This window comes from Schistocerca piceifrons, chromosome 2 (assembly GCF_021461385.2).
Source record: "Schistocerca piceifrons isolate TAMUIC-IGC-003096 chromosome 2, iqSchPice1.1, whole genome shotgun sequence".
NCBI lineage: Eukaryota > Metazoa > Arthropoda > Insecta > Orthoptera > Acrididae > Schistocerca > Schistocerca piceifrons.
Window position 1 is genome coordinate 572,125,138 of NC_060139.1, and position 144,179 is coordinate 572,269,316.

General features: G+C 44.0%; 1 pseudogene; it reads right to left on the reverse strand.

Moving 5' to 3' along the window:
* Positions 1–141,155: 141,155 nt before the first annotated feature.
* On the reverse strand, positions 141,156–141,274 carry LOC124778251 (annotated as a pseudogene).
* Positions 141,275–144,179: the final 2,905 nt, after the last annotated feature.

The window sequence follows — 144,179 nt, forward strand, 5'->3', positions numbered from 1 at the left end:
CAACCACGTATGCGTGCGCAGTACGTTGCATTTGTTTACGTTGAGTCTCAATTGTCAGGCGACGCAGCATTCGTCGATCGTCTGCAGACCAACCTGCGTATCATTAATGATTTCTAACCTTGCGCGTTCTTTTAGGGAACAGCATCGTCCGAGAACTGCCTCACGAGCTTCCATGAGATTTGTACCAATTGACTCTATCATTCCTACCAAGAACTTGGCAAAAGATCTCCGCCTGAACGAATAATAGCCAGATTACTCTGGAAGTTGAATGCAAAAAGATAACTTGCTGATTTTGCTATATACCGGGTAGTTATAATTAAGCTTTCCCTGTTTAACACGTTATAACACGGAAACTAATTACCGTACAGGTACCAAACTTGGTAGCATTAGTGTCAAGGACTTGGGGAAGAGAAAAAATGCAGAATCAATTCAATTAAGACACTTTTAATGTGCTGCTACGGTACATCATACCATTACATACCGGTACCATTACTGCTACAAAAGGGACTCAATGTGGCGTTCATCAGTGTCCAGAAGAGTATGAAAGCGCAGATTGCATTCAGCATTGCAGAACGAAGCGTGTCCGTAGATATGCTATTACCTCTCTTGATATGCTGCGCTTCAGATCAGCACATGTGTGAATGTTCCCCTGGTAAACCTTGTCCTTCAGGTAGCCTCACAACCTGAAATCACAGGGAGTGAGGTTAGGTGATCGTGCCGGCCAAGCATTTGGAAACGATCGGCTGTTGATTTGATCGTTTCCAAATGTGTTTCGGAGAAGCAGATGCACTTCACGGGCGATGAGGAATGGGACCCCATCTTGCATGAAAACTGTCGAGTTCAATGCGTCTTTCTCCCGTAGAGCGGGTATGACATGCGGGCGAAGCATATCGCAGTAACGCTGTCCAGTCAGACTGCACGTCTTTGGTCCTTGAGCACCAACCTGTTCAAAAAAGAATGGGCCAATGATGAATGTAGCCGTGAACCCACACCATAAGGTGGCACGTTCACCATACAGAGGAACTTCGCGCACAGTGACTGGAGGTGAAGATCCCCACACGTGACAATTCTGTGTGTTCATCTCAACCCTCAGAGAAAAATGAGCTTCTTCTGATCATAGGATGGTCCAGGGTCAGCCCTCGCCAACTTCAATCCTTGCGAGAAAGTGAAGAGCGAAATCAACACGTTGTTGTGCGCCCTATGGTGGAAGCTGCTGTACGATACGGAACTTGTACGGATACCATTTGAGAATGGTTCGAAGCACCTTCCGCACAGTGGAGCACGGGAGGTTCAACTGTTGTCACAAAGCACGGGCACTGCCTGACGATCGGGAACTGCGACTAGCGTTGTCTGCCATAGCAACGGCGATTTCATCAGCCACCTGAGGTGCAACCGGTCGTCGGCCTCTTCCCGGAGCGACGCCCAGTTGATTAGAATTTTTTCATAATGCTTTTCACAGCAGGTGGAGTAAAAGGGCCCTTCCGTTATCCTTTCAGCCAGCGATATTCTCTAAGTGCAGCTGCAGCATTACTGTTGTTTTGATAACAGAGTTTCATCAATAATGCTCTGCTCCTTTCGTCCAAGCTCAAGTTGACACGTCAATAAGTGCACTGCGACTGGTCAAGTGTGTGAGACCATGAATCGCGTTAACTGATGGTGGCCATCGTTGGGACTGGATGGTGGCACTGTGACGCATGGAAATAATGTACCACATTCTTTGGACATTAATGCTACCAAGTTTGGTACTAGTACGGTAATTAGTTTCCGTGCCATAACGTGTTAAATAGGGAAAGTTTAATTCTAACCACCCGATATTATTAAAAGTGACAGAACCAAGTGATCAAAATTTTGTTCGAAGCATTCTGAAGAACAATTTTACTAGATTGTACAACATACCATTTCCTGGACGCACGTGCTACATTCTTCCTGTGTCTGTTGTGTAGGTTAGAGCTAGTACTGTGGGAAATGAGGCTTTTTCCAGCCCAGAGATGGTTCTCCGATGTCTTCCTAACTCTCCTAAATGAATAGTATTGGAAGCTACAAGGCTGGCTCAAGGGCGGGGGCAGGTGTTTCCGAGCACGTGTTGAAAATAAACTTTGGAAAGGTCTGGCACGAAGCAGTATTTTGCATGTGGCTAGTGAGTATGATTGACCGAAGCGCCTGAAGAAGAAGAAAGTTTAGCTGGGCTGCCTGTAGCACGCGTTAGGGTATTGGAGTCATAGATTTAGATTGGGTCTTAGAAGTCGAGGTGCTGATAGGGGAGTATTACTGATTTCTGTGTTTGGAGGGTTAGTGATGAACGAAGTATTTCTTCCAGTATGGAAAGCTGAGAGAACAGGAAAGGGCGTTTCCCATCGATGGCTGTGGAGTCGTCAATGGTTTTTGTAGGAGGGTGTTGCCATTTAGCAAGTGTGTACGCGCCATGCAGGCAGAGTCCTCACACTAAGTTGTGGAGCCAAGTAGCTAGTTGGGCGGTAAACGTATTAGTGAACGAGAACGACTTCACGAGCTTTCTTTGAAGCCAGTGTACCATATTCGTTTCCGTGGAACTTGAGTTTGATGACGCATGTCACTCTTTCTATGACTCTTTTCCTGCTGACCTTGAACTGTGTTCCTGTTCTGCTGTTGTGGAGATAGCTAAGAGACAGCTGCAGGCGGTCTGTGAACCATTAGCGGAGTGCGAATCCCAGTTCAGTGATCAGATCTCGGAATCATTTCTGAAAGTATTTAGATAGCTACGGAGCTTTTAATTATTGATTTTGGAAAGTCTAACCTACCTCGCGCGTCAATGCGAGGTTAGTGATCCTTATTTAGTCTGACTGAATACTGTGGCAGTGCAAAGAATGTATCTGGGTAAGCCAGTAAACACATGCGTTTCAATCTGTGGAGCAATGCATCGCGATATCTGCCTTTCGCGCCGCACATTGCTGAGAGTGCGTTCATTGCGGCTGGGACTTGGTGCGACGTTACGGGAATTCCGAGGGACGGACGAAAGGAACGTTTCAATTGTTATGTTACATTTGATTTGCCTTCGCTATCCGAATCTTATTCCACGTGGGTAAGATGGTTCCAAAACATAATAGCAAATACTCGACACATAAATTTACTAACTTATCGCCCGCTGCTTTTCTCACATTTGCGTCTTAATTACAACAAAGATAATTTTATAAACCAATATTGGCCCAATTAATAACTGACGAATTAAAGAGCCTTTTTTTCTATGCGGTCCTGAGAAATCCGATTTGTCGTGGAGATTGTTAACTAGCTTTCTTTGCTTTAGCTCACAAACTGTGACACCTTCTAAACTTTTCACGCTAATTAAGGTCATACAAATATGGTCTTTTCCGAATGTAGTTTTGACCAAAAAGCGATGATGGTATGTGTATTCTGAGGTTTTACTTAATTCTGGCTCTTGAGTTCTTTCATAGAAACTTTCACCCTTTAACACAGCTTTCTTTATTTTCAGCCGAGAAGTCAGATACCAATTCTCATGGATTTAGCTTTAAAATGTTTTAATATAGTGAAACGTTTTCATAAAAATTTTCATCCTCTATTTCATCTCTTTAGGGCTTGAATTTTCAAAAACACTGGATCACGAATTTCTTTATTTCCAGTCGAGAAGCCAAATGCAAATTTTCTCGTATTTAGCTTCAAAAATGCTTTCATAATTAAATATGTCCATCAAATTTTCCATCCCTGTTTCATTAGGTGTTGAATTTCCAAAACACGTTTTTTTTTTATTTGTGGCTGAGAAACCAGATATCAGTTTTCGTACTTCTAGCTTCAAAGTTGTCGCAACAGCAGCATTTGTCGAGAAAAAACTTTTCATTCCACATTTCACTCCCCTAGGCGTGGAATTTCGGAAAATCCCTTCTTAAACGATGCCTACAAATTCCAAGTTTCTGTCCTAAGCATTTTGGGCTGGGCGATGATGAGCCAGTGAGGATTTTCCTTTTGCATATAGAGATTACACAATTTGAACAGTAGGCCTCTGTGGCCACGTCAAGAACCACAAAATGTGAAGAAACATTACACATGAGAAAGATGCCTGTCGGAACATTCGAACGCACAAGTACAAAATCGTTAACAAATGGAAATGCTCACCAAAAATCCAGTCACTTGTTCCACCAGTCAGAAGAAAAAAGTTCCAAAACGCAGAATACGACGCTTACAACTGCTACATAGGTTCAAAATATCTGGTGACACTTGGATACGAGGGTCTTTAAACCCTGGATACGACTATGCACATGCATGTCTCCTTCTCTTATACTATTTAAAATACATGTAGTACCTGATTGTTAGGTTTTAAATACTCCAGAAAACTCTGCTGAAAAAGAGATGTAGTCAATTATAAGCCACTGAGAACAACAAAACAAACTGAATCAGCTCGTTGAGCGTTGCTCGCTAGTCGACAGCATTTTGTAGTTCTGCACGCCCTCTTATACCGCTTCTAAAGATTGTGCTTTCGGCAGGACGATGAACCCGCGTAACCAACCAAACAACGACAAAAAAATGATCCCGCATGGCGGCAGCCAATCCCGCGGCGATCAGCTGAGGCCACCAGGCCGTCGCGCGGCAGCGTTGCGTAACGACGACCTGAGCTCCAGACCGCACGTTTCAGGTGTGTGCCTCAGATGGCGACTGTGTGTCCTGATGGGGGGCGGGAGCGAGCCGTACGTACCCAGCGAAACCGCGTTCACAGCCAGTAGTGGCATCAAGACGCGGTACAGCGTCTCCATTCTACCACTGTTAATTTGCTTTAACACTTCCGAGGGTCGTCCAGAAAATAACAGATCATAATTTTTTTCTTCAACAGTAAAGGAATTGAGCAAATGAAACATACACACAAGAAAGAATGAAGTTTCTTCTACATTTCCCACTTTTTCCACGTAATCTCCTTCCCGTTCTATGGCCTTCCTCCAGTGATACACGAGGGCGTGTATGCCCTGTCAGTACCACGCCTTGTGCAGGTCACAAAGCCATTTTCCCACTGTGCGTATCACCTCTTCGTCATACTTTTAAATATCTTCCACATATGGCACCCTTTTACGGCCCAGACAATGAAAGTCTCAGGGAGCTAGTTCAGGACTGTAGGATGGATGGGGTAACACTGTCCAAACCTGCTTACTGATGTGTAAGATGTTCTGTAAGATAGCGCGTTATCATGTTGAATCAAACATATCCTGGGTTGCCGTGGCGCCGAAGTCGCTGGAAACGCTTCTCGAATTTGATTCACCATCAACTGCCGAGTCGTTATGCGCTGATCCTCGCGAATGAGCACATCATCATGTTGCATCTTAGTCAGGTGTAACAGCCGTTGGCGGCCTTCACAAATGCTGCAAATCTCGAAACTCTGCGAACCGACTTCTCGTAACGGCCTCGCCCTCTTTGCCCAGTGACTAACCATACTTATGACAACACAGATGCTCCATAAATTGCACAGAAACGTTTGTGAATGTTCCCAACAGTTTCTTTCTCCGCAGTGGGAAATTCAATGGCGATACGCTGCTTGTAACCTACATCACTTACATACACCATTTTGAAACATTGCTGCAGCCACGCTATATGTCGGAGGAAACGGGAAATTTGCGCGTTCACTCTGAAAACTTCAGGTAATCGTTACCTAAAGTTTCATATTCTTACCATTGTTGTTGACTGAGGAAAAAATGTTGCGATAATTTCTGGCCGACCCTTGTAATACTAAACTCACCGGACAAAATATTGTTCAACCCCTTATAAGAGCACACTCGTTGCTTTAGAGAACTGTAGAAGGTGTAACATTGGTGCCACGTGGCCGTGTGACTCTCCGCTGCTAACGTAAATCATGGCACTGATACGGTTTGCATGTTCCATTGGAATCATCACTGTAAGACGGTTTGGCATGGATGCGTGACAGAATGTCACGTTTTGTCGTGCCAACTGGTTTCAGACGCGACAGTAATTGCTGCTGCCAGTGAAAACACGTCCATCTCGACCAGTTTCTGAGCAAAAAATTGCGAAGGGAGATGTATGTATTAGACATTTCTAGTTGATTAATTAGCAAATGGCCATTGCACACAGCGACACACATAACTTCACGTCTTCCGTGGGCCAAACAACAGAAACTGGACAATCGCTGACTGGGAGCGTGCAGTGTTGTCCGTGAATGACGATTTTGCCTCTTTTTAAACAAGCAAGTCGTGTAGTGCACCTACTGCCAAATGTTGCCTTTAACCCATAGCATGTGGAGGGAGTAATTCAGGCCAGAGGTCTTTCTTTGATTTTTTTTGGGGGGGGGGGGTTTACATACCTTGACCTGGATCCACTTATTAGATTACCTTTAACATGAACCAGGTTGTTCATTTCAGCATTACAGGTGACTAAGTGTTGCCCTTCAAGATGAGTATGCTGTGGATACTCCAATCTTCCAAGATGGCAACAGCCGTGTCCACAGAGCTCCGGACATACGTTAGTTCTCGGTCATGGATGTGTGTGATGTCCTTAGGTTAGTTAGGTTCTAATTTCTAGGGGACTGATGACCTCAGATGTTAAGTCCCACAGTGCACAGAGCCATTTGAACCATTTTGAACATACGTTAGTGGTCCGACAAAAACTCACGCACCCTATTGCACTTCGACTGGCATACTAGTTCACCCGACCTTAATCCCACAGAAAATGCTTGGGGCTACTTGAAACAGCGGGTGAAACGTAGCAATCAACATCTCAAATGCTTTGTCAACTGCACCTACTTAAACTGGATATCCCGATATCAGTGGCCTGCTGTACACCCCTCAGTTAGATTCCTTTGGGCCGTTTTAAGCTGTGATAACACAGTAATTGCATGAGCTCACCTTGAGACTGGCTTATAGCTGAAAGCGGCCGAGGAAATTAACTAATTTATGAAAATAAAATTTAATGCCTAGACCTAAATCTTTTTCCTTATACAATTAACGCACGATAAATAGTTCCGATTGCTATCAACAACCATCTTCAGGTCGCCCTAAAAAAGATGTGAATATGAAGTTAAAACTGTCGTCATTATCTGTAGTCATACAGCTGCATGCATTCGTTTTGTGGGCCAACAAGACTATGACATTATGTAGTTACAAACTTCATAGTGAGCGAGCCAGGTTGTAAACCATAATCTGATAATACAGAAGGCAAGTGGCCAGCTGCATTAGTAATAATTGCAATAAAACCCATTATTTCCAGCTGTATAGCAAATATTATAGTGAGAACAGTATATGCAACGGTTACAAAAATTCTCAGCTGTTCCATAGCCAGCCTTATAAAGGAGTGACCTAGCTTGGCGTATAAAACACTAATCTTTTTAAAATTTCCACACGTTAAAAAATGAAAGTGAAATACTAGAAGCCCAACCAGCCCTGCACGACACGTCAAAACTAGTTGAATCATGCCAATGGAGAAGTTAACATAGTTCATTTAGTTTTGACGTGTCGTGCCACTCTTGTTGCGATTATGGAATTTCACTTTTATTCTTCACCTTGTGCAAATTTTATAAAGATGACTATTTTATATAGAAATCTAGGTCATTCCTTTGTAACTCAGGCTATGCAACATATATTGTTTTTACTGTACTATCTGCTGTACAGTTACATATAATTGCCTTTTGATGCAATTTTTAATAATGCAACTGACCATTCGCCTTCTTTATTAACGTCATCCTGCGAGATTGTGGTTTACAACCTAGCTCACTCACGATGACATTTTTAACTACATAATGTCATAGTCTTGATGACTCACAATATGTGTGTATTTAACTGCATGACTATAGTTAATGATGATAGTTTTTACTGCATGTTCTCCGTTATTTTACGGTTTGGAAGCTCTGAAGATGGTTGTAAAAAGCAAAAACTAGTTGCCATGGTTTAATATTAGAAGAAAAAGTCGGTCCAGGCACTAAAAAGTTTTAAATTAAAAAATTTTATTTAATAAATTACATTAAGCTCGCTGTCTCCTACCTGACAATGTCAGGCTTCACTACAAATTAAAACTCAGGTGGTAATAATTACATCATTCTCCTATAAAACATAAATTTGGTTACACATCAGATGAATTCGCAATTGCGAGTAAGGACTACCACCAGCTGTGGAACTGAATGACGACAATGAAAATTTGTCATCAGAATAACACAGGCATTGCAATATCGTATAAATTTGGTTACGTCGTTAGTTTATACTTCATTACAAAAAGACGTGTCACCAAATGATATTAAAACAAACAAGTAAAACGTACATAGAAACAAAGCTGAGATTAAATGAATTTTCCGTCAGTGCTTGACAGATCATGATAATAGTGTTAAAAAGGATAACAGCTCCTAAATTTCTACAAATTTATATTTATTTGGTCATTAACCAGCTTTCGGCTTCTCAGGCCGTCTTCAGGCGTCAACTGAATGTCGCAAACATAGATAAAAATGACGGGTGATTTAGACAGATATTATCTATGCAGAAATTACAGAGTGCTCACATGAGAAAACTATCATTTTTTGTCACATAGAATTAATTACATTAATTAAAAAGGGGGGCAAACAAATTTTTTATGTATCTGAACTAGTACTTAATTTTGCAATTCAGTGGCTGTTTCTAGAAAAAAAATTTGTTCGAAATTGTCCATGTAAACTTCACATCATATTTATCTATGTTTGCAACATTCAGTTGTTACCTGAAGATGGCTTTAGAAGCCGAAAGAAAGTTCGTCACCAAATAAATACAATTTTGCAGAACATTAGGAAGTGTTCTCCTTTTCAATGTTAAGGCTCAGATAGAACTGAGACGTCATCACATCTGTAACCTCTATTACTTTCTGCCAGATTGAGTAAGTTGCGCCCATTGCTGATCTGTACTAAGACAATGAACTAAAGCTAGCACAAGAGTGAGAAGAAGGCCGAATAAAAAGGAAGATGATCGCAACAGGATGAGTCAGCGTCGGCGGGAACACAGGTACTGCCTCGTCATGGTTCCGCCTCTTTGCTTACACTTTGTTAGGTTCGGCCTGCTGCACTCACGCTTCCTTACAATCTTTCTACCTTACCTACCACCACAGTTCCCGACTTTTAAAATTGCTTACTACCTCCCATTTTGTCACTACTTGCTTAAATGAGTGGGTCTATCTAACGACGACATATTCGTTGTATTTCTTTCCACTGCATCCGGCACCCGTCTGAATACTATGCCCCTGTAGGCTATTGTATGGAACGTTCCAAATGGCGCTGTGCTAGGTCCTTTCTTGTTCCTAATCGTGATCAGTGACCCACCCTCATTTTTTAGAGCCAGTAAAATAACGTATGAAGAGAACACAAATTTTCGTAATGATAGTATGGTCTTAGTAGCCTTAAACCTGTGCTGAACAAACACTCGCCTAGCATATTATTCGTTTAGAGCGAATCGATTCTAGGTGAAACTTCCCTCAGGTGATACAATTTAAGTTACGTTTTTGGGGATATATTAAATGGTAAAATATATTGACGTCAACATGTTAAAGGTACGAAGGCGTGCTGAAAAGTAATGTATCCGAGTTTTTTATGTGGAAACTCTTCCAATTTTTAAACAGATCAATCGTTATTAACATTCTACATATCTATTCTTCATGTCTACATACTTATTTATCAATAGTCATTGCAGCGACAGATACATTTCTTACAACGAGAGACCCGATTGTTGATAACGTCAGTGTAGAATATTTGACTTTGTTGACGGAGCCACAACCTCACCTCTGCTTGCACTGCTTCATCACTGTCAAAGTGAAGTCCTGGAAGATGTTCTTTAAATTTCGGAAACAGATGAAAATCGGATGGGGTGGATTCGGAACCATATAGAGGATCATCTATGACAGTGAACCAATGCGGTAGCTTGTTGCGGCGTAGCGCTCGTGTGTTGTCTGGAATTTTCATGTTGGAGGAGAGGGTGCTCCATTCGAGGACAAACTCTTCGAATTCGAAACTCGATTACAGAACGCAATTTCTCACGCACCGACATAGTTACGTTACAGACAACCATGTTACAGCCAAACAATTAGGATCCCTCTAGTCACAGAGGACTGCAAATACGTAGACATGAAAAATAAAGATGTAGAATGTTAATAATATCTGTTCTATTTAAAGAACCATACGAGTTTTCACATAAAAAATTCGGAGGCATTACTTTCCAGCACGCCTTGATGTTAGCAATAAGTTGTTTAGAGTACATTTTGAGGCTGCTTATGAGCTGTATGCCTGAAATGTATATTAGAACATCGCATTTTTCATTTTTCCAAAGCATTATATCGTGTAATATTATTTGGAGGGGAAACTCTTGTTCTAGGCATGGCTTCCGACGAAAACTATTACGTTTCTTCATATAAAGCACACTTAAAACGCTTATGAACAAAAAACCATGATGTTAATAAACTTATGCATGTACTATATTTTAATTTATAAGTTACTAGAAACAAAACGTAGAGAATATGTACATTTGCCTTAACACCAGAAGCAATAGCTGTATTTCTACTCTACACCATAGGCTGTCAAAATCAGTTAACTTCTATAACTTCGTGGGGCACAAATTATTAAATAAGATTTCACAAACTGTACCAGATCTACCTGAACCAGCATTCAAACAAAAACTGCATGACTGGTTATTTCCTCACACATTCTACGATGTAAATTAATTCATTAAGTTTAATATGAAATTATAATGGTAACAGATAACGTATTGTACTTTTGAATTGTCATTTGCACTGTAATATGTATGTTAGGTCGTCTATTGTTGTAACAGCCTAACGTCAATAACATTATTGCTATTTTTATTGTGAGCCAGTTAGCGCTTATCTACATTTTTGACGACGATTATGATTTCCCTTGTGCTTTCTCTTTGTCATAAAAAAGTTCTTTTAGCTTCTATTGCCTACTTGTCACACACTTGTCATTAATAATTGCATTAGATAGCTACCTACTTGCGTGCAGCTCCCCATTTCCTGGCCGCCACCTTGGTTCAAATGGCTCTGAGCACTATGGGACTTGACATCTTAGGTCATCAGTCCCCTAGAACTTAGAACTACTTAAACCTAACTAACCTAAGGGCATCACACTCATCCATGCCCAGAGCAGGATTCGAACCTGCGACCATAGCAGTCACGTGGTTCCGGACTGAAGCGCCACCTTGGTCCCTGACCCTTCAACCGCCGTCCACAACGACCCAGACATTTTCAGTAGAACTGAGGTCAGAATAACTGAAGAAGCAAGATAGCTCCATCGCACTTCTCAACCATTCTGACAGAATTTGGTGGTAGTGGTGGTGTATCGCACTTTCTGCAGGGCCTTGAAGGCGAACAAATGAATGTACTTGATCCGATACTTGGCTCCTGTTCGGCTTATCCGTGAGAGACGACAGCACGGCCAGTTTCATTCCTCACGCGGTTATACCTCTTCCGCCGGCTTAAATTTTTTTTCCTGTTGACAAATGGGCTGCATAGAATTAGTCGCGTCTGGGACGGCGGTTTCTGCACCGCGTAGCGACGAAGTGGCTCTGGATGGCACGCTTACGCGCCGGCTGTCACCCTCCAGCGTTTGGCTGAGGAGTGGGATGCTGCAGTGCGGCGCGGCTACATACTCTGGCATGAAGACAGTTGCTCTGTGATTTCTATGAAGTACAAGTCAGTTAACGTTACATTTTGACTGGCCATATTTCGTATTTCGACGACGGTGCAAAAGCAAATTTAAGTGAGGACAGTTTATTTATTTTCAACTAAATACTCGTAATAGAGCATATAGAAAATATATTTAACTTTTTTGTAGCAAATTCCATTAGGAATTTACAATATGTTATCAGAATGAAGACCGAACGAGCGTGCAGTGATGCCATATATATGAAATAAGGAACATTTACAAGATAGCAAAATGGCTATTATGCAGCTATGTTCATGCAGAACTTTAATTGAATCCAGTATTTATTGCGTGACTGAGCAGCCGGATTAATAGTACACACAAACCACATTATCTTTTATACAGGTGTATCAAAAAGAATCAACCGATTTTTAAAAAATAATAACTATTATGTTATTTGAGATATGTGCGTGTACAACGTACTGTTGGAAAGAGCAAATTCTCGAGTTTTATGTGGTTCCCGCCAGATAGCAGCAGTTTGCGCCCACTTCAGTTCTAGTAAATATGGTGTCGGGAGAACAGAAAGCGTTTTGTGTTCTGCTTTTAGCGCAGTGCGGAGCTGTCTCCGAGTGCTTGACAAAGGCATCGAACGCATCCGCCATAGTTACACAAGGAGTCCGCAGAAATCCGTTCGACATGCAGCTTGACAGCTCAACATGCCCCCGATGTCCATTTCACGTGTGTTGCGTCGATGCTTACACGTGACATCATACAAAATTCAACTACTGCAAGCGGGAATTTTTAAATCAAAGGATTACTGAACGATGGATCGGTCGCACTGCACCAAATGATTCAGCCTTACATTACTGGCACCCATGGTCACCAGACCTGACTGTATGTGATTATTTCTTGTGGGGGCTTATAAAATACTGTGTTTACGTGCCTCCGTTGCCATCAGCAACGAATGAACTGAGACATCGCATAACAGCAGCTGTGGAAGCTGTAACTCAATACATGCTCGCTGCAGTGTGGGAACAATTTGAATATTACATTGACATATGCTGTGCATCTCAAGGAGGCATATTGAACACCTGTGAAAAGGCATGAACAAACTTTTTTTGAGTTTCCCATAATCAAAAAACAAAGATCATTATGTATGTTTATTGGTTTCAGAATTATAGATGTGTCAAACTGGATGATTCTTTTTTATACATCATCATTTTCTTGGACCTTTGTCCCACTTCAATGCGGGGTCGGCCCTGTTACTGTGGATTTGGCGATGTTAATGTCAGAGGGTGGCTGGATGCCGTCCCTGTCGCCACCCCATACCCCCCAGGATGGAATTACTGTACCTCAGCTGTCTGCGTCTAGTGTAAGCCATGAAATAGTGCGATCGTTGTCAAATAACTGCGAGTCGTGTAACTGAGGCATGACATGGGGACCAGCCCGGTATTCACCTAGTGGGATGTAGAAAACAGCCTAAAAACCACATCCAGGCTGGTCGGCACACTGGCCCTCGTCGTTAATCGTTAATCCGCCAGTCGGATTTGATCCAGCACGCCTACCCGAGTCCAGGATGCAGCGCATTAGCGCTCACAGCTAACCTGGCGGGTCTGATTCTTTTTGATACACCCTGTATATTAGAGTGTATCGCATTGGCACGAGGAAGCACACAAGCATTTAAGATATCTCTATAACCCTGCACAATCGAAGCTCAACTACGGGACACGCGATAATGATGCTGATGAATTTAGGTGCTCAACAAAAATGGTTCAAATGGCTCTGAGCACTATGGGACTTAACAGCTGAGGTCATCAGTCCTCTAGAACTTAGAACTACTTAAACCTAACTAACCTAGGGACATCACACACATTCTGCCCGAGGCAGGATTCGAACCTGCGACCGTAGCGGTCGCGCGGTTCCAGACCGAAGCGCCTAGAAACGCTCGGCCACACCGGCCGGCTAGGTGCTCAACAGCATGGGTGCTAGTGCCCTTAGTGGATATCAACATATACATTTCGTGGTTTGGGCGACGTCTGTTCTCATAAGCGAAATTGCTGCAACATATTAGCAGATATTTCTTCAGAACTTCTGATTATGTCGAAACAAACATATGGGTTTGTATGTATTGGGCTCACACAGGGGTTTCATTATATGTATTACAATACAACAATAGTTTTAAAAACTTCTTTGTGACATACTGCCTCTTACATGAATGACTGGCTACTTTAAATAAAATAAAATAAACAGTGGCTGAATCATCGACTCTGTCAAAAACTTCAGATAGGAGGACTGATAAGTCACAAAATTTTAAAATATATGTTACCCTGTTGTCGTTGTCAGATAGGTTGTTTGTTGGACAGCGTCCAGGCAACTAGAGAGTTGGACTTAGGTCGGTCTGTGTGATTAAACTATATATTGTATCGAAATTGGTAGGCCAAAAGCCGTGATTGGTGATCATTCAATTGGAGAAGGAAACATCATGTCTCTGCATAATGTACTATTCATAACGTATGGAGAACGATACAGTTTACCTTCTCCAATATAATAATGCTTCATACGTAGTTTTAATTTTCTACATCTTCATCCACATCTATTCTCTGCAAGCCATCTTATGGTAGCTTCTGAGTTGATGAGAGCTTTACTACTTAGTCATTGTCTTAGAAACTCACGCATTCTTGCCATTCACTCATACCAATTATCATGAACTACCTGTTGCGTTACGATTTAAATGCAAGATAATCTAGCCCGTAGAGACATTCCGGAAAGTGCAGAAGTCCACAGTTGTCTCTGTATGTGTGAAGAGGCCTGTGTTTGGTCGCGGCCATCCCATATTTCATCTTTATTATTGTAGCTCTTTTTATACAAGTGAAGAACTACTTTTTTTTATTAAAGGAAGTCGCAAGGTACTATGTTACGTCACACGGTATAGCTCTGAGTCCTACGCATAGAGTAAGAACGGCAAATGTCCTTGGATGATTTTCATGTTGAATATTTCAGTTTCATGGGCCTGTTTACCAAAATAATGAAACATCCAGATATTTGAAAGGGTGTTCTTCCTTAGAGTACTTCTGTACTAGTCTTTTATTAACGAGCAGTAGACTGACATACTTGGGAAGCCAGATTGAAAGTGATCGACCCCCATACGCAGGTCAGGAGAAGCAGAGAAATGGTTAGACAGAGTTTTGTGAAGCAGCTGAGCTTCCAGGTAGTAACGGGAGGGGGACCGACAATATCTTCGGCATCCACCCACCCACACACCGCGTCGCTGGGACAGAAAACGGGAGGCCGCATTCCATCCCGATTACGCCTCCCGCGACGCGAAAGGTTACGCACAAACATCCTTGACTAAGGAACGCAGCTGGTGAGGCACCTCTTTCCCGCGCTACTCCTTGCGCCGCAGCATCGCAAGTGGCCGTACCGCGGGCAGGTAGAGGCGGCAGCGGCCATCTGATTGGCAGAGAAAACAGCCGCCGGCTGCCGCAGCCCGGTGGTGGGGGTAGGGACCGGCACCTCCGCGGAGACTCGGTTCGCCGTCTCGCGGTGCGTCGAAGTCTCCAAGCCAGTTGCGAGCGACACGTCACGGTGGGTGGTACTTGTGCGTTTTCTTTGTGACCTGCGGTGTAGCGCTGTGTGTTTGTGCGGCCGACGAACGATTGACATTGATGTCTGTAGCCTACAGGATCTATTTGTGACAGAAAGGTGAGTTACAAAAACAAATTACTTCCCAGTCGTGACCAATACGTGTTCGATGAATTTATGGTACTAAGAATTGACATGCGTTTAACGTCATGTATGACTGTCTTGTTAATTTTACATAAGGTGTGTAGTCTAATTTTCACCGAGAGGGCTTTTACGTTACGTCAAAATTCAATACGGAATTAACCTTCGAACCGTTCATCAACTCACAGACTGCTGTGATCACAGTGGTATTTCTGATACTAACCCCGACATCTGAGTCAGCTTAAGAACCTCTTATTGGAAGGTATACAATATAATGTGGAATCCGGATTGGACCTGGCAGATTTGGAACACACATTTTGGGGCAAAAAGATACATTAGCTATTAGAACAAACCTGAGATCTCTGATAAGCTTGAACGGAGAAGGTAGGGATTACTTGCATGGCATTTAATCAGCTGAGTCAGCAAGGCACACCCATGATTTTCCAAAACATATTCTACATAAATATTCCTATTAATAATAGAACAGCAATTAGTCTGTTTTTCTGTTTGATGTCAGCCTTCATCTCTTAATCTCATGTACTAATCCTTTTCTCCTTACATATTTGCCGCATCCAGCTTCTTCAATAGACTGTTTTACACGTTTGCGTATTTATCTGGCATTATAAGTTTTTCGCTGTATCACTCCTTGCAGGTGAACTATCCCAGGACGCATTATTGGGCACCGCACTATTATTGGGGAAGACAGCCTCAAATCCTCTTTCGGTTTTTGGATCTACCTTTTCCACGGTTTCCCTGTAACTTCCGCATGGGAGTATCACCATTGTTCCTTAAAATAAACGACATCAAATAATTCGCAATTTTGTCACAATGTAGCCTCAGCTTTGGCCAAGACAACGTCTGTTGACGAGATCGCAAGTGGCTTTAAGAAAGCTATCTCAAGACAGAATATGTATTTCAAGAAAAAACGGAAACGGTTTATTTTTCTACTCAGATCATACTCAATTTGTACTGCAGTCTCAATATTCAACAACGTTCAGAGTGGACGAGAAAAATTTCCAACTTTCCTTCAGTTTCTTGTTCAGTGAGACTAGCACGTTCTTTCTAACTTGTCCTATCAAGGATCTGCCCTTAACCTTATCAAACTGTACAGCTTTACAGATAGTCTATAGTCTTTATACAAGATGGGGTATTGTCATATTCGCCTGGGTTAGTGAACTATCATTTGCATTTATGTATACCATGTGGACGGACCCTCCCTGCATTGTTACGAACATGTTTCTGGAGTTCCTCAGTCGTGCACTATTTCGGAGCATGGCATTTGCTATGACAATTCTTGTTCTGTTAGTGGGCTTCTGTGGGTTTACAATTTACTCAGAAATGAAAACAAGTTCCAACTAAACCATTCCTATGTCGTGTAGAATAACATAATGAAAAATTTTGTGGCCATATATACATATGTATTCATTCTGCATTCAAACAAAGTTCTATTTCTTCTTCCTTGTTCAGAATATAAAACCACAAATACCAAACTGATAGCTGTACCTGAAGATGAAATTACATTATACCAAAATGCAAAATTTCTCTTTACAGTCATTCAAAATACAATTTTTGCAGCAGTATAGTTTAAATGTATCAAATAAACATTAGCGTATTTCGTTTAATTAGCTATCGATGGACTTCTGGTTAGGATGCGTGCAGCAATTTGGCCACAAGGGTAGGTTAACAGTCGCTCAGTCTCGTTACTACCGTAGTTGTTCCGCGTGATGGGTGGTGAACTATGTACATCCGATAACTGTGATTTACACCTGGTTCTTCGTTCATTTAACGGAAGCAGTTGTGCGATTTTAAGACTTCAACTGAACGCTGATGCGTGACTTAATCTAATCATGCTGATGGTGGTTGAATTAACCATTGTAAGATCTGGGCAATTCTACCAAAATCGTCTAGGTACATTACGTTGACTCTCAGAACAGAGTCTTCCTCTCCAGTATTCATGTACGTCCTACTGTCTGGTTATTTAATGGTTACGTCCATCCCTTACTCCATACAAGAAATCTACGTATGGAAGCTATATCCGTTGTCCTCTATCCCTACCTTGTTGCGGCCACTTTTGACTCAGCAAATTGAAACAATTACCTGTGTCATAAACGATAAGAAAAAGTGTCTGACATTGATAATTCTTTGAGTGTCTTCGTTAATTGATCCATTGTTCCCATGTGAATTGTGCCAGGATGTCTCACATTAAATGAACATTTTTATTTTAATTTTTACTGACATAATTACCTACTTCTAAGTACGATACTCGGGTATTATTCATCAGTATGGGGCCGTTACAAGGTATGGTTGATATAGAAAATACGAACGATACAAAGAAGAGTTGAATATTTCGTCACAGTATCGTCCAGTATGCGTGGCTGCGTCACGTAAATGCTCATTCAACTCCAGTGGTAGACGCTACAAGAGAAGCGTTCTGCAGCACGGTGCGGTTTACTGACAAAATTTCGAGAGCGTACGTTCGCACAACAGTCAACCAATGTGTTGCTTTCTGCTAACTGTATCTCGCGAAGACATCCTAAAGGTAAAATTGGGGAGGGATTCGAGTTTACACGGGGCATCCCAACAATCGTTCTTCCCGTGGACCATTCGCGACTGGAACAGGAAAGGGGAAGTGAGACTGGTAAACTAAGTAACCTCCGCTGCACACCGTAAGGTGGCTTGCAGAATTTATCTGTTGGGACACCTAATTTGTCAGAAAGCATAAATAAACTTATATCATGTTTAGTAGTACTGTATACCAAAAATATGTAATGCTGCAATTTGGAATGAAAATAGGCCGAAAACATTAGTGTCACAGACATGAGTACCTGTCAAATGCACATGCAGACGATTCTTTTAATGTAAGTACAAAACACGAAAATCCAACCACTGACAATGTTTTAAACCAATGGATTTAAACGTGTATAAATCCGCATTTTAATCTCATTTCAAGTTGTCACTAGACAGATTTAAAATATTGTAAGTAATTAAAGGTTACCCAGCCACACCATAGCTATACATGTGGAATAGACACAGCTGTTGACGTGTGCATTCCACTTGCGACGTGAGGCCCAACCACTGGGAGGTAGGCTTCCCTGCGCTACACCCCTGAGCCGCCTGGGCTGCCTCAGCCGGTGCAACGGCCTACATACGCGCCTGCCGTTCCGCGAAAAACCACCCGTTGAGGGCGACGACGTTCCAGCCGGAAACACACTAACCTTCTTGCGTCGCCCGCTGGCCAGCTGCCTCTCTTCGACGGTGATACAGGCCCATAGGCATCCGCAAGCGGGAGGGAGGGTGGGAGGCGGAGAGGAGCATTTGACTCCTCATGGACTATGTTACAGACTTTTTATTTATTTCAGAATTCTCAGATATTTCTAGAAATGATTGTCTGTGATTCTACTGAACCGCAGAGTTACCATTGCCGAATACAATCAATTGTTGTTATGTTGCTCACGGAAAATTAAACTGGTTTCTTGTTATGGCGGCGATTTCGGCATTGTTGGGGGAGGGTGACGTGTGAGAACCTTTACAGAACATATCCGAAACAGAGTGCCCGATCTTTTCTCTTTTGTTTCCTTGTACGGCCATTATGAGTTACAGAAAGGAACAGTTCCAACACCTAGCGCTGTACAGACACAGCTGCATTATACCTACCAGACACGCATCCCCAGTTCCCACAAGAATAACCCTTTCGCTTACTGCACGTCTTAATCTCAACAGTAGATTTGCATTTGACCCGTCAAGTCTTGCTGGGACTTCATTCAGTTCTACACAGTGTAGCGACTGTAGTAGAGTGCGAAAAACGCGTCATGCTATGCCGTAGGAGTATTCACCTATACTTCATCTGTGGATCCAAACACAGAAGAATTGCCAATTTCTGTGCTGTGAGAGAGGTCAAAATGCTGATATACCAAGATCGAAAAGATGTCTGTGTCCAGTTGCCATGGTTGCACAGTACCGTGCCAAACCAGAGAGACAAGGGACCTACGGTGTTAAAGAGCTCATTCTACTTAACAATGTGATGGTTTTTTCGAAGGTTTCCTACACCCATAGCCATATTAATAATTTAAAAAGATCTAATTTGAAAATACTATTGAAATTTGCATACATTTAGGGTGTAATAGAAACATACCTCCATAAAACTATTGACACTGTAACTATCAAACGTTTCGCCCATTGTCATTCATTTTTATTTCTTGGGGCCCCACATGTTCTCAAATTCAAGTAATTTTTGCTACCGCCCATGTAGAAGCCTGCTGTGACTAAGATTTAACAATATCCTAGATGTAAGGACAACTTGTAACATGACTGTATTTGACTTCCAAAAATTACAGAAACGTCTAAGAAAATTTCACAAAATCCGTTACAGTAATGGCGACAGGGCGTAGTAATTTACATATTCTACAAAAAATTCGACAGGCTATGTTATGTTAAAAACTGGTCAGGATCACCCTCTAAATTTTATGTAATGTAAACTACGGAGTCATGCTTCAGCAGTTAAATATTCGGAACAGACCGTAAAAGCTTCGGCGTATTGAGTCGGTTGAAGACGTTTAGGAATTTTAAAATGTGCAGATGAGGACAAAATTTTGCTGATAAAGGGCTGGAGTTGCCCATGAGGATGCATTTTCTTTTCTCTGTCCAGAACTCTACTTAAATGCCATCGGTTTAGACATAAGAGGCCGCAGAATACAGGTAGTTTCCGCCCTGAAAGCTTACAGTCAGAAGAAATTCCCTTAAGTTTGCCTGAAATTTTCCTGGTTCAATACTTATCAAAAACTGACATCGAGCGTGATACCGGGATATGTGATACGGAAACACTGTTCGTTATAAGGGTGTAACAGATATAAGTGCAGATATTTTTTTTATATTTGGTGCTTTAATATGTACGTACATCAGTGTGTTGGTCGTCTTTTCACTGCGTCGAACAGTCTTCCGCAAACACATCGCACAACTTACTACCTGATGTTTTCTGCGCGGTCATAACTGCACTACGAAGCGGACTATGCCTGTCAGTAAAGACTAACCGTTTTGCGTCCATGCATCAACATTTGAACATCTGACCTGCTACCTATGGGAAAATAAGCAGTAATCCACATGTACTTGGAGGTACTAACCATTCTAAAACATACGAATTGTAATAGTTATAATTAATGGCCTGCAAATGACTTAAATACTGATGTAATGTTGTTCACTACACTGCCCTCAGTCACTAATAGAAATATCTGCACTTATCCCCTTTATATCATAATATAAAATTGTGGATAAAGTACCTGCCTGATGGCAATATTGGCAACTAGCCGTTAACGTCAAAAGAAATGTAAAGTTGTGCACTTCACCCAAAGTAATATTTTGCAGTCGCCTATGATAGTCGATTAACGACTCACAACTGGAGGTAACCACGTTACAAAGATACCTAAGAGTAACAATCGGTAGTTATATTATGTGGATTGATCACATAGATTCTGTTGAAGCGAAAGCAAACAGCAGGCTACAGTTGTTTGATCGAATACTGGGAAACTGCAGTTTGTGTACAAAAGATTACGTAGATGACATTTGCCCTGTTTATAGTGAAATACTGCTCAATTGCGACAGATCAGCATCAAGTCGAATTAATGAAGGACATAGAGGACCTGCGAAGGAGGGTAGTGCAGATGTTTATAAGTATGGTTTCTCACGGGATAGTTACAGAAATATTGGAAAATCTCAACGGGCAGATTCTTGAATAAAGACGATTGCTACTGAAAAAATTCGATTCTAAAAGTTGCGCAGTTCCATTTTCACAATGGGAGCTATGAATATTTTGTACTCTCTTATGAGTAAATGACTGACATAGAAGTCCAGGAACTTGTAACCACATTGAAAACGGCCTTCCATACCGTACAGCTGAGCTCTTACTCCTCGAAAGTCACAATGCACACGAGAATATGTGACAGTGTTTGTTGTATTATCGTTCTTATTCCATCTAATCTCCAGTACAGCCTCAAGACAATCGTTTACGTATAAAATGCCACATTATTCGAGATTTTAACAGACGCAGTATGCGAGGCAATAGGATGTTAACTACGAGCAGGTGAAGTCTTAAGTGTTGGGATGAACTTCACATAGGCGTTTTTCAGCAGAGTGAGCGTTTCTCGAAGTCTGTATTTGATATTTACTACATGCAATCGGAATCGATAGTTCCTTACTTTTCTGAACGTAGCTGTTGCTTGGCCGTGACATTTCTCACCAGTTCCGCAGCAGAAATGCTACCGCGGAAGTGCGCAATTATTTTCTACCGTCGCAGTTCGTTACCGTTTCTGCTTGCGGTACGCATTGTAGGAATAACCTGTTTGTCAGAGATTTTAATGTATACTGACGACTCACACTGGTCCATTACTGAACATGAGGCGGCATATCCCAACACGTCAAGGCGTTGTAGTGCAAAATGTGAGGAGAAACACAATTTTTACCGCTTTAAATATCTTGATGGCTGCATACTGCATCTTGTACGCGAAAGTACGAGTGCAGGAGGCCGCTTTGGGTATCTTATACGAGGGAAGCGTCTCTTCGCCATACCGATAGGTGAAAATTCACTATAGGCGTATGAGATTACTGAAGTTCAGTTTCCAAGTGCAAAAGCAGTATTACCCAAAAGAAAGAAAAATTGGGATTTAACAGAGCGTTGCTGATGAAGTGTTCAAAGGCAGTGTATCTATATCTCCAGCTATTTTCCGCAAACCGTCTCAACTATATGTGGCAGGGTACTTCGAATACCATCATGATATCCATCGTTTGCTATTCTATTCTCGAACTGTCCACAGGAAGAATGACTGTAGGCAAGCTGCCGCATCACCTACAATTTCTGTCATTTTACCTTCACGTCGCTATATGTGAGAGGAAGTAACGGACTTGGTTTATATCATATTGGGGAAGTAAATCAAACGTGTCGTTTACAAAGGAACAGTAACGGCTTTCGCCTTAAAGTCAATAACTTCACTACACGGTAGCACTGGCAATGTTACCGATGACAGTGACACTAAAGCGTAGTTACTAAATACGGTTTCCCGAATTTCCTTTACCAAGGAAGACGAATTAAATATTCTAGAATGCGAATCAAGAACAGCCGCCAAAATGACTAATTTAGAAGTAAATATCCTCTGTGCAGCGCAATAGCTTCAATCACTTAATAAAGGCAAGTCTTCCGGTCCAGGTTTCGTACCAGTTAGGTTCCTTTCAATGTATGTTGGTGTAACAGCTCCATACTTAGCAGTCATATGCATTCCTCGTTCGACGAAAGATCCGTACCTAAAGACTAGAAAGTTGAAAAGGTCCCACCAATACACGAGAAAGGAAATAGAAGTAATCCGCAGTATTACAGACCCATAGAACTGACGTCGATTTGCAGTAGGATTTTGGAACATATATGTGTTCGAACTTTATGAATTACCTCGGAGAAATGATGTATTGACACACAGTCAACACAGATTCAGAAAATATTGTCCTTGTGAAAACAACTGGCTGTTTATTCATATGAAGTAATGAGTGCTGTCGACAGAAGCTCTCAAGTTAATTCCATATTTCTAGATTTTCAGAACAGTTTTGACATCATTCCTCACAAGTGGCTTCCAATCAAATTACATCCCTATGGAGTATCGTCTCAGTTGTGCGAATGGATTCGTGATTTCCAGTCAGAAAGGTCACAGTTCTTAGTAACTGACGAGAAGTCATTGAGTAAAACAGAAGTGTTATAGGCCCTACACTACTCCTAATCTATATAAACGATTTTGGAGACAACCTAAGCAGCCCTCTTAGATTGTTTGCACATTATGCTGTCGTTTACCGTCTAGTAAGTCATCATAAGATCAAAACTAACTGAAAATCATTTAGAGAAGATATCTGTATGATGCAAGAAGTGGCAATTCACTATAACAATAAAAGTTTGAAGTCATCCACATTAATACTAAAAGAAATGTGATAAATTTTGGTTAGTTAGTTGTTTAGTTATATATTTCACAGATTTTTTTAACAGATTATCAGTTTTAAAGTAGAAATTCGTCCATGGAGTAGGAGTTGTCCAGGAGAAATGAGTTTAGGTCGGATTTAGAACTTGCTTTGCTACCTGTCGGATGTTTTATGGTAGTGGGCAAATATTGCAGATTTTTGTTGCTGCATATTGAATTCCATTCTGACCCACGGACAGCTTTAATAATGAGTAACAATGGTCATTTTTTCCTCTAGTGTTGTAGGTGTGGATATCACTATTCTTCTCAAATTGTGAATCATTTATGAGGAAGTTCATTAGCGAATATGTGTATTGTGAGGTGCAGTTAAATGTCCAACTCCTTGAAGAGGTACCTACATGACGACCGAGAATGAACACCACATATTATCCTCACTGCTCACTTTTGTGCAATCATTATTTTCATTCTAAGCGATGAGCAACCCAAGAAAATTATTCCATAATACTGTTACACGATAAATTAAACAAATATAAAGGCTGTTAACGCAGCTGAATACCTAGGGATTACAATTACTAACATGTTTAATGAGACTGCGTTTTGGTGGCAGAAGACTTAGAAGACGCAATAACTCTAATAAAGAAACTGTACATGACTCTTGTGCGTCTCCTTTTGGAGAACTGCTGCGCAGTACCGGATCGTTACAACATAGCACTGACGGAGGACATCGAAAAATTCAGAGAAGGGCAGCTGGTTTTGCACTCTGGCGAAACAGAGGAGAGCGTGTCACATATATGACACGCGAGTTGAGCAGCAGTCATTAAAACAAAAGCGTTTTTCGTTCCGGCGAGCTTTCGCCTCCGAATGCGGAATTATTCTGTTGATACCCACCTACATAGCGAAAAATGATCATCGTAATAAAATAGGAGAAATCAGAACTCGCATGGAAAACATTTAATGTTCGTTTTTCCCGCACGCTAAACAGGAGTGAAAAGTGTGAATTACTAAGTAGTCTTGGAGATATTTTATGGAATATCTACATACGATGTGCCTAACGGTAATCTAAACACCATTTATCCCGATTGTTGCAGCAGCTTCATCGCTTCATTCGTTTCAGGCATACTTTTAAAATAGCTATAGGCTTTCACGTCTTCAGGAACTTCCTTTGGCAGTTACATGGGGAACAGAATCACCGATACATAGTGGAGCAGCGAGAGGAAACCCTAAAGAAATACACCTCGCACATTGTATCACATGTAAACAGAATGTGAATGCGTGAACTAGCATTCGTACAGACACACGACTAAAAACTGGACAGCTGCACGCAAAAGGAGTGGTTCGTGCGCTTCTAGCGCGCGGTTAACCTCGGCGAACGATTAATGGCTACAGTCTTGGCGACGCGAATGGTCACACAAGAATCTATCATTCGGCTTCTGCCGCAAAAGGAAGAAAACAGCGATGAACTTCCCCGGCAGAGAAAGCGATCAGCGGTTAGCATCGTAAGTTGACTGAGGGAAAAGAAAAAGTCCCAGCTGTTCTTCACTATCTGATGTTAGTTGCAGTTAAGCATTTAATAATGAAGCACATGCTTGGTAATCACTGTTTGCGATAAAACACAAATAAATAATACCAAACATATGCAAAGTTAGAGACTGGTTTCTTATGCAACAATGTTGAAACGTCCTTGGCAGCTGATTTATTACACATTGCAAATAACACTATAATGAATAAAGGTCTTAGAGGTTCCCATGATGAACAGTTTCACATTTCGGTAGTTTATTATCGACAGTTTTATGCATTATGAAGCGAAGGTCATCATTCAGATCAATAATCGTCTGAACATGGAGTGGGTCAGCAAAGAAACTGGTAACGAAAATTACACTTTTACCGCTACTGTGATCCAATTTCATGCGATGTCATGTGATATACTTAATTACTGAAGCAAATTTTCTCTCTTTTCATGCGTGTTTTTCAATCTCTTGGACGAGTGTGGTGAATGCTTCTGCAGTCTAGTGTTTTGACTATTCCGTAGGATAATCATGAACATGAAAGCGGAGACAAACCTGTTGCCGTCATACACATGGCCCCTCCCGTGTTGCACTAAGGGGGGTACAGATGGACGGATCACAATGACAGTATGATGTGTGCACTGGGATGAGATGTTTCCGGTTTAGCCCAGGACATGAGCTCACGGGCTGTTGATCCCCTCTCCTTGACAGTCACTGCTAGCCAGATACTATCCTATCATAAGGACTCAATCAAAACATTAGCTATCGAAGCAAGTAAATTTTCTTACGTGAAAAATGTTACAGCGATTATTTACTTGGATCACTTGCATTTCCACTTGATAAACCTATATACATTATAAGAAGGAAACAATCCATGTTAGACACGAAAGACAAGACAACATTGCCCTTTCTTTCAGACTGAAGATAAAAATATAATTTTTTCTAATGTTCAGAAGGGAAAGAGAACGTGTGCAGACTTAGCATCCTGTTCAAAACGCTATTCGTCCAGTACAGCCACTGTATTATCCAGTTCGATGTGCCTATTAATTGAATTGCTATTATGAGATTATTGTCAGTGCGAAATTACATTTGTGAATTATCATCGCGAATAGTTTTTTTAAAAAATGGTTCAAATGGCTCTGAGCACTATGAGACTTAACTTCTGAGGTCATCCGTCCCCTAGAACTTAGAACTAGTTAAACCAAACTAACCTAAGGACATCATACACATCCATGCCTGAGGCAGGATTCGAACCTGCGACCATCGCGAATAGTGTCGACAAAGATAACGCAAGTGCCATGCCATGTTCCGGCGCTTGTGTTTCATTCATTATTCAGTTGTCAGTCGTCTGGATAATATAGTGAGCGTGGTACGAAATTCCGGCTGCTAGTCCTGAAACTGATACTTTATTACACCGAAGAACATAAGATATCGGGTCTTTGCCCAAGTATTTTAGCTTTCAAACATATTTAAACGCCAACGTCAGGTTACGATGATAAAACAGAGGCAAAAGGATTAATCCGGTATTCATTTCATGGTTTGACCAAGACCCATTGTTCAGTTAATCCTGTTGTATGTGTAAAAGTTTGTGATGTGTACTTATTTAGCGGCCATAGCTGCTGCAACAGAGGTACTGGGTATTTTATTGAGTTAATTATTGTTCTGCCCCGCAATGAGCGGACATAGATTACGGACCTGTACATATAGTAAAGTAGATGAAGTCGAAAGAGAAATTTAACCCTAATCCATACCGTTCAAATATTTATTCATTTTTATTGGTTGTTCAGATTAATTTAAATTATAAGCATATTTTTTTAAATTAAAGACCACAACACTGAGCCTTAGGGCTCGTATTATGGTTATCACAGCCCGTATTATAATACTAGTACCTTGAGAAGTGCCACTTTCTCGATTTGTCTTTAATTTTGCGAATTATTCCACATGTAATTTATTTAAACATGCTTCGTGTTCATGTACAGAATCTCTGCACATGTAGAAGAAGTTAATAAATACTGCGCTTGCATCTTATGAATACTAAAGAAGGCCCATGACAATGTCCGATTAGCGGTAATCTTTTAAATGACACAGCAAGAGAGAAAGCAGCGTGCTTTCATTAAGTCTGACATTTCAACTATCGTATTCAGAGACATCAAGATCTGATGCATCTCCTCGCGCAATTTCAGGCGGTTGCAGTTCAAATTAAGGTTTCCACGGTTGTAGCAGCGCGCAATGTGGAACGTGTCATTATTGCGTCCTAACCGTGTCCGTGGCGGCTCTTACAACACGGCTGCTTCCCAACGCAAGTACAGACGCTGACGACGGTACACTTTATGTGGCGGCGGTATACAGGCGGTGCAACGCAGCTCAGCCCGTCTTGCACTTTCCACGGAGACAGATGGCTCAGCAGCTGTGGTGCTCGCCGACCGCAAACCGTAGTGCTTCGTGACGTCCCACTTCCTCCCTCCCCCCTCCCCCCCCCCAAAGCTGGAGCCTCGACTAATGCTGTTCGGTTGGTGTTAGACGCTCGTAGGTTGACCAATCACGAAATCTGCGGCTGTCTTCAGCAACGCTGGTAGTTGAAGCAGCAAATCTGCCAAAATGAAATGTTCCCTACGGTTCTTTATGCTATAATACGGATATTTTCGTCTGCTTTATTAGACTGCAGAATTAAAACTTAACTATACAAAATGCCTGATAAATAATGGTGCTGATGGAGGGTGTTTTTTCCCTGAGAACAAGAGAAGACGGAAAGTCTAAATAAACATATCTCCTAAAAAGCTATTTCGCGATTATAGTCGCTTTACGTGTAAAACGATAATCTGATAAAGAGATGTGTGAGGAGTTGTCATAAAAATAAGTAAAATGTGACTAGGAATCACATGCTGCAGGCCGTACCTTGATCTATCCATCGTTCGTAGTCAATACCATCTTAACAGATTCGCTCAGTACGAAGGATATAAAGCTGCATATACCGACACGCATGACACTGGACTACAAAAGACTGCTATGGAACATTATTTAGAAACACTAACGGTTAAATCGATATACACAATTAGGTCATTATCGTTGTACCAAAGTGAGACAGAATAAGCCGAGTAATTCATTCGTCAGTGGGTAAATGGTTCTTATGACCACCAGGCGTGATTTGGATGGTGTGATCGTTACAATCGATCTCAACCCCCACTGGATTTTGACTTGTGATACATCTCAGGTGTTTAGCTTATGGTCTTGTAAAGAATTAAATCAACGATCTAACAACTCGAGATATTCAATTTCAGACCTTCTACTGTTCTGGTGACGTCGTTTCCGCGTTTTTTAATTTCTGTGACGTCTGTGTTCATTGTTACGTAGTTACACAAAAGAAGAAGAACTAAAATTAAGCACGTTATAGGCTTTAGTGCTAACCAATGCAATCCGCACCAACTCTTCAGCAGCACAAGCTCCTTAACACAAGAAGGCAAGACTCTATGATGAAGTAACTACTCGTCCGTTGCACGGTTACGTAAAACAGTTCGGTTTGCTGAGCATTTTTGATTTTGGGTTTATTTGTGAAGTAACTTTTCTGCTGCCAGTCTCGATTTTCTTTTAACTTGTATTGTGCAAGACGCTTTTCGAGAAATGATACCCATTTTCAAGTGCGTTTTTTGTGGTTTATGCCATTTATGCGTGATGTTTTGGATCTGTTATATGTTACGTTATTCTGTTGTCTTTACTGTAGTAATATACAAAAATACGAGAAATTTTCAATTACTGATTGATCTTTACATAGAGTTAGTAGCGAAATTTGGAAAGAACTTCTACTTGCAGTTTTCTTCTGGTCCACTTGCGCAGTAATGTACCCATACTAAACGTCACACAAAATTACTTGCGCACAGTAAACAGTTTAAATAGCAGACTTACATTAATAAACACTTACAAACATGTTTTTACATGTTGTCAACAGATACAGCGCTATAGATCGTTCACGAAGTATGTGTAATTTCGTACAAAAGGTATTTATCTTAATATTCTCATCATTATTTGCCTATACATTTTTAGAAAAATACTTATTTGTATGTGTCATTTTTATTTAATTATGCTGTCAAAGTATCTGTGGAAATTCAGTAATTTACTTTCCAGTTTTCATTTAATATTTTATTATCTTTTTTTAAAGTGTGAATATATCTCCAGTTATTCCAGTGTATCTATTTTATAACCTTTATTTAGTTGATGGAGTACTTACACATTATGTTCTGTTTTCCCAGATGGGTGTCCTATAACATTAGCTGCATTGACTAAATGTAAAAACATATTTGTGACTGTTTGTTCATGTACGTTTGCAATTTTCATTGCGTATTGTGTGAATACGTTTTGAGTTTCTGGACAAACGGACCGCAAGAAAACCATCACTAGAAGTTCTTTCGCAATTTCGTCACTAACTATGTAAAGTAAGAGCAGTGATTAAAAACTGCGCTTGTTTTCATGTATTACAGTAAAGGCAACAGATCTATGCAGCGTCTTCTCACATCTAAAACATCATGAATAAATGGTTTAGCACACAGAAAATGGACTTTAAATTTGGGATCATTTCCCGAAACGCGTCGTGCAAAACATAAACAAAAAGAAAACCGTGACTGTCGCGGAAAAGTTATTTCGTAAAAAAACACATCGCTTTTACAGTCGCGGCTTTCACCAACCATTTCTGATGGATCACATGAAACTGATTTTGGTAAAGTACTTGGCGGAGTATTTACACCCTCTGAGGATGTCTCCAGCGTTAACAAGCGAAACGTTGGGCACAGAAACAGGGCTAGCACTACATCATAAAGCCATCTTCTCACGGGACGTAGAAAAGTACGTGGACCAAGAGCTGGTGATGTCACAGCGTGGAATTCCACATTCCACTACACTGCGAAGCGTAAAATGATCAGTCTGGCGTGTCATATTTTTACCTCGTGGAGAGGGGGCGTGACCAATGAGATGTGGCACCGGGTTTACGTCACAAGCAGTACTTAGGAGACGCTGTATTATGCGGAGCTAAACTCTGTATTAGGTGGTTATTTTTTCTTTATGCTGTATGCAGCATGAATATAAGCTGTCCCAAAGCATCAGCACATTGAGGATCTCTCTAAAACGCTACATATCAGTAGTCAAAAGCTTCCCTTATTTGATGCTTTTAGTATTATAACTTGTATACTATGGAAGTATATCTTTACAATGCTACTGCACGACGATGATTTATCAAAAGCCCGTCGTCTTGGCTACAACTCGTTATAGTTAAATGTCAAATAATGGCATTTATACAATATGTCGTTACACATTGTACATCATACAACTGAGAGGCAGCAGCTGTGTCGAAGTCGGAGCATAGTTGTTAACGTCATGGTTTAATGTGAACGCTAGCAGGTTCACGTCTAGCTACTTCCAAATTTTATTTTACTTTTTCATTTTTCATTTTCTAAAAGATCCTGGGTCTTCCTCACTAATATAATAAAAGTATTATGTGCAATAGTCGATGTTCTGTATCATAAATAATGCATTTGTTGCAATTATTGTTGGGCGACTGGAATGTTTCCACATTGGCCAGAAATCTAAACGTTATTGCCAGTCTGTATCAGAAAGTAAACACAAGTTACGCACTAGGAGTTTTTTTTAATTGTGGAACTGTGTAAAATAAATATACCTGTCTCTTGGTTTTGTGGACTGCCTCATGTCTGTACTTTGTAGGTAAATCTATTTTTCCATGATGGCGAGCAGATTCGGAAAAATCTCCTCTTACGGTCAAATCAAGAATAAGGATATTATGTTTGCGCAAAATGATATTAGACACAATACTTTTACTATTTTCAATGTAAAACCGAAAATAAGACACAGGAAATTCAATTGAGATAATGAGTGACTTCTGCTAGTAGGTGTCGCAGATAGGTGCACAGCATTATGTAGCGATCCTCTACCAGCAATTCGCAGTTCAAGCCATCGACGAGTCCAGAACCTTCGTCGCTATTTTCTCCGCTCTTCTTCGTCCTTCGCTAAAAGAGTTAATGGCTCTGAGCACTATGGGACTCAACTTCTGAGGTCATTAGTCCCCTAGAACTTAGAACTAGTTAAACCTAACTAACCTAAGGACATCACACACATCCATGCCCGAGGCAGGATTCGAACCTGCGACCGTAGCGGTCTCGCGGTTCCAGACTGCAGCGCCTAGAATCGCACGGCCACTTCGGCCGGCTTAAAAGAGTTAACGAAGCTAGTTTATGCGCATACATTGTCGCCAAGAAAGTGCGTGATTTGCGAGCCAAGTGCACCCAAGAACTGCCGCTGCAGAGCGTTGCGGCCGCAAGTCACGTCGAGGAGTACGTTCCGTGAGATGTAACAGGTCTTTTCAGAGCGTGGAGCAACATCGACGGACACCACGTCTGGCATGATTCGCGATGAGAAACACGCCCCGTGTGAGGACGACTTAATGCCAGTACAACTAAAATCAACAAGAATGTACACTACTGGCCATTAAAATTGCTACACCACGAAGATGACGTGCTACAGACGCCAAATTTAACCGACAGGAAGAAGATGCTGTGATACGCAAATGATTAGCTTTTCAGAGCATTCACACAAGCTCGGCGCCGGTGGCCACACCTACAACGTGCTGACATGACGATAGTTTCCAACCGATTTCTCATACACAAACAGCAGTTGACCGGCGTTGCCTGGTGAAACGTTGTTGTGTTGCCTCGTGCAACGAGGAGAAATGCGTGCCATCACGTTTCCGACTTAGATAAAGATCGGATTGTAGCCTATCGCGATTGCGGTTTATCGTACCGCGACATTGCTGCTCGCGTTGGTCGAGATTCAATGACTGTTAGCAGAATATGGAATCAATAGGTTCAGGAGGGTAATACGGAACGCCGTGCCGGATCCCAACGGCCCCGTATCACTAGCAGTCGAGATGACAGGCATCTTATCCGCATGGCTGTAACGGATCGTGCAGCCACGTCTCGATCCCTGAGTCAGCAGATGGGGAGGTTTGCAAGACAACAACCATCTGCACGAACAGTTCGACGACGTTTGCAGCAACATGGACTATCAGCTCGGAGACCATGGCTGCGGTTACCCTTGACGCTGCATCACAGAGAGGAGCGCCTGCGATGGTGTACTAAACGACGAACCTGGGTGCACGAACGGCAGAACGTCATTTTTTCGGACGAATACAGGTTCTGTTTGCAGCATCATGATGGTCGCATCCGTGTTTGGTGACATCGCGGTGAACGCACATTGGAAGCGTGTATCCGTCATCGCCATACTGGCGTATCACCCGGCGTGATGGTACGGGGTGCCATTGGTTACACGTCTCGGTCACCTCTTGTTAGCATTGACGGCACTTTGAACAGTGGACGTTACATTTCAGATGTGTTACGACCCGTGGCTCTACCCTTCATTCGATCACCGCGAAACACTACATTTCAGCAGGATAATGCACGACCGCATGTTGCAGGTCCTGTACGGGCCTTTCTTTATACAGAAAATGACTCAATGCCCAGGCGTATCAAGGTCGTTATTACGGTCAGAGGTGGTTGTTCTGGGTAATGATTTCTCAGGATCTGTGCACCCAAATTGCGTGAAAATGTAATCACATGTCAGTTCTAGTATAATACATTTGTCCAATGAATACGCGTTTATCATCTGCATTTCTTCTTGGTGTAGCAATTTTAATGGCCAGTAGTGTAAATACCGCTAATATGTTCATTGTACGATTAAAGAATGATTATTATTTTTCGTATTTTGTAATGGTACTTCCCACACTTTGTACACAGCGCAGATCCCTGTTCAGTACAGAGTTGTTAATGCGGCATGGCCCTTATCTGGCGGCTCGCTGGCTGGGTAGGTATCATGGAGGGAACAGACGGCCCCTTGTGCCGTGTTTTTTGCCCCGCCCGCTGCCCTGGGCCCGGCTTCGGCCTGGTCCGTGTCCTAACCTCGGCGCGGCCCTGCCCGCCTCCCGTTACACGTAGACACAGCCCCAGCCGCCACTGTTGCCAGAAGAGCCGCAGCCAGCGGCGGCCGCGCCGCACACGCTAATCACAGCCGCATACTGCCACCGCCACCTGCCTCCAGCGCACGACGTCACTTCGCATCCTGACGCAAAGGCGAGGCTGTATTTCACTACCTGTTGTTCCCCGTACTGGTCGAACGCAGGACGTACGAGTGGCATTCGTTACTCGCTATCAAATAGATGATGTTCGATGTATGAACTTAAAGGCCGATTCACATTTGACGGAACGAAACGTGCACAACTCCACGGTGTGTGGATGTGAAATCGCAAGGAAATGATGGAACTGGCCAGACCCTCTCACACACCCGTTAAGATCCGATGTAATTGTTATCTAAAAAGTCACGCTGACATGGAATCCTCAGGTGGGGAATGGCCATCAAATCCTACTGCGTGACTATTTTTACTCAGCCGATAAATAATAATAATAATAATTGAAGAAAACTACAAGTTACTTCAAATGAAAAACATATAAAAATTGAAACTGATGTTTTATTACGTTAAAGCACTGACAGCAAAAGACTCAGTGACATGTTTGTTACAAAATTAATGAAATAAAGGTACGAAGCAATTGGGAGCGCCCTACCGTATCCTAGCGGCACATTCCGTCACTAATACGAATGCAACCACTCCAATGGTTAATTTAATAACAATGAAAACTTTACTATCACTGGAACGGCGAGTAAGGTACTGTCTCAACACCCAACTATAGCCGGTGCTGATGCGTACTCTCACCAATATGTTCTGGCGATAAGCAGGCCGTGCGTGGTCGTATGTGAAGACCAGGAATCTTGCTCGTCAGGACTCGGACACAGTGAAGTCCCGCCAACAGTCTGGACTCAGAGTCCTCGACGTCTAAAACCACCGATCTTTCACCTTCCATATCCAAACCAAGGGTGTCCGTTTTCACGTGTCCTTGCTCACGACTCTGCTGTTAGCGCCGTTCCGGCCGTAACCTCGAATCGGGAAAAAGTTACTGTTTCCGCCAATAGCATGAAAACTGCCACGTTTAATAAATTCCCACCACAGCTTGTCTCCAAACGTGGGCCAATCAGGGCATATCTTCCTCGCCAGATTGCTCTAGAAATTCCCGTCTGACGTCAATAGCCGTCAGAGGGTTGTTTATACACTCTGTGATGTAACAAAATAAAAGTGATGTTGTTATTCAATGGAAAAGTTGGAATTTGAGATTTCGCTTACTGTTTTATCAATCACAATTGGCGAAAGACTCATAGATTGACCATTGTCATGAAATATTGCATTATGAAATGTGAATAGTCTTTACTTGCAGTTTCGCGTGGCTTGAAGCAGTCACAGCTAGCGTGCTATTGATTAAGAAATTGCATTATCGTCTTTCTAATTGCTTCATGATCGTAGATACGATCATACCCGCTCGTGAAGTTATTGTTATGACAAAACAATTTCCTAAGGGACCAGAAAGTTCTTAAGGGCGCAAAAACAACTGTAACATCACACAAAAGGGAAATTCAATATTAAAGCTGATGCAAGAAGACGATAAAACGGTTTTCTTTTTGTCAATGTAACACGCACATTGGACTGCTGATCTTGGTGTCTGTAATCTTAGCATAATTAAAATGAAAATAATACTAAGGAGATGATAGGAATGAGCACTGCTAAATGATTCAATATTTCCAGAACAAATATTTATTATAACTAACACATATATCGTACCTTATGCTTAGTACTACAATGACGGTAGATTTTTATGTCCCTTCCATGTCCATTGAGCGCTCTTTTATATAGCCATTGTCCTCTTGAGTCGCTCGTACGTCGTCACGATAAGTTTTAACAGTTCTTCTTTTCACACTTCACTCAAACTTAGACAGAACACGTTTTTATTTATTTAGTAAAAAATTAGATCAGACTGCCACAAATCTGCGTCCGTCTTACTTAAGAAAAACAGTACAAGTGTTTAGCGTTCAAGGCTTCATTTGTTCTCCAGCCGGAACAAAGTCTCTGAATGCCGTGTTGTTTCCTCCTCGGCTTTCAGAGTCCTGTGCAAACTGAGCGGTTCTACAAGCCTCGAACGATAACCACAGCAGATTTATAAAATACATACCCCATAATTAAATAACTCCAGGACACTTTTAGCATGATGAAACAAAAGTGTCCTGCCTATCGCCAGTCGTGATAAGTGGCAGATGAATTTAGAATATAAATGGTTGTAGTCTTTCAAACGGAACATCAAAGCATTCCACAATGCACTTAAATGGCGGCACTCACATCATGGGTGTTGAAAATAAAAGGTACGAAACAACACTGTGGATATGGCTGAAGTCTTTATTCACCAGAGGCCCGAGCACAACTATCCCACTGTTCACAAGCCAAAGATTTTCCTGTTCCCAGAATTCCCGTGGCTCTGACAGGAGCCAGTCCTCCTCGGTGTCCTTCGGCTCGTCGTCGCAGCTGAAGCGCTTCCCTTTGAGATGTTTTTTTAGCGGAGTAAACACATGAAAGTCGCAGTACCACATGTCCATGTTGTAGGGCGGATGCTCGAGCTGCTTCCACTTGAACTCTGAGTGACCTTGGAGAAGTTTGGATGCGCAGTATCGTGGAGCAGAATCACTCTCTCCGTGAGCAGCCCAGGCCGTTTACTCTTGGCAGACCTGCATAGTGTCTCCCAGTACACGTCACTGTTAATGGTTTTTCCGTGCTCGAGGAATTCGATGAGTATCGGAGCTCGGTCGTCGGAAAAGACGGTGAGCATCACCTAGCCCGCCGAGGGCACAGCTTTGAATTTCCTTCGGAGAGGTAACGACGCCTGCCTCCATTACCCTGATGTCTCATTAAGTTATTCCTAAGCGGGATGTACAAATTTCAACCGGTATGGTTGTTATAGACCTTTCGTACCTTTCCGTTTGAACACTCCTTATACATGCCGTAACGGTAAGACAACGCCGAGATGAGAAGTTTTACGATGGCGTCGGTGGGGGATGATAGAGTTGTCGTCTAACATGGGAAGTTAGCCTATTTTCAAAGTGCTCACTTACGTTACAGAAGTTGATTTTGAGATTATTGTGGCTTCTTAGGCTTCATTTTATTCTTTGCTTTCATTTCGTGACACATCGCAAATGTTCCGTGAGGACTTCATTATTTTCCCTATGAATGTTTCTTCACAAAAGAGGCCTGCTCTGCAAGCGAAAAACGATATAGGTTGTACAAAACGTGAGAAGCCTACACTGTGCGCTAGTAGCAACATAAATTGATGGAAAAAGGTTTTATTAGGTAACATTCTTCTAAGAGTGAAAACGTCAGCTCTTTTGAAGGAGAGTAATAAAGTTGTTTTAATCCTTTCACTACCAGTGGGAAATATGAGTCCCACGATAGGTAATCAGAGAAACAGTGAGAATTAGCTGCATGTTATTGCTATGTAGCAATGTTGCACTGGTAAAGAGAAGCCTGCTAATGGTTGCAGAATTCTTACGATGACAAACTGCACTTGTGCTATCTTCAAGTTTTTTTGTTAAATCTCTGCTTCATTACGATGACAAACTGCACTTGTGCTATCTTCAAGTTTTTTTGTTAAATCTCTGCTTCATTATCGTCGCATCGAATTAGGTCATGCCTGAATATAGGCAGTCCAGTTAACAGATTTGTAATGCGGGCTGCTGTTTCGCCTTCAAAATGGCTTTGAGCACTATGCGACTTAACTTCTGAGGTCATCAGTCGCCTAGAACTTAGAACTAATTAAACCTAACTAACCTAAGGACATCACACACATCCATGCCCGAGGCAGGATTCGAACCTGCAACCGTAGCGGTCGCTCGGTTCCAGACTGTAGCGCCTAGAACCGCACGGCCACCCCGGCCCGCCTGTCTCGCCTTCCCGGACAATTTGTGTCAGTGAATTGCACTCACATGTGGATGTTTTTCGCGTCACGAACGGTCTCCATACTGAGCACCTATAATGTGAGTTAAAAAACTCGCAGAGATGCCCTATCTGCTTTCTGGGTGTCTTGCAGCTTTTGCGCAGTCATATTCTGAAACCCCAGAACTCATGAGTGAATAACCGTGTATGTCACAGGCTTCCCTGCGTGGGAAAAGGAAATTTCTAGAAATTTTTGCTTAATTTTGCTGCTCCTGACTACGATATTAATTAAAATAACATTACATTAATGTTTTCACTCCAAAAACAAAAATTGGCAGTGAAGGGTCTAAACTGTTTTGAGGGCCTTAGAAGGAACGAAAAAAAGCATAATGTTTAGTGTGCAAAGTCTTCTAAATGTTGTTTGATCTCTTTATATCTATGTACATTCTCTAGCAAATAAATAACGACGTTCTGAAACGTTCGAATGACGCTTACCCTATTTTTTACCATCCAACTTTCGCCAAGGAGACAAGTTATGAATTTTCCTTTAGCCATTAACAAACTGTATCACCACTAGTTCTTTAATTCTGATAGCATATTGCGACTTTCTGTATCGCCGATAGTATCTCGTAACATCACTTTCACTGTTTGGTAAGTGAATAAGCGAAGTGACGCTGTGTTAACATTCCGTTGACGTTCGTTGTGAATCGTCCTTAAAGAAAAGTACGGTCATTTATTACTTTATTTACACCCCTATTAACAGTTGCTAGCTGATCAGGCTGCTCCTCAGATTAACGGTGCTGAAATACACGTTACACACCTCTTGGCCTTGTTAATAGAAACATATGGCGTAAAATATACGAAACGAAATTTGCACATCATATTCGCTGCAAAAAATTTTAGAAAATGCTGGTGAAGGTGAAGAAAAACCAAACGAAATTGTATAAATGTGAACAGTGTTTGGGATTCATAGCTATGCCGGCGCTCCATGTGATTTTCTTCCAGGTATGTCATTACAGACGGCGTTTCAGACACTGAAGATGGTGGTAAAGTGTGCATAAACTATATATCCTGGATCACTGGACGCTGACTGCATGCAATTTAACAAATAACAGAGGTCATGTTTGCAAACTGTTTCTCAAACTTGCCACATATCTTCGAATAAGAGGAGGAGGAGGAGGTTAGTGTTTAACGTCCCATCGACAACGAGGTCATTAGAGACGGAGCGCAAGCTCGGGTTAGGGAAGGATGGGGAAGGAAATCGGCCGTGCCCTTTCAAAGGAACCATCTCGGCATTTGCCTGAAGCGATTTAGGGAAATCACGGAAAACCTAAATCAGGATGGCCGGAGACGGGATTGAACCGCCGTCCTCCGGAATGCGAGTCCAGTGTCTTCGAATAAGAAAGGCATATGCATTTATCTATGAGACGTCATCTTACGTCGTGCACTTACTGCTTTATTCTCTTTATAAAGTCTCAAAGAAAATTATGTTCTTAAGAAAGAACACGCTTATTAATTCTGTTCTATGACATTATGCATTTTAAACAAATCACACGACATTCGTGAATTTAATGTTTGTATTTTACACAAAATAATACGATTGCCAATGAGTGGCTGTTGTATCAAATCCCTGTTTATTTGGAAATGTATCATGAACCCTTCCACGATGACGTGCTTTGCGTGCTTGAACAACACATGCAGCTGTACTGGCGGCGCAACCACATCGCACGGCTATCGATGTAGAGGCAATGCTAACATATGGTTCCTGAATAGAGGACGTTGTCTTTTCATCTTTTCAGCAGTTGCAGGTTAGACAATCTGTCTGACTGACTGCATTACAGCCACTGCAATGCAACACTTCGTTACACAGAAAATATGGCTGCACTTTAATCACTAGGTAGTTCAAAATTTCAGTGTGTGTCGGGCCGTCGTAAATGGTAGAACACACCAAGAGTAATCCTGTTAGCCAAGGGTCCACCAAATCCGTGAATAATCCGTTGTACAGCAATCCCAAACGTACTCCAAACGAAATCCAGTAAACAGGTTACGAAAGTACAGTGTAAAGGAGGTAGAGCTTTTAGCACCGTATAGTAGGAGAATGTTGCAGCGAACGCGGCAACGTGATTTTATCCGTGGCATAACGTCAGCGGCCAGGTCCATGACGGCCCACTGGTGCCTCCGACCGGTAGCCGAAGGAGTCGTAGATAGCAGACAATGCAGAGTATTAATGTCACTGTCGGATGACAGGGATATAGCAGACTAATCTGACCTTGTAACATTAGCCAACATGACCTTGCTGTGCTGGTGCTGTGGACGGCTGAAACCAAGGGCAAACGACAGCCGTTATATTTCACAACTCTATTGTAATAACCTGTTTGGTAATGGGCTTGATTCTAGGGGTATAAACTGTAAGAGGAGACCAAGGTTTGATGATGACAGTACTCGGGATCAAGCGGGTGTAGGTTGCAGCAATTTCACATAGATGAAGCTTGAACAAGACAGACTATCGCGGAGAGCTGCACGAAGTCAGTCTTCGGGCTGAAGATCGCAATTCATAAAAAAAAAACAGTAATGGTCCTCCCACATTTAACTGCGTCATACCCAAAAGTAAGATGGAGAAATAGATATCATGATATTGAGCGAGTCAGTGCTACAATATTATGCTTATTTTATGAGATTAAGTAAATAGTACAAATCAATGGAATGTTAGGCAGTTCTTCTTGCCCAAAAAATTAAATGTAAATACACTGACGATGATCAAAGCACTTACGCACAAACAACAATCTGAGGGAGAATCTAAGTGTTACAAGTATATGGATGCAAAATATTACGTTTCAGGAACTCTGTAATAGTTAGAACTGAACCATGCGACAGGAAAATCGTAAATAATTCTTTTGAATTAGACCATATAATACAGTGAAACTTAATTAGCGAAGAAATGGCATTCTAAATCTTGTACCCCCTCTAAACTATGGCAAGGTTTTAAGTTCTACGTGTGTGGTGTCTTCTTTTCTTATAGTTTCGTCTGTGGTGATACACACTAATGAATTTGAAGAGAAATTTATATTCCTCCGTAAAACTCATCAAATAGTTGTGAGGATTTAGAGTTCCCTAAAGAATTTTCTGCATGTGGGTCTAGGGTAAATTCCACTTACTATTTATATGACTCGTTTATATGCATACAACATTTTTCTAGTCAGTGATTGATTCCCCCAGCTTTGCCACAATGAAGTGATGGTAATTGTAATATGCTGAATTATAGGTACTCATATTTACAGAAGGTCAAACAATATGTGAAACAAAAGTTAGTGTTTTGCACAGATAGGATGCATCTTGACCGGTCCAGTTTGCTGCTAATCTTGAAGTTGTTATAATTGACGAAGAAAGTAAATTACTGTACAGAACACGTCTCCATTTGGAAAATGTCGCATCACTGGAACAGAATATCAATGTAAATTCATGTAAGTTTTTTGAGGCACTGAAATATGGTTCCAGTATTATGGGTCACATGGTGCGTACAGAGGAAGTTCCAGTATTATGGGTCACATGGTGCGTACAGAGGAAGCGAGTATCGTAACACGGAAAATAGGGCCCCAAGGCAAACGTCATGCTCAGACAGGTGAATTGACGAAGACGATTCTGCACATGGAGAGTTGACCTCTTTGCTGGGGAGGGGGGGGGGGGGGGGCAGGTGGGGTCCAAGATTGTTAGTATCCGCCTCCACTACACACACACACTCACACACACTCCAAATGTAGCCTGCCACTTTTAATGTTCCACAGATGTTAGAATTAGTAATGATAATGACAGTAAAGTGATGTAATATAATAATAAATTTTTAATAATACGTTTACGTCAGTAGTCATTACACCACTATAGCATAACTACCAAGAAATTACAGTTCACGAAATACAGCATCTGAAAACCATTCGTCCGACAAAAATTCGAGAGTTACTCATGTCATCCAGTTGATTTAAGAGCCATAATAGCAACAAATTTTCTGAATTTTGGTAACGTCACAATTTACACAACCTGAAATCGAAGTGTGCACTCACTGTAATTAGTATTTAACTTCGTACTGCTGTTGTGAACACAGACCACTGCTGTACTAAGGTGTAAATGGGGCCAATCCCGTTTCTTTCTGTCGCTTCTGCCTATATTCAAGAAGTCAGTCTGTCATTTTTATTCTTACTGTAGAATCTTCCCCTCTCGTATCTTGACTTAACATCCTGTGATTTGCTGCTTCTATTCGTGTACTCGGGAACCATGTCGGTTTTTCTTTATTTTTTAAAAAAAATGTCTCCTTTACCTGGATAGATTATTCTGTGCAGGCTCAAACAACTCAAAAGTATCCCGCCCTAAATATAGTTTGTAATTTGTAGCGTTCGCTGCCCTTGTCGTCATAGCCTTCATGCTGTTTCATTCTCAGGAAGTTAGCTCAGAAATGTGCAGATTGACGTATCTAACCTAATGTATGAGAAATAATATTTCTTTATTCGGTTTCTATGAGTTCCTATACCATACGTTAGATGCTGTTTGATCACCTGTATCCAATCATATCCGTTGTGCATTCCCCCGGACTTGGGCATTTCCAGCAGGACAATGCGACACACCACACGTCCAGATTTTCTACAGAGTGGCTCCAGGAACACTCTTATGAGTTTTAACACTTCCGCCGACTACCAAACTTCCCAGATACGAATACTGTTGAGCATTTCTGTGATGCTCTGCAACGTGCTGTTCAGAAGACATCTCCACCCCTCGTACTCTTACGGATTTATGGACAGCCCTGCAGGATTCATAGTGTCAATTCCCTCCAGCACTACTTCAGACATTAGTCGATTACATGTCAAATCGTGTTGCGGAACTTCTGCGTGCTCGCGGGGACCCAACACGATATCAGGCAGGTGTACCAGTTTCTTTGGCTCTTCTGTATAAGCTTGTGTAATATAGTGGACAATTTAACAAAAATGTTCTTTGTCATTCACATTGGTTCCCCTTCGATGTGGACGTCCCTGCTTGCCCGTTCGTTAGTTCACATAAGCCGCATGACAAACCCAATTGAGACACGTGGCTGCTCGTACACTGGTTCTCGATCCGCACAAGACGGGTAGCCGAGCGCTGCTCGCTCGCACCTCGAGCGCGTCGCCTGTGACCGGCGGAGTAGCGGGCTCCTGAGAGCGCAGTGGGTCGCTGCGTGGGAGCAGGGCCAGCAGCAGCAGCGGCAGCGGCGAGCCGGCAGCTACAGCACGGCCCGCTACCGCTAACAGGACCACAGCCTCGTCTGCTGGACGACCGCCAGCCGCCGACCCATAGCCCGCCTCCATTTGGCGACTTCTGCTCGGTTCCCACCTGCTTCTCCATTCCTAGTGTTCACACCTGCTGCGTTTTAGACTGCCGGACAGAAAAACTGCTGCACCGAGCAGGATAGAAAGTAACAAAATGTCACTGATTGTGGGTGTACAGTATTGTAAGAAATATACACCATTGGCCATTAAAAATGCAAGAAATATACACCATTGGCCATTAAAATTGCTACACCACAAAGATGACGTGCTACAAACGCGAAATTTAACCGACATGGAGAAGATGCTGTGATATACAAATGATTAGCTTTTCAGAGCATTCACACAAGGTTGGCGCCAGTCGCGACACTTACAACGTGCTGACATGAGGAAAGTTTCCAACCGATTTCTCATACACAAACAGCAGTTGACCGGCGTTGCCTGGTGAAACGTTGTTGTGATGCCTCGTGTAAGGAGGGGAAATGCGTACCATCATGTTTCCGACTTTGATAAAGGTCGGATTGTAGCCTATCGCGATTGCGGTTTATCGTATCGCGACATTGCTGCTCGCGTTGGTCGGGATCCAATGACTGTTAGCAGAATATGGAATCGGTGGGTTCAAGAGGGTAATACGGAACGCCGTGCTGGATCCCAACGGCCTCGTATCACTAGCAGTCGAGATGACAGGCGTCTTATCCGCATGGCTGTAACGGATCGTGCAGCCACGTCTCGATCCCTGAGTCAACAGATGGGAACGTTTGCAAGACAACAACCATCTGCACGAACAGTTCGACGACGTTTGCAGCAGGGACTATCAGCTCGGAGACCATGGCTGCAGTTACCCTTGACGCTGCATCACAGACAGGAGCGCCTGCGATGGTGTACTCAACGACGACCCTGGGTGCACGAATGGCAAAACGTCATTTTTTCGGATGAATCCAGGTTCTGTTTACAGCATCATGATAGTCGCATCCGTGTTTGGCGACATCGCGGTGAACGCACATTGGAAGCGTGTATTCGTCATCGCCATACTGGCGTATCACCTGGCGTGATGGTATGGGGTGCCATTGGTTACACGTCTCGGTCACCTCTTGTTCGCATTGACGGCACTTTGAACAGTGGACGTTACATTTCAGATGTTTTACGACCCGTGGCTCTACTCTTCATTCGATCCCTGCGAAACCCTACATTTCAGCAGGATAATGCACGACCGAATGTTGCTGGTCCTGTACGGGCCTTTCTGGATACAGGAAATGTTCGACTGCCGCCCTGGCCAGCACATCCTCCAGATCTCTCACCAATTGAAAATGTCTGGTCAACACGCCGGTCACTACTCTTTATGAGCTGTGGTATCGTGTTGAAGCTGCATGGGCAGCTGTACCTGTACACGCCATCCAAGCTCTGTTTGACTCAATGCCCAGGCGTATCAATGCCGTTATTACGGCCAGAGGTGGTTGTTCTGGGTACTGATTTCACAGGATATATGCACCCAAGTTGCGTGAAAATGTAATCACATGTCAGTTCTAGTATAATATATTTGTCTAATGAATACCCGTTTATCATCTGCGATTTTAATGGCCAGTAGTGTATGATGAACTTTGTAAGCGATTTTTGGCTATATAGGATGCGAAATGTCAGGCGCAGGTCTGCCACACCAGACAAAGAGTAACTGTTCTAAATCGATTTGGCATCGAGTCGAACTGAGCTTGGATGACAGACAAGGTGCGTCATTAATACTACTTTAACTCTGTGCCAGAGTTCCAATCATAGCGACTGTTGAGTGAAGGCGAGCCAGTTTCTCGGAAACCTATCATAATAAATTTCCTTGAGACCGAGAAGCTTCTGGCCATAAATCAGCACTGTCTTAGAAAGCATCGCTCGACCGAAACCCAACTTGTCCATTCCTCACACGATATCCTGAAAACTACGGATGGATGGCAAAAGGCGGATTCCATATTCCTAGATTTCCGTGAAGCATTTGACATCGTCCCACACTGCTGTACGAACATACGGAATAGGTTCAAAGATATGTGAGTGGCTCGAAGACTTCTCAAGTAACAGAACTCACTGTGTTGTCCCTGCCGGCGAGTATTCATCAGAGACGAGGGTCTCATCAGGAGTATGATACGACCGCTGTTATTTTCTGCATACATAAATGATCTGGCAGACAGGGTGAGCAGCAGTCTGCGTTTGTTTGCTGATGGTGCTGTGTTGTACGGAAGATGTTGTTGCGTGACTGTAGCGGCATACCAAGTGACATAGATAAAATTTCTAATTGGTGTGATGAAGTGTAGTGAAATGTACGTCAATGCAGACGAGTACAAAAAATAAACCGATTAAGTTCGAATACAGCATTACTTGTGTGCTGCTTGACACAATCACACCGGTTAAATACACAAGCGTAACGTTGCAAAGCAATGCGGAATGGAATGAGCATGTAAGGATTCTAGTAGGGAAGGCGAAGTGCGACCCATTGTTCCATAATGTTCGACTGTTTAGGATTCGCACCATGTCGGATTAAAGGAAGACACCTAATAAATTCAGAGGTAGGTTGCTAGACCTGTTACCGATAGGTTCGAGTAACATGTAAGTATTACGGAGATGCTTCGGGAACTCGTATGAGAATCACTTCACGGAGATGACGTTCTTTTCGATGAGGGCCATTGAGAAAATTTAGAGACCCGGCATATGAGGCTGACTGGAGAACGATTCTACTGCCGACGACATACATTTCGCGTAAGAACCACGAATATAAGAGTAGAGAGGTTAGGGCTTGTACAGAGGTATATAGCCAGTTGTTTTTCTGTCGCTCCATTAGAAAGCGTCACAGGAAAGGAAGTGACTCGTGCTGGTACAGGGTACCCTCCACCATTGGCTGTCAAAGTATATCTATAGATGTAAAAATGTTTCCAAAAGAGAACGAGTTGGACAGAGCAGCGGTCCGACACCCTCTGCATCAAGGTAGGTCACGACAGCAGAGGTAACATGCGCTCTTCCGCAATCTTGTTGAAAGACGTCACGAAGACCTCGAAGATACGGAAAAATCACCGCCCCTAAAATTTCAAAAATGTAAGGTCTCCTGTCCAAATTACGGGCTATGTTAACCAGAGGTAATCATGCTGTGTACCAAATGTCACCAATACCGTTACGAAACGTGCTGGACTTGTTCGGCAATGACCTACGCGAACTGGGAACGTTCGTTTATCTTGGAGCCTCCACACAAAGAAACGCCCATCGTGATGCTGTGCACAGAACCTGAATACGACTGAAAAGCCGACGTGGTGCCACTCGTGTGTTCCTGTTTTCGTTGGCACACCTATGAAGGATCGCTTCTCCTCTGCTGCAGCAAGGGAAGCCGCAACACTGGTCAACAGTCGCACTACAGACAGCCTACGGTGCTTTAGACATCGTCACGTCCGCGTACATACTTATCTCGCTTCTAACAAGTCTATTTTCTGACCCAAGGTACGAGATACAGCTGTAATATCCTTCCGAGGAGAGTGAACAGTATAATCTGTTCTCTCAGGCGCTAGTCGCGTAGCCCGCTGGAATCCTTCGTGGTGTTGAGTGGGCCCAACTGAGCGCATCGATTCCACGTTCGTCTGAAAGTCGTTGGATTCCGAATAAAGTAAACTGAAGTGTCAGCGAACAATAATCCACAGTCTCCGTACTGGAGCTGTCGAATTCCAGCACGTGCTGATAGCGGCATCATTTCGTTTACGAGACATAACACAATCCTCTCAAAATCAGTTGACATATGTGAATTAGAAACCCTCTGTGTAATCATTCTTTACACACAGAATGTAGATGGCATTCTCGACTGAACTGTTTATCGTCCACGCTTCATTTTCCTACAAGGATGCATTCCACATAAACCCTTTCAGGAAATATCTCCTAAAACTTAAATTTATTTTACGTCCGTGTCTGAAAGAACTGATGTTATTGAGGATCGACAGCTGTATGAAATAATTTATTCTCTTACTGCGAATTCTTTGAAATCAACTGTATTAAGCATAGATACGACGAGCAGGAATTCCGGGACAGAGTCCCGGTCTGGCAAGAATTTTCATATCTCACTAATATTTTATACATCCATAGCTAACAAAGCATTCAGCGAACAAATTTCGTGTTAACAAATCTGCTTTTTCAGAAATGCTTTTTCTGCTATTGTCAGTTTTTATTTTGTATTCTCTCGACATGGGCCATCATCAGTTATTTTGAAGCCCAAATAGCAAAACTCGTCTACTCCATTTAATGTCTCATTTCCTAATCTAATTCCCTCAGCACCGCCTGATTTGATTTAATTTGACTACATTCCCCTACCATTGTTTTCCTTTTCTTTATGTTCATCTTACAAAAAAAATGTTCAAATGTGTGTGAAATCTTAAGGGACTTAACTGCTAAGGTCATCAGCCCCTAAGCATACACACTACTTAACCTAAATTATCCTAAGGACAAACACACACACCCATGCCTGAGGGAGGTCTCGAACCTCCGCCGGGACCAGCCGTTCATCTTACAACCGCTTTTCAAGATACTATCCATTCCATTTCTACTAATCTTCCAAGTCTTTTGCTTTCTCTGACAGAATTATAATGCCATCAGCAAACCTCAAAATTTTTTATTTCTTCTTCCTCGACGTTAATTCCCTTTCCAAATATCTTCTTTTCTTTCGTTATTGCTTTCTCACTGTATACAGATTGAGTAACATTGGGAGAGGCTACAACTTCGCGTCACTCCCTTCTCGACTACTGCCTCCCTTTCATATGCTTCAACTCTTATAATAGCATAGTGTGACGATACAAATAGTAAATAAGTTATCGTACCCTGTATTTTATCCCTGCTACCGTCATAATGTCAAAGAATATATTCCAGTCAACATTGTGACAAGTTTTCCCTGAGCGTACAGAGGCTATAAACGTTAAGTTTGCCTTTCCTTAACCTTTCTTTTAAGAAAAACCGCAGGGTCAGTATTACCTCGCGTGTTTCTACATTTCTCCGAAACCCAAAATGATTTTCCCTCAGGTGTCAGTATTTTGCAACCATGACTTACTAAACTGATGGTTCGGTATTATTCACTTCACGCCTGTCAGTACCTGTCTCTATTGTAATATGGATTATTACATTCCTCTTGTCTATTGTAATATGGATTATTACATTCCTCTTGAAGTCCAAGAGTGCTTCGCCTGCCTCACACTTTGGTTAGTAGTTGGAATAGTTTCTTCAGGGCTGGCTCAACCAACTGCCTAATTTTAAGGGAATGTGCCTTGTTTCGGCTTAGATCTTTCAGTTACGTGTTAAATTCTTCTCGTACTATATCTCCCACCTCATCTTCACCTACACTCTTGTCTCTTCCCTTATATAGATCCTTTATATAGTCATTCCTTCTTTCAGCTTTCCCTTAGTAATGGCTTGGTATCTGAGCGCTTAACATTCATACAGGCTCTTTTCTCCAAACGGCTCCTTAATTTTCCTGCTGGCAGCATCTATCTTTCTCCCAGCCATACATGCTTCCATAGCCTTCCAGTTCTCGTCCAGCAATTCCCAATTTTCGAGAAAAAAGTTTGTTTCCAGTTTGGAGCTTTTGCTGCGGTGCTACTTACTTACTATCAATCGCTGTTGGAGCTGAGCCTTCAAAAATTAAAAATCAAGTTCCAATTCCTAGTCTTGTTCAGCCGACATACAGCAACTTTCAGATTATCAGTTATCAGGCAAAGCCACAAGACTGTATGAGGGCATAACTGCGTTACTGGCCGTGTGCTTGCAGGAGCTCTGTCTCACAACCAAACGTGTTTCTCTTCTCACGTTGCAGAATACATCGAAAGTGATACATACGTACAAATCATCGCACACCTAGCGCTGACAATGGCGATTTTTTATCCCTTTCAGGTGAAATTCCAGATTTTATTTAACTGTCGGGAACTATCGAACTTTTTTTATTTTCCCTGATTCTCTGGTACCATGCGTTATTTAGTGAATTCAGCGATTAATGAGGTTGACAACAGTTTACTTTGTTATGTTCTTCATACAGTTACACATGATTATTTTTATTGACTCAAGAGGTGCATTAATTCGATATCTAGTTTTTGTCAGTTTAAGGTATTCACTCTGTTGACCTGTGTTTGTTTCTAGACTCATCACATGCACAGAACATGAGTGTCAGTAATAGTTTCAGATATAATGCGTAGGCTTACGCGACCACAATCAGTTATCATGAAAAATTGTCTGAGCGTAGAACCGCATCACGTTTTAAAAAATATAGCTGTTCCCGACGTTACGGCCACCAGTTGATACAGAGGAACGCTCTGCAACGGCGACCAAAATTCCAATAACAGTTTACAGAGCAATGCAGCTGCACACACTCAAAATTTTTGTGATATGATTGCAAGTTATTTAATTTATCGATTCAGTGTAAAAAAAGTCGTTTTTACGAATATGTTTCACCACATCATATTTAAGCAACCAAAAATAGTTTCCACTGAAAAAAAAAAATCATCTTATTATCAGAGAGGATGGAACAGTAATGTTGTGCTCTGCTGAAAACTCTTTACTCCTTTATTTATTCAAACAGGTCAAATTTGCATTTGAATCACCTCTTCAGTCTACTTCACAACGTAAAGTCCTGTTTCTTTGCGCTGACTAAAGCTATCGACACGTCGACAAAATGCCTAATGACGAAAGCGTTGAGCAGTCACTGGTACACGGATATGATCTGTGAGAGAAAGCGGCGGTTTCTTCACTGGAGATACTCGGAACCGGATCCACTTCATGCGTCACACACATGACGCTGCGCGTCATTTCAGGCAACGAAAACGAAATCTCGATGCATATTAACGATAGTAGGAACGTAAATTCTCTCGCAAGGACACAGTCATGTCTGTAATTTGGAACTAATTGCGAACTCTACGGTCGTTGTTGTTTCATAAATGGTTCAAATGGCTCTGAGCACTATGGGACTTACCTTGTAAGGTCATCAGTCCCCTAGAACTTAGAACAACTTAAACCTAACTAACCTAAGGACATCTCACACATCCATGCCCGAGGCAGGATTCGAACCTGCGACCGTAGCGGTCGCGCGGTTCCAGACTGTAGCGCCTAGAACCGCTCGGCCACCCCGGCCGGCGTTGTTTCATAATTATAGCGTAATATCACTTCCACGTTAGTCGAAAGTACGATAGTTCGGAATAAGATGGACAAAGGCAAAGAAGCGGCGGATCTCAGGGCTGAGACTTCGAATGTGCACAATATGCACTCATAAACAACTAAACTAGGGACACTGAACCCGTACGTGTAGCAGTTTCTTTCGCACGATGACAGCGACGGCGCGCCACAGCGTGGTCTCTTCCATCACACCGAAAACGCTGGGGTACCACCCTGACCCATGAGTGCTCAGTCGTGCCCCTAACTCACCACGGTTGGTTGGAACCGTGTCCAAGCAGCGCACGACTCGCACCCCAGTTGTGCTTAATAAGAATGAGTTCACGTGACCTGGGCGGCCAAAAAAGGATTCTCATGTCCGTGTAGTATTCCTCACTGAATAACGACAGTCCGGATGGTGTGGTACATCGCCTGCCTGATGGTGACGGTCACGTGCCGGGTGCCGTAGTCGGAACAACAAAATGGCGCATGACCGACCGCTAGTGACTAAGGATTGTAGATGTATCAGGTGAAGTCCCTTCCCATCGCGCTAAAACTGCACGAGAATACCTCAGCCACCTGAACGGTGTTATTTCTATGGTGTGTAATATGCTGTCTGGCGTTTATATACCATTTCGTTGGTTTGTACCGACGCGTACCTTTCTCGAGTCATCCGTCCAAGTGACGACTTTCCATGCCATGAGCGTTCAATGGCAGCATTCCTGCACCCACGCTTAACTTTGTGTGAGGCTGGGTGAGGAGAGGTACGAGCCTGGAACGGTCGCTTCTGAACCCCATAGTCACGAGTTTGTTTTGAGTGATGTAGATGTAGATACGGCTGATCACGGGCAATCGTCGTGTCGTCCAGCGTTGAACTGGTGAATGATTTCTCCACTGTGGCCCGTCTATCTTGCTGTTTCACTGCACTCACAGTCTGCGGCGACACCTGTCAACAAGTCGCTACCTACCACAGTTTCTACTGCATGACGTAGTATCAGTAAGCCGTGTACTTTACTTCCTACAAAGGAGTGGATTTCACCACAAGATAGATACAAAGCACCGTTAGATGTCGACTCAAGGGATGGGGACCCCGAAACTCCACTTAATCCGCTCTTCGCTACTGGCTCAGACTTAAACAACGCAGTACCTTTCTGTACTAAAAAAATGGACAGCAGCTGCAGATACTATTTTGCAATTTTAACTTTTTTTACACCATCATATTTCTTTTATCTTAATTTATGCTAAATTTTGTTAGTTTGGTTAACCATTCGTGTTCCAAGTGCAACACGTATCGTAGCATTATCACGATTGAAACAAACGTCTTCGATCGGCGCGAGAGGCTTGAAGGATTCATAACGACATAATCAGGACTCTTTAAAATCGCAGTCAGCATCAACAAGACGTTTTGGCAATAGCAGATGACTCTGGAGGCGGTGATTTCCCGTGAATCAAGGTTCTCACGAAACACCCTTGACACGGTTCCGCGTGAAAAGAACAGTCCCGTCCCGACCTTATTAGAGATAGAATGTCCCACATGTCGGGCACCGACGACATGGAAGCGACCCAATACGTCGATATGATGCGCCTCACCCCGTTTAGTTATCACACTGACGGCCAGTCAGTACGTTGCTTGGCTACATCCCAAAGTACGTGACACGTCAAACTACTGCTCCCCCCTACACAGAAGCTGTCTCTCATTCAGCTGCTCCAAAGTGCACTTTTATCATATCCTCGAGCACAATATTAAGTGTAGCTTCGCAATAAATGTTAATAATGTGTGTCATGTGGAGCTCTAGGACGTCAATGAGGGAGCCACTTTCGAAGTTTCGATCTTATTTGGGTGGTTAACAACTTACGCAGATGAAGTAACGAAGTTTCGAACTCGAGACCCATTACGATGCTACGCTCACCGACCGGTCTGTGTCACTGTACTGTACTAATGCTGGGTGAGGCAAGACTATTTCAAACCAAGCGTATTGCAGTAACGGTTCTTAGTACGTCTTGACGAAAAATTTTCTAGCAAAACCACGCTTTCAAAAGAAACATTTGCTGACGAACACATCAATCTCATTATTTTTTCCTTATAGTAGCTGGAAGCTGTACATAATAAAAATTCTTGTTGTTGTAGGATGTGTCTATTTCCTACGCATTCGTCGAGGAAAGTGTTTTTTATTGTCTTACTACTGTGTTTTATTTTGATGCAATGGATAGTTTCAGATGTGCAGGAGTGGGCACAACACGGGTGGGTGTGGCCATAGATGAAAGGTCAATAAACGTAAACATGGTAGTGCTTTGCTATGCTGGTTTCAAAGGTGCCTTACAATGATTCTTAGTCGAAATTAGCTAATCGCACGATTAAGTAAATATCGCATTACAGCCTACTATGGACCATGTTTACGTTTATGAAGCATCTGGAGGCCGTGGGTCCCCATAAATACAATATTATAAGTGAAATGATTATACAGTGATTGGAAGTCATGGAGTCCGGCCATCGAGGAACAATTCTACTTTTGTAACTCCCTTGTCGTGAATTAATGACGGTCCTTCAACCCACTGTGGTCTTTTCGTATGTTTCAATACGTTCATCAGCAAACCAACTTCATTCTGTTTTCATTTATTTATTTAGTGTTATTGCATAGGAAAAGAAGAAACAGATTACATCGATCGGATATAAGCCTGAGAGTTCTGTGATGTTATTCCTAAATAATGAAGTTAACTAATTTGTGGCATAGGAAATAAATGGTTCAAACGGCTCTGAGCACTATGGGACTCAACTGCTGAGGTCATTAGTCCCCTAGAACTTAGAACTAGTTAAACCTAACTAACCTAAGGACATCACAAACATCCATGCCCGAGGCAGGATTCGAACCTGCGACCGTAGCGGTCTTGCGGTTCCAGACTGCAGCGCCTTTAACCGCACGGCCACTTCGGTCGGCTAGGAAATAAATGATTTGCATTAGTTTATTATGTGCAAGGTAAACAATCGACGAAAAATGAAGTTTAGAAATTACCGTACTCTTTCAATCTACACTGTCTCATCTTAGAGGTTTGTGTGACACATTTGCCATGTTCTTTGTTTTTAATCACAGATAGACGTAAAGAGAGTGGCGATCGTCACTGCATAACTACATCTTTAAGATACACCACATTATTTTAACTGAGATTCGAACTCGGTGCCTTTCTTTTCTCGGTTAGTCTTGTTATCGAGTGGGACCCCCACCGTCACAGCTTGAGATCTGACAAAAAGGGCATTACACGTGAAATGCAAGAATTCGATTCCCAATCCCGTGCCGGCACGCAGTTTCAGTCTGTCAGAAGGTTTCAGCACTTGTTACTTTACTACTATCTCACTTTCCACGTTTACTGTTTACCGTTTCAAAGCCTTCTCTATTATTCGCTGGAGCTCTTACTGAAAATCAGAGAAATGGCAGAGATGCCATTCAAGCTAAGAAATTCGTGTATATTTATTAGATCGTTACTTGTAGACTGGTGACAGAGCTTCTTCGTAGGATAGATAATCACTTTGTTTGCTTCTCTAGATCGTTATGGACACGCTAAGCTATCTAGCCTTGACGTTAAACGAGTAAATATAGTTTAGCTTGTTAGCCATGAGAGGGGGTGGGCGAACGTACTGAATTTGATGTGTATAGCACACTGAAACATAATGCACGATTGTTTCCTGCATATTTCTGAAACTTCAATTCCCCCAGCCGTTACTAAACTGCTGGTGGAAGGAAATTACACTGAAACATAATGCACGATTGTTTCCTGCATATTTCTGAAACTTCAATTCCCCCAGCCGTTACTAAACTGCTGGTGGAAGGAAATTATTTCTTTCATTAAACAGGAAAACGATTTTATTATTGTCAAAAATATTTACAGGATTTAAACGGTCAAAGCAGCATGGCTAGAAAAGTGAGGAGCGCTTTCTTAAGCCAGATACTGACTTCGCAGAAAACATTTGTTTAAGAAACAAGATTATTGCAAAACAAATGCTAATGGATGGGACAAGTCCATGTTCTCCGCAGCTACAAATTTAATAGTCATGAAACATATTTAGTGACTAAACAATTTTTAAACAAAATCTCTTCTTCACTTTCGGCGCGTATTTCTTAACGAATTAACAGCAGAAATTACTATTACAATGGCTCACTGAGGCCGAAACCGATTGAGCTGTGTAAATAAAATCAAAAAGTAACTACTGAAAAAAATTTTCTGTTCAAAATGATTTTGTTACTCTGCATATTTAGTTTTAGCGAGTGAGAGGCCCTATTTCTTCGAAGGCCTTATGCACTACGCTAATTGCAGAGCGACGTAGCCCTCAGCATCGCAAAACCTGTCCCCGTACACTGTACAGCAGGGAAGTTTTTCACAGGTGCGCGCTGCCGCCATGTGCATGCATTGCTTACGTCACCCGCAGAGGCTCAGCGCCGGAGGTCAAGGCGACTGGCAGAGGAGCAGAGCCACGCTGCGGCTGCCGGCCACTTGCGGGCTGGCGCATCCGCCTTGTGCAGCCGCCGTGCAGCCGCGATGCCTCCATACACACACCGCTCACGTCCGCTTGCCACGCTCAGCGGCTACCAACGCGCGCCTCATTCGAAAGGCAACTTGTAGCGATGCCTCGTGAGATGAGTACGAAGCTTTAGGATCGTGTAGGGCGTAGGCAAAAGTTGCTAGACGGTAGGGGAATGATGCACTGTCTAATCAAAAGCATCTGGGGACACCCCCCCTATCTAATGCGGAATCGACCACTAGATGTCATGAGAGGCTGACCCGCCTCTAGAAAGGGGGCGGGGAGAGTTGCGTTGTCAGCACAGAAGCAGTAATAACAGGATTGGTCGGTCAGCAGCGTCAGTAACTTCGAACGTCGGGCTAAATGGCTCTGAGTACTATGGGACTTAACTGCTGAGGTCATCAGTCCCCTAGAACTTAGAACTACTTAAACCTAACTAACCTAAGGACATCACACACATCCATGCCAGAGGCAGGATTCGACCCTGCGACCGTAGCGGTCGCGCGGTTCCAAACTGAAGCGCCTAGAACCGCTCGGCCACACCGGCCGGCCTTCGAACGTGAACCAATCGTTAGATGTCACCAGAGTAACAAATCTGTCACGGATATTTCAATCCTGTCAAAGCTGACCAAGTCGACTATCGCTGATGTGACTGTGAACTGTAAACGGGAGGGAACAACCATGGCAAAACCGAGGCCAGGCTGACCGCATATTATGGTGGACAGCGACCGTCGAGCATTGCTGACGGTGCCCGTATGGAATCGCATTACATCAGCACAAAGATCCACTAGTGAATTCCAAAATGCTACCACCAGTCCAGCTGGCACAGGAGGGACTTAAAAAGAATGGCGTACAGTGGTTGAACAGTCCTCATAAACCACGCATTTCTGTAGCCAGAGCTAAGCGAAGCTCGAGGCTGTGTAAAAAGCGACGGCACTGGGCAGTGGATGACTGAAAACGAGTGATTTGGTGTGATTAATCAGGCTATATATAGCCTGCGGCAATACAATGGAAGGGTCTGAGTTCGGGGAATGCATGGACTAAGTTACCTGTCGTCATTTGTAGTTCCAACACCAAAGGGCGGAGGAGGTAGTGTTACGATATGGGTTTTTTTTCGTGGTTATGGTGCTATCCCCTTACCGCGATTAAGAAAACGCTAAACGCGGAAGGGTATGAACACATTTTACAGCATAGTGCACAGCGTGCGATAGGGGAAACAGTTCAGAGACAATGATTGTGTCACAGTGGCAATGCACCCAATCGCAAAGTAGTTTCTGTGTGGCAGAAGGGGTGCACTCAGCCTCGTGATGCCAATTGAGGAGCTACTCGACCGAATAGTAGCAGCTCCGGTCAAAGAAAACCATCGTAAGACCGGGAGAGCGGTGTGCTGACCATACGCCCCTCATATCCGCATCCTCAGCTGAGGATGACACGGCGGTCGGGTGGTCCCGGTGGAACGCTTTGTGAGGCAATAGTTTATTGACAAGATTTCTGAAACGGGCTGAGCTCCCAAGAGCTCTTATCTGAGCTCTGAGCTCTATGGAAAACATTTGGGATGTGTTAGAACATGTACAGTCGTGGACAAAACGAGCGAGACCCCTCGCCTTTTCGTTATGCTGATCCGCACAGCTTTGAAGTCTGCTACACAGCATAACAGGCAAGGCGACGAAGTGCTACCAACATACTATGCACAGGCATGAAATTGAAAAACTATCCGAACTTTGTCAGATTGTTTTCAATCATGTGTAAGATTCTATTAACACTGATTAGTGTGTTAAACACAACACGTAAATATAAAATATAAATGAAAGAAGAAACGCTAATTAGTATGAACTGCACAAATAAACATGAATTCCAGCTTATCGAGATAACATAACTGTTTTAGTAAGACGAAGTACCCCACATCGTTACGAATTAGCAAAATATTATGCGCATTCGGCGGTCTGTGTCTTCGTTCAGACCAGTCACACTGGATTACCGTTGCTGAACTACCATGAAAATGTGAAAATTTAGCAAAGTGTGAAGATTCATAACGAAATTCGGTTAAAAATCATTCGTTGCCACATTTAAGTCAATTCAGTTATCGACAGAAGCGGAAAAAGTAGGCAGTAACAAGTATGAAATTCTACAAGAGTTTTTCATATTGACATCCACAAGGCGCTGGTTCAGAATAAAGGTTGCAATAAAACGCATTGGAGGCTCGAGAATATCTTAAAATGATTTTACTGATAGTCTATCTGTCTCCATCGAGATTAGAACCGAAAACAAACGAGACCTCCCTTGCAGTAGCAAATACCTTTCTCCACACTAGAAGACAACCCAGGCAAACAGCCCTCTATTATTACTCCAGACATGAATAAGCTGGCAATTTCGCAATGAAAATGGCAAAATGATATGCAGTTTCTGTTGCATAAAGCTTTCTGGACTCAAAAAAATGAATTTTCTACCTTTATGTCACCGCTTGTTGTTGTTGTTGTAGTCTTCACGATAATTCGGGATGTTTATCGAAATAACGAAGTACTGTTATTAGCGAGTAAATTTAGTAGGATAATTCTGCACCATCCCAGGAAATAAACGACGACATAGCTTCCAAACATATTCTACAATGTTTCGAATTTTCCATTAGACTCACCACAGCCAGAAAACGTTCATTAGCCGAAGTGTTTCTTAAGCTAGCTAGCAATGGGAATACTCACACATTTGCATTCCTGTAAAGGTGATTTGGGTCGAAAGAGTAGCTACGATTAATGTGCTGATGAATCGACTGCAAACTATAACATTTCGAATAAAGAGTAGGGTGAATTATTTATACGGCCCTCCTCTTCAATAACTGTCGTAGCTATTTTCGTTGTTAGGATTTCGTCACCTAAATCGGTAAAAATGGAACCCTACTAGTCTCATTTTCTTGGCCGCCTATCTGTCTGCCCAACCCTTCAAACCTGTTTACCTCAAGTACAGGAAGACATAATAAGCGGAAATGTGTCGCACTTCCTGCGGTTTACGGTCCCTTGGTGGTGTAAAAAAGTGAGCTTCTATTTCAACGCAATCTAAATATACGGCCGTTTATGTAAAGAAAATTTTCGCGAAAGGTCAAACAATTGCTCTACGAACTATGGGACCAATCTGCTTAGGTCATCAGTCCCCTGGACCCAGAACTACTTAAACTTACCTAAGCTAGGGGCCTCACACACATCCATGCCCGAGGTAGGATTCCAACCTGTGGCTGAAGTAGCCGCGCTGTTCGTGACTGAAGCGCCTAGAACCGCTCGGCCACCACACCCGCTGAAACCCTTTTCACCATTAACAGAATTTCGTTATGAATCTTCACGCATTGCTAAATTTGCACTCTTTCATGGTAGTTCAGCAACGTTAATTCAGTGTGACCGGTCTGAACGATGACACAGACCGTTTCGTGGCCGAATGCGAGTAATATTTTGCTAATTCGTAATGATGTGGGGCACTTTGTCTTACTAAAACAGTTATGTTATCTCGATAAGCTGAAATTCATTTTTATTAGTACAGTTCACGCTAATTAGAGTTTCTTCTTTCATTTATATTTTATATTTACGTGTTGTGTTTAATTAATATAATCTTACACATGATTGAAAACAGTCTGACAAAGTTCGGATGGTTTTTCAATTTCACGCCTGTGCATAGTAAGTTGGTAGCACTTCGTCGCCTTGCCTGTTATGCTCTGTAGCAGACTTCAAAGCTGTGCGGATCAGCATAACGAAAAGGCGAGGGGTCTCGCTCGTTTTGTCCACGACTGTACCTCGCTCCAGACGCCTGCGTCCAACTCTTCTAACTTCTCCGATTCTGGCTCTTCAGAAATTCGCATTCAGACACCTCACTGAAAGTGCTCCTTGCAGAGTATAAGACATCATAAAGCCGAAGGCTGGCTATAGCCTATGTTAATGGCCACTAATGTGTGTATGGATACTTCTGATCACGTAGCGTATATGGATTTCTGGTAACATAGATTTTGAATGGCGTATTTCTCTGCAAACATTACAGAACCAGTGAGACTACGGAACGTTTCTGTTAACTGGATGGACGTTCTGTCCCCTTGAATATTGTGTTGTGAGGCCTGAAAGAAGATGGCCAGAACAGAAATGAGTGATTCGCCTTTTTCACGAAAAATAATTTGGAAACCATACCTGTCGACGACATTTAATAATTAAAAACGACATGTAATGGAGCTTAAGTACTTTGACCGACACTATGTTTTAAAAATTTAAATTTTCACTTTTACTTACATTGTATTGCCGGCCGTTGTGGCCGAGCGGTTCTAGGCGCTTCAGTCTGGAACCGCGCGACCACTACGGTCGTAGGTTCGAATCCTGCCTCGGGCATGGATGTTTGTGATATCCTTAGGATAGATAGGTTTAAGTAGTCCTAAGATGTAGGGGAGTGCTCAGAGCCATTTGAACCATTTTTTACATTGTATTATTCAAGTGCTTATTGGTGTGTTCTTTTTTTTTTCAGCGCATGCCGTCGGCTCTAACAGCTTCCTGAAGAATACTGGTAAGACATTTAAAACCCAAAGTTCTCGTAAAATAATTATTTGTATGATTTATTTGTACGACCAGCAACACTACAGAATCACGTCATCTTATAATCCGCTTCGCCGGTCAGTGAGGCTACAAAACACGAAAATTAAGTAACGGAACGGATAGAGGAAAGTTACGAAAAGAAATGCGTCGCTATTGTTCGTTCGTGAAGGACAAATAGTCTGGTTGTAATGTTATAATTGAGTCTTGTTATGAGCATCACTTCATCATTTTCGGACTCCGACAATAAACTTAACGATCGCTGATTGCGATAATCGATGCAGTTGCTAAGATATTACACTGGTATTGTCCGTCCCACCGTCTTGATTTAACTTTTACGCTGTTAGCTGCATATTAATACTGGGACGGTTTCTACAAGAAGCACAACTACGTGGGGCACCACCGACAGAACAGGAAGACGGGGAGGAAACCGCGAAATAAGAACGTGTACAGCGGCAGTCTGGTTGGTTCCTGTCCATCGGACGGGACTTTGTCGAAATCTGTGTACGCTCGGCAACTTTCTGAATCGAGAACTGATAAGCTGGTCCGACCGAAATATAGATAGATTTGCCGAAAAACACAGAACTAAGTTAGTTTCTCCTGAGATACTTGCCATGAGTTTCGCCAACCATCATATTCAAATTCCGGAACAGTGGAACACTAGGACTTTCCCCTTTGCTAAGGCTGATCTTCGAATTCATAGAATCTGCGGATTAATCTCGTTGGATGAGGTTGTCAATTTCCTGCAGGCACTAAATGTCGATACTACATTTTATTTATAAAGTACCTTTATGTCTGTCTGAACACAGTAATGGTTAACTAGTACTGGCAATGGGCCGACTGGAGATTGAATGACTTTGTCTTCCGACCAGAAAACCCGTTTACTCTGGCAGTTACGGACAGACACACAATTTAATTTGCATCGTCATGATCGTTAGTAAAATGCGATTTAAACATCAAATGTTACAATGAGAAAACAGTGGAGACAGTCACAGTTTCGTCGCCGAAAACTAGTTGAGGGGCTAAGGCTTTCTTGAGGAGGCAACTTAACACAATGTAATTGAGATAAGACGAAACGTTTTGCTGGCCGTGTTTGCTTGTGAGGCTAAATGCCAATGAAGTTCCGAATAAAATAATAGTTCATTCAGAGAAATTGCGGATAGCAACCATAGTTTTCTCATTGTTCTGTTCTCATTCAACCACGGAATTTTTATACTGTCACGGATAAAATAATGCCATTGGTTTAAGTATGAGACATGTGTACAGTGTATTGAAAGTGTTTGATCCAACATCTCGGGGTAAGAGATCACGTCAAGAGGAGCACATCTAGTGAAAGAAAAAATGTATGCTTACGCTTCCTGGCTGCTCCGAGCGTCCTTTTGTACGGGTTATGCCCCTGTGAGGCGGCATGGCGTAGGCATTCTGTGGCATGTGTATCCAATGGGTGTTGCCTACGATCTGGTCATCTGCTCTAAGTGGAAAGAGGTAGGCCGAGCAAAATTGAAGTTACTGATTGACTTCTAATATATCGTTCGTCACTTAAGAGAAATTCTTAAAATTGTCTTGTTGAAAACGACTCTGTCAGTTCACTGGTATAGGTAGTACACAGCACACCTGGCTAGTAGACGCTGCTAGTTTGGTAAAATCTCGTCCTACCAGGTCCGGCGAGTACTAAAGAACTCGCAGTGTCGCTGGGAAGCGTCAGTGAACAGTTCCTCTCTTACAAAATTTGTTCCAGGTGACTGGTTTATCACCCTAAACGTTTCACAGAAAGAGTTAAAAAACACCCCATATTTATCGTTAAATGACCATTGAATAAATTCTCTTCTGTTTGCAAAATACAGCCGGAAATTATATAAAGCTGGTGATGAAAAGTCTTATTTCCAGGTATTCATGCCGAGGTTCAGTCTCGCAGCTGAATATTTCGTTTGCAGTGACAATACGCTTGAGAGTTCACTTCACAGAGTTATGACAAAGTCCAAACCACAAAAATTGCAGATGACAGACGGCACCAGAATATTAGCTATAATGTAGGCGGCAGAGACCTACATGAACACCAGTATGTGCTATTTAGAAAGTAAATAAAACCACTGATGACGGTGAAACTTCCCTGAAACTAGTGTGAGTGAAAGAGCAGAACAGTAATGCTTGCTCCAGGCAGAACTCTTTTCCAAAACACACTCATTTGCAGGCTCTGTTATTAGGGGGGAACATGGCAGGCAGAGAAGACTTCACCAAATGGGAGAGAAGGGAGGGAAGACGAAGGAAGACTAGTGGGCATTTTCTTTTTTAGCAGCGACTAGATGAGTCATTCATTGGAGAAGTCAGTATAAACTACGTTGGCTGTAAGAATAGCCACCGGAACAATGGGCACTGCAGTGCGGTGAGTCATGCTGGTAGGAAGACGAGGACCGCCCACGCACGTACAACACGGGGAGACGCGTGTCCGGTTTGCGGGATCAGCGGCGACGGCGGCCTACAAACGGCGGGGCCCGCCCAGCCACCAAGCACTGCCCGCGAGCTTACGGGAATCGGAGCGCGGCGCGCAGTTACAGGGTGGGCGCCTGCAGCACTGCAGGCGGGGCGACACGGAGCCCCCTAACGGTACGCCTGTACAGTGTGGCACCTCGTTCGCCGTAAACATCCGCCTACTTCCGGCCGACACGGAAATTTGCGAGCGGTACCCAATGGGGTCAAGCACGCAGGTTCAGCTGGAGTTCCTGGTCGTTTAAGGTTCAGTACCTTAAAGGAGTAAAAGCTGAAGAGGTGCTAAAAACTCGTTCAATTGAAGAAGCTCGCTTTTTTGCTGCTAATCCTGAGTTCAAAATTTTTTGTATGGAAAAATGTTCAAATGTCTGTGAATTCCCAAGGGACCAAACTGCCAGGTCATCGGTCCCTAGACTTACACACTATTTAAACTAAGAAAAACACATACACCCATGCCCGACGGAGGACTCGAACCTCCGTCGGTAGAGCCCCCGCAATCCGTGACGTGACGCCTCAAACCGCGCGGCCACTCTGCACGGCTTCCCTTACAAGGGAGACATTTTACTTGAAAGTCGCTAGCTCGGTGCCAGCGGATAAATACGATATTGCAGGACTTGTGTTATTTCAAATCGCAATGCAATACCCCTTCTGACATGCATGCAGGCACCGCGGCGACTACAGCCGTCATGAAATATATTAAATATATTCGCAGTTGCGACTGTGGACAACCATCATCTGTATAATGGAATGATGACAATGAAATTTTTTCTTACAGTACAATGCCAACCTAGTAATCTATCGACGCCGTTTCCGTTAAACCGTACAAAACAGAATATATACCAGGCGGCTGCCTTCTATGGCGATGGTGTTTGAAATTTGGTATAACGCTTCGACAAATGTCAAAGTCGGAGAGGCAACTATCTAGAGAAGTATCTGGAAAGTGTAGCTAATTCTTGCAAATAAAATGTTTCTGATTTTCACTGTGATTTCTATTTAGCGACCGATCGGAACTTACTTTCTGGACAACCCTCGTATTTTGTATGAGCTGTAAATAAATATTTGCCGCTATTAAAGTTCCAACCCTCGTTTATATATAATTTCATCTTGCTATGTCCAAAAGGCCCCCATTACTCAGTGAGCTCTAGGCCTTGGCACGGAAAAGTACCAGTACCATTACTGGTTCTTTCGTCATTCAGGAAGGTAGTATTTTGCACTACGTTACAGCGCAAACTGCCCAACATCCGTCCTTCGCTTTACCTGCCCAGCCACTCAGGACCACGTGGGTCTTGCCAAGATTTCTCACAATGTCCCTGAGGACCAGCGAACCCCTGTGCTGCGGATTCTCACAATACGGAAGGTGCTCGGCTAAAATTCTATAACACAAAGGAGGAAGGAAGGGGGCGGTCCACGTAAGTCACAGCCCGCCGCTTTGTTGGCCAGAAGAACATTTATTTCCACAAAAGAGAGGGTCGCTTGACCCTGGACGCCAGACGCCGCAGGTAGCCGTGTGCCCGTGCCGCGGCAGCAGCGTCGAAAACAGGCAGGTTTCCCCCTACCGAGCTATGTAGCAGGAAAATTCCAAAATGTGGTACGCCGTGTTGCGCTGTCGGTGTATCAGCAGAGTCTGTTTGCTTTTATTTTCGTTCGTTATAAGATAACATTTGCTGCTGCCAGTCACAATTTTTCTTTATTTATTTTCTGGACGACGCCTATCCGGAAATAATACCCATTATCAAGGTGTCTTATCCATTCTGTTTTCCACCAGTTTATAGACTTTTAAGTGAAAAATTATTTTTGTTCTTATTAATGAATTTTTGTGTTTCTGCATACGATTCCTCGTCTCGTCGTCCAAGATAGTATATCGCTGGTTCGAGTCCATCTCACAGCGCTTGTTTTAGGAGTTCTTCTGAGTTTTGCCGTTTCTCTTCTAGGTGAGGAGGAGCTAGATTGTGCTCTGAATTCTTCCTGCTCTTGTGATTGCTCTTATTGTACAAAAAAAAAAAAAAGGTTGGATTGTTGATTCAGGAATTGAGCTTTGAGGTACATTTATACGTATGGAAAACACAACGCGAAGCCATTATAAATAAAACAAAAAGCTGAAAGAGTAACTTACTACTATTTCCAGATTATCACCGAGACCCATTGTCGAAGTAAACTATACACGTTTAAGTCGCTTTTGTGGTGTAGAGATAATAATCTAAGGACGGCTGATGTTGCTGTGATGCAGGTATTGTATAGTTAATCTCACCTGTCAGCAGAATTAAATCAAAGGATTTGCTGAGTCATACTTGGTGATGATTGTCGGTCGTCATGCAAAATTGAGAAAAAAATGGTTTTTGAAAATATTACTTAGTATTAATATTCTATTTCCTATCATATTTGGATAACAAAATGATATAAAATATAAATAAAACGAAAAAATTATGACGTCACAAAATGCATTTTTTGTCTACTAAGTTGTGAGCTGCTCTATAAGCGTGTTGCCGTTTCTGTGAAATAAACACGAGCAGTTTGTAATTACCGAAGGCTCTTTTCCTACAGTTAATGGCGGGTTCGGAAGCTATTTCTGCGTCCAGACTTCTTGTTTTCCTCTTATGAAGAAACTTACAGGTGTTGTACACACTTCACAGTCCACAGTACAGTTGTTAACGTGTGCGCCGGCCGAGGGGGCCGAGCGGTTCTAGGCGCTACAGTCTGGAACCGCGCGACCGCTACGGTCGCAGGTTCGAATCCTGCCTCGGGCATGGATGTGTGTGATGTCCTTAGTTTAGTTAGGTTTAAGTAGTTCTAAGTTCTAGGGGACTGATGACCTCAGAAGTTTAGTCCCATAGTGTTCAGAGCCATTTGAACCATTTTTTGTTAAGGTATGCTGTGAACTATCAGCCGTGCAAGTGGCGTGTAATACGTATGAGTTTCTACAGAAGAGGACAACGAGAAGTCCGTAAGTAGAAGTGTGTTCCGAAACTGTCATTATCTGTAGAGAATACGCACCAGTAACTACAAAATTGCACGCGTTTATATCAGAGTAAAGCACGAGAATAATACAGCAGCTCGTGTCAGAGGACACGGAGTTCGCACTTGCTAACAGGAATCGTTTGCCGAAAACTGTTGTGCAGAACATAAATAAATGAAACTCGCTACTGGCAGTAGGAAATGTTATTTTATAGCCGACATTTCACAGTGTTTAAAATAAAACTTTATTTTTACTTCAGCACGAAGTCTGGCAGCTCTTTTCGAAGGCAGATGCCGTGCAGAAAACACTCTTGTCGTTAATAGTGTGTGCATAGTTTGCGACTAACTTCAGGCAGTTTCTAAGTCGTATCGTTCCTTACCTCTACTGCGACCTCACACAGTACTCTCGACGTAATCATCGGCAGTTATTACCCCCATTATTTTCCGCCGATTCATTGCACTGTCTCAGATGACCTCGGCGCCAGTAAAACATTTCTATTTTCCTCCTTCTCCAACATCAAATTCCTCCTTTGAAAACAGTTTCAAATGGTTCAAATGGCTCTGAGCACTATGGGACTTAACATCTTAGGTCATCAGTCCCCTAGAACTAAGAACTACTTAAACATAACTAACCTAAGGACATCACACACATCCATGCCCGAGGCAGGATTCGAACCTGCGACCGTAGCAGTCCCGCGGTTCCAGACTGCAGCGCCTAGAACCGCACGGCCACCACGGCCGGCTGAAAACAGTTTCCAGACATACGAAGGGGATGCGATAAAAGAGGTTGGCAGCGGGGCCGTTAGATTTTCCCCGTATATCTTACGGCTGTGGTTCTGAGTCTAGCAACTTTTCACTTAAGCGTTATACCAGTCGATGATTGTCACTTTAAGGAGGTACGGATCACGCATTTAGCCACTTGCTGTTATTTAGTCGCGTCTGCAGCTACAGCGCTGGTCTCAGTAAGCTGTGACCTCTGCAGTGGTTCGGCTGCTGATCAGTAACTCCATCCACCATGCGACCGCCGCCGGAGAGAAAGCTGGTAACCGATCGCTGGTTTCCCCGGACCGCGGAGTCGTACTCGCCGCCGCCTCTGGAGCGTTACGTAAAGCGTAAAGCGGTCCGCACTTCGCAGGAAGCCAGCAAAATAGTCGTCCTGTCCGACTGCCGTGACTCATCGGCGGCCATACCCACATCTCATCTGCGCATACGTGAGCTCCAGCCACCAATCTCCGCCTTCTGATTTGCGGAGGCTGTCATTTTCAGTCCCGTTGCGTGACTCATACTCCAAATATGTATGGCGCAAGTACTGTGGAACGCAAAGTGTTGAACACTCCTTCTCGCTCTATCTTTCGATTAATAAATTACATATTATCTCAGTGCTTCACAGTACGTCCTATTTATCTTGACTATCACAAATAACTTTTTGTCCAGAAGCAAAATGTAAACCAGCATGAGTATCTTTCTTGTAACTTCGATGCGAAGATATGAACAGCAGTACATTCTTTTTAAATAGCACCTTTTTTTTACTCGGTAATCTTCGTATCTACTTATTCTCCTCAAAACGTGTTCAAAAACGAATCACAGCATACCATTTACGTAAACTTAATGTTATTAAAAGCGTAATAAAAAATTTGGCTCTTCTCTACTTATACACGGCGCACGGACTAGTCCATTTATTGGACTTGGCAAAGAAACACAAACGCGAGGACAGTGCACACCGGTCAATCAGTCAACTGTCTCCAGCTGAAGGCTTCTGTGAGTGCACTGTACCAGTGCTTCAATTCCAAAATTTTAGGTGCCGGTACGCACGCTGCACTACCGACACCCGACCGTAAACATTAATACGTTTCGATTTTTGGAAACGTGCGATAAAATTTACGATGAGAAGTCATTTTTTTATAAAATATTGTCCTGAAATTCACGTTCTTAAAACGTAATTTCTTACAATCAAAACAATAAAACCACAAGAGTTAACAAAAGCAAAAGCTGCTATCCCCAGTCCCCATGGCAGTGTCACTTTGCTCCTTGGTTCTGTTCGATACGTATCTGCTTAAGTCGGCAGTCTTCGTGATTATGATGTCACGTTTTCAACTGCTGCTACCAGTCACAACCTTCAAACATTTCAGACAACATTCTTTATTTCTCCTTGAGACACATAAAACGAGACGTCGGCATACTACTAGATCCATGAGGTTGCTGGCAGTCATAAACAAAACGTGTTATGTGCCGATCACAACTTTGGATCGAAGCTCATCTTACCTCTTGTACACAGTACACACACACACACACACACACACACACACACACACACAATCCTCGCCCCACGCCTCTGCCCGCCGCTTCACGTTGGTCACCCATCGTCACGCTCACTAGTGCCGGCGTAGTAGCAAATTATAGTTATTTGCCGATTTAATACACATCTACCGTTTTAAACCTCCGGTGCCGACTTGGTCCAGAAAGTTAACTTCCCTGGAAGGTGGAGGAACGCCTTACGATATACACCAACGAAGGGAAGGTAGAAGAAATGCAACTCATCTATGGAGATTACGAGTTAGCGGAACAGTAATTGCAATAATATGTTGTTATTTACAGTACGAAAATTCGTGTAATGCCAACATCAGCAAGTCCCCCCAAGTACCTACACTACGTGCTATCAGAAAAAAAAGTGGTGACAATTATTGAACTACATGGTAAAAATCGTAAATTAGTTACAAACTGCGGCCTGCACACACTTTATTCAGCATGTAAATGTCACTACAGACATTGGGATTTAGGTTAGGACGTATTCGATATGCCTGCATTATTGGCGATGATGTGGCGCAGACGAATAACAAAATTCTGCATGACCCGCTGAAATGTCGGAACATCGATGCTGTTGATGACCTCCTGAATGGCTGTTTTAAGCTCAGCGATGATTTTGAGGTTACTGCTGTACACATTGTCTTTAATATAGCCCCACAAAAAGGAGTCACATGTGTTCTTATCCGGAGAATATGGCGGCGAATCGAGGTCTATGCCAGTGGCCTCATGGTAGCCCAGAGCCTGAATGCTGTCCACCAAGTGCTCCTCCAAGACATTAACTACTCTCGTGCTTCAATAGGGTTGACCTACGTTTTCCATGAACCACATCTTGTCGAAATCAGGGTCACTTAGGATAATGGGGATGAAATCATCTTCCAAAAACTTTACGTGCAGCTTGGTAGTCACCGAGCCATCAAGGAATATCACACCGATTATTCCATGACTGGACTTTGCACACAACACAGCCACCCGTTGAGGGTGAAGAGACTTCTAGCTCGCGAAATGCACATTCTCAGTACCCCAACTGCCCCAATTATGCTTATTGACAGACCCATCCAAATGAAGTGGGCTTCGTCGCTGAACCAGACCATGCGCTTGCGCGTACTAATTCCCAACATGCCTTGCGGCCAACAGTGCAGTTTGAACGCCCTAATTCAAACAGTTCAGAAGTTATGACGATTTTATAGTTCAATAATTTTCACCCTGTAAATGGTAGGCAGTGATACTTTTGTGAAAAGACCTTGAGGAGAGGAAGTGGATAACCGACCAAAAATTCAGGATGCCGTTTAAAAATGACGTATCGCAATACACATTCGAACGAATAGCGACCCTGCTCGCAACGCGCTGAGGGAGTAATGCGCTGGTGGAAACTCTGCGTTAAAGAATATTAGAAGGCTCTGAGCCCACATCACTGGAGGAATATCACAGCTACGTCGCTATGGAGTGCCTGGACTCGAAAGATACCTGACGAGACTTATCAGAGGCGCAGTGTCGTGCGAAAGCATGACATTTCCGTTTTAATTTGATTTTTGTCTCCAGGGGACGAGCAACAGTTGTTTAAAGACGCCTCCCCTGAAATGGATTTTGTAACCTGCTTTCTACGCTAACCTAGTCACCAACGAGCGCACATAAAATAGTGGCTCAGTGAATTAGCACTACAGTAATCCCAGTTAATTTTACCTGACAGTTAATCCGAATAATAGTTTCGTAAAATATAACCTTATCCGTCAGTTAGTTAACTAATAGAAACGGACAGCACCAGTACGCAGTGCTTTAGATTTAGTTCACGATCCCATCAGTCATTCTGACTGAGATTTTTCACATTCTTTGCACCACCTCAGGTTGGCACAGTTCAAGGATTCTTGCTCTTGTCAAGAGTTGCTAAAGGAACCAACATATCCAGTCTATATTTCCACAGTTACCTTGTCACTTGTTTAAAATGATGCAGGAAGAGAAAAGTTCATTCCGCAGATGATTGAGAGGTAATTTGTAAATCCGTGTGAAAGGAATGATAGCGCTACGGGCACCCCTCTACAGCTGTGATTCCACATACGCATCAATAACGCTACGTTATGTTCCATTTGTCGAGCTGGTTGTACGTGCGTACAGAGCGACGGGGTTTAACGGAAGCAGTGCAGCGTTGTGGGGACGGCAGCAGCGGCTGTCGCTGCGCTTTGTCGGCGCTCTGGAGCAACGCCTTCTAGATGTCTCGAGGCCGCCCAGTGCCGCCTTGCTTGGCGTCTGACCCTCGCCGGCAAGGATACAGCACGCCACGCCGTCCCGAGAAACAGCTAAGCCCGCCCAGTCCGTCGGCTCCACGAGTCGCGTACAGTGCCTGCCGGAGCCATGAATACCGAAGCTACGTGCACACGTGCAAGGGTCTTATTGTCCGTGTATATATATGTTGTTGTTGTTGTCTTCAGTCCCGAGACTGGTTTGCTGCAGCTCTCCATGCTACTCTATCCTGTGCAAGCTTCTTCATCTCCCAGTACTTACTGCGTCCTACATCCTCCTGAATCTGCTTAGTGTCTTCATCTCTTGGTCTCCCTCTACGATTTTTACCCTCCACGCTGCCCTCCAGTGCTAAATTTGTGATCCCCTGATGCCTCAGAACATGTCCTACCAACCGATCCCTTCTTCTTGTCAAGTTGTGCCATAAACTTCTCACCAGTTCTATTCAATACCTCCTCATTAGTTATGTGATCTACCCAGCTAATCATCAGCATTCTTCTGTAGCACCACATTTCGAAAGCTTCTATTCTCTTCTTGTCCAAACTATTTATCGTCCATGTTTCACTTCCATACATGGCTACACTCCATACAAATACTTTCAGAAACGACTTCCTGACACTTAAATCTATACTCGATGTTAACAAATTTCTCCTTTTCAGAAACGCTTTCCTTTCCATTGCCAGTTTACATTTTATATCCTCTCTACTTCGACCATCATCAGTTATTATGCTCCCCAAATACCACAACTCCTTTACTATTTTAAGTGTCTCATTTCCTAATCTAATTCCCTCAGCATCACCCCACTTAATGCGACTACTTTCCATTATCCTCGTTTTGCTTTTGTTGATGTTCATCTTATATCCTCCTTTCAAGACACTGTCCATTCCGTTCAAGTGCTCTTCCAAGTCCTTTGCTGTCTCTGACAGTATTACAATGTCATCGGCGAACCTCAAAGTTTTTTATTTCTTCTCCATGGATTTTAATACCTACTCCGAATTTTTCTTTTGTTTCCTTTACTGCCTGCTCAATATACAGATCGAATAACATCGGGGAGAGACTACAACCCTGTCTCACTCCCTTCGCAACCACTGCTTCCCTTTCGTGCCCCTCGACTCTTATAACTGCCATCTGGTTTCTGTACAAAGTGTAAATAGCCTTTCGCTTCCTGTACTTTACCACTGCCACCTTTAGAATTTGAAAGAGAGTATTCCAGTCAACATTGTCAAAAGCTTTCTCTAAATCTACAAATGCTAGAAACGTAGGTTTGCCTTTCCTTAATCTTTCTTCTAAGATAAGTCGTAAGGTCAGTATTGCCTCACGTGTTCCAACATATATATATATATATATATATATATATATATATATATATATATATATATACACGTCAATATGCCTCTTGAAACTTCCTGGCAGATTAAAACTGTGTGCCGGACGGAGACTCGAATTCGGGACCTTTGCCTTTCGCTGGCAAGTGCTCTACCATCTGAGCTAACCAAGCACGACTCACGCCACGTCCTCACAGCTTCACTTCTGCCAGTGCCTCGTCTCCTACCTTCCAAACTTTACAGAAGCTCTCCTGCGAACCTTGCAGAACTAGCACTCCTGAAAGAAAGGAGGAAGTTTCATATCAGCACACACTCCGCTCCAGAGTCAAAATCTCATTCTGGAAAGATGCCTCTTGCTTACTTCTTCTCCGACTGACGGTCATTCTTTTGGTGTAGCGTGGGAACACGTTCAGCTAGGGCATCGATTCTGGTATCATTGTGAAGAGCTTGCGAAGCACGCACTACTAGGACCCAAAGTGAGACAAAACTACTAACTCGAATATACGTGAGAATCGATATTATATTGAAAATTACGAAATAATGAAACATGTCGTCTCACATAAGTCGTAAATACTGTCCAGTGAGTCGAGTGCTTAAACGCTACGCCGCCTCGGTGGTTTTCTCTTTGGTAATCGCCGACCCGCCATGAGAGAGAAGTTTCCTAGAAGCAAGGCGTCTGAAACTGAGGAAGGGGAGCAGAGAGCAAGCTTTGGAGGACGCTGGGCTTTCTTAACGGTGTCCTACAGCTACCTCGACGCAAATTACTGTCTCTGATACGAATTGTTCATGTTAATCAACTGCTTCTACAAATGAAGATTTAATATTGATTCCGGGATGTTGTTTAACATCAGTAAGTTTTCTTTTCTCTTACTTCGCCGTTAATTGAATTTCTTACGTGTACTACTCCTATGGAGGGAATCTGTTCGCACTTTCTCATTTTCAACCGTTTAAAGCCACAGAAAAATGACTTATCAAAATTAGAAGTTATTGACTTAGTTATTACATATAGATAAATTAAGATTATTGTCTTCAAATTTGGCGAAAAGTCACTTTGAAAGGTAAAACAATTTCTGTTGTAATATTCATAATTCCTGTAAGGTAGTAGCGAAAAAGTCAGCAATATTAGTCACAGATGCATTTAGTTCGAGAAATACCGGGTAAATTGAGACCTTAATACAGATAACACCCTTAAGGACAGAAACCATATAGCTCGTATCTCTTTGAAAACGAGAACAATCACAGTCATTTACTTCACCGAAACCGATACTGTTCTATTGCAGAGATATATGTGATCACTTACAACAACTTTTTTTTGGTACTATAACCAGTTGCATTTCGTAACTTTTCTGAGTGCGATGTTCAGTTCTCTTTGTTCTGTGAAAAAGCTATGAGACAGTTGAAGAAAGAGACCACCGGGATTATGAAACTATTACCGGAGTGTCAAGTGCTTCAGCATCCATTGTGCAGCACTGGTTCTGTTCGCTTGACTTCACAACTACCACCACTATCTAAGGCTTCGGCGTCGTTTGTCCAGCAGCAAGGAACACTAAGAAAGGAAGAATGAGGAATGCCATGAAACCTTCGCGTCACGGAGAGCGTTTACACAAGCGTCTTCTTCAATAACAGGCTGCGGCGACGGTTGTGAAAGAGACTTTCCTCGTTAATGGCTATCAGCCAGCAAGACCTTGGGGTCGTCACGTCGCTTTGTTTCAATTTCCGTTCACTCGTTCTAGAAACAAAAAGCACTGTGAGAGAGCAGGGGTGTGGATGGAGGTAAAACCTCGAATACAGCCGCCACTGTTGTCGGGCCGTTCAGCACTGTAGGCAGATGTGCAACTATAACAATTTGCCCCTGCAACAATCGCCGATAAAGATCCTGTGGTCAGAATAAAATCCGTCCGGGAAATAGTAATAGTGGTGACACGAAATAAGCTACCCTGGCTAGTGAACAGGATAACTGCTGTTCACTGAACATGGCCACCGATGACATCAGGCAGGGATATATGCAGTTTATCGGTGTGTGAGACAGCTGCTCCATTGTGCGAGTATCCGCCGTGTACACCCGACACTTGAACTTGGCCCGCAGGGAGACACAATAGGTGAAGGCGTGTGGTGTTGCTCCATCTCACTTAAAATGTTCATACAGTCGTCAGTTTATCCACAAACGGATTAAACAGATTCCGGGACGTACAAAACTCGAGAGTTTCTTGCAAACATAGCACAGGTCATTCTCAACGTAGAGAAACTTCAGACGTAAAAGTAACGTCGAGCGTACCCCAAGGGAGTGTTATTGGGCCATTACTTTTCACAAAATATAAAAATTGACCTAGTGGATAACGTCCGAAGTTCCATGTTGCTTTTCGCGGATGATGCTGTTGTCTACAGAGAAGTCGCAGAGCTAGGAAATTGTAGCGAAAAGCAGGAAGACCAGCACAGGATCGACGTTTGGTGCAGAAATTGGCAACTGATCTTCAACACAAACAAATGTAACGTATTGTAAGTACATAGACAGGAAGATCCATTACTGAACAACTGCACGATTGTAGAAAGATCACTGGAAGTATTCGCATCCATTAAATTATCTAGGAGTACAGGTATGGAGGGATTTAAACTAGAACAACCACATAAAATTAATAGCACGTAAGGGAGATGCCACACTAAGATTCATCGGAAGGAACCGCAATAAATGTAGACCACCAACAAAGGGCGTTCGTTCGACCAATAGTCGAATACTGCTCGTCAGCCTTGGATTGATACCAGATAGAATTAATAGGGAAGATAGAAAAGATCGAGAGAAGTCGGACGGGTTTCGTTGCAGGTTGATTTAATAGGTACGAAAGCGTCGCGAAAATGCTCAGCCAATTCCCGTAGCAAATGCTGCGATACAGGCGTTCTGAATCGTGGTATGGTTTACTGTTGAAGTTCCGATAGCGTAAGCTCCTAGGAGAGTGAACCAGTGTTGCCTCCTCCTACGTGTTTTTAGTAAAAGACCGTGAAAGTAAAATAAGGTAGTTTCGAGTTCACACAGAGGCTTACCTAAGATCGCTTTTATCACAAATCATTAGCGACTGTAACAAAAAATTGTCGAAATGACAGTGGTCCACTAAATACCTTCCGCTACCTTCCGTAAGGTGGCTTATGGAGTATAGATGTAGCTGTATGTCGAAGCAGAAACAGTTTCATTTTGACCTTCAGAATACAGATAAAGGCCTGCAGAGGACGCTAAACACGGGCAGTAGAGACCGAGCGAGGTGGCGCAGTGGTTAGCACACTGGACCCGCATTCGGGAGGACGACGGTTAAATCCCGCGTCCGGCCATCCTGATTTAGGTTTTCTGTGATTTCCCTAAATCGCGTCAATCAAATGCCGGGGTGGTTCCTTTGAAAGGGCATGGCCGGCTTCCATCCTCATCCTGCCCTAATCCGATGGGACTGATGACCTCGCCGTTTGCCCTCTTCTCCCGAATCAACCAACCACGTGCAGTAGCATTGCGCCTCGAGATGTACAGGGTGTCCCAGAAACGTTGCGTCAAACTTCCAGGGGTTGTAGAGGATATCTTGAACAACAAGCCGGAAACGTCACCCAACGAGGCTACAGACCGTCGAAGTTACAGGCGCCGGCGCCTGCCATTAGGCAACACCTTCGACAGCAATTGTGACTTGGCACGCTGAAGGACTGTAGGAGGAACTTCTCGCAATGTTGTTTGTTACTTAGTGATGGCGACTGACTGCCACAATCGCCTATGAGGAAAATGGAGCTAGCTGCTTCGTAGAAAGACCTTGTCTCCTGTGAATGGATTGGCCTGTTTCCTTGGTGGATATCAGTTTCGGACACGGGCGTCCACTTGCAGCTTATTTTCTTCTGTATACCGAAAACCATTGGAGATGTAAAGGTTCCCGGGAGAAAAATAAACAGTAGATGGAAACTCGCGTCGAAAATCGTCATCCACCGAGCCAGCAGGGCATCGGATTCGTAGGAGACAAGGCATTTCTACGCAGCACCTTCCTCCATCTTCAAAAAAAAAAAGGTTCAAATGGCTCTGAGCACTATGGGACTTAACATCTTAGGTCATCAGTCCCCTAGAACTTAGAACTACTTAAACCTAACTAACCTAAGGGCATCACACACATCCATGCCCGAGGCAGGATTCGAACCTGCGACCGTAGCAGTCCCGCGGTTCCGGACTGCAGCGCCTAGAACCGCATGACCACCGCGGTCGGCTCCTCCATCTTCTCCACTGGCGATCGTGGCAATCAGTCGTGATCACTGAATAACAGACATCAGTGCGAGACTTTCCGTCTACGATCTGTCAGCGTACAAAGTGACTTGTGCCGCCGAAGGGTGGTATGGTTGCGCCTATAACTTCGACACACTGTAGCGTCGTTAGATGACGTTTCCGGACACAGGTTCCTATCCTCGATTTGTTCACAAGAAACCCCTACAAACCGTCGAAGTTTGTCGCACATTTCTACATCTACATAGTTTGTCCGCCCTGGTAGCTGAGTGGTCAGCGTGACAGACTGTCAATCCTAAGGGCCCGGGTTCGATTCCCGGCTGGGTCGGAAATTTTCTCCGCTCAGGGACTGGGTGTTGTGTTGTCCTAATCATCATCATTTCATCCCCATCGACGCGCAGGTCGCCGAAGTGGCGTCAAATCGTAAGACCTGCACCAGGCGAACGGTCTACCCGACGGGAGGCCCTAGCCACACGACATTTCCATTTTTACATCTACATATATACTCCGCAAGCCACCCAACGGTGTGTGGCGGAGGGCACTTTACGTGCCACTGTCATTACCTCCCTTTCCTGTTCCAGTCGCGTATGGTTCGCGGGAAGAACGACTGCCGGAAAGCCTCCGTGCGCGCTCGAATCTCTCTCTTTTTACATTCGTTATCTCCTCGTGAGGTATAAGTAGAGGGAAGCAATATATTCGATACCTCATCCAGAAACGCACCCTCTCGAAACCTGGACAGCAAGCTACACCGAGATGCAGAGCGCCTCTCTTGCAGAGTCTGCCACCTGAGTTTGCTAAACATCTCCGTAACGCTATCACACTTACCAAATAACCCTGTGACGAAACGCGCTGCTCTTATTTGGATCTTCTCTATCTCCTTTGACAACCCGACCTGGTACGGATCCCACACTGATGAGCAATACTCAAGTATAGGTCGAACGAGTGTTTTGTAAGCCACCTCCTTTGTTGATGGACTACATTTTCTAAGGACTCTCCCAATGAATCTCAACCTGGCACCCGCCTTACCAACTATTAATTTTATATGATCATTCCACTTCAAATCGTTCCGCACGCATACTCCCAGATATTTTACAGAAGTAACTGCTACCAGTGTTTTTTCCGCTATCATATAATCATACAATAAAGGATCCTTCTTTCTATGTATTCGCAATACATTACATTTGTCTATGTTGAGGGTCAGTTGCCACTTCCGCACCAAGTGCCTATCCGCTGCAGATCTTCCTACATTTCGCTGCAATTTTCTAATGATGCAATTTCTCTGTATACTACAGCATCATCCGCGAAAAGCCGCATGGAACACTCTGTAGATACTAGCGGTTCCTCGAGTTTGGGCGTTTTCAGACGCGTCGTTCGTAGATTAGAAGCATTGGCCAAACTTTGACTTGTCAGTATCGCATGTAGCCTAGCGGACTTTTAATACTATGTGGAAAGAAATGTCCTCCACAAGACACACCACATTCGCTTTCGCTGGCGCAGCGTGTCTGAGCAATCTCTCTACTGTCTCCAGTAGAATGTGTGACAAGCGTTTGCCTGTTCGTCGAGTGTGCGCGGGCTACGTGTTACTAACGTCCTACAAAATTCACACAGAGTTTTTGCAGGGAAGTCTAAAACTCGTCAGTAGGTTACCCTCTCGGAAGTGAGTGACGGTGTGGTAGCCGGTCAGAATCATGCGCGGTATGCCTTGCCGTCACGCCCCGTGAGTCACGGCTGTGAGCCGCCACTGCGTTCCGGAACTGGCCCCACCAGCTGGGAGCGGCGCAAAAAGAGAAACGGCCTGCCAGCCACTCACGGCTGCTGACTGCCTGAGCAAACACAGACCTCACCTCAGTGCTAGGCTGTCCACTCTCCGTCCTCCACCATCTTCTCGTTCTGCGCCACCGATTCACTGTGCGCTTGCTTTCGTTTTTGGGTTTATGACAGGAACTTTTATTGTCTGCTGTAGCCTAGTCCATCTTGAGTGACATACAACAGTTCTGGCAACACAAGCATGGTTACTCATAAGTAGCTTTTGGGTTTCAGAAGATGACTGAGCGAAAATTACAAAATGTAAAGAAAATAGACACATATCACTGGACACTGCACTTCTCCAAGTTTTTAACTCACGTTAGAGATATGGTCAGCATTTGTAACGCGGTGTACGTCGATGTGTGTGAGAAATTATCGCATTCGCTGATGCCAACTGCCCGGAAAGACGCGACAACAACCAGCTTTGGAAATTTTTTCACTCGGTTGCCTACCTGCAGGCGCGAAGAAATTTGACGCGGCATTGTGGAACAGATGAGTCATCTACGACGGTAACTCGGAAAGTAAGACCAGATAGGTCGCAGAGTGGAAACGACGTTGATAATCCGATGAAGCCTTGCACATATGTGTTGGGCAGTGTCTCTACTTCGCCTGTCGGTCGCGTCACGTCGCTCTTTTCGGTCTGAGCAAACAATGAGCACGTAAAGATGCTTAAAATGGTAGTGTCTCCCACAACGTGTGGGTGCCCGCTGCAGGGTTTCGCCTGATTCCATGCAACCCAACATAACTTACCTGTCATGCATTTTCTTCTTCAATGCAATTCTCGGCCGCACACTGCAGGTCAATGAGAACGCTCTGCCGCATTTTCGATTGAAAAGTGTTTCTTCACCCACCGTACGCATCCTGGATTTTCCTCCCTCTGAAATTCATCTCTGCTCACATGAACTGATAGCTATGAGGACAACATTCTAGCACAGACACGAACTGCAGATCAGAGTAGAGAAGTGGTGGAAAGCACAGGCGGCTGCATTCTATGACGAGGGTGTTAGAAAGTTGGTACAACGCAACGATAACTGTCTAAGTCGGAGCGGCGACTATGTAGAGAAGTACCTGGAAGATGTAGTAAACTGTTGCAAATAAAACATTTTTGATTTTCACTGTGATTTCTCAGATCTTACTTTCCGAGTAGCCCTCGTGAGTGTTCTGACACGCCTGGTCTCTTGTGCAACTGGGCCACTTCGCTATTTGCAATCGATACTTGGAGAAATGCTCTGATATGTGTCAGTTTCATATATGTCTTGCCGTTTTCGCACAGTTGTCTTCTGAAAACCCAGGGGTAGTTCGAATGACGCTGTATGTGGATGCGCTCCTCTGTAAAGTAAAATACTCTGACCGGGCTTCGAGCACATATACCACCGATCGCTCTACCTGTTAGCAGTAAACGTCATCTTACATGGGTACCTGCGAAGATATCTTCCGTGGTCTGATAGCTTACTTTTCACAGCGACACCATATATCAGATGATTCTAGTGCCTGAATGAAATTCTCACCTTTTCGTTTTTTTGTGTATTTATTTATTTTTTAATTTGCCTCATTAGATTTATGTCTCAAGCTTTCGACCCTTTCCTCCGTCTTAATAGTCGCGAACACACTCTCATAACTGAGAAGAGTGCTGGTCGGAAACGAAATCTCCGTTGCTCTCACCAATAGATCTAACAGTTTTCAAAGGGGCTTTGAACGACGACAGAAAATTTCTGCTTGGCTTGTGGGAGCCATTGTTCTAGTCAGCTCTGACAACCTGTCGTACGTTCCAAACTTAGAATCCCAGTGGCTGAAGGAGTTCGAGCCTGCAGTACTTTCAACAGTGGCGAAACACACCTCCCAATTTGAGACAGGACAGCAAGATTGTGAGTTAATAATTGTTCATAGTTTGCGGGCCTCCATAGCTGACCCCACTAATGCACACTCTAGACGAAATAAATCTAGAGTAGATATTAGACTGTAACCTTCATTCCTTTTTTTTTACCCTTGAAGAAGCCGATTTGAACCGTTGTTTTAGGGAAACAAATTTAGCAAGAGGAAGACAGATGGAGGCGTACAGTTCTTATCAAGACTTTGAACCATTGTCGTGGGTTCATTCCGAAAACTCTAGGCGCGTCTTACTAAGTGACGGAATGTGACACTGTTGAAATTGATACGCCTTTCGGATCGAAGTTGGAAGCTCCGCACGTACCGAGTTTCACCACCTGCCTTCGTTTGGGTTTTCTTCATCATAGCTAATAACACAAGACCACAATAGTATTTAGCAAAATCATTCAGCACGGCAACCCATCCAACAATGACGCCCCGTAATTCAGCACTTCAGTAAACGAAACTGGATGGCATGTTGATCAGCTTTAGGTTACCACTTCGTGTTTCGACCACTGTTCTTGACCGACAATCTCGCTAACAAAAGTAGCGCCGCATCTAAAGTTCATGTGTTGTAGTTGTTCACATAAAGCATCCACGGGTTCTGATATTACGCAGGGGACCAAGTCACTGGACTTGTACTCTATATTTGGTGTCATTAAATCAACTGTTTTGTTCATAAAATAACTTTTTCTGCTACCAGTCACGAATTTCTTTTTGTTCATATTTTGCACGAACGTTTCGGGAAATGGTTCCCATTTTCAAGTAGATTTTTCGTGTGCTGTGCCGTATGTTCGTGATGTTTTCGATGGGGCACAGCACAAGAAAAATGCACTTGAAAATGAGGATCTGTTCCGGAAACACGTCGAGCAAATTTCAAGCAAAAGAAAAATCGTGACTACTGTCAGAAAAAGGTATTTTATGAATAAACACACTGTATTCACAGTCGCAAGATTTCACCAGGTGTTACTAATGGATAAAGTAAAAAGGTCCTTAAATCGAAAAAAGGAGCTACTGCGAAGGCCAATTTCCTTCTCCATCCGTGTCCAATCCGACCTTCAGCTCCGTCTCCAATCACCCCGTTGGCGACGGGACGTTAAATCCCGATCTAGTACATTGCATTACACAAGCACTGCAGGAGCTTTCCCGCTTAAATAAGACGGCCGTCATGTTACGGGTGAAAGCGCTAGCGGGATAAAGGGACATGAAAAAGTAGATACTCTGGGCAAGAAAGCTGTGTACACTGGTTCAGTGAAATATGATAAAGTTCTTCTTCAAACCTTAATGATTATAATCATGGCCCGATGGAATGAAAACCTCCAACAAGCTTGCGAAATTAAAAGGAGGCACTACGCCACAGTGGTACCTAATCTCCCATTACGTCTTTGGTACCAAAATTGCAGATACACCAGAAACTTTACTGTGGCAATGACATGAATTTGAATTAATCACGGGAGATTCCGGCAACATCTCTACCGCTTCAACATGATCACATCTTCTCCGCGTGAATGCGGCAGTGGGGAAGATGTTAATGGTATTATCAGTATCAAGACACTACGAAACTAATACAGCTTCTGATGACCTCTGGAAATGCTTTACCAACAAATACTAAAACTCTTTTAGGGCCAGAAGACCCTAATAGTGTATAAGCTCATATAAGATTTTATAACAGAGGGTTAAACAACAACGTAGGAAGAAGGAACTTTTTGTATTATAACATAAATATGTTATGAATATTCCTCCCTATGTAGGTCCACATTCTCCAACAATTTTGTGAAAGAAAACATTGTTCATTTTATTTAGGCTGTGGAATAGTATTCTTTATTCGCTGAGCGAGTGGCCACTTTCGACTCAAATTGTGAGCTACTTTCAAGCACTTATACCCAATCATTACACAGTATTGTGTAATATGAGGCTAATTTTAATATGGGGCTAATTTCAGCCTCAGTCTGTATGTGAAAGTCTCATGATTTACGGTTGAGGTGAGGTGGTTATTTGTTTCTAAGACGATGTTTTCGATCTCAGATTGCAATACAGATGTGTTAGTCATGTACGGATGAAAATATGAAATGGTTTTTTTCAACTGCATCCCACAACACTTTGGGAATATTGCGTAATACTTATGTATGAGTGGTTCAAAGTGATTTACAATTGTAGTCGAAATTGGCCAATAGCTCACAACAAATAAACGATATACTGTATCTGTGCAGCGCACTACAATGTTTTCTCTCATAAATGTGTTAATTCGCTTAGATCATTAACGTAAGATCAGTTTAAATGGATGTAACAGGTAATTGTTCTTTAGGGTGTGAGTCTGGCTGTATGGGTGATGCCTAAATGCTATTAAAATATGTAAAAAAAAAAAGTAGCTCCCTTGCTTTCCAGTTGACAACACATAGGGTTGGCGCATAAGTTCGTCGCGTTTTTCCGTAAGCTTAATAAACACGACAGATACACATAACACCGAGCGAGGTGGCGCAGTGGTTATCACACTGGACTCGCATTCGGGAGGACGACGGTTCAATCCCGTCTCCGGCCATCCTGATTTAGGTTTTCCGTGATTTCCCTAAATCGTTTCAGGCAAATGCCGGGATGGTTCCTTTGAAAGGGCACGGCCGATTTCCTTCCCACTCCTTCCCTAACCCGAGCTTGCGCTCCGTCTCTAATGACCTCGTTGTCGACGGGACGTTAAACACTAACCACCACCACCACTACACATAACAGAGAATTTGCTCATCAATACTATATTCTCCTTCACTATTTACAACAGTCTGCCAACGTTTTCGATTCCATGACTATAGAAATCACGTGGTTATGAGGCGAAGAACTTGTCGAGCCACGTTCGGAGCGCTTTTTCGTTCTGAAAGCAAGTTGTTTGAAGGTTGTTAGGTAGAGTATGAGAAAGGTAAAAATTGAGGGCGCAAGATTAGGCGAATAAGGTGGGTGCGGGATGACTTCCCAACCCAACTCCTGTACGAGGTGCTGCTAGAAAAAAAACCGGACTGATGCTGGAAAAAACATTTATTTACAATTATTTACAATTTCATGTTATCTCCTTCAATGTACTCTCCTCCTCGGTCTCTACACCGCTCCATACGAATTTTCCAGTGTTCATAGCAATGCTGCAGATCATTTCGGTAAGTCCATACATTACTTCCGTCGCTTTTTCTTTTACTGCTTCAACAGTCTCAAATCTAGTTCCTTTCAAAGCTGACTTGACTTTAGGGAAAAGAAAAAAGTCACAGGGGGCCAAATCAGGTGAGTAGGGTGGATGATCTAAGATGGGAATGTTGTGTTTTGCCAAAAACGTCTTCACTGACAACGCACTGTGAGCTGGGGCATTGTCTTGGTGAAGGATCCATGACTTTTTTCTCCACAAATCGTTCCGTTTTCTCCGTACTCGCTCACGTAGGGTAGCCAGGACGCTAATGTAGTAATGCTGATTCACTGTTTGTCCTTCTGGTACCCAATCAATGTGCACAATCCCTTTGATGTAAAAAAAAAACAATCATCATTGCCTTGAATTTCGATTTTGACATTCGTGCTTTTTTTTGTCGTGGAGAACCAGGAGTTTTCCAATGCATCGATTGGCGTTTAGTTTCGGGATCGTAAGTAAAAAACCACGATTCATCGCAAGTAATAACATTTTGTAAGAAGGTGGGATCACTTTCAATGTTTTCCAGGATGTCAGAACAAATCATTCTTCGGCGTTCCTTCTGTTCAATTGTGAGACACTTTGGAATCATTTTTGAACACACTTTGTTCATGTTGAAACTTTCATGAAGAATCTGCCTAACACTTTCCTTGTCAACTCCTGTTAACTCAGACACTGCTCTGATCGTTAAACGTCGATCTTGTCGAACAAGTTTACCGATTTTTTCAATGTTTGCATCAGTTTTTGCTGACAATGGTCTGCCAGTGCGAGTGTCATCACTGGTGTCTTCGCGGCCATCTTTAAATCGTTTAAACCACTCAAACACTTGTGTTCGCGATAAACAATCATCGCTGTACACTTGTTGTAACATTACAAACGTTTCACTTGCAGATTTTCCTAGTTTGAAACAAAATTTGATGTTAACACGATGTTCTTTCTGTACACTCAACATTTTCCGACGCACAGACAAAATGTCAACTGCTTAAAACAGACGCCACGGGCAGACTGAGTGCAGGAGGCAGATGATGGTTGGTTCAAATGGCTCTGAGCACTATGGGACTTAACTTCTAAGGTCATCAGTCCCCTAGAACTTAGAACTACTTAAACCTAACGACATCACACACATCCATGCCCGAGGCAGGATTCGAACCTGCGACCGTAGCGGCCACGCGGTTCCAGACTGTAGCGCCTTTAACCGCTTGGCCACACCGGCCGGCAGGAGGCAGATGAAACTCGAGCAGTAGGCGGAGCGAGAGTCACGTGACAGGCCACGCGACTTCAGCCTTATTGCATTCGTTTTATTGTTTCACCAGTACTAGTCCGGTTTTTTTCTAGCCACACCTCGTATAGTGCCTTTTGTCTGTCTAACAGAATGCGGGTGTGCGTTATCGTGGAGTAGCGTCACTTTACGCAATCTTCCTGGTCGTTGTTCTTGGACTGCGCCTGCAAGACGTCTCAGTTGTTGAGAATACATGTCAACCGTGATGGTTACATCTCGGGGAAACAATTCGCAGTACTCCACGCCGTCACTGTTCCACCAGAAGCATAACATTATGTTTTGTGGATGTATGCGGATCTATGCAGGGGGAGTTGCTGCTTTGTTTGGGCTCAACCATTCCTTTCTTCTCCTAATGTAAGGATAAAGACACCATTTCTCGTAACCAGTAACGATACAGGATAGGAATGGTCGTTGTTCACGAGCCAATTGATGACGTACAAGCAGAGATGCACATATGGATGATCCCTGATTTTTGTGACTTTGGCTTAGAGCTCTCGGTATCCGTACGTCCGAGTTTTGAATCTTCCCCATTGCATGCTTTAAAATGGAGTGCCAAGTGGAATGATCATAGTTGATGACATTTGCCAGTTCTCTAATACAGTAACGTGGGTCAGCGTGGATTAATGCATTTAAATGGTCTTCTTCATCAAACTACGAAGCTCTCTCCGAAAGTGGAGAGTCACTAACGTCAAAACGATTCTCCTTAAAACGAAAAAAACTATTTTCTTGCCGTGCTCTATCCAGTGCCATTATCCCCATAGAAAGCTCAAATGTTTCTGGCTGCTTACGTTGCTGTCACCCCTCTATTGAACTCAAACGGAAGAATATGTTAGAAATGTTCCAATTTCTGCACTTGGCACTCCATTTTAAAACATCCACAGCTCCAATCACTATCCCTAAATGCCAAAAGACGATATGTAAACTCAAACAGCAACAGTGAGCTACAAATTGAAAATGGAGTGATAGCAACCGGAATGACAACATGCAAAACAAAAACGCTACGAGGTTAGACATGAACCTAACGGTGCTTCCGTTCACTAGCGTACATGAGACTCTGATTCAACATTTAACTACTGTTAACAGCGGAGGTTGCCTCATTCCTCCAGATCACTCACAGAACAGGCGCGTAGTTGCCTCTGACACAATAGAATTTCCACAGCGCTGAAAATCATTTGCGACGACCTGGCGTTACTTGAATGGTGGCAAAGGAGTGCCACGAGGCTGGGGGACGGCTTCCTGTCACCGTTTTTCTCGCTAATCCATTGTGTGTGGGCCTGGAATGGCGAGCAGAAGGGGACAGAGAGAAAGCAGCAAAAACACGGGCGTGCGGCACGCAGTCCAGCGCAGAGCGAGCCGCGGCGCGGCCTCAAAAGGCGGCCCAAGGCCGGCTAACGGAGAAGCCTCGCCGCCTGCCGGTAGGTATGTGGCTGGCTGCGGAGGCGAGGCGAACCGCCGCCACACGGACACATCCCGCCCTGTCGCAGGCTCTGGCCGGCCGCCTGGTGCTCTGTTTATGACGTGTGCTTCTGCAGCCCGGACTTCCCTCTAAACGCTTGAAAATACACTACTGCCCATTAAAATTGCTACTGACGCGAAATTTAACCGACAGGAAGAGTATGCTGTCATATGCAAATGATTAGCTTTTCAGAGCATTCACACAAGGTTGGCGCCGGTGGCGACACCTACAACGTGCTGACATGAGGAAAGTTTCCAACCGATTTCTCATACACAAACAGCAGTTGTCCGGCGTTGCCTGGTGAAACGTTGTTGTGATGCCTCGTGTAAGGAGGGGAAATGCGCACCATCACGTTTCCGACTGTGATAAAGGTCGTATTGTAGCCTATCGCTATTGCGGTTTATCGTATCGCGACATTGCTGCTCGCGTTGGTCGAGATCCAATTACTGTTAGCAGAATATGGAATCGGTAGGTTCAGGAGGGTAATACGGAACGCCGTGCTGGATCCCAACGGCCTCGTACCACTAGCAGTCGAGATGACAGGCATTTTATCCTCACGGCTGTAACAGATCGTGCAGCCACGTCTCGATCCCTGAGTCAACAGATCGGGACGTTTGCAAGACAACAACCATCTGCACGAACAGTTCGACGACGTTTGCAGCAGCATGCACTATCAGCTCGGAGACTATGGCTGGGGTTACCCTTGACGCTGCATCACAAACAGGAGCGCCTGCGATGGTGTACTCAACGACTAATCTGGGTGCACGAATGGCAAAACGTCATTTTTTCGGATGAATCCAGGTTCTGTTTACAGCATCATGATAGTCGCATCCGTTTTTGGCGACATCGCGGTGAACGCACATTGGAAGCGTGTATTCGTCATCGCCATACTGGCGTATCACCCGGCGTGAAGGTATGGGGTGCCATTGGTTACACGTCTCGGTCACCTCTTGTTCGCATTGACGGCGCTTTGAACAGTGGACGTTACATTTCAGATGCGTTACGACCCCTGGCTCTACCCTTCATTCGATACCTGCGAAACCCTACAGTTCAGTAGGATAATGAACGACCGCATGTTGCAGTTCCCGTACGGTCCTTTCTGGATACAGAAAATGTTCGACCGCTGCCATGGCCAGCACATTCTCCAGATCTCGCACCAATTGAAAACGTCTGGCTCGTCACAATACGCCAGTCACTACTCTCGATGAACTGTGGTATCGTGTTGAAGCTGCATGGGCAGCTGTACCCGTACGCGCCATCCAAGCTCTGTTTGACTCAATGACCAGGCGTATCAAGGCCGTTATTACGGCCAGAGGTGGTTGTTCTGGGTACTGATTTTTCAGGATGTATGCACCCAAATTGCGTGAAAATGTAATCACATGTCAGTTCTAGTAAAATATATTTGTCCAATGAATACTCGTTTATCATCTGCATTTCTTCTTGGTGTAGCAATTTTAATGGCCAGTAGTGTACCTGAGACTCGCCCCCCCCCTCCCCATGTACACTGCCTGCCCAAAACTAGCGGGACACCGTTGTGTGATGCGAATTGGCCACTAGATCTCATGAGTGATGGACCTGCCAGTGGCAAAGGTGGGGAGGATTGTGTTATTAGTAGAGAAGCAGTGACAGCTGAATGGATCGATCAGGAGAGCTCAGTTACCTCCACCGTAGACTATATCATTGCGTATCACCTGAGTAACAAATCCATCAGCAACATTTCAACCTGTCTGAAGCTGTCCAAGTCGATGTTCATGATGTGATTTTCAAGAGGAAACACGAAACAATTACCGCAGCTAAATCACCCCCTCTACTGAAGGACAGGGATCGTCGAGCATTGCAGAGGATGTTTGTGTATGTGCCAAAATCACCTGAAATCGACAGAATGAATCACTCGTGAGTTCCAAACTACTACCAGCAGTCCAGCCAGCTAGCGCAATGGCACTGCGTAAGGAGATAAAAAGAATTGGGTACAATGGTCGAGCAGATCGACATATTCCACACATTTCTGTAGTCAATACTGAGCCATGCTTGAGGTGGTGAAAAGAGCGACGTCAACAAACAGTGGACGACTGGAAACAAGTAATTCTGAATGATGAATTACGCTATACTCTGTGGCAATCCGGTGGAATGGTTTTGGTTTGGTGAATGCCTGAGAACGTTACCTGCCATCAGCTGTAGCACCAAAAGTGAAATTCGGAGAAGCCAACAGTGAAGTACGGAGGAACTGCTTGCGGAGTGGTCTCCTTACTGCGTTTAAGGAAACGGGAAATGCGGACAGGAAACATTTGACAGCACTTTGTACCGCGTACAGTAAAGCAAGAGTTCGGAGATGATGACTGCTTGTATCAACATGACAATGCATCCTCCTACAAGAGGGCATCTGTTAGGCGATGGCAGGCGGACAGTAACATTCCTGAGGTCGGCTAGTCGACTCATAGTCCCGACATGAACCCAACGGGAAAACCTTCGGGATGAGTTAGAACGTCGATTTCGCCATAGAAGATGAAGGAACACTGGACGAACAGAAAAAAACAGAAGCCGAAGGGAACACAGGACCTAAAGTGGACCGAAGAACGGAAGCACACGAATGAGGGATGTTTGGGCAGAACGTAAAGATAAAACAACAGGGAAATGGACATGAAGTTTAGTCTAAATTCGCTCTTCAAGGTCATAACACAAGTTATTAATACAACACGATTTTAAATCGGGCTAAAAAAAGTATAAAATAATTTCTCCTAGCTCCATAAAGATTCCTAACGCCATACAGATAATCCTGAAAATTTGTGTTTGTGAATTTTTAATATTTATGACAACAGTTGTAAGATTTGTAACGAAAAACGTTGGGCGCATGAAATACATAATTGATGCGTGAATAGTTCAACTCCAGACAATTACCTATTGCAAATGCCCCACGTTCTTCATAATAAAAGTTGCAAATATTGGCATAATTATTAAAATTTCAGGATTGTCTGTATGTGGTTGGGAATCTGCATAGGGCTAGGGGAAATTATTTTATGCTTTTTTAGCCCGATTTTAAATCGTGTTATATTGATTTCTTTTGTTCAGATAAATTTGTACTTGAACGCACGGCCACTGGCAGCAGAACGCAGGCTCCAGACAGGTCTGCCGCTGCCTTGACCTACGCGTGGACCCTGTGACTCGCACTGCCGCACGGCTCTCTGTCAACAGCGAAGACATGGGCCGCACACTCGTCGATCGTGCTGTCCAGACTCCCCGTAACCGCCAGCGCTGGTGTCGCTCGCTGACCTTCAGCAACTGTTGCACACCAGCCACAGAGCGAGACCCAGTTACGACGCCACGTCCGGTCACAGGTCTTGTCACTATCCAAAGACGTTACCAGTCACGACAGCAATCGAAGCACTGCCCTCGTGCTGCGACGGTTAGCGCCGTTCCCTAACGACGCCTCGTACTCTACTTGTGTTATTGTATTTTAGTGTAACCAAGCATTTAACATAAAATAACTCAAAACGCCCTGCTGTTAATCCCTGAGTGACCATCCGGTCTGCCGAACACTGTTGGCAAGCGGGATGCACTCAGCCCCTGTGAGGCAAACTGAGGAGCTACTTGATTCAGAAGTAGCGGCTCCGGTCTCGGAAATTCACATAGGACCGGGAGGGCGGTGTGCTGTGACGCCTATGGGCTGAGGTACCATTTGGCCTTCTTGGAATATTCGCGAGGAGTTAAGTTACTTAATCCCTGAGAATTTTACTTAAGGGTTGGATAAATCCATACAAATTGTAAAAATGGATGTACTTACATATGAATGTTCCACATCTCCTCCTAAACCACAAGACACATTTCAACCAAACTTGGTGCACATGTCAATTACCGCCCGGAAAGAACCACTGTTAGCTTAAGAACCATCCACACATCAAATGGATGAGGTGGGGGTGAAAAATCAGCGGAGACCACGACATGAGAATCTCCATACTTCAGTTATCCAGATTTTGTGAATGCGCCCGGGGCACGATTCGAACCTGCGACCGTAGGGGTCTCGCGGTTCCAGACTGTAGTGCCTAGAACCGCTCGGCCACCCCGGTCGGCTGAATGAGAGTGCTTAGAGACTTGCAACAAACTTTACACATAATTTTAAACCACTACGAAAAATTTTCTCGCTGACGACCCCCACCAAATGACGAAAGGAAAAAGGTTTGACGCTTACAATAGTATCTACTTGCTACTAACGGTATTCAGGATACATTTTGCAAACAGTATTCACATATACCACTGAATGTACCAGAAAAATTACATTGGATCATTGTGCGACACTCAGTTCAGGAGATTTGACGTCATAATACTGATATGCGTGAGATATTTCCGCGTCATGCACATCGTCTTAATTTATTACTTCTTTACTACTAACTCTTTACTCACAACAGACAGTCTGCACATATACCACTGGACGCAACTGTAAAATTATGTCACGGTACAGCAAATAGTTCAGGAGATACGACGTCATAAACATTAAGCTGCATGAAAACGAAATTGAACGGCGAAATTCGCTAGACATATAGGTGAAATATGTGTACAAATACACTTGAAATGTGTGTAAAATGTATTTGACATGTGCGTATGCGAGCAGAGCCATGGGTGTAAAGCTTCTCCTAAAACTCTGGCACGATTTCAGTCAAATTTGGTACTGTAGGGGTAAGAATCACCAGCCTCCTATTGAGGTAAGTGCGGTAACATGGAGAAAGAAGGGAAGACGAGGAGCTGGACAGAGAGCGAGGGGGAATGGGGAGATAAAAGGAGAAGAAGGAAGATATGGACAGAGATAGTAGAGAGGGAAATGGGCGGAGAAAGGGGAGATAAGGAGATATACAGAGAAAGGAAAGAGGAGGAGGTGAACTAGGAGAGGGGAGGAGGAGTGTATGTGAAGGAAGTGGACAGAGAGAAGGAGTGGTCGAGGAGGTGATGGACAAGGAATGGTGTGGGGTTGGGGGAGTGGATAGAGAGAGGAGAGATGGGCAAGGAAAGAGGGGGTGAGTAAAGAGAGTGGGAGAAGGGGGGGAGAGAGGAGGAGGGAGGAGATGGACAGAGAGAAGGGGCAAGAGGCGATGGACGGACAGAGGGTAAGGAGGAGATGGACAAAGACAAGAGGAGGAGATGGATTCATAGAAGACTGGAGTAAATAAATACCTGAACAACGCCGGGTTTCTCATCTAGTAGTGCTATAAACCTTCTACAATCAGGATTTTGAGCCGTCACATTGTATGAGGGTGTGTGGTAGGGATGTCTGCGATTATGTCTGTGATGTCATATGATACCTGCCAGCGCGCACACGTCCGTGCTTGTCAGCGGGAGCAGGCGGAAGACAAGAGGCGGCGTGGGGAGGGCGGCAGTGCTGAACTGTGGAGGCCCCACGCCTCATAATGCGCCACTGTAGGACAAAGCTTTCGCTGGAGCGCTTGCGTAAGGTTGGCCCGTCCCCTTCCCCGGACCTGCGGCTTCCGTTGCACAAGGGGGCCGTTTAGCGGACGCGCCGCCCGTGGGACCGTCCCACGCGCCGCTGATTCGCGGAGGCGCGTCGGTGTTCCGTCATCCTATCCGCTCCGTCGTTGTCAGCATCTCGGGTCGAATAACTGCACAGTCCGATATACCTGACGTCTCACAAGGGGTTGGGGGGCGGGACCAACCATGACTGTCACCGACTTACAAGTTTTCGATGTAGTAATAGGGGGCTGTGGAGGTAGGGGGAAGGGGGCGGGGGGCTTGTGCACACTTAACAGAGACCCAACTAGAGCTGAGGTCACTACTCCTCCGTTTTTGAGAAACGAAGATCGAGATCATAGGACATGGTACGTGTGCTGCATGTCTGGCTATGTGTAAAAGCGAATCGTAATGACTTTGGAATTGCATTCGAATGTAGGCCTACGTTTAAGCTCGTCGAAATTGATGCGCCTTAGGTTCCGTCATTTTCTTGTTAATCTGAGTCAAATACACTTGCGTTTCCTGTCGCATATCGTAACCGGGGTCGACACAAGCACGCAAGAAATTACCCCCCACCCTCCCCTCCCAGGAGACATCACGCTCATACCCTGTAACACTGCCACTAGCCTTTATTAATGGCCTGAGTTCTCCAAGGAAGAGGGTCTACAAGTTTCTTGAGGGATGTCGTATCCAGCTGAAGCCACTCATTAAGGATCGGATTCTGTAGAGCTGCTAAATAATGGGGATGTTCATTGCAACTTTTCACCCTCTTCTTCAAAGAACCCCAGGCACTGTCTATGCGATTAAGATCGGAAGAGTTAGCTGGAAAATCTATGCGCTGTTGGATTGTTCGATACATCGGGAAAGCATGCGTGCTGCCCTATGAACACGGCTATTACACTGTCCAGTGCCGCGCGGGATTAGCCGAGATGAGGAAGACAGAATATGTTATATTTTGTTGTATTTAATGTTATTATAATATTTTTGTTTAACTAACAATCATTTGTATATGTCTAAATGGTACCTTGAAGAACTGTTGTTCAATAAAGATTATTGCACAAAAAAGGGATCTAAGGCCCTGCAGTGATGGACTGTGCGGCTGGTCCCGTCGGAGGTTCGAGTCCTCCCTCGGGCATGGGTGTGTGTGTCTGTCCTTAGGATAATTTAGGTTAAGTAGTGTGTAAGCTTAAGGACTGATGACCTTAACAGTTAAGTCCCATAAGATTTCACACACATTAGAACATTTTGAACACTGTCCAGTCGCATATAGTGACCACCTCTCAAAAGTGTGAATAACTATCTTTTTCACCGCGGATCGCTGTGGGACGTGCAGGACGAGAGTCAGTCAGGTTTTGGAAGGTACCGATAGAAATGTGGAGGCCTGCAAACTCCAAAGCCGTGGCCAGCTGTGCCATTTTCCTCGGTTGAGGATCGATGCCGCGAACAGCCCTATCGACGTGGTCGCACAGATTCTTGACTGGGTTTAAATCTGTGGAGTTTGGTCACCAGGATAATACGCTAAATTTATCCTGGTGTTCTTAGAACCATGGATATATACTACGAACTGTATCACACGTTGCATTCTCTTGCTGGTAGATGCCACCACACAGCGGAAAAACACACTGCATGTAGGGGTGGACATGGTCGCCAAGATAGATGTATACTTGTGTTGATCAATTGTGCCTTCCAGAATCATGAAATCAGCCACAGAATCCCATAACGCTCCCTGCTCCGGCCTGAACCCTTCCGACGACTGTTGAAGGGTGTTTTCCACCTGTCCGATGGAGCATAAAACGTGATTCATCTGAAAATGCCGCCTGTCAACACTCAGTGGACGTGCAATTGCGGTGCTGGCGTGTAAATTCCAGCCTCCGTCGGCGATGAATAGCAGTTAGCATGGGGGCATGAACCAGGCCCCTGCTTGCGGAGGCCCATACGCAGTAACGTTCGCTGAGTCGTCGTTGAGAAGGCACTGTTGGTAGCCCCTTGGTTTATCTAAGTGGCCAGCTGCTCAACAGCTGCACATCTATTCACCCGTACACATCTCCACAAGCGTCGGCCACCCCTGCCATCTATGTACCATAATGCACCACAGTTGCCTCGGCGCCTGTTTTGGATAGCGCCATTTTGCCATCCAAGGTATAGTTTAACCTCAGCATCACGCGAACGCTTCACAAACTTGGCAGTTTATGAAGTACGAGATATGTCCACAAAGTAAGTTCCTTTTGGTTATATAAAACAAACGTGTACAGATACAGAAAAAATATGTATTGTACAAAAATCTACAACCGTTAAGCCATTTTTCTACATAGCTTCCGAAATTTTGTAGGCACTTGTCACAGCGTGGCACAAGTTTTTGTATGCCTTCTTCACAGAAGGTTGCCGCTTGTATATTCAACCATGTGGTAACATGTTCTTTCAGCTCGTCATCATCGTTAAAGTGTTGACCATCAAGGACAGATTTTAGGTGTAAGAAAAGATGAAAGTAGCTAGGAGCGAGGTCCGGGCTGTACGGAGGATGATCAAAAGCGTCCCAGTGAAATTCCCGTAAGAGTTTTTTGGCCACATTCGCCCTGTGAGGTCGGGCAGTATCGTGGAAAAAAACAACACCTTTTGACAGTAATCCTCGGTGCTTGTTCCGTATTGGGCGGCGCAATTTCTAAATGGTCTGGCAATAACCATGTGCATTGATTGTATGGCCTCGTGGTAAGAAATCGGGCAGAAAAATGCCTTTTCTGTCCAAAAAAACGGTGCACATGGCTTTTCGAGGTTGTTTTGTTGCAGAGGTGTCGTACGATAACCAAGTTTCATCCCCCGTGACTATCCGAGAAAGAAAACCGTAGCCTTCTTCATTGCAGCGTGTCAAAAACTGAAGTGCACTGCCCATCCGTTGGTTTTTGTGTTGTTCAGTAAGAATTTTGGGTACCCAACGTGAGCAAAGTTTTCGAAATTGCAGTTTTTTCAGTAACAATTTCATGAGTTAGCGATCGTGAGATTTTCGGAACTTCCATAGCAAGGGCACTAAGTGTAAACTTACGGTTGTGCTTAATCTTCTCTTCAATTGTGTGGACCAGTTCGTCAGTAACCACAGACTGGTGTCCACTTCGTTCTTCATCGTGCACTTGATCACGTCCTTCACTGAACGGTCTGACCCATCTTCTAACCATTGAATCACTCCTGGTATTTTGTCCTTAAACCTCGCAGATTTGCCGAAGAATTTCGAATTTCGTTTGGTTTAACTTTCTTTACATTTAGAAAACGAATCACAGATCTGATTTCACACGCGGCGGCATTTTCAATTACGGCTGACGTTATAAAGAAGCACTACAAAGCACACGTCGGCAGCAGCGATCTGCAAAAGGCTCACATGTCTTCTCCTTGAGTCAGAGTAACTGCCGCCCATGCTCGGAGCTGCGATCGTAGCGCTGCCACGGATAGAAATAGAAACGGAACTTACTTTGTGGACGACCCTCGTGCTTCCAACCTTCGCCTGAAAGCCAATGGTTATGCCCATTTGGACGTCAAATAAATCGCTCCGTTTCCGCATTGTTTTTGGCATCCCCCTCCACTGTTAGTGCTGCCACCTGCAGTCTGTGAGTGGTTGTTACACGTTGGCGTCGAACATAAGCACGTTACTGTCGCTGGACCGCATAAATACTGACCAATTTTTTACTTGGACCAAAAAATCTTTTTGCGTATGTCGTGGTCACACTCCACGTACGAAACCATAGAAATTTCCTCTATTTACAGTTGAAACTAAGTTCATTGCTAATGAAATTATTTTCTGACGAGATGATACAGCACGGAGCACGATTGTGTAGCAACAAATAAGTGATTGCGCCATGAGAAATATGCTCTCAGGGAGGAGTACCACTGCAGGGTGAGCAGTAAATCTCGCGTCGGTCGCGAGGTGCCCGCAACACTTCTCAGCTGCCTAGTCGTGCAGCCGTGGGTATCACTTTCCCCCGGAGTGAGCAACGACGGACAAAGCATGGGCCTCGCGTTGCATAATGTCATCTCTTTTCCCAGGAAGCTCCCACACATGAGGCTCAGTTTCCGAAACACTTCTCCTGCGGAACTCTTCCGTCAAGCTCCGTGAGAAAACGTGAATCACAAGAAACGTGTTTTCGTCAAGTTGATGTAGCAACGGCACAATTTATTTTGTGGGAGGTCAAAATTAGAGAAACAAGTGCCTTAGAAACTATCGAGCAATTATTTGAGACTTCTCTAATAATCGCTGCAGCTTAATAGCAGCATTTTCAGTTTAGGAGACATGTTTCCCACGCACGTGGGTAACTGACTGAAGCAGCAGTGTGTTACTGAGTTGCATTGCGTGAAGCGAACAAATGAAGTAAAGTAGTCGTCAACCTGGAAGTTGAATGATATAGTCTCGATAAATATTTGCCATCTTTATTTATGTGCCGTAGTGTCGAATTCACTGTCAACGGCACAACATCTAGGTCCGTTAAAGAAAGTTACAGCACACGCAAGCAAAGTGCAAGCCTGGAAGGACTACAGTGCATTTTGGAAGTATTTGATATACTGTATGGCCAAGTCGTCCATGTCCCTTACACTTTTTCATTATTTCTGATGTCCGTGCGCAAAGGGTGGCATTTGAAGCAGAACACGACACAATCCAGTAACAACCGCTAAGAAAAAGCATCGCTTGACCAGGCTGTACATGGACATATTGTAAGGGAAACCTTTACAGCGATCGACACAGCGGTTCACTTCCGGGCTGTGAAGCCGTGAATATCACTGATTTTCTAGAACGTTCTGGACGGTTGCACTTAGCGGCATGGCAGCCTTTGTTGGGTGTCGTCGACAAAGTGTTGGGGGCTTGGTACCGGTTTCTGACAACATGAAGAGGAATCAGTGACAGGGGATCTTCTCGAGAACAGACGTATCGTCTGCACGAGCCGCGACATTAATTTTCTGTGGTAAGTGGTTTCAATTAACTATTTAGTCGAGGACTCGAAGTGATGTGTACTAATTTTTTTTTTGGGGGGGGGGGTTACTTCGTGAAGGTTTATTTGTTACTGAAAAAACATACCAAACATTGTAAAAATTTATCTAAGAGGTTAATCCTAGCGAGGACTATTGTTTGAACTGTATGAGGGTGAAATAATGCTATTTACTCGCGTCATTTCGTGTACTGCAGTAAACGAAAGTAAAGTTGCACACTCTGTCTCGCCACTTTACTGACAATTGCTCGCCACAATTCCCTGCTGCAGGAAGTAGAGAATTGGGTGAATGATAGGTACCCGGTAAGAATAATTTCCCACCTGTGGTTCCAGTCTAACCATATTTCATGTGTTCGATTGCCGCATTTTATATTTCATTTAAGGTAGGGTGGAGTTACTGTATGCAGTGTGAATTTACCTTCCTTTGTTTCTCTACCTATGCTGAGTGAGACATGCTATGTGCTTCTGTTCGTGGAACACGAAGAGAGATATGTGGACCTGTTCACCGTTATCATCGACAGAGAAGGCGTTATGGTTACGATACTGGACACGAAAGAACGGAGCTCAGATCCGTTTCCGGTCATCCGTATTTCTGTTTTTCCTTTGGTTTTCAGTAAATCATTTAAAGTGAATGCCCTGAAGGTTCTTTTGTTAGGTCGCGACCGATTTCCTGCCTCACCGTAGGCCAGTCCTACCTTTTGCTTCGTCTGCAATGACGCGGTCGAAGACGTGACTTTAAACCTAAATCTTCTTTCCTTCATTTTCAGAATTGTCCAGATGAGTGGGCCACAGTCAAACAAATATCGGGTGCTTCTCTTTGGCGACCTGCTGTGAATCAATTGCTGCCTGTTCGATTCAGAATCTGGTGTCAATTCTATACGATGGTCTAACGTAACGGTACTAGCACTGTCAAGTATACAGCCACGCTGTCGATGTTTTTTCCTTCTCATAGCTCTGAAATAACTGTAGGTGTTGCCGGCTGAGCGAACGCCTTTAAAGATTGCGTCTTTCCCGCTATCTCACGGCTCCTATTCACGAAATTGCGCCTGCTGTGATTTCTTCTTTTTCATTTACGGAGACGATAAGCAGCGCATTGTAGTTCGCGACTGAATAGGCTGACAGACGCGCTGGGATGGCGCACTCCTCACAATGAACCTCTGACGTAACCAGCCGCCAGCAAAGTGGCCGCCGGTACTTGGCTTTTACTAACTTTTTTAACGCCACTGGCCTTAACGGCAATCCACGTTTTCCGGGAAGCGGTAGAGCAGTGAGCGGACACGTATAACAGGCCGTCAACACAACGCTGCAGGCATGAGAACGTAGCAAATCGTAAACCGACGAATCCCTAGTGATGAAAAACGCAGTGAATAATGCTTGGGGAATGTCCGTGAAAGTCAGCTAACGCAAGCATTACTCATCTCCCGTATCTTGTACACTGATACCTTACTGCATGACTCTTCGTCCGTAATATCAACGTACTTCTAGTCTTACACCATTCAAATTCAAGCCAACAATAGTGGATTAGCTGCATATTTTGTCCCTGGGGCAACAAGTTGCGGAGAGCTAAATTTAACATGAAAAACGGAATCACTGTTTGAGACTCACTAACAGTATGCCCCAAGCTTGTGGTTCCTCAACGTCGATAGCAAATACTCTTCCCATTCGTTCGAACCTGTCGAACACAAAGAAGTGGCGTCAAAATTTTGAAACAGTAACTTCAGTAATTTTATTTGCACAAAGCTAAGAGTTGATAAAGTGTACTTCTTGGCCGTCTGTTGCCGACTGCAACGTACCAAAAATAACAGTCTCTCTCACAGTAATACACATTCTTGTTAGAGTTAGCAATTTTTCTGTACGAAAGAAATGTTGCGATCTTATTGAACAGAAACGAAGCTATCTGAATGTCATCCTACATAACACAATGGAACAACTCGCCTCCATTCTGTAAATAGACGTTCATGCCACCTTTTTGACCTTCAAAGACCTTACTGTTACACATCATTTGATTCGTCTCGATAGCCGCTAGCAGAAAATAAGTACCAGACTATAGCATCCCATTTAACAAAACAAAGTTGACCTTCATATCTCTGACGCGACCCCACCTAGCAACAGAAAACCAACGTCATATTATGGCTCCCGTTGTCCCATGCAACATTTGTCCCACAAACTTTTCAGCTACTACCATACTTTCGGAGTTATCCTAGGTGGCATTAGTTAGTGACTCAGAGTGTATATCGTTACTAAGTTTCAAGATCGTTCAGCAGTTCCAGTTTCTAGGTAATCTTGTAAGATTCTGGTCGCATATGTAAAGATATCGATCGACATGAGGTAACGACCGATCGGTATGTAACACACCTAATGTACAGGTAACGCTGCTACGATCTTAGCTGACCAAGGCTACAAGGAAAACTACCGTAGTCTGTGACAGTATAGGTAGGCTACGGTAGTTTTACAACTTTAACTGCGTCAGACCAGTGATCGGATTGGAGACCACAACAACAGATTAGTGCTCAGCTGCCAGGCCAGTTCCTAGAGCGAGCCGTGGCGCAGCGCCAGCAGACAGCTACCTCCAGATGTCAAAGGTGAAGCTGCCGCCTGACTCAGCGAGCGCTGTAGCCGAAGGCTGTGGGCGAGAGAGCCGCTGCCACCTTCTGCCAGCTGTACGGAGCTGCTGGCTCTCGCCTCAACAGGCAAGGCCGTAGGCACCAACACGGTGGGCGTGATTAGGGCGTTTACACGTCTGACAGACGGCCAACCCGAGGAAAGGACGTTCCTCCTGCTGTTTACAGATCAACATCCGAATAATTGTAGATGAGCTGTACGACATACAGTCAGTAGCGCAGTAGTACGAGTTGCTTTAAACTAAGTTACTTCTGCACACTGTGCAACTTTACTTTGACGTGAGACTTCAACAGACGAAACGAGGCACGATTATTCCCCCGTGGTAATATGACTTTCCTGCTGTACCCTCGAAGTTGTATCGCTTCAACATATTGCTGAACAAGATGCACAATTGTTAAGATACTGAACAATTATTTGGATACATGGGATTGAAAGACTTTCTAACTTCAATGAACCTTTTTTTGTGTTTTCCATTAATCACTTGTGAGGGGAAATCCGAGATGGTACCCTAACAGGATGACGTCCATTTTCTCTACACACTTTTTTTCCAGCTGAGCTAGCAGTTCGTCTATAACGAACCGATGTTGACAACTTGTAATCTTCAGCTCATTCTTCCTTTTCCTTCACGTATGCAGCTGATACCACAATGGTGGCTCATGACTGTTTTGTAAACTGCTGTGCCTCACTAGCCATAAGGAGTTGCGTTTTCTATCAGGATGTGTGCGACAGCTATATGCGTGGAGGTAATACGCTACCTAAATTGTTGAGTCATTCTGAGGAACTCAGTGGCAGTATTAACATGTATCATGAATACAAATAATATAGTTTTAGTCATTTGTGGAACTCGGTGTAATTATTAACACGTTTCGTGATGAGACAAAGAGCCAGCAGTTACTGTTCAGTAAAACCATTTCTCTATTCAAACAATGGCCAGTTTCGTGCGGCTCCGTCCCTCTACAGTGCGTACATTCTCTCTCTCTCTCTCTCTCTCTCTCTCTCTCTCTCTCTGTGTGTGTGTGTGTGTGTGTGTGTGTGTGTGTGTGTGTGTAGTCACATGTATCCCACAGCAAAGAAGAACATACATCACACGAGACATTGCTAACGTTCTGCATACTGTGCCACGTGTAAGTGTAGCCAGCATTTCTGCCTGAAATCGTTATGATAAAGAAAAGAAGAAGTTTTATGAAGTAGCGATTATCGACTCTATCTCTTCCTGATACCATGGAAAGACTATACTCCTTAATCTCACATATACCTCTTCTTGTTGTCATATGTCAGAATGCTATGTCTTTTTGTTTCATATTATGAGCAAATCCACAGGCACTAAGGCCAATGGAAGGTGACTCTTTCGATCTAATATTGTACCTATGTGTTGACAGTAAAGTCGATACAGGATCATTGTCATTAAGAAAGCATGTAACAATACACTCGTACTTCCACCGTGGTAAGTTCGTCTCTAATAATGACACAAAACGGGTTGCAAGCTTTTTTTTGCCTAATTGTAATCTCAATGTCTAATGAAGACATGCAAAAGGACACAGAGTAAATTTGTGGGCGACGACTGATCGGAAACAAACTAACTCAGGTAATGTTTATCATTATTCCCTTGATGGTTGCTTTTAGTATAACTTCGGCAAAATTACACTACTATCAAAAAGTTGAGTGATAAGGACTCAGCAAAACACACTGCATGCTGCCGGCTTCAACTGAGGACATAACTATCGACTGATGTCTACTTACTTGAGGCAGTTGCGTTTGTCATAGTCCCAGCGCTATTGTCAGTCAGTCCCAAGTCGATGACACATCTGCGTCAACTGCGAAAAAATTTTGGTCTTACACGCCTCTCACATATTGGAATGCATTTACATCCAAAGGTAGAGATTGAGTTTGTGTTGCGAAGCTATACTGGAGGATTCAGCTGCCCCTAGCTATGTGTTATATGCAACCTTCAATGCCTTGAATTGTTGCATGCATGATTTTCATATTCTCTTATTTTCTGTAATCAAACTATTAGTTCTAGATAAAAAATGAACAAGACCATTTTGTAGGAAATTTAATGTAGTTAAATTTTCTGCTAGGACACATTTTCACTAGCTTTCAAATTATTCGAAAAAAACGTGCAAAAGTAACCTTCAAACGCACTTTCTTGAATAACTCGAAAACTGTGGCCTTCGGCGAAAACTCAAAGAAATTAAATTGCTTACAAAAAGATGCTTTTTATTTTCCTTAGGAGTAATAGCCTGCACGTAGCGAGCGAGAGAGTATGAAAACCTCATTGTGGTTTTTGAAAGCTTCGCGGATTGCATAAACGATGTAGGTAAGGGCACCTGATGGTTCAAATAGCTCTGAGCACTATGGGACTTAACATCTGAGGTTATCAGTCCCCTAGAATTTAGAACTACTTAAACCTAACTAACCTAAGGACATCACACACATCCATGCCCGAGGCAGGATTCGAACCTGCGACCATAGCAGTCGCCCGGTTCCGGACTGAAGCGCCTAGAACAGCTCGGCCACCACAGGGCACCTGAATCGTCTTGTATAGAGCTCTGAGTCACAAACAGTTAATACCGGTCGGACAGGAAAAGGCGCCAGGTAGGGTGAACATGGCACTTTATCCGATAGTTCTTCTCTGTTATTCTGTTTGCGGTGTATATATATTTATATACATATAAAAAGGGGGCTCGAATTTAACGTGTTATGGTTCACAAGGTCCTTAGTAACGAAGTAATTGGTTATCCCCTAGTTGTTCTGTTGTGGCCCGAAGTGATAAAACAGGAATTCTGAAATGATTTAGGAAAATCGTGGGAATCTGAATTAGGAAAGATATTTAAGTGTGCTCTTCTTTTTTTAGTTAGCGTTAAATTCGTCTTGTATGGCGTCCGCTGTACTCGGGATTTGGCAAATGGATTTTATTTACGTGTATGTTTGCTGCCGGATACTCTTCGCGTCGGCGCAGTCGGCTGTTACATGAGGGAGGGAAGTCGCGTGCGCCGTCTGCCTCTGAACTGTGTAAACTTTGTTCTGTATGTTACCGTATTCCAGCTGTGTATCGTACTTGCTGAGGCGGAAGTTGGGGACCAGCCCAGGATTTACCCAAACGGGCGTGGAAAACAGCTTAAAGACCACAGGCTGGCCGATGGTATCAGCCACGGTCGGTAATCCGCCGCTCGGATTCGATCCTGGTCTGGATTACCTTTCCGTTACGCAAGCCAGCGCTCTGCTTGTTATGCTTTACCAGCATGTATTTGAGTGTGCTCCTATCGAGCACACAATCTATCGGTGCAACAGAGAACATGGCTATTAACACCAGCGAGCTAACAGAGGAAAACGTGACGTCACGGTGGCTGCGGCAGCCGTGTTTGCAAGCATCGTCCGCCGTAAGAGGAAGTTTGCGACACCGCCACACGGAGACCACCCATCCCGCAGGCGCCTTCCTCTGGCCGACAAACACCTGCTACCATCCAGCCCCCAGGCTGCTCTGTATGAAGGACACCGCAGTCCTTGCGACACGGTATCCGCCAATTAATGAACACCTCTTGCGAAATGGCTGGGATACTGACTCACGGGAACTCTATTTTCCTGCGTGCGCTGGTTTATCCGAGCCCTCGTCGACATCTTGTTCTTTGCGAGATGCCCACCGCATGCTTTACATCAAGACTATCGCCGTTACACAATGGAGTCCCCCGGATTAGATTTTTTTATTCAGTAACCGTACTAATTTTCATTAATTTACGTGGGCGCGCTGAAAAGGAAAGTCATCGATATTTTTATGTGAAAACTGTTAAAGCTTTTTAAATAAAACAAAAGTTATTGTATCTTTATACTTCATGTCTACAAGTTTATTTCTCAACATAGTCACCCTGGCGACGAACACGTTTCTCCCAACGAGAGACTAGTTCGTTGATACAATCATTGGAGAATGTTTGACACTTTTAACGGAGCCACAGGCTCATATCGGCTTGCGCCGCTTCATCACTATCAAAGTGAAGTCCTCGACGGTGTTCTTTAAATATTGGAAGCATATGAAAATCGGTTGGGGTCCAGTCGGGTTTGTATGGAGGACGATCGATGACAGAGAAACCAAGGCGTCGGGTTGTTGCAGATGTTGCACCGCTCGTGTCTGGTCAGGCATTGTCATGCTGAAGGAGAAGATGCTCGAAATTCTCGTATTCGAAAGTCGATTACAGCACGCTGCTTCTCACACACCGATATAGTTACGTTACACAATGCCATGTTTCAAGCTACAATCCGGAGCCATCTAGCGGCAGAGGCTGCAAATACGTAGACGTGAAGAATAAATATTTGAAATGTTAATAACGTTAGTTTTATTTAAAAGGCTGTAAGAGTTTTCACGTTAAAAATTCGGAGGCGTTACTTTTCAGCACATCTGCGTACTAAGCCATATAATTTTCGACCCAAGTGGTTATTTCCCGAGGCTCGCAGTGAATTCTGTGTCGTGAACAGCAGCACAATGCTTGTAGCAGCGATCTAAAGGGGCAGCCTTATTACCGTTACGATGATGTGTTATGGGACCATTCCTTTTCACAATATATATAAATGACCTAGTAGATAGTGTCGGAAGTTCCTTGCGGCTTTTCGCGGATGATGCTGTAGTATACAGAGAAGTTGCAACATTAGAAAATTGCAGCGAAATGCAAGAAGATCTGCAGCGGATAGGCACTTGGTGCAGGGAGTGGCAACTTACCCTTAACATAGACAAATGTAATGTATTGCGAATACATAGAAAGAGGGATCCTTTATTGTATGATTATATGATAGCGGAACAAACACTGGTAGCAGTTACTTCTGTAAAATATCTGGGAGTGTGCGTATGGAACGATTTGAAGTGGAATGATCTTATGAAATTACACTGCTGGCCACCGTAAATGCAACACCCTGAAGGAAGCATCCGAATCAAGTGAAATTTACACCATGAGTTTGCAGCGATGAGATATGCAACTGATTAGAATTTCAGCGCAGACGCACATCACGCACGCCTGTGACGCCACCTCATAGCGCCATTTAAGGCTTGGCGATTTCGACGAGTGTACGTTCGGCACGTGTGTTTACCTTGTGGTTGTGTCACAAGACGATCAGTTATGCCTCGTAGACAACAGCGAACATCTTTTGATCAAGTATCCGAGTTCGACAGAGGAAGGATAGTGGCTTACCGAGATTGTGGATTATCATACAGAGAAATCGCTAGTCGTGTTGGACGAAACCAAACAACTGTAATGCGGATATGTGACCGTTGGATGCAGGAGGGTACGACGGACCGACGTGGTCGATCGCATTCACCTCGGTGCACCACTGCACGTGCTGATAGGCAAATTGTGCGCATGGCAGTGACGGATCGCTCAGTGACATCCCGAACCATAGCACAGCACATTGCGTCTGTAACGCATCATCCAGTGTCTGCGCGTACCATTCGACGCCGTTTACAGCAGAGTGGTCTGTCCGCAAGACGTCCATTGCTTCGTCTACCATTGACGCAGAACCACAGACGTCTCCGACGCCAATGGTGTGATGACAGACGGATGTGGACGGCAGAATGGAATGACGTTGTCTTTACTGACGAGGCACGCTTCTGTCTGCAGCACCACGATGGTCGGATTCGAGTGTGGAGACACCGTGGAGAGAGGATGCTGGACAGCTGCATTATGCACCGCCACACTGGTCTAGCACCGGGTATTATGGTATGGGGCGGTATTGGATATTACTCTCGCACGCCTCTAGTACGCATTGTCGGTACTTTAAATAGCCGGCGCTACATATCCGAGGTGCTGGAGCCAGTTGTCCTTCCTTACCTTCAGGGCTCGGCCACAGCCATATTTCAACAGGATAATGCGTGACCACGCGTGGCACGCATTGTCCAAAGGTTCTTCGTCAATAACCAGATTGAATTGCTTCCCTGGACGGCTCGCTCTCTGGATCTTTCGCCGATAGAAAACATGTGGTCCATGGTTGCTCAACGAGTGACCCAGATTACATCCCTAGCTGCCACACCAGATGATCTTTGGCAACGTGTGGAAGCTGCTTGGGCTGCTGTACCCCAGGAACACATCCAACGTCTCTTTGACTCAATGCCGAGACGTGTGGCAGCGGTGATCTCCAACAATGGCGGCTACTCTGGCTACTGATTCTGGCAGGAACCACATGTCACAGACGTCTGTAAACGTAATCATTTGATACTTGGTCAACATGTTATCTACAAAATAAATTTTGTTGTGCTACCTCTTGCCTTTATTGGTGTTGCATTTACGGTGGCCAGCAGTGTAATTGTTAGTAAGGCGGGTGCCAGGTTGAGATTCATTGGGAGAGTCCTTAGAAAATGTAGTCCATCAACAAAGGAGGTGGCTTACAAAACACTCGTTCGACCTATACTTGAGTATTGCTCATCAGTCTGGGATCCATACCAGGTCGGGTTGACATAGGAGATGGAGAAGATCCAAAGAAGAGCGGTGCGTTTCGTCACAGGGTTATTTGGTAAGCGTGATAGCGTTACGGAGACGTTTAGCAAACTCGAGTGGCAGACTCTGCAAGAGAGGCGCTCTGCATCTCGGTGTAGCTTGCTGTCCAGGCTTCGAGAGGGTGTGTTTCTGGAAGAGGTATCGAATATATTGCTTCCCCCTCCTTATACCTCCCGAGGAGATCACGAATGTAAAATTAGAGAGATTCGAGCGCGTACGGAGGTTTTCCGGCAGTCGTTCTTCCCGCGAACCATACGCGACTGGAATAGGAAAGGGAGATAATGACAGTGGCACGTAAAGTACCCTCCGCCACACACCGTTGGGTGGCTTGCGGAGTATAAATGTACATGTAGATGTAGATGTATACAGCAACATCATTATATTCGGTATGAAGTGCATACATTTTTACCTTAAGAACTTTGGTTACAACACTGACACTCCCAGAAGCTGGTACTGCCTGGAACAGGGCTCTTGAAGTTGTGCGTTGAGTGTTAGTCAATATATCTTGGATAGTTGTCTCAATATGACAGAATAAATATTTAGTTTTGCATCATGTGCTCGCTGTCATGGCAGTTTCATTCACATCAAAACTGTGTGGCATATCGTGATTCAAACTCGAACACTTGCCTCTCGCGGGCATTTACCTACTGATTTTTATGCAAAGCTGTTTTGAGGCCGTGCAGAAGCATCTAGTCTTTCAGTACCTACACTAGTTTCCAAAATTCGCAGGGGCTCTCCGCCCTACCTTGCTGAGCTAATACCTTGTGTCAGTCTGAAGCGCAGCAGAAATATACTAACAGACGCAGGCTTTGAACCGGGATCGAAGGGTGCCTGGATAGTTCAGTGGGCAAGGAAGGAAGACTAGAGTCAACGTCCCGTCGATAACGAAGTCATTAGAGACAGAGCTCAAACTCGGAAAATGGCAGAAAATCGGCTGTGCCCTTCCAAAGAAACAATCCAGCCATTTGCGTTAAGCTATTTAGGAAAATTACGCAAAAACCGAAATCTGGATGGCGTGACGGTGATTTGAAACGTCGTCCCCGAAAGCGAGTCCAGTGTGCTAAACACTGCGCGACCTCGCTCGGTCTTTGGGTAAGAATAGTGGTGATAGACTTTTCTCTGTCTAGATCCTTCAGAATTAACTTAGTGACCATTCACAAGCAAGTACTGTTCTTTTGTATGGTAGCGATCTTGATTAGATCACAGTGTGATGACAGTGTCAGTCGAATGATATTACACCATTCGTTTTGTGTAAGGACTTCGCCGCTCCATTACCTCTGAAAAACGTATGTAAAATCGCTACCTTCAGTACACTGTATCATTATTTTAAACCACACATAATGCGTTTCAAACTTTGTACTCACTTACAACGGCGCAACAGTTTCTAATAACGTCTGTTTACACAAATTTTAGCATCAGTGCAGTCGCGGTAGTAAGCATTACATCGGAAAGTCATATCGTACATGCCCTTAGAAAAAGACTAGTTTAACCGAAGGGCACCACAATATGTGCGAGTCGCGTTTTTCTGTGTTACGTATTAAACGTCCCCTTAGAAAAATTAATGAATGACTGTGCTGGTAAACCCCTTACGTTATTTGAATTTCAAACAGCTGAGCAGCACTGAACGTACTCAGATATTTCTCTCTTTACTTATTCTGATCAACACTAAACTGACACACAATATTTTTAGCGCAACGCAATCTGACTTTCAAAAATCCCTACAAAAGAATGGCCCTGACTAACAATAACCTATACCTTTCATGAATCACTTACCTCACAAAAATCTTCGTTACTCGAACTACTGCAATACAGCAGAAGCCACTACTGAGAACTAAATAAAGTCACTAACTACTGATAGGCATAGTTAGCAAATGAAAGATTTTGATAAAGAACAAACAATGTATTTACCTTAATAGTGTTCAAAAGTCATTATATATATATATATATATATATATATATATATATATATATATATATATATATATAATCAGTTCATGACATCCAGTCTTACAAATTTACTGTCTCTGATGGGCACACGTCCAGATCATGCGCTCTCAAAACTCCGCCATCTCTCTCCCCACATCCACCACTGCTGGCGGCTCACCTCCAACTGCGCAACGCTAGGTGCTGTTAACAGCCAACTGCCCAACACTACAATAGCGACTATTGCAACAATGCCGACCAGCCTCAGACTGCACACAACACAGCCAGTGATTTTCATACAGAGCGCTACGTGGCGTTACCAACATAAAAACGTAAACAGCTTGCTTACACATAATACAGGATTCATTTAATACGATTCATACATATTTTCCACACATTTGCATTGGGCAAACCTGAAGGTTTACCTACAGAACCGATATGTACGATTCAAACGAAAGATATCTATGGATTAAGGTGGCATTGTACGTCAACTACTCATGGTCATTTAAGACATAATGCATAAAATTAAATCTTGTAGGTTCTTGTATGAAGCCCAAGGCTAGCCAGGTGGTGATTTACAGCATCCCACACGTACTCTTTACAAGGGAAGTCTGGAGACCATCTCGCTGTTTCACTCTTGGAGTGTAATGCTTCTCCAACTGGTGAAAGATGATGAAACGTTTTGCTCATAGTATGTGACGTGCTGGCCTACGAGAGAAGGAGGTGGCTCAGCTTTACTCGGTTCGAGTCTATGGGTTGTATTAACAACTGGAGTCGTACGCCAGATAGTTTGAGTGTAGCTTTAGACGCTTTGTCACGTCCGTGTGAACAAGAAACAAACGTCTGCATTTCAGGAACACAGCACGCTTACAGTTTGAGATTCGAAAACACACAAGACACATAAAAAAATTAGACATGAGTAACTCGGTTTTCCCTCTCATCTTACGCTAACGTGATGATTTGGCGACAGACAAGGCAGCCAGCAGAGAAATAACAAAACTTCAACTCGAAGATGAGCGAGTGCCTGTAGCGTTTAGTTCTCGAAAGGGGGGATATCGCCAAGAGAGAGAAAATGGCTGGCGAGACCTATCTGTAAACCGGCGTTGTCGCCGGAAAAAAATTACTTCGCCATCTAGGTAATATCTGTCGTATATCCGAGATGTAATCCTTACATCCCTGATAGGTCACGGTCTCTGCTTGTTACAGCCCAGGAGAGATGTCACCTAAAGCAAGGACACGGAGAGATGTCACCTAAAGCAAGGACTCGCAAATGCACACAACTGTATTGGTCTCTGCTGCAAAGTGCCCATTGTATTTGTTGAGAACAATCTTACAGAAACAGTCTGGTTTTATCTGTGAAAGTGAGTGACTATAATGTTAATTGTCGATTCACTTGAGGCGTGTTCAAACCTGCCGCTACGACTCTTCTGTCAGGCTGGACAAATCGCGTATATTTATCTCCTGCCACAGAACTGACCAGTAAGATATCTGCAAAAAAGTTAGGTTGACAAACGCAACCGTGACGTTTACACACAGTTCGTTTGATGTGACATTTCTAGAATATTAAACACTCAGCGCCAGTTTGTAGGGCCGAGAATCATACGAGCGCCCAGGCTTTACAGTAATTCCGAATGAAGTCTGCCTCGACTGGTCGTCTACAGACTTTACTCTGACTATTTTAATCTACAGGCGCACTACTCAGTTTTTCATATAAAATGCTTCATCTCACTCTGATTCAGCATCTGCCATTGGTTCTGTGGAATAGCATCGTCACAGTCGCGTCCTCTCAGGCGCGTCCTCTCAGGCCTCGTCTGTTCAATCTCCATTCTTTATGTTGTGATGAAGTGACAGACTGCAGGTACAGAGGTCTGGGGTTCGATTCCCAGTCAGTCCTCGGGATTGATATCTGTCACTTATCACTTCTTTCACCTCGGGCATTGTTTGTTAATGCCAAAACGGCAAGCTGCATTGTGTTTGGTAGTCAAAGTTAAAACTACGCCCCCCTATAACTGTCAGAGTAAATCAGGTCAGAGGTTGAAGGAAGGCAACTGCGCATCACCTCCAATGGACCATGGCTAGTAAAAGACTGTGGTTCTCAAACCAAACAGCTTTACCTTGTGACATTTTCTGTACTCTGTTTTCTCAGCGTTTTGATACGTCTCTCCGTGGCATGGTGTCCATAAACTGGGAGTTACGCTCTTTCAGTTTCGTGGCTGAATGCCTCCTGTCGCCGTAGTCAGTAGTTGCCATGTGAAATGAAGTCGTGTATACTACCTGTCTGTGACTTTCGTTATAATATCCTACTTCCGCTCTAACAGCCTTTAATTATGGTTCCTATACCATTGAATGGATAGGCTGTTAACTACAAAGGAGGACTTATAAAAGTTAAGTTGTATGACTTCGGAGCTAGCACGCAGGATCTGGGAACAAAACTTTAGATGACATTATTGTATGATTAGAAATATTAATAAATTATTAAATATTCCTCCACAGTTGTTATCTTCCTTTAATCTTGCACGATATGTCCGAGTATGTGATGTGTAAAACTTCTCATTCCTTATACAGAGCCCTTCATAAAAAATTAATTATGGCTATTAGAACAGCTCTTTAAATGGATTATTATAATGGCTTCCTCCATACATTCACGCACACTTTTGCTAATGGCGGATCAGTATTCTCGATACACACATACATTAACAGACGCTTAATCAAGACAGGCAACTCAAGACTGACAATGAGCTTCGTTTTCCTCTACGGGAAGGAGAAACACAACAAAGAGGACAACATTGGGCACTGTGTCTTATCTATGGCTGCGGTTAATCGTGAATTATTACTTGACATTTGATGAAAAATTTTACGAATACAATTCCTACCCACGATGGAAGGCGGAAAGTATACAAAGTATGTGAGACGTCGTGTGTATCTCATTCTGTGTGTATTTGCATTTTACCTCTGTGTGAGTTTGTGTGTGTGTGTGTGTGTGTGTGTGTGTGTTTGTGTGTGTGTGTGTTTCTTACTGGGAACCGGTCCGACAATTTCCTAAGCGAGTACGTAAGATTGCCTTGAAAGTACACTTAGCCTCGTAGATGCAGCAGAACTACTGTCGTTAATCAAATGCGATCCTTGTTTGTCTCACCTCACAGTTTAGTAAACAAGCGCGCAGTGCGTTAAGTCGTAGGAGCAGGTTTTCTTGTTTTCTTCATCCGTACTCAATATTCCCAATGTACGGTGAACGAGTAATATTTATGGTGACATGTGTCACGAAAAATTGCAGACTTGGCTAAAACACGAGTGTAACTGGGGGTACAGGTTTATGTGAAACATGCATGCCAAGAGCAGCTCCGCTCAGTGTTGTACAATATTGGTATGGTGTGCGCGGGGCGACTGCATTAACAACTTAGAATACAGTCACTCCAGACTAATTCATATTTGTTATATCGATGAGTCACGCACTCTTACATCACAAACGGAGTTACAAAATGTGAAAATGAGACTGAATTTTTCAGACTTCCGTGATGTGTGGTTCGGTGCCATCGTACGTGTCAAACAATAAATCTCAAGTTCCGGTGTTCGAGCCCGGATTCATCCTATGACTTTTCATATGCAAAAGAAAGATGGATTGTGCATTTCAGATCATCGTTTTTTTTTTCTTTTATAACAGCATATCTTATTCGATGATAATAAAACAGGATTTCATAGTAACAAACACATCCGTTATTAAATATTTGTTGAGAACAGTGCCAATTCCAAGTAGAAAAATATAAAAAAATAAAAGTATAGGGACTGCGGTAGACCACCTTCTTTAGCTGGTGCAAATTGATCTAGACTTACTATTTCCACTTGTTTATGACATTAACACTGTGAAGATATCACTGTACTTCCTATCGATGAAAGTAAATGTACTCAGAAATGCAGCGAATTTCTCTCTGGCTTTGTCTGCTCCAAATGCGTACATTGAATCCGTTCAACTGCTATTATAGTTACATAATTTTTGGGAGAAACATCTGGTATGTTAGAAAGCAATAAATAAAGTAGCAACCAATGAATTTTGGTCTAATCACGCTACATCAGCTGCGAATAAGGATCCAACATTCACAGCAAATGAAATAAACTGTAAATAAGACACTCCGTACAACGGCATACGATAAACTAGGAACGAATTTTAGAAAATGGTGACGTTCGCCCTCGACTTTGCACTCAAAATTCTCCGTTTCAGTAAACACATTACGTTCCCAACAATGACATGCCACACCGCCTGTCGCCGCAGACGTTCCCTGAATATGGCTTTCATAGCATTACTCAGCATCTCTGTATGGAATAGGTTAGCATTTCAGATTATTCGGTCTTGAATGCCAGTGCTGAAAGCGAACGGCTGCAAGTCAAATCTCTGGAGTGAATGAGTACTTCTCCTTATAGCAATAAAAATAAAGAAGATCTTTGTAACAGTTGACAGTGATGGGAAACCATTGCCCTATGAGAGAAGGCCACTGCAGAACACCTCCGTGAAACGTAAGCTGCAGGTAGATGGTACGCTGTTTAATATTCATAGCACTTATAGGAAGATAAATTAACGTTAGTAAACGCTACCCATTAGCTGCGTATGCATTTTGTTTTTATGTTTTCTAAAGCAGCTCGAATCATGTAAAAACTCATGCTTCTCGTTTAACGATCCGTCGACGACGAGGTGATAGGAGGCGGAGTTGAAACTCGTCCTCCAGATGGGAATCGATCTAGTGTCCAGCCACTGCTTTGCCTCTCTCGGTTTGAATCCTCCTTCAGTGAAGCCAATAATCTAGATAGCCCATGACCGGAATTCACAAATTGTTAGCTACCGATGTGACCCCTTACTGTTACATTGTCCTTTGTCGGTGAGTAGAGGTAAATATTAGGTGAAACACTGGACTTTTTGTAAACGTATAAAGCGTTTTACGAGCCTTCATTTGCAGTGGGACTCATCACCATCGTGGCGTTTTTGTGTGGTGTAGCGCGGCAAAGAAGTAGCAAACCACGTTTAGAGTGGATGCGACGTCCGCATTTTTTCCCGGATTTTTCCGCAGAATAAGACTCAGAAAAGTGCACAAGCCCCAGCGGAAAATTCCCACTTAAGACGTCAGCAGAGCTACACTGAAGCCTGGTATAGGCGTGCGTATTCAAATAAAGAGATATGTAAACAGGCAGAATACGGCGCTCCGGTCGGCAACACCTATATAAAACAACAAGTGTCTGGCGCAGTTGTGAGATCGTTTACTGCTTCTACAATCAGGTTATCAAAGTTTAAGTGAATTTGATCGTGGTGTTATAGTAGGCGCACGAGTGACGGGACACAGCATCACCGAGGTAGCGATGAATTGGGGATTTTCCCGTACGACCACTTCACCATTGAACCATGAATATCAGAAATCCGGTAAAACATCAAATCTCCGACATCGCTGCGGCCGGAAAAAGATCGTGCAACAACGGGACCAACGACGACTGAAGAGGATCGTTCACCGTGACAGAAGTCCAACGTTTCCGCAAATTGCTGCAGATTTCAATGCTGGGCCATCAACAAGTGTCAGCGTGCGAACCACTCAACGAAACATCATCGATATGGGCTTTCGGAGCAGAAGGTCCACTCCTGTTTCTTTGAGTACTGCACGACACAAAGCTGTACGCCTCGCCTAGGCGCGTCACACCGACATGTTGGTGACTGGAAACATGTTGCCTGGTCGGACGAATCTGTTTCAAATTGTATCGAGCGGATGGACGTGCTCGGGTAAGGAAACAAACTCATGAATCCATGGGCGCTGCATGTCAGGAGTGGACTGTTCAAGCTCGTGGAGGCGCAGTAATGGTGTGGGGCGCGTGCAGTTGGAGTGATATGGGATCCCTGATACGTCTAGATACCACTCTGACAGGTGACACGTACATAGACACCCTGTCTGATCATCAGCCTCCATTCATGTACACTGTGCATTCCGACGGATTTTGGCAATTCCAGGAGAATAGTGCGACACCTCACACGTCCAGAATTGCTACAGAGTGACTCCAGGAACACTCTTCTGAGTTTAAACACTTACGCTGGCCACCAAACTCCCAGACATGAACATTATTGAGCATGTCTGGGATGTCTTGCAACGCGCTGTTCAGAAGAGATCTCCACCCCCTCGTACTCTGACGGATTCGTGGCCAGCCGCTCAGGACTCATGGTGTCAGTTCCCTCCAGCACTACTTCAGACATTAGTCGAGTCCATGCCATGTTGTGTTGCGGCACTTCTGCGTGCTCTCGGGGACCCTACACGATATTAGGCAGGTGTACCAGTTTCTTTGGCTCTTCAGTGTAGCATAGCACATGTAGGCGCTGGCGGCAGGCGCTGTCCTACTCTGTAATGTCGTGCGGGAAAGAAAAGCAGACTCTAAAGACGAGCAGTGGATTGGGGTTGGGGTTGTTGGGGGGTTGGGTTGTTTGGTGAAGGAGACCAGACGGCGAGGTCATCGGTCTCATCGGATTAGGGAAGGAAGTCGGCCGTGCCCTTTCAAAGGAACCATCCCGGCATTTGCCTGGAGCGATTTAGGGAAATCACGGAAAACCTAAATCAGGATGGCCGGACGCCGAGCAGTGGACAGCGGGTTTGAGGAGCAGGGTGCACCGATCCAGTCGTCCGGATATAGGTTTTTCGCGGCTTTTTTCAAATCGTTGAAGGAAAATGTCGGCATTGTACCTTCGATTTCTTTTCCTGCCCAGTTCCATCAGAGCTCGTGCTCGGTCTCTAATGATCTCGTGGCTGGTGGGAGAATAAATCCTAAACTTGCTATTGTACGGTGAGATGAAATTGTTGAGGCACATGAAAAAAAAACAGTACAGAAGGCTGGATAATGGAGATACAGCGACGGAAAAATGCATTGAAGAAGATATATGGAATAAAAATGCATTGAAGAAGATATATGGAATAAAACTCAGATTTATGTGAACCTTGGAAGTGTGTTCACAAATTAAGTCAAAGTATTACCATACTCGGGGAATTAGCATAGGCGAGCAGATGCAGGAATCCTGCGCTGCCGTTCTAGACAAGGTCCTGGTGGAGGTGGTTTGGCATTGCCTTCCTCCGACCTATTATGAAGTGTCAACTGTGTATCAGTGTCGCCTGAAAGGCTGTTATGAGTACTTGTCGTCTGTAGTGTTGTGTTTGTGTTGTTATGGATGAAGGGAAGAGAGAGGGTGAAACCCGGTGCCGGCACGTAACCTACTTCTTTCGAACATCAACAGGGGCGCCGCCGAGCTTGAGGTCCCCATCCGACGGATGAATCACCATCAACAATGTCATATGCCCTCACTTCACGAGACACTGCAGAGATGTTTGGAATTTAGTCCAGGACACTGGCGCAAAGACTGATGATCCGGAACATTCCGCCATAACTTCCCCTCCTCCCTCCGTCCAAATACCGGCAGTGAAAATTTTCCACCTCCGGGATTCGAACCACTTACCTCCAAGTAGAGCGCCACCACAGAGGCGGGGATTAGCGACCTCGGGTACGGAGACGGCTACATAATTAAAAATACAGCGAAATCAACGAACTATCTCTTATCGGCAAGACTGCAAAGCGAGAAGTGTTATTCAGCTACCAGATGCACAAACCTGAGGTTCATCAGCCTGCTGCAGGTAACCGGAGATGGGTCGTGCCTGGCTGGGAAAGGGCACGGTGCGGGCTTCCGAGCTTCCGCCTGTGCTGACGTCACGCCACGTGAGCTCAGCGTCCGGGCGTGATGCGCCTGGTTATTACTCCCCGGGCCGAATATAATACACCGGAGGCGGGCCAGGGGGTACTTGAAGACTACTCCTGCGTAACCTGAGATGTCTCGGACACAAACTAGAGATGTGAGGTGGTGCCGGCCACGAAGCGAACCTTTGTGTTTGAGGAAAAATGGATGGAATTTAGTTTCGCCAATCGTCGTCTGGCTCAGGAACAGTCTGAACACGTTAAGCATTTATCAGTCCGGGTCTTGAAACAACGCTATAGTTGATTCCTTCCCAAAACGCAACTGCTGGATTACTAATAAAAACTATCTGAATCTGGCACATAAATATTTACTTACATCATCGACCCACTATACCATTTCATCGGAACAGAGATTATGAGAGACAAAATAGACGACGTTTTAGTTCCAAATTACAGAGACACAGTTCAGTTTGATGGAAGATAAAAACTGATCTACTTTTTTATATATACTAGTAAGGAAGAACAAACATATGTGGTCCAATTCAGGTCCGTCGGTGACACTGATTCCAAATGAGTATCCGGTCTGCTGTCTGGATTCTACGCAAACCATTTTATAGACATACTCCAAAGCATTACTTTCTCCATGACGTACCCGCTGTGAATCTGTCAGCGTGTTAGGAGCAGTTTTATTTAACGGTACCGTATTTAACTACATTATTGTAAAGATGGTCAAAAAATCCTGAATTCGTTTCCAGGTCATCCAAGAACTTTTTTCTGACATTTTATCTTTCACCTCTTGAAATGTCAAGTGACACTTTGGTACAGACTCCATGGTGCATGTACAGCTTTGAATGCTATTAAATACCAGTGAAGAAGAGGCGTATGATAATGAATGCTGCATATGTCGGAGAACTTCGCATATTATATAACTAAAGTCTTAGAATTCCTGGAAAGAAAATGAAGGATAAGCTACAATAATAAACACGGAAGACATTAGCAAAATTTTCGCTACTGAAGTACAAGAACTATGCTTTTACTTTGAATATACCATGTCACATTCGTCTGATCGTCAAACAATAAAATTCCATTCAACTTTTTCCACCAAGAGTCAACAACTTATTCAACAATCAAGCACCAACTGCATCATATTCGTAGGAAAGAGAGTAGAGGAAAAACTGTCCAAAAAAATTGATTGCTGTCATAAACTTAACGTTCACAAATACGTAATGCACGAGGATGACTAGAATATCTTAAGTTTCCACGACGATTATTCTTCTGAGTACAAGGAAAATATTGCATTTCTAAAATACAAGTTTCGTTAAAGTCAAACAGCCTTCAATCCGCTTCAACCACCAACAGAATCATTATTATCAAAGAAAGGCTTGGTAAAGCAATGCATACGGCCGTACGCAGGAATATATCGGTTTTTATCGATTTAATGACTGAAGACAGAACGAGAGCCATGAATTATTTCACTGACACCCCAAGTGGCTCTATATAATATTTCTTAGATGTTGGTCGCTTGGAAATTGGAAATTTGTGGTAAGTTCCAGTGTGACCAAACTGCTGAGGTCACCTGTCCTTAGGCTTACACACAACTTAATCTAACTTAAACTAACTTAAGCTAAGGAAACACACACACCCATGCCCGAGAGAGGACTTGAATCTCCGATGGGAGCAGCCGCGCGAACCGTGGCAAGACGCCCAAGACCGCCCGGATACCCCGCGCGGTGTGAGTCGCTTGTCGTCAGGATTTCCGTAGAGGGGTTAAACAACTGGAGGCAAGAATTCGTTTGCGTTAGGTTGTAGGAGTGTGCTAAACTTCGCATATGTTCTTCTACTTCATCTTACTCTGACGTTAATTTATATCTACTCGTATATTACCAAAATAAAGCTTATAGTGAAACTCGCTAATCTCGCGTTAGTTATAATTGAGGTGACGAAAGTCATTGGATACCTCATAATGTCATGTCGGACCTCCTTTTGCACAGTGTAGTGCAGCAACTGGATCAGGCATGGACTCAACAAGTCGTTGGAAGCCCCTGCAGAAATACTGGGCTATGCTGCCTCTACAGCTATCCATAACTGGGAAAGTGTTGCCAGTGCAGGATTTTCTGCACGACCTCACCTCTCGCTTATGTCCCATATATGTTCGATGGGATTCATGTCGGGCGATCTGAGTGCCCATATCATTCGCTCGAACTGTCCAGAATGTTCTTCAAGCCAATGGCGAGCATTTGAGGCCCAGTGACATGGCGCATTGTCATTCATAAAAATTCCAACGTTATTTGGGAACATGAAGTACTCAAATGGTTGCAGTTGGTCTCTAAGTAGCCAAACATAACCATTTCCAGTCAACGATCGGTTCACTTGGACCGGAGGAGCGAATCCACTCCATGTAAACACAGCCCCTACAACTATGGAGCCACCATTAGCTCGCACAGTGCCTTGTTGACAACTTGGATCCATGGCTTCGGTGAGTCTGCGCCACACTCGTACCTTCCCATCAGCTCTTATCAAATGAAATCGGGACTCATCTGACCAGGTCACGGTTTTTCAGTCGTCTAGGATCCAACCGAAATGGTCACGAGCCGAGGAGAGGCAGCAGCTGCAGGAGATGTGCTGTCAGCAAAGGCTCTCGCTTCTGTCGTCTGCTGCCATAGCCCATTTACACCAAATTTCGCCGCACTGTCCTAACGGATACGTTCTTCGTACGTCCACATAAATTTCTGCAGTTATCTCACGCAGTGTTGCTTGTCTGTTAGCACTGACAACTCTACGCAAACGCCGCTGCTCTCGGTCGTTAATTAAAGACCGTCAACCATTGCGTTGTCCGTGGTGAGAGGCAATGACTGAAATGTGCTGTTCTCGGCACATTTTGTACGCTGTAGATCTCGGAATACTGGATTCCCTGACGATTTCAGAAATGGAATGTCTCATGCGTCTAGCTGCAACTTCCATTCTGCGTCCAAAGTCTGCTAATTCCCGTCGTGTGGCTATAATCACGTCGGAAAGCTTTCACATGAATCACCTGCGTACAAATGACAGATCCGCCAATACGCTGGCCTTTAATACCTTGTGAACACAATACTGCCGCCATCTGTATAATTGCATATCGCTGTCCCACGACTTTTTGTCACCTCAGTGTATTAGCGCTATTTTCACTGCTCCCAGACCGCACCCAAGTCCTCAATTCCTGGAAGAGGCAAGGCGTGGTGCTACGAGCAGCGGAGCTGTGGGGGAAGGCAGGCAGCCTTGAGGTACTGGAGCTGGACGTCGCTCCAGATGGTTGACCGACCAAGGCCAGCAGCCGCAGCCGCTAAGCCGGTCGCCGGGCTTTTTGTACGGGGGGACTGCCCGCAGCAGCGCCGCTGTTCGCATTATCGGTACCCCGAGGTTCTAACGCCAACATATTTATTTACGACTGTGAGATTCATTTTGTTTGAACAACTAGTAACCTGTAGCAACTAATGCTGATATATCTGAAATGAAAGCCACTCAGTTGCTATAGACATATTGATGAATGTAATTTTCGATCCCTTCATCTACATCTACGTCTACATGGATACTCTGCAAATCACATTTAAGTGCCTGGCAGAGGGTTCATCGAACCACCTTTGCAATTCACTATTATTCCAATCTCGTACAGCGTGCGGAAAGAATGAACACCTCTACCTTTCCATACGAGCTCTGATTTCCCTTATTTTATCTTGGTGATCGTTCCTCCCTATGTAGGTCGGTGTCAACAGAACATTTTCGCATTCGGAGAAGAAAGTTGGTGATTGGGATTTCGTGAGAAGATTCCGTCGCAACGAAAAACGCCTTTCTTTTAATGATATCCAGCCCAAATCCTGTATCATTTCTGTGACGCTCTCTCCCACATTTCGCGATAATACAAAACGTGCTGCCTTTCCTTGAACTTTTTCGATGCACTCCGTCAGTCCTATCTGGTAAGGATCCCACACCGCGCAGCAGTATTCTAAAAGAGGACGGACAAGCGAGCGTATTGTAGGCAGTCTCCTTAGTAGACCTGTTACATTATCTAACTGTCCTGCCAATAAAACGCAGTCTTTGGTTAGCCTTCCCCACAACATTTTCTATGTGTTCCTTCCAATTTAAGTTGTTCGTAATTGAAATACCTAGGTATTTAGTTGAATTGACGGCTTTTAGATTAGACAGATTTATCGTGTAACCGAAGTTTAACGAGTTCCTTTTAGCACTCATGTGGATGACCTCACACTTCTCGTTATATAGGGTCAACTGCCACTTTTCGCACCATTCAGATATCTTTTCTAAATCGTTTTGCAGTTTGTTTTGATTTTTGATGACTTTATTAGTTCAAAAAATGGTTCAAATGGCTCTGAGCACTATGGGACTCAACATCTTAGGTCATAAGTCCCCTAGAACTTAGAGCTACTTAAACCTAACTAATCTAAGGACATCACACACGCCCATGCCCGAGGCAGGATTCGAACCTGCGACCGTAGCAGCCCCGCGGTTCCGGACTGCAGCGCCAGAACCGCACGGCCACCGCGGCCGGCTGACTTTATTAGTCGATAAAAGACAGCGTCATCTGCAAACAGCCGAAGACGGCTGCACAGATTGTCTCCAAAATCGTTAATATAGATAAGGAACAGTAAAAGGCCTATGACACTACCTTGGGGAACGGCAGAAATCACTTCTGTTTTACTCGATGTCTTTCAGTCAGTTACTACTAACTGTGACCTCTCTGACAGGAAATCACAAATCTAGTCACATAACTGAGACGAAATTCCATAAGCACACAATTTCACTACGAGCCGCTTGTGTGGTACAGTGTCAAAAGCCTTCCGGAAATCCAGAAGTACGGAATCGATTTGAAATCCCTTGTCAAATTGCACTCAACACTTCATGTGAATGAAGATATAGGTGTGTTTCATAGGAACGATGTTTTCTAAACCCATGTTGACTGTGTGTCAACAGACTCTTCGAACACCTTTGATAACGAACGCAAATAAAACTTTTAAACATTAAAAAAATCACAGGTGCGGCGCCGACGATGAAACAGCGGCAAGTGAAGTAGTCATGTTATACATAAATAGAACTTTCGGAGATACAAATCGCTAGTGGAGCATAGAGAACAATTGAGGAGTCACGGACGTAAGATTACTGTGTCGCAACGTTTGCCTCTAAAAGAACTACGCATATAATGCAGTGTGTTTGCTCCATGCAGCTTGTGTAACAGTCAGAGAAACTGGAATGGGAACATGTCTCTGTGATTACGTGAACATGGTTGCATTAAAGTGTTCCCAGAGCGCTAATTAGCGAAGATCTCACGCTGAATTTGCTAAGATTTTACGCTGTCGTTAGTACGAACACTTCCTTGCTTTTACATCGCTCTTCTGACATCAATCAAGAAGAGTCACCTACACGTGTGACGTCTTAGAGGTAACAGTAGACTAGATTTTTTGAAGAGCTGGGTTCGAAACCTGGCATCTTTATTTCCACTTACGAGCCCTCACAACACTTCCATCAAATACCGCGATACTTTACCCAGTGCAGCCAGGGACAGCTTAACTTCCACCATTCCTTTCATCCCTATCAAATTATATGCATATGAATCGAATATAAACTAAAATGGCATCATACACGTAAATGGTGAAGTACGATTACAAGAGGTTTTTAACAGAAATGAATACGTCACTGATGTAACTTGTCACCAGTGTAGTTCAATCTGTATATTGAGAAAGGCATTGAGGAATGTAAAGATAATGTGGAAGGAATAAAAATTAAAGGAGCAGAAATCAAACTGAGAATATTTGCTGAGGACATAGCTGTCATTGAGGAAATCGAAGAGTAACTGCAAAAATATGTTAGTAATAAAAAACATAGTCTTGAAAGAGAAACATAATATGAAAATTAGTACAAAGAAGACGGATATTATGGGTTGCAACCGCAGTAGCCAACACAGTTACTGACATACCATTCAGACAAGTAAACACGTTTAGCTACTTACACTTCAGATGAGAAAAGTTGAGGCGACATAAAAGAGGAGAAATGCACAGCCAAAGGCAGCCCATTATAAGAAAAAGATTTTGCTGACATCAAGGAACGTAAGCATAAAAGAGATTTATTAAGAGCTGCGTCTGTAGCGCGGCCTCATAGTGTTCGGAGACGCAGGCCATTGGCACTTGCGACAGGAGATGCCTGGATGCATTTGAAATGTGGCGCTTAAGATATTTCCATTATTCAGAAAAGCTTTTCTTGCTATTTGTCAGTCTGCAATTTATATCGTCTTTATTTCTGTTTACGTTTATTTTTTGAACAAACGGAAAACTCGTCTGCTACTTTTGGTGTCTCGTTTCCTAAGTTAATAAATTGATTCAACTCAAGAGTACTACACTAACCTAGCTTCACTTTTATTGATGTTGAACTTATAACCACATTTCAAGAGGCTATCCATACTATTCAGCTGATCCTCCAAGCACTTTGGCGTCGTCTCCGGTAGAATTGCAATGCTATTGGTAGGTCGACGACTTATTCGTCGCGCGAGATCTACAACTGTTATAGTATTTAAAATTTATCGTTTATTTTGCCGTCTCAGTTGCACATTTATTTTTATGATATTACTAATTTCAATCAACATTTGATCACCTTTTGATCTTTGTAGTTGCATAAGCAACCCGTTCGTATTCATATCATATTTTGATGTGCAGTTCCATACGGAAACGACGGGTTGCTTACGCAAGCACAACGGTCTGAAGATGATCAAATATTTCTCGAACTAGTAACATCATAAAAATAAATTTGCAGCTGAGACAGCAAATAGACGGTAAAGTTCAAATTTTCTGGCAGATAAAAACTGTGTGTCGGACCAAGACTCGGACTCGAGGAGTCTGCATTTTGCTGGCAAGTGCTCCACCGACTAAGCTACCTATGTTTCGTAGAAGAACTTATGTGAAGTCTGGAAGGTAGTAGGAGACGAGGTGTTAGCGAACGTAAAGCTGTGAGGATGGTTCGTGAATCTTGCCAGGGTAGCTCAATGGTAGAGCACTTGCCTGCGAAAGCCGAAGGTCCCGAGTTCGGGTCTCGGTCCGGCACTTCACACGAAGTTCCATATCACGGCACACTGCGCCAGGAAGTGAAAATTCCATTGTGATAAGCTGAAACTCGAAGTTATGTATGGGTATGCAAGCTTTCTCGGCGTATTTCGTTGATGAAATCTTCTCGAGCTGTCTACGGGAACACGACGCCACGAATTTCCTGAACACCCGAAATGATTTCGTCAATTGTAGTTTTTATTTCATCTCTGTCACCCTCAATTCCGTTCTCAAATGTTGCCTGATTTTCTTTGTTGCTTGCTCTACGTGCAGATCGGTTAAACAGAGCCGGCCGCTGTGGCCGAGCGGTTCTAGGCGCTTCAGTCCGGAACCGCGCTGTTGCTACTGTCGCAGGTTCGAATCCTGCTTCGGGCATGGATGTGTGTGATGTCCTTAGGTAAGTTAGGTTTAAGTAGTTGCAAGTTCTAGGGGACGGATGACCTCAGATGTTCCCATAGTGCTTAGAGCCATTTGGTAAAACAGATCTTTGCTTCACTTCCTCATCAGGAGACGATGAGGATAAAAAAAACGCCAAGTCCCACTTCTTAGTCGGCACCCGTAACTGAGCGGGCTGCGAATCGGAAGAGATTCGCGTCGTATGTCGCTGTAGCCGGGAAACGTGAAAGTAAAGCGCGGTGTTGTGGCAGCGGAGCGGACAGCTGTACCAAGAGGTACACCGTGAGGCAGTGTGAGGGAGGGACAGGAACGGCAGGAATGGGGGCCGAGCGGAGCCAGGAATGGGGTCAGCGGGAGCAGCAGCGGCAGCGAGCGTGAAAGCCGGCCGGCTGCGGGCCATCCCGTATCCCGGATGCGGCGGCCGCCGCGCCGGTCGGTCCCGGCCTATCTGCGTCCCGTTAGCGGGGCTGCCCGCCCGCAGCTGGCCTTGACCCGCGGCCCACATCGCGTCGCGGCCGTTAGGAATGCCGGCTGCGGTGCGGGGTGGCCGGGCGACACGCTCTCTACCCGCCGCCACCACTACCGCGGTAGTCGTCTCGGTCTGCCCTCGAAGTGATAACACCCCACTGCCGCCCATCGTAGACCCCTAAGCCTTTATTACGGAAATAACATTTCCTCGGAAGAAGGATACAGCTCGAAATATTGGTAGTGAAGGTCTAAACAACACTCTCATCAAGCAACATTGAGAAACTTTGGCAGAGCATTAAGAAAGCGCAATAAACTCACTAATGTACTCGCTATGCTGAAAACTACATTCCCAAGCAATAAAACTGCAACACTGTGCGTTAAACAACGTCAAATTGGTATGAAATGTACTGAGCCAAAGAAACTGGTGCAATTGCCTAATACCACGTAGGGCCCCCCAGGGCACGCAGAAGTGCCGCAACCCGACGTGGCATGGACCCGACTAACGTTAGAAGTAGTATTGGAGGCATCTGACGCCATGAATCCTGTAGGGCTGTCCATAAATCCGTAAGGTTACGAGGGGGTGGAGATCTCTTCTGAACAGCACGTGGCAAGGTATCCCAGATATGCTCAATGATGTTCATGTCTGGGGTGTTTGGTGGCCAGTGGAAGTGTTTAAACTCAGAAGAGTGTTCATGAGGCCGCTCTGTAGCAATTCTGGACGTGTGGGATGTCGCACTGTCCTGTTGGAATTGCCCTAGTCCGTCGGAATGCACATGAATGGAGGCAAGTGATCAGAAGGGATGCTTACATACGTGTCGCCTGTCAGAGTCGTATCTAGACGTATCAGGGACCCTATCTGTACAATCCCCACACCATTACAGAGCCTCCACCAGCTTGAACAATCCCCTTCTGACATGCAGGGTTCATGGATTCGTGAGGTTGTCTCCATAGCCGTACACGTCCATCCGCTCCATAAAATTTGAAACGAGACTCGTCCGGCTAGGCAACATGTTTCCAGTCATCAACAGTCCAATGTCAGTGTTGACGGCCCAGGCGAGGCGTAAAGCATTGCGTCGTGCAGTCATCAAGGGTACACGAATGGGCCTTCGCCTTCGAAAGCCCATATCGATGATGTTTCGGAGAATGGCTCGCACGTTGACACTTGTTGATGGCCCAGCATTGAAATCTGCGGCAAATAATGGAATGGTTGCACTTCTGTCACGTTGAACGATTCTCTTCAGTCGTTTTTGGTCCCGTTCTTGCAGAATCTTTTTTCGACCGCAGCGATGTCGGATATTTGATGTTTTACCGGATTCCTGATATCATGATACTCTCGTAAAATGGTCGTACGGGAAAATCCCCACTTCATAGCTACCTCGGAGATGCTGTGTCCCATCGCTCCTGCGCCGACTATTAACACCACGATCAAAACTCACTTAAAATGTTGATGACCTGCCACTGTAGCAACAGTAACCGACCTAACAACTATGCCAGGCCGTATTCTGCCTGTTTACATGTCTCTGTGTTTGAATACGCGTGCCTATACCACTTTCTTTGGCGGTTAAATGTATTTCCAACATCCAGTCGGTCACGAAATGGAAACCACAGTGAATATCAGAAGTGTTTTATCAGAATGGAAAATGCTCTTACCTTAGCACAAAAGCCGGCCGCGGTGGCCGAGCGGTTCTAGACGCTTCAGTTCGGAACCGCGCGACTGCTACGGTCGCAGGTTCGTAATCTGCCTCGGGCATGGATGTATGTGATGTCATTAGGTTAGTTAGGTTTAAGTAGTTCTGAGTTCTAGGGGACTGATTACCTCAGATGTTAAGTCCCATAGTGCTCAGAGCCATTTGAACCATAGCACAATAAGACCAATACATCTTCGGATTTTTGTTGACTCGGGCGGCGACTGATGAGGTGTAGGTTTTTTACTGTGTTTCGAACCATGTTGCGTATATGCAAAGGAAAAGGCTTTCACAAAGTAACAGGACGATCATTAATTATATGTATTTGTCTACCTTCTTACAAAATTTGAAACCATTCACGCAAGTCTGAAGCATAGAAGTGGCCCAGCTAAAAAAGCCCCAATAAACGTGTTTTTGCACGTAAAATTCGACTGAAGCTAGATTTTTGAAATCAGGTTTTCAGTTTTATCGAAAGAATGCATTTTTAGTTTTGATTGATTCACTGTAAACCGTTTACACGCATTCAGTTCACGTAAGAACCCGCGCTCCAAAATCCTGCCAGAAAAACGTGATTGTTTCCCACGTGCAGTTAAAACGAAGTAAGATTTTTTCAAACGGTTAAAACTTATCTTAGACCAAGGGCCGGCACACCGGTGGACCAAATCTGAGCCATTAGTCTCGGTCCAAGTTCGAAGTTATTTAAGGGTAACTGTTTTTCTACGTAAAATCCGATCTAGGCTGACTATGGTGCGCATGCAAATGGTGCCAACTCAATTAAAATCTTTTGCAAAAGGATTTAATCGATTCGCACAATTCACCTGGGCGCAAGCTCCGGTTCGTCGTTCAGACTGTTTAATGCACTGTAACATAGCTACAGTAAAACATATGTTCGAATGGCTATATAAATGGCTGGTGCGGGCTAAACAAGAAACTGTTCCAGCCCAAATAGGAACCTAGCACTAAGACCTTCCAAGCAGCGAACTTCGCTCGTTTTCATTCATGTTTGTTACAGTGCGTGCCAACTTTCCGATAACCTCGTCATAGAAGGCACCCACCTGTATTCTCCGCCAACTGTCTACGCTGGTGTACAGACCGTTGTCTGCGCCAAAGTGCTGTCCTCATAGCGGTTCATGTCAGCAAAGAGATGAAAATCAGAAAGAGCCACGTCCTGGCTGTATGGTAGGTGATCATCGAAAACGCTGCAGGAGCCTGTTTGTTGCGGCTACAGTGTCCGGCCGAGCATTGCCACGATGAACAACAATGCCTGAACACAACATTCTTCTTCGTTTGTTCCGAATTATCCTTCGTAAACGTTCTGATCCACTCGTTGAAGAAGATCATCGGTTGACGCTCGCTTCCCTGCCTGACCGTCTGCATCATGAACGTTCGTACGTCCTACTTCAAAGTTCTTGCACCACTGCCATACTTTGCTGTCACTCGTGACAGTTACGGTATGTGGGCTGCATGGGAATAAGACGGAACTTTTCACCATGAAGGAACTAAATGACAGCACGCACTTCACACCTGGAGGGAGACTCTGTTGTTCTGGGCATCTTTACGTGTTCACTGTGCGCACCTAACTGTAAGGTGCGACGTGACGTGATCGACGGGCGTACTACAACGTATCTCCGTGAAGCTCCATCGTATTTTCACCTTCGTTTTAGTTTCGCGACCGATTCGACCTTGATCAAATAGTAGAACTCTCTCCTCCCGCACAGGCCATGAAGGCCCAAAGGTACCGACTGGCCGCCGTGTCATCTTCAGCCCACAGGCCTCACTGGCTGCGGCCGTGGACGGGCATGTGGGTCAGCACACCGCTCTCCCGGCCGTACGTCACTTCCCGAGACCGGAGCCGCTACTTCTCAATCAAGTAGCTCCTCAGTTTGCCTCACAAGGGCTGAGTGCACCCCGCTTGCGAACAGCGCTCGGCAGACCGGATGGTCACCCATCCAAGTGTTAGCCCAGCCCGACAGCGCTTAACTTCGGTGATCTGACGGGAACCGGCGTTACCACTGCGACAATGCGGTTGGCTGATCAAATAGTAGGCTTCCTTCATAATTGTAAATGCAACTGCTTAGCATTTCAATACAACCGCACAAAGCAGCTAGAAGTAACGCCACATACATAGCCTATGTAAGCAAATATTGTGCAACGGGTTTCTCATTCGTAAATCACATTTGAATGTTCGTTGCTTGCGAGGTGGTCGTTTTATGTCTCGACTAAGAAGGAGAATCGTCTACCAGAACGTGTCAAGATTCCACTGCAACAGGATTGTGTCTTCCTGGACTGCAGATTATACACCATCCAGTCATATTAATGTGACTACCTGGCAAAAGCCTGAACAACAACCTTTTGCAGCGTGGACATCTGTAGGGCGTGCAGGAGGGGAGTCAGTGAGGTTCTGGTACGTACCGAAAGGGATGTGGAAGCATGTCGACACCAGTGCCGTGGTTAGTTGCCCAAGGTTTGTCGGTTGAGGACCTACGGTGCGAACAGACCGATCGAGGGGGTTTCTCGACTGGGTCTAAGTCAGGGGAGTACGGCGGGCAGCGGAGTACGGTAAACTCATCCTGGTGCTGTTCGAGCCACGCGCCACGCACGTACACTGCGAGCTGTGCGGTGCCGAGGAAAAACAAAATGCATGTAGGGATGGACATGGCCCCCAAAGATAAATGCATCCTTGTGTTGATCAATTGTGCCTTCCAGAATAATGAACTCACCCAAGGAGTACCACGAAAACATTCCCCAGACCACAACACTTCCTCCTCCGGCCTGGATCCTTCCAACGACTGTTGCAGGGTGTCTACTTTCGAACGTTTCATGATGTACACGCCAACGGCCATCTGTCCGATGTAGCACAAAACGTGATTCATTCTGAAACGGTTACCTGTCGCCACTCAGTGGACATCCAGGTGCGGTTGTTGTTGTGGTCTTCAGTCCTGAGACTGGTTTGATGCAGCTCTCCATGCTACTCTATCCTGTGCAAGCTTCTTCATCTCCCAGTAACTAATGCAACCTACATCCTTCTAAATCAACTTAGTGTATTCATCTCTTGGTCTCCCTCTACGATTTTTACCCTCCACGCTGCCCTCCAATACTAAATTGGTGATCCCTTGATGTCTCAGAACATGTCCTACCAACCGATCCCTTCTTGTAGTCAAGTTGTGCCACAATTTTCTCTTCTCCTCAATCCTATTCAATACCTCCTCATTAGTTATGTGATCTACCCATCTAATCTTCAGCATTCTTCTGTAGCACCACATTTCAAAAGCTTCTATTCTCTTCTTGTCCAAACTATTTATCGTCCATGTTTCACTTCCATACAAATACTTTTAGAAACGACTTCCTGACACTTAAATCTATACTCGATGTTAACAAATTTCTCTTCTTCAGAAACGCTTTCCTTGCCATTGTCAGTCTACATTTTATATCCTCTCTACTTCGACCATCATCAGTTATTTTGCTCCCCAAATAGCAAAACTCTTTTACTACTTTAAGTGTCTCATTTCCTAATCTAATTTCCTCAGCATTACCCGACTTAATTCGACTACAGTTCATGATCTTCGTTTTGCTTTTGTTGATGTTCATCTTACATCCTCCTTTCAAGACACTATCCATTCCGTTCAACTGCTCTTCCAAGTCCTTAGCTGTCTCTGACAGAATTACAATGTCATCGGCAAACCTCAAAGTTTTTATTTCTTCTCCATGGATTTTAATACCTACTCCGAATTTTTCTTTTGTTTCCTTCACTGCTTGCTCAATATACAGATTGAATAACATCGGGGAGAGGCTACAACCCTGTCTCACTCCCTTCCCAACCACTGCTTCCCTTTCGTGTCCCTCGACTCTTATAACTGCCATCCGGTTTCTGTACAAATTGTAAATAGCCATTCGCTCCCTGTATTTTACCCCTGCCACCTTCAGAATTTGAAAGAGAGTATTCCAGTCAACATAGTCAAAAGCTTTCTCCGAGTCTACAAATGCTAGAAACGTAGGTTTGCCTTTCCTTAATCTAGCTTCTAAGATAAGTCGTAGGGTCAGTATTGCCTCACATGTTCCAATATTTCTACGGAATCCAAACTGATCTTCCCCAAGGTCGGCTTCTAACAGTTTTTCCATTCGTCTGTAAAGAATTCGCGTTAGTATTTTGCAGCCGTGACTTATTAAACTGATAGTTCGGTAATTTTCACACCTGTCAACACCTACTTTCTTTGGGATTGGAATTATTATATTCTTCTTGAAGTCTGAGGGTACTTCGCCTGTCTCATATATCTGGCTCACCAGATGGTAGAGTTTTGTCAGGACTGGCTCTCCCAAGGCTGTCAGTAGTTCTAATGGAATGTTGTCTACTCCCGGAGCCTTGTTTCGACTCAGGTCTTTCAGTGCTCTGTCAAACTCTTCACGCAGTATCATATCTCCCATTTCATCTTCATCTACATCCTCCTCCATTTCCATAATATTGTCCTCAAGTACATCGCCCTTGTATAGACCCTCTATATACTCCCTCCACCTTTCTGCTTTCCCTTCTTTGCTTAGAACTGGGTTTCCATCTGAGCTCTTGATATTCATACAAGCGGTTCTCTTATCTCCAAAGGTCTCTTTAATTTTCCTGTAGGCAGTATCTTTACCCCTGGTGAGACAAACCTCTACATCCTTACATTTATCCTCTAGCCATCCCTGCTTAGCCATTTTGCACTTCCTGTCGATCTCATTTTTGAGACGTTTGTATTCCTTTTTGCCTGCTTCATTTACTGCATGGTATTCGCGTGCAAATTCCACCCTTCGTCGCCTATGAACTGCAGTCGGCTTGGTTGCATGAACCAAGCGCCTGCTGCAGAGGGTGATACGCTGCAATGTTCACAGGATGTACGTTGAGAAGACACTGTCGGTAGCCCCTTGGATCATCCGGGCGGCCAGTTGCTCATCAGTTGCACTTATATACGCCCGTTCACGCCTCCGCAGCCGTCGTTCACCCCTGTCATCTATGGCTCCTGTCATCTGCACCTCAAATGCCATGCACGGTATACTTTAACCACGGCGGCATGCGAACAGTTTACAAACTTAGCTGTTTCGGGAATGCTTCCACCCTTGGCATGAAAGCCAATGATCACCCCCTTTTGGACGCCCTATAGATCGCTCCATTTCCGTATTACGACGACGGCTGCTCTTTCTTCCGCATCCCCGAGACACATTTTATATACACTCCACTACTCGTACTGCCACCTGCCGTCTGTGTGAGTGGTTATTGCACGTTGACGACCGTGTACACTCCCGTTTAGCTTGCATTTACGTATGCGGCCGCCTTTGGTTTCCAACTAAGTGTGCTGGAACGTAATACATAGATGGTCGGCAAGTTGCGCGTATAGCAACGAACTTCAAGACTTCAAATTAGGCATTAGGTATACATCAGATGTACACGGCCAGCTTGGTGGCGTTAGTTGTACTTAATTGTCGGTAAGTATCGGCTGCCTGTGACAGCTGGCAGGTCCTTCAGTGTACTTGTTTTGCTATTTACGGTCACGCCAATGCCGTATAACAGACCTTCGAATCCATGGTCGGCAGTGCAGTGGTCTTCGCTCCACATGTAATCGATTCGAAACCTCAGTAGAAAGAAACATTCTTTTGGCCGGAAAGAAGAAAGGAGACTCTGGATGTATAAGTCCACGGCGACACACTGCGAGGGATTAAAGTCAGTATCTCGTTGACAGAAAGCATCAAACACTGTTTCTAGTGATTCCAGCGTCAGGTAGGGGTAGTGACCTTGGCAGCTGCATTGATGCTGTTAGAGAGAAGTAAGCTGTGTGTCATAATTTTGCGTATAATTTTCATTTCCGCGCTTTTAGACAACAATAAGAGTAGGACACTACGCTGCAAGGCACAGGAACTCTTAGCGGTCAGTATCACGATATTCGCACACAGTCGATACCTCACACTAAGAAAAATACAGTCTGTAACAGGTGTTCACAAAATAAGACTGGGATTAACGTCCCGTCGGAGACAAGGTGACTGGAAATGGAATACAAACTTGAATAGGACAAGGATAGGTATGAAAATCGGCTGTAGCCCTTACAGTGGAGCGATCTCAGCAGCTGCCTTAGCTGCTTTAGGGAAACTATGGAAAAATTAAATCTGGGGGGCCGTAGGGTGATTTAGACCCAATCCATCTAAATAAGTGTCCAGCAATCTCGCCCTTGTGGCAATGGATCGATACTGTAGACACAGCTCCTCACAAATGGTTCAAATGGCTCTAAGCACTATGGGACTTAACATCTGAGGTCATCAGTCCCTACACTTAGAACTATTTAAACCTAGTTAACCTAAGGACATCACACACATCCATGCTCGAGGCAGGATTCGAACCTGCGACCGTAGCAGCATCGCGGTTCCGGACTGAAGCGCCTAAAACCGCTCGGCCACAGCGGCCGGCAGCTCCTCACAATTGCTACTTTTGCTTCCTAACGTTTAGGACTGGGTTGTGAACGTCCTTCCCTCACCTTACTAGAACTATTGAAGCTCTCTGTAGATTCTTGAAGTGCCGCTTGACTTCTTCAAAGTTTCGTGTGCCTGTGAAGAAAAGCAAACCTCGCTGTGGTGAACATTGACACACAACCCGTTTCACGAGGATAACGCTGTATTCCATTCCGATCGTTTCTGGCGTAGTTTTGAACGGACTATCTCACCCTGACATGATCTTAACAGCATTTTCGATATCTTTCGCCAAGGTTTCTAGATACAAACCTCAAATAGTGAAATACAACTCTAGGACTGATTGCACAAGAATTTTATATGCTGTGTCTTTATCAATTGCATTCCACTTTGCGGATACAAATTAGAATTCTTTCTACTTCATAGTGCTAAGCCCAAGTTTTTAAAAGATGTGACTTTTTTATAAACAACATTGTTAGCGAACAATTCAGCAGCGCTGTTAATCATGTGTGATAAAATGTGTACGTTTATTCAGAAGAGCAGCAGTTCTACTACGTTTCCGCAGCCGCACAACCATGTCTTATTTTTTTAGGTTCCTTTGACTCTTTCATGGTTTTTTAACTCATTTGTCTTGAAACCCGATAATATTCGAATTATTCTATAATCCACTGTATCACAGCTGGTCATTCTCTAATGGTCTCGATTTCTAAAAGAAGTGTTGTGCTCTTCAGTACGCAAACTGGTCTGATGCAGCTCCCCATGCTAGTTCACACTGTGCAAACCCTTTCATCTTTGCATTAACTACTGCAAGGTGTATCTACTCTGAAACTGCTTACTGCCGTCAAGCCTTGGTATCGCTGTACAGTTTATACCTCCTTCCCCCCCCCCCCCCCCCATCCCTCTCTCTCTCTCTCTCTCTCTCTCTCTCTCTCTCTCTCTCTCTCTCCCACCCCTCCCTCCCCCCCCCCCCATTCCCACACACACGCACTTCCTTTTCCATTACCACACTGACGATTCCTTCATGTCCCAGGCTACGTCTTATTAACCGATCCTTTCTTTCAGTCAAATTGTACAATAAATTTCTTTTGTTACCACTTATATCCAGTACCTTCTCATTAAGAGAAGAAGGATTTACTCATTCTTCTGTAGCATCATGTTTCAAAAGATTCTATTCTCTTCTTGTCTGAAATCATAACTGTCCGCGTTTGAAAGAAACAAAATTACACTACAAAAATGGTCAAATGTGTGTGAAATCTTATGGGACTTAACTGCTAAGGTCATCAGTCCCTAAGCTTACACACTACTTAACCTAAATTATCTTAAGGACAAACACACACACCCATGCCAGAGGGAGGACTCGAACCTCCGGCGGCAGCGGCCGCGCAGTCCGTGACAAGGCTCCTCAAACCGAGCTGCCACTCCGTGGAGCTCTCCCCTGTTTCGGGATAGTACAAAACGTGCTGCCCTTCTTTGAACATTTTCGATGTACTCGGTCAACCCTGTCTAGTAAGGATCCCACACCGCGCAGCAGTATTCTAAAAGAGAACGGAGAACCGTAGTGCAGGCAGTCTCTTTAGCAGATCTATTACATTTTCTAAGTGACCTGCCAATAAAACGCAGTCTTTGATTAGCCTTCGCCACAACGTTTTCTAAATGTTCCTTCCAATTTAAGTTGTTCGTAATTGTAATTCCCACGTATTTAGTTGAATTTACAGCGTTCATATTTGACTAATTTATCGCGTAACCGTAGTTTAACGGATTCCTTGTAGCACTTATGTGGATGACCTCACACTTTTCGTTATTTATGGTCAATTGCCAATTTTCGCACCATACAAAAAAAATGGTTCAAATGACTCTGAGCACTATGGGACTTAAACATCTGAGGTCATCAGTCGCCTAGAACTTAGAACTACTTAAACCTAACTAACCTAAGGACATCACACACGTCCACGCCCGAGGCCGGATTCCAACCTGCGACCGTAGCGGTCACGCGGTTCCAGACTGAAGCGCCTAGAACCGCTCGGCCACACCGGCCGGCTCGCACCATACAGATATATTTCCTAAATCTTTTTGCAATTTGTTTTCATCTGCAGATGACTTTACTAGTCTTTAAACGGCAGCATCATCTCTAAACGACCTAAGACTGCTGTCTCCTAAATCGTTTATATAGATGAGGAACAGCAGAGGGCCAATAACACTACCTTGGAGAACGGCAGAAATCACATCTGTTATACCCAATGACTTTCCGTCAATTACTACGAACTGCGACCCCTCTTGACAGGAAATCACGAACCCAGTCACATAACTGAATCCATATTCCATAAGCGCACAATTTCACTGAAAGCCGCTTTCGTGGTGCAGTGTCAAAAGCCTCCTGGAAATCTAGAAATTCGTTCAACTGAACTTCTTAACTCCTTAGCTGTCTCTGATGGTATTACGATGTCCTCGTCATGTCTCAAATTCTTTACTTCTTCCCCTTGAACTTTATTTCCCTTGCGATATATGAACTGCGTTAGTAAAAGTACGCAATGGACAGTGAGCGTCGGGAGCATATCAGCGCCGCGAGGAGGCGGCAGAAGGCAGCGCCAGGAGAGGCGGCCCAGCCCGTTACAGCGCTGCGGCCGCGCTTGCCCAAGCGGCCTACTTACTTACCGGCGAGGTGCGCCGCCAGTCGCGCTGCTCCAGCTAGTGGAAGCTCCCAGCAGGGGGCGTCTCCGACTGCTCTTTCCTTTCTGCCGCCTTGAGAAAGAGTTCAACAACGATAACATCGACGACGTTAGCGCATCCTCCACTATTACAGCTGATAAATGCTCCTCGAGTTCCTAAACGTGTAATGATGAATTACAATTATTCATTACGTGCAGCCATATCACACTGCAGTCCGCCCCGATAGCTGCGTATTCGGTCAGAGGGCTGCGTGCTCTCTGTAATAAAAAACTAAGTCAAAGAATCAACGATGAACTTAAACGAATGTCTTATGACGTCCGCCCAGACCAAACGCAACGAACTATACCGAAAAAAAAAAAAAATGAAAAAGTGGTCAGCGTGACGGATTGCCGCCCTATGGGCCCGGGTTCGATTCCCGGCTTGGTCGGGGATTTTCTCCGCTCAGGGACTGGGTGTTGTGTTGTCTTCATCATAATTTCATCCCCATCCGGCGCGCAGGTCTCCCAATGCGGCGTCGAATGTAATAAGACCCGCACCAAGGCGGCCAGACCTGCCACGTAAGGGGCCTCCCGGCCAATTGCGCCAAACGATCATTTCCGTTTCCATATCACACTGTAGACTATTGTCTCATCTTTCTCCAGTCTCCTGGAGTTGTGACTTGCAAGGTAAATGTAGGAGATAGTCGCAGATACGTGAACTCCGACGGTGACGTGGCATAAATCATTGGAAACAACGGCTTGTCATTGTCCTGCAGCATTAATCTCACGTAGCCAGTGAAACGGTAAGTCTCGGTGTTCCCTAGAAATTTGACGAGTTTGCATGGTAACGCGTGAATCGATTTTGCTAGCCCTGTCAAATATCGATTTCCTTACTGCCAGTTATTTTACACGAGTTGCTTCTGGATATCAGCTGTTCCGATTTCTGATTTAGTCAGTATGATGGCTAATCTCTTTATTTAAATGTGGGAGGTGGATAACTTCTTGCTCGGTCTACTATTTCCTCTTCTCCTTCGCTCCACAAATATTTTATATCCCGACGCCCCTATCTATTGCAGAATTTAACGCTAGAATTCATAAGAAGCGGATCCGCCAGTATAAAAGGAGTATCGTGTTGTCAGTAGAGAACCACTAACGGCGGAATGGATCCGTTAGGAGGGACCGAGCCAGGTGGTGCAGCGGTTAGCACAGTGGACTCGCATTCGGTAATTCGTGAGGACGACTGTTCAAACCAGCGTCCGGCCGTCTTGATTTAGGTTTCCCGTCATTTCACTAAATCGTCTCAGGCAAATGCCGGGACGGTTCCTTTGAAAGGACACGCCCAATTTCCTTCTCCATCCTTCACTAATCCGAGCTTGTGTTCCGTCTCTTATGACCTCGTTGTCGACGGAAAGTTAAACACTAATCTCCTCCTCATGCTTCCCCTCCGTTAGGAGGCTCAGTGAATTCGGACGTGGACAAGTCATTGGATGTCACCTGTGTGATAAAGCCATCAGGCACATTTCGGCCCTTCTAAAGCCGCCAACGTCGACCGCTGTGCTCCTTATGTACTTACGGACAGGGACCGTCGAGCATTACGGAAAGTGGTTGAAAAAAAAACTCGCATGCAAACAGCGGAAGGAATCACGCGAGTCGGCTGCGGTGGCCGAGCGGTTCTCGGCGCTTCAGTCCGGAACCGCGCGACTGCTTCGGTCGCAGGTTCGAATCCTGTCTCGAGCATGGATGTGTGTGTTGTCCTTAGATTAGTTAGGTTTAAGTAGTTCTAAGTTCTAGTGGATTGATGACCTCAGATGTTAAGTCCCATAGGGCTCAGAGCCATTTGAACCATTTGAATCACGCGTGAGTCCCTAAGTGCTACCGGCAGTCTAGCTAGCACAGTCACTGTGCGTAGGGAGTTTTTACAGAAATGGGATAGAATGTTGGAGCTGCTCCTCATAAGCCACACATGCCTGCAGTCGACGCTGGGCGACGCTTGAGGTGGTGTAAGAGCGACGCCAGTGGACGCTGGGTGACTCGAAACGTTGTACCCATGGCAATACCGTGGAAGGGCTTGGGTTTGACGAATGCCTGGAGAACGTTAGCCTACCAGCCATCATGCGTAGTGCCAGCAGTGAAGTGCATAGCAGATGGTGTTACGGTACGGGGGTGTTTTTCGCCCTTAGATTGTAATCCCCTAATTGCGCTTAAGAAAACGCTAAAGGAGTAAGGACATGAACACATTTTACAGTATTGTTTACTGCGTATAGTACAGGAACACTTCGGAGAAAATGATTGTTTGTATCCGCACTCTGCATCCTGTCATAAAGCGCCGTCTATGAGTCAATGCTTTGTGTACAATAGCGTTCCTGAAATGGACTGGTCTGCTCAGACTCCCGACCTGACTCTAATTTAACACCTTTAGGATGAGTTAGAGTTGAATCCTCGTTAGCCGCTTTTATGTCGTCTCGTTGTCTCTGCAGAGCTGTACCATGGGAAGCAAGCAGAGGACGTTGGTTGGTGGCTGGTATCCTCGTTCTATGACACAAACTGCACGCAATTATTAACTGCGTTCTTTATTACATAAACAAAAAACTACTGAACTTAGGCTTCCATGTGCTGTAGTACAACCTCTCCTCTATAGTCCATTTTAGCCTCACTCCTGATGAAATACAAAGTCCACTATGAACACTATAAGGCTGCTACGTGCTACCTGTCTCTGTGTTAGAGGCTAAGACTGCAGCTCTGACTCAGTGACACGCTCGGTGATAGACACGGACTAACTCGGCGCAATAGGCTCAAACTAACTGAACGGACCTGCCCTCCGGTCCGCGCCGACTATCTAAACAGTGGCGGCCGAGAGGGCGTTGGCGGCGCGTTTCCAGCGAGTCTTTCGTTGGCCTCTGTCGATTGTCTTATAACCTTTATACCACATGGTGTGCTGGTGCCAGCCTCTGCCACCACTGTTGGAACGTCGACTTCGCTCCAGGCCCCAACATCCAACATCTCTAGTTTAAGTTCTTGAGGAAGTACAGGCTGCCAATCCTCCGCAGACATTCAGATACCTTGATGATAGTGTCCCCAGCAGAGTTCAAGCCCTCACAATGGCGATATGCGCACACCCCACATATTAATCTCCAACAATAGCTATCCAGGTACTTTTGATCGGGTAGTGTACTCACTCCATCCAGGTGGCTGCATTTTTAAAAGCAAGGAGCAGTCTGACAACCCAAGCAAGTTTCAGATACGGCACAGTTTTCACTTGGAAGTGGTCATCAACTATGGAAGAGTAAATGCGGCAGCTGGAACCACATTCCCAGAATCAACATTCGAATGTTTACACAACCAACTAAAAGCGATACCGGGAAATTCGATTACGAACAACGGTTTTCGAGCCCCATGTGAATATCTGATTGTCAAACAGTGTCACAAGAAGTATGCCTTGTTGAGAACTTTCACTATTTGTAGATATCGTTAGAGGTGGAGATCAGTTCGGACTGGGCAAGGATGTCGCAGGAAATAGCATGCAGTCTTAATGAAGGAACCACGACAGTATTCGCCTGAAGTGAGTTGCGGGAACTGCGTGAAATCGAAATCGGTGTAGGTGGACACGGGTTCGAATCCTGCCAAGTTGAGTTATATGGTGCAGCTCAATTCTAACAAATCCAGTAGCCTGCGTGCGTGTAAACGTAGCGCGCTCGTTAGTTTCCGTAGCATCGATGTCAAGCCGTTACTTCATTAGCACTCCAGTAGCTAACAGAACTGCTCTTCCGCGTTTCGTACTGGGAGCCGCAGACGCAGGAGCCAACTATTCAAGTCGCTCTCTTTGTCAGCGGCGAAGGCCGTGCTACCGAGAAAGGCGGGAAGGCGTGCGTTACAGATAACCCGGCGCGTTACAAGTTGTCTGTTCCGTCACGTACTGAACGCTCTGTGCGCGCAGACCAGACACACACACAGCCCAGACTTGTTTACTCTGTCTCCAGCGCAACCCTCTATCAGATGAGCTGTGTTAGTTAAGCGTCAAAATATATCCTGACATTTCTCTGCATGATTATCCAATGTGTGGTCCTAACCGATCACGTGGAGCACAAATTCTCAAGGGTTTTTTTACGGATCGTAGAGATACCATAAATATTCAACGTAACTTTTATGCAAAAAGTTCGACGCTCTATTAGTAAACCAAATTATTTTGAGGAAGCAAATTGGAGTAATAAAAATTAACGTTTATGTTCATGTGAAACGAATTCAACACTGTTCCGATGACAGTACAGAAATATTGAATGAACTGCTTTGTGAGTCTGGCGTGATCAGTAGCGTAAAAGTTCAGTAGAGTCACGTGCTAACGAGATCTCGAGAGTTCCGAATTGATCTTACCTGCTGGGCTGGGTAAATCATTCAGTGCGAATGACAATTTAATCTTTCAAGTTCATATTCACGCCAGCGTCTTTTGCTGCTATATAAAGGGCGATAAAAAAGTTTCCGTTGGAAGGCCACACTATCCCCTTGCCTCCATATCGGTGTTTATAAACCCGCATCGGAGTCACGATGGATGGATCAACGCTGCAGCAATGGCCTCAAACGAAACTTTTTGATCGTCTCCTATAAAATATGGATAAATGGATGTTTGTCCAACAGAGTAATACTTTCACTGTTTAATTACTTAAACGTTCATTAAGCATCAGTAACGTTACTTCAACCAGTTGATAGTAAAATACCTCTTTTATCTAGATTTCTTCATCCTAACCTAGAATTTCGTTTGCAGAGACTATCAGAAATTCGACTACAAAGGTGCTTAGGTGATGAGAGAACTTTTTTCCATGATATAACATGAAATCTTAAGTAAGGAGAGAATTTGCTCTGCAAATGAAATTGACATGTAGAAGAAACCCAAAAGACAGAAAGTAAGCTATTACGGTAATTTACAATCACGACATTCCCCTATCTCTGTATTACGCTCACGGCACGCAGTCTGTCGCAAATGCTAGACCGCTAAACTTTACCTGTAGTGTTTCACAAAACGAATGTCTATTTCCCACCAGAAATTCCTATTTGAGTTCACGGAAAATTTCCGTAACACTCGTGTGTCGATCGAATCAACCGGTAACAAATCTAGCATCAATCTATCAGTCTCGTAGGTACTTTTACATTCGATGATTTCAAAATGTTAATAATGACGTGTGGATTTCTGCCTGATTGTAAATCCTGAACCCAATTAAAATAAGTTCGTATTTTATTCACTACGCGAGAGTGCGAAACTTAATCGAACGACGTCCCGATGCCAAGGTTACGGCCTCAGAGTGCGTAACTTCATCTGCTGCCTTCTGGTCGTCAAGGACGAACAGATCGAGCTGAGTTTCGCAAGGTCTCTGCGGATTCCTTGCTGATTTTTATAGCGGATGTTTCCGTTCTGCTAATAAGGCTATATGCATGAGCGTGAAACGTGTCCTATAGTTCTACAGCAGATAGACATCCGCAGTAAAGCCCAACAGTTATGTGGGTAAAATCTTCAGCATACAGCCAGTACAGACTAAAAGATATGGAGATATATTTCATACGTACATGTGACACCGAAATGAAGATAAGAAGTATGTCTGATACCATACATCACAAAATTGGAACCGTATGTTGGAAATGCTATTTTAAGATAAATATGTCAAACATGTTACAGCTGTTGGCAACGAGGGATGTTGAGCAGTTACATAAGATGGCGCAATCAGTGACTGACGTCAACATGATACTACCTTTAGGAACATACAGTGTGGCACAATTAAATATAGATAATTACTGCATCATACAGAACGGAATATGTAAATTAATTTAAGTTGTGCCGTTAGGTCCCATCCTATCCAACGCCTGGGAAAACACGGTACATTCCGAAAGCAGCGTCAAACGTATGTGACAGTGGCCAATCGTTTCTTGATGCATCATTTAGCAACTATCTCTTCATACTCATGTGTGTATAAAAACTTTAAATCAACTATAGGTTGCTCCAAACTGATCGAAATTAGATAAAATAAAAAAGTTGGTCTCTTTCCAGGAAGAAACAACGCACTGAGAGCCTCGGAAATAATCATAAAATTAGGCTACATCACACCATTATCTTTGGAAAGGGGGAAGAAACGCTCTTTGTAATTGCGTAAAATATTTCCAATTGCGTAAAACCTGCCAGTCATTTCGGAAAAGGCTCAAATAAAAAGTAAAATTAAATCCAACTAATACCCAACAAAAACCCAAAAACGAAAAAAGAAGATCGAAGCAAAATGAACGTAATTAGCTTTAGGTTCCATCGCTGTTCGTTTTCGAATACTCGCTCGCAGTGGGACAAAAGCGCATCGTAAGTAGTTCACACAAAATCCGTAAGAGACGCTACCACAGATCGCAGTTAACGCAGCCGCCTTTCCTTCCGACCATACTAATTCTAAAGTTTAGGCAGTTATGCGATTCTGTTCGACGATTCTTCTTGAAAGTGGACCGTTTGCCAATAGTGTTTTTAATTCGCTATTTCGATATTTACAGCTATTTTACCACAGAATTTGTTGCGTAATACTGTTGAAATAACGGAGATTATGCTACCGTGTCTCCAGTAATACAACTGAACATCGCGTTAACCAATAACCGTCGCTGCTCACTAAGTCAGCTGTTACTTCATGAAAGTTTTACGAGTCAACCATACCTTTATCCCAGCACACTACCGGCGTTTCACTCCAGCCAGACAGCGCCACACCGCATGGGCTTGGAGTGGCCCCGCCCCTTCTGCACCCAGAGGCGACCGCACGCGCCTTGCTTGGTCTATCCGCTTGCCGGGAATGTCTCCGACTGCCGACTGGTATGTTGCTGGGCAACGCCCCCTGCAGTTCAGAACAATGGACTGGGAACGTCTATCGTAGCCGCTTGACCAGATGTGCGCAGCGAGAACAACACATCAGTGGTTATCCAGCAGAATCCAAATTTTATTACGCTTTTACTTCGAAAACTAATAATATGGCAATGACTTGGGTCTCAAATTAGCTAAGTATTTACGCCACAGTTCACATTCCGAAATACTTTATGGCCTGAACGTGTCATTTGTATAATGATGGCACATACTGATTAAAATGGTACACACAAGGTAGCCAGAGTATCTTGTGTATCCCACATACGTAAAAAGAATTTTGTTGTTGTTGTGGTCTTCAGTCCGAAAACTCGTTTGTTGCAGCTCTCCACGGTAGTCTATTACATGCAAGCCTCTTAATCTTTGTATAACTGCTGCAACCTACGTCCATTTGCACTTTCTTACTGCAGACAGGCCTCTATATATTTTACCCCCATCGATCCATTGATACCTCTGTAGAAATCATATCAGCCGATTCGTTCTGGGCAAGCATTGTTAGGAATTTCTTTTTCCCTCGGTTCGTTTACGTACTTGTCCACTATTTATTCGATCTACCAATCTAATATGCAGCAGTCTTCTGTGACAGCACAAAAGCTTTGAGTGAGCTGTTTATTATCCACATTTCATTTCTGTGCAAAATTACACTACAGACAAATGCCTTCAAAAAAAGTCTTCTTAATGTTCCAAGTTTAAATTTAATGTTAACAAATTTCTCTTTTTCATAAAACCCTTTTCTTACTATATTGAGTCATCGTTTTATATCCCCTGTAGTTTGGACACGGTCAGTTATTTTGCTACCCAAATAGCAAAACTCCTCTAATATTTCAATGTCACAGTTACTAATCTAACTCCATCAGCATCGCCTGATGTAGTTCTACTGCGTCCCTCTGTTTTACTTTTATTGGTGTTCATCTCGTAACCTCCTTTCGAAATATTATCCATTCCGTTCACGTGATTTTGCATGTCCTCCGCCGTCTCTGACCGTGTTACAGTATCATCGGGCAAAGCTCAAAGTTCTTATTTCTTAAAATTTTAGATTCGACAAGTAATACAGCTTAATACTCGAAACTCTTTTTTAGCTGAGTACGTGAAACAGCTGCGATATATTTTAATGGAACTGCACATTTTTCAGCGGTATTCGAAGGATAAACAGGAAAATGATAGGATAAAGACCCGTTGACGTCGATGGAACCAGAGACGTAGCAAAAACTCATGTGGGACAAGGATGGGGAAGGAAATTAGCCGCGTCCTTTTCAAAGGAACCACCCTGGCATACAAATTAACCTATTTAGGGAAACCACGGAAAATATAAATTTCAATGACCGGAAAAAGAGTTGTACTCTGCCACTCCCAAATAATCGGTGGTGTTATTAGAAAAGGAGGTTGTGCTAAAATGGGAGGTGAAACCTGCCCGTGCGCAGTATACGTGCTACCCTGTTACCCAATAAGAAGCAGACGTAATCCCCCTGAGCAACTTGTGCTAAACTTGGCTCTGCAAGTCATAGTTATAATCCTCTTTTCCAGAGCTTACACGCGTTAAAAAATAAATAGTGTGGTTCGACGGAAGTCGGGCCTGTTGGTGTAGCGGTAAAACGTGTGCCTGCAAAACCGAAATGTCACGACATCGAATACCGATCGGACCACGAAATATTTTATTCTGCTTTTAATTTATCTCTCACTTCTCCACAATGTCTACATTCGCCAGGAACGACACGGGGTGCGGATTACACGTTAAACTGTAGGTCCCTTTTCCTCGGTAGGGTTACTGGGATAGGTTAGGGACACGCAAGTTGCAGAAGTGACGTCCAATTGAAAGACTTATACCATGCAGTTGAGTCACACGGATGTATTTTTACAGCTATTTAAAAAAAATAACTGCAGTTGATTCAGCATCTCGGTGTCTGAAAAAAGTTACGAGTACTAAGAAAACAGGAAAATACTCTCCCTTTTGCGCCGAAATTCTTGCATCGATGTCTGTAACTATTTGTAATGTATTTGGGGCTTTATGCTGGCTGTATACGTATTCAAGTAAAGAACTTGTCTTTGATATTGAAGTTGTCAAAATAACTGAAATTTTTTTGGATTGAACTCATGTCTGCTAAATGCCAGATATTTTATTTTTGTGCGTAGACAGAGGCGTTTGTAGTTACGTACACATTTCACTAGGAGCAGTTATTTGCATCCACTAGACAGGAATGTGCATATCATGTTTACATCGCATGCTGTATTTCACAATTATTCTGAAACTGTAATGTAATGTTGACAATAACTTTCAATGAAGAATAAATGCACTACGAGGCTATTGTTAGTATTCCAAAAAAATGGTTCAAATAGGTCTGAGCGCTGTGGGACAAGATCGAGGTCATCAGTCCCCTAGAACTTAGAACTAATTAAACCTAACTAACCTGAGGACATCACACACAACCATGCCCGGGGCAGGATTAGAACCTGCGACCGTAGCAGTCGCGCGGTTCCGGTCTGAAGCGCCTAGAACCGTTCGGCCACCGCGGCCGGCGTTAGTATTCCCAATGCCTTGAGTAGATGCCCACATCTATGATTGTGGACCATACACAATTGCAATTACTTTGTTACTTTAGAGAATAGTTACCTCAAATTTATGTTGTAAAGAAAAATACTTTAAGTTACTGATTTCAATCTTCCGAATAATTATTCTTGTGACAAAATTAACTAAATGTGACGTTTTAGAAGATCTGTTGTGATGTTTTCGGAGTGAGTTCTCGTCAATCTGTAGCTCCCAAACTAGACTTAGAAACTCCTGTGCTGTTTCTTATTTTCCCAGTAGTGTATTTGAGTGAGTGATGTACTTTTATAGCAATACATTGAATTGTTTTTTAAGTTTAGCGCAAGCAAATTCGAACAAAATCAGTCAATGAAATACACAAAAGCCTCATCTTATCCTTTTCTGTTCCGTGTGTTGTTTCAGAGACAACCAGCAAAAACCGATTTGTAAAGAATTGAACCCGCTTGTATAAAACAGGTTCAAACGTTTGTACATTACAAACGAGGCAATGTTTTCAGTGTGTTCTGTCGCTCACATACAAGCAAACACCGTCCGAACACACCTTAAAGACCCAGTGGTACCGACCGACCACCATGTCATCTTCAGCCCTTAACCGACACCGAATGCGGGTACAAAGGGGCGTGTGGTCAGCACACCGCTTTCCCAGCCGTTGTCAGTTTTCGTGACGGGAGCGGCAACTTCTCAACCAAGTAGCTCCTCAATAGGCCTCACAAGGGCTGAGTGCACCCCGCTTGACAACAGCACTCGGCAGACATGGACGGTGACCCATCCAAGTGCTAGCCAAGCCTGAGAGCGCTTAACTTCGGTGATCTGACGGGAACCGGTGTTACCACTGCGGTAACGCCGTTGGCCTATAAATCACATAAGAGGGAAAAGATCAGGTTTAAAAAAAAATCTGCTGGAAGTCGCTAAGAGCTCTCATTATCAAAAACTGGATGAGTACACTGAGTATTTTTCCGCTCCGTTTTAAACAAAAGGTAGTTTTTCACGCATCTCAGTATTCATGACGAAGATGTTATCTCCTGAACCGTGTGCCGCAAAATGATATAATTTTGCAGGTGCAATCAGTAAACTGTGTGGATACTATCTGCAAAATGCATGCGGATGGAGAGATAGAGATAATAGTGAATCAATAAACAGCATACCTGATGCTGAACTTTCACTGCGTGGATAGCGAAAACGTAGTAAGCGATAACGTTTTCCCCTTGATAAAAGGGGAACGATAAGTTCTGTGGGCGACGTCAACGAGAAAAATTCTCGTGATGGTTCGAAGTTTTACATGAAGTTGGTTAAAAGTCGCCAAGTGCTTTCATTCTCGAATACTGGATGAATAAAGTTTGGATAATTTGCACGTCACTAGTTGTGTTGCCTCAAGAAATACACACATTTTCTAAGTTTAATACTTGTCTAAGTTAAACCTCTACCATAAGGTTATAAAAGTAGTTTAAATTTTTTAATTCGGTCAACAGTTATATGAAATACTGAAAACCAATTTTTGTTGCTCCCGGAAACAGTTAGATAGGCAGCCTGCAACTAGGAGTGGTTGTCCGTACCCCGGGTAAACCGGTTAGCAATATGTCGGTAGATGTTTATACTGTCTAAGAATGACTATTGCTAACTAATTCCTGATGAAACGGTGAATAATTTGGATTTCTAATTTCGTTTTTTATTCTCTATGTAATGGTTGCCAGAATTCCTGTGACTGTATGAATACAGCGGTATTTCTCATTGAGACTGTTAAAGATTTCTGCAACCAGTCACTCTCTAGTAACTCATTTGCTGTGCTAAGCACGACAAATTTCGTGAATATAGAAGCGTAAAGCACGTGAAAATGAAACGCTAAGAGAAAATCTTTATTCTCTTGTCACTACGGAACTATTTGAAGTGGAATGATCATATAAAATTAATTGTTGGTAAGGCGAGTGCCAGGTTGAGATTCATTGGGAGAGTCCTTAGAAAATGTAGTCCATCAACAAAGGAAGTGTCTTACAAAACACTCGTTCGACCTACACTTGAGTGTTGCTCATCAGTGTGGGATCCGTACCAGGTCGGGTTGACAGAGGAGATAGAGAAGATCCAAAGAAGAGCGGCGCGTTTCGTCACAGGGTTATGTGGTAAGCATGATAGCGTTACAGAGATGTTTAGCAAACTCAAGTGACAGACTCTGCAAGAGAGGCGCTCTGCATCGCGGTGTAGCTTGCTTCCAGGTTTCTAGACGGTGCGTTTCTGGATGAAGTATCGAATATATTGCTTCCTCCTACTTATACCTCCCGAGGAGATCACGAATGTAAAATCAGAGAGATTCGAGCGCGCACGGAGGCTTTCCGGCAGTCGTTCTTCCCGCGAACCATACGCGACTGGAACAGGAAAGGGAGGTAATGACAGTGGCACGTAAAGTGCCCTCCGCCCCGCCACACACCGTTGGGTGGCTTGCGGAGTATAAATGTAGATGTAGATGTAGTCACTTGTGGTACTGGTGTATGTCGTAGGAATTCTTGCAGTTTCAACTGCGACTCTTTTTTACGTGCACGATGATGGGCCCGGTAAGTTAGGCGTGATCTGTTGCCTGTGTGACTCATACGATATGAAAAGCGCGCTGTGGTAGAACGCCGGAGCTGCGTACTGCGCGGGGCGTATGAAATCCGGTAATTGTGCACCGCACACGTAGTTTTAACGGAGATTCTGACAGGCTGCTACAAGTTAAATGTACACGTAATGTGTAGGAAGAATAACTGTAACGGACTTTCACATTTGTGAGTCAAATAATCGAATTTTTCATATCTGATCATGGTCTCTAATTATTCCGTTTCGCAAAATAATACAGAGGCGGAGTAGACCGAAGGGCTTTTCGCAAGACAAATCTTATTGCGTCATGCATTCCTGCACTGCACGATCACACATTCCGACGAACAAGTTCGTGCGCAACTCAACGGACTAAGACACGGGCCGCTGTTCGCGACACGCAAACGCTTTCACCGTCCGCAAAGCCGGGGCCGCCAAGGACGGAAATGACTTTACCTGTAGCTGGCCTCCATCGGCTCGTGGCTTCCAAGACGTGTTAGCCACATCCGCGACGACCGTACAGTTCTGGATTTTTTCTCGGCTTATAAAAAGACTTCTGTCGCATAGTTAAGCGAGCATTAGCCTGAAAATCAGGGCCGATTGCAACGTTGCTATTACGACACGAGTAACGCGTCAACAGAATCGACAAAAAATGGTTCAAATGGCTCTGAGCACTATGAAACTTAACATCTGAGGTCATCAGCCCCCAAGAACTTACAACTACTTAAACCTAACTAATCTAAGGACATCACACACATCCATGCCCGAGGCAGGATTCGAATCTGCGACCGTAGCGGTCGCGAGGTTCCAGACTGAAGCGCCTAGAACCGCTCGGCCACACCGGCTGGCACTGAATCGACATTCTGTTGTACCATTACGGGGTGTGAATTGAATCTATAAGATGCCAGTTTGCACTGTTTCGTCCCGTTCTCTACAATTAAACCGTTAAATGTGGTGACAAATATTTTCAGCTGATCCTGGATACGTTTGATTAGTAACTTTCATTATACCTTTCGTCTGAACTGTTGCCGCAGTATGCTGAAGCCAGGAAAATCAGATTTCAGTTCTGTCAATCAACGCTGACATAGACTATAATCCAGTGTCTTGTTGAAATAATCATTTTCACAATCTTGTGAAGTGCTTTCGGAAAAGTGACAGAAAATTAAAATGTATATGGCAAATATGGAATGTGGC